Here is a 144,179-nt window from a genome sequence, read left to right as displayed (position 1 = left end):
CAAGGAGATGACGGACGGAGTGCTGAAAGTTTTCAAACATTCAGCCCAAGTCACAGATCTAGGTTAAATCCATTGTTCTTTAGCTTTCTTCGCCACTCCAGTTCAGACCCAGCCATATGCAAATCAGTCTTGATCCTGTGCCTCATGGGAACAGTCCAGCCCAAACTGCCAAGCCAAGTCTTCCCTCGACTGGAAACAAGTATCCTGGGACCAGTTTGTGTGCACTGGGACAGGCTATATAGAGAGCCAGGAAGCGGCACAGGGTCTTTTCCTCTTTTGTACCATTGCACCTCCAAAAATATTCATCCCTCACAAAGTCCTCACACTTAACAAATGCCTTCTTCCTCCTCATCTCTCTTTTTGTCTTGCAACATCCATTTTTGTTTGTGCATTTCAAGTAATTCATTTAATAAAAACTGATCTATACCATACCCTTCTATCCTTTTTCCTTAATGGTTCCCTAATTTTTGTTTATATCTTTACTTGTAGTACTTAGCTGTGTTTTTCGTGTTGTTTTTGTTTCCTTATTAAATAAACGTGAGCTCCTTTTTTGTACCTGAGGTAATTAAACCAAGAAGATCACATCACCATAGCAGGTGGTAAAGGTACCAGGGTATAGATGATATAGATGTACGAGGGTAGATATAGGATGTTGTAGAGGCACTAGGGTATTGGCAGAGGTAGAGCTAATAGGGTATAATGTGGGTTGAAGTACTTCAGTATAAGGTATTGGCAGGCCTAGTGGGCCCCTTTAGGTATAGTCAGAGGTACCAGGGCGGTAGTGATACTAGGATACAGGTGGGGTTGAGCTAATATGGTATAATGTGAAGTACTTCAGTAGAAGGTATAGGCAGGCCTAATGGACTTTGCCGGACTGGCCGTAGCGGGCTCTGGGCATACATTCCCCCCCCCCCCGGCCGGTCAAGTGGAATTGCCAGGTCTAGTTTCACTTCCCAGTCCGGCGGTGCTAGTAGGGTCCCTGTAGGTACAGTCAGAGGTGCGAAGGTATAGTTGGAGGTGGTGATACTAGGGTACAAGTTAAGTTAAGCTAATAGGGTATAATGTGGGTTGAGGTACTTCAGTATAAGGTATAGGCCAGCCTAGTGGGGCCCCTATAGGTACAGTCAGCGGTACCAATGTATAGTTGGGGGTGGTGATACTAAGGGAGAGGTGGGGTTTCAGGCACAAACCTCTCCTCCACGTGTGCCCTCCACCTCAATCCCATTATTAATGCCATCTTGAAAGTTCTTGGTACCAGGGCATATGTTACAGCAATGCAGTTACTGGGAAGCCTGTGAGCTGCGTTCACGCAGTTCAGTGGTGGGACTCCCTTTTGTTCGTCTCCCTCCAGTGCTGCACACTAGGTAACACAGGGCGACTGACTGGCTATACACAGGAAGCTGAAAGCAGTAATTTTTTCAGATTAGTTTAGCAGTGAGAAATGATGCAGCAAGCCTCAGGCCCCATGGGTGCTGAGCTGGCATTTACTGTAGGGAATACCCTTCTTGTTGCTCAGTGCTGAGACACGGAAAGAGTCACTCTACCAGAGGGACAAGAAATGATAGTTACAAAGTGATACAGTCAAAAACACACATGACGAAAAAAAGAGAAACATTGGCACTGCAATAGGTCTCTCATTTGCGAGAGTTAAAGCTACTGACTTTGTAAATGGCAATGTCTTTTTTGTATATATTTTTATTTGGAATGGAGTGGATGTATGTGGTGTGGAGTGGAAGTATGTAGGTTCAATTGGAATAGTTAGTTGTGGAATTGTGTGGATTGGAATTGTGTGGTGTGGTGAATAGATAGGGGTGACAGCTAGACAGGATAGATAGGAAGCTAGAGAAGGATAAGTGCACAGAGTGGTGAATGAACTCCGACAGAGGAGCAGAAAGAGTATGTGAGAAAGAGAGAAAAGAAGGGGAGAGCAGGCTATAGGCTTGTAGCAATATGATATTTAAAAAAAGTGAGAAAAGGTCTCTTTCAGAGGGTGGATTTGTGTGGCCATCAGCTGCTGGAGCAAATAAGTATCTAAAATGGTCACTAAAAAGAATTAAAGATCTGAAAAAGGGTCTGTGCTAAGACTGTGTAGACAAATATTGAGCTTAATAAGAGAGAAGCAGGTTATGGTTCACATAATTTGCTAGAAAATGAGAATTGTCGAAGGCACAGGAACAGTAGCATGCACAGGCGGACAAAGGTCTAACTTAATAAATTATCTTTGAAGTTTCTGGTCCTACCACTAGAGATACATAAACATTGAGAAGATGATACAGGGTGTAGGAGTATCTGGGGATACAGAAACTGACAAATGGTGTTCTCTCTTCCACTAATCCTATTAGAATAAAATAGGTGCCTGAGTCAACATGAAATGTGATTAACTTCATTGACTTTGCGGATGAGTGGTACGAGCGAGCAACTGTATTGAAGAAAGCTGGCATGACCTTGCCCTGGTCTTTAATTGGAGATCTGTATGACCTCCTGAATTCTTCATTGCCACAACAGTGGTTGATGCAGTTTTAGGGTCTTTAGGTAATCATCTACATCTCAACCAATGAACCAACTAGCTTACATTTTGAAAGTAGTTGCAAAAAACATGAAAAACCAGTGATGATTTTTACGATGTGGTTGATTCAAGTACTGTTATGAAATAAACTATTAAGGAATTTGGGCATTGTTAGACCTGGCATTCTTAGGGTGGTCTTCCCCCAGACTTTTTGCCCTTTACCTCTTGTTTTTGCTGATTCTTATTGTTGGCCTTAGGACTCCGAGCACTTTACCAATGCTATCCAGTGTTAAAGAGCATGTGCTACTCTCCTAAACATGACATTGGTGTATGCCTGATTAGCATACTGTTATATTCCATATAGGTACCCTAATATAGGCTCATATAACATTGTAACCCTTACCTATATTCTTCCCTAACTTTTCATACATAACAGGTTTACAGGGACTGACATTTTACCCTGATACAACACTGCATTCAGAACACAGGTTTTCCCTAGTTTGAAATCTCATACATTATGCATGAGGATTCTTGGAAGCACAGCAGGACTCCCATCTCCTGTACAATTTCTATGTACAAAGTCCATGCTAGACGTCATCCTTAGTCCGACACAGTGATTCAGCGAGGTAGGACCCCCGGGGAGACCTATATTGGTATATATATCACATCTTGCCAAGATAGACAGAGGAGACCAAGACTTCCCTGATGACACACTGACCAGAGATGCTGAGGTTCCTACATGTAAACACTCCAGATGGCAGTGGTCTAAAACATCCCTTGCGGGGTGTCCATCTCGAGACCAGGACGGGTTCCCACAGTCTCTTACTTCAGGTAATGAGAGTGACCTGATCCTAGAGGGATTCTTAGCTTAACACCTACACCCATGCTAGGTACACTTAGGTTCATCTAGTTAGGTAGGCATTGTAGGAGTATGCATCTTTTCATTCTCATGTATTTTATACACATGTATGTATTCATGATTACTGCAAGATGGTAGAGCTTAACCATCCGTTTACTTTTATAGTACTGCTAATCGTTTATATCTTTTACTGTCTAACGGTTGTTGCAGCTCATCTATTTTACACCAGAATACCAACTGTTCAATAAATACTTATTGAAAACGCACAGCCTGTTTGTTCTGTGTACCTCTCTAAGAAAGACTAAGTAAGCACGAGTAACTGAGCGAGAAGTAGTATATTGTTTCCATGGTCCTGAGGAATCAGGGTTATCATGTTCGATGGTTGCCAAGAACTATTCTCTCCTTGATAAGAGGAGATTATAGTGGCACTGTGAGCAAGCTGATACAGAAGGCCAACATACCTGGTGGAGGTGTTCAGAATCAGTCTGACACCAATCCTACTGTGTATGCTGTCCGAACGTGCAGATCCAGTATGGTTATATAGGAACTACACTACATGGCACCGCATATGTTGTTTGGGTACTTATTTAACAGTAGAATCTGAGTAGTTCAGTTGTGCTAGTCTTAGAGACCATTACTCACAATTCACCAGAGACGTCTGGAGTCGGTGGGCACAAACTCTGCCACAGCTGAGTAGGCAAAAATATTGGCTGTTGGTTAATCAAGCTTGAAGGACACTTTGTTCCTAAACTGTGCAAAACACCTTATCTTAGTTCCCTTGAAAAGCTCTTCTTCTCTAAAACAATGACTGAAACCGAATTTATGGATATAGTTGTGCAAGAACTGCATCTCTCAGCAGACGAAGAAGATGCAGATGCAATGCACATTGCAGAAAATGTTAGGAATGCCGTTACCCTAAAACTAGGTACACATGGTCTAACATCCAGGGGTGGACCAGTAACTTTTTTGATTGTGGCACACAAATCTTATAGAAAAGAGGTATTCTATTCATGGGTTACATTCCCGGTTGCAAATGCAAGAACAAAGACATTTCACTACTACATGGATGGTGAAATACCAAACGAATATTGGCCTTATGAGGACATTCAAACAATGCCAGGATGAGACTTACTGATACTTCACAAATAATTAATTAAAACGTATAGATACATGACACAGTTTGTCATGAGGACATTAACAGTCCAGCCAGCAACGGCTACAACAAACACAACTCCAGTTCAAAATACAGCAACTAAGATTACACCACAAGCTTTACATGCAGTAATGGGTAAAATGCCTGCACAACGTGACCAAATGCCATTCTGGGTAGCTCAGAAAATAACACAGCTAGAAGCAGTATTCCCGAATACTAGCCCTTATGAAAAACACAGCATGCTAACAATCTGCTTGCCCATGGGGATAACCCCACAGAGAGTGGATTGTACCTCTTGCGGTACAGTTTTTGGTGCCATATATACCAGAACAGATGGTATCCCGTCATTAGCAGTAATACCAGATGTATTAAGACAAATATAAAATGAGTACGGAGCAGAACCTGCTCTGAACTTAGGGATGACATTATTAGCAAATGATGCCCAGGTTTCAGCTATAATACTAGCAAATATTAAAGGGGAAGCATCATCAGTGGCAATCCACCAATGCCTAAGGGAGTTCAGTTCTACAACAGGAACATGAATAACCTCAAATAATTGAAACTGCATATGCAGAGTTAGGCAGAGACAGTTTAGGTGGGCAAGCATTAAAACCACAACAAATGAGTAGTCCCAATAAGGACACATTTAAGCAGACATCTGCTTCTTCTAAAAAGAAGTGGGACAATAACAAAAAACAGAAAAAAAGAAACTAGATCTCAATCCAGAGGTAGATCTCCTCCACAGGAGTCCTCCAAAAGGAGGTATAACCTTAGGACTAGGGACAATATTAGGAAGCCTGAAAGGTATCAGGATACTGATATACATTCCTCTCGTTCCTTTCAGGGCTCAGCGAAAAACTCGGACGGTCAGGCAGACAAGAAGAGTGTACAAAGTCCAGAGACAAGCAGCACGCTCAAGACTATACTTCCAAAAAAGAAGATAAAGCCAAACCAAAACCTCAGTTAAAAAAGAAAAAGGTTTCAGGTCTAAAGAGCAGACATGCCCAGAATTCTGAGGACTCAACTGCTGAACGGGGAATGGGCTCTGACGATGCTAGCTAAATCATAAGGGACACTGTTCCTGGTGTAGGGTCCACAGGACCAGGCACCCGTCATAACCTCACTATGAAATGGGCGCAACCAGTGCCGCATAGCCGTGGTATACACCTCCCGTGTAAAAAGAGGGTATCGCTTGGACATATCTCCTTACAGAGATTGCGGACCCCTGTAGATATACCTTCCTAAGGTTCACTCCGAGCTACCTCACACAGCAACAGGGTTACCACTACGGAGCCACTCCCCCCACTACGGAACCAGCCTTTTCCTACCCTGTTCACAAATATCTAAAATACATATATGCACGGGCATTATAATGCCCTCGGCATTATATAAAAACCATGTTGGATGGGATGAGGATCTCCTTGTGTTTCCTTTGTCCTTTGTTCGCCCTAAGTTGGCATGGTATGCCCAGACGTAGGTCCCTTGCTCACTTTGCCACTGGAATCAAGCCAGCCCAACTGATATGGGGTGTTACCCCAAAACCAGTCCCAGGATGCTTGTTTCTGGTCCATGGAAGTCATGGCTTGGCAGTTCAGGCTGGACTGTTCCCATGAGGCACAGGGTCAAGACTGATTTGCATGTAGCTACGTCTATGAGCTCACCCTTCAACTCTCCAAAGAACACCAACAGTACCCCATCCCTAAATTATTCTTCAGGGTTTGAACTGGGGAACATCTGAACCTGGTATAGGTGGTCCTACTCACTGAATAAGCTGATATATATATATCTCCAAAGACTGACCAACAAGTTGCTGGAATGACTGGGTGGCCAGTACGGGTCCCACCTCCAACTCCTGGGCTCCTCAGCAAGATAGAAACATCCTCTAGTCTGAATGAACATGTAACTCGTTAGCAATCATACAAAAGATTTGTGGACAGTACAACGTGGGGCAAAAACGGACAAAATGTGAACGCAGTGTTTGCCCTAGTGTAATTTCAGGTCTTTTTCTACCTTTCCCTGTGAACCATATTTTGGTACTTTTGCATGTTCCTGTGGAAGAGAGGTGAGCACCTCTTCTTTCTGGTAGACTATGACCTGGATATGGATGTGGGTTCCACCGCCTTTTTTTGTCCCCTATGCCCCTGGGTCCTGTTTTCTTTCATGGGATGTCCACCATACTCCTGCCTCCTATTCCTTCCCTGCCATGCCATTTTGCTACCTGAATCTGCGGCATTGTTTGTTTATGTGGTGCAGCGCAGGTGGCAATACGTCTGACAGCAGAAAGGACATGGCATGAAGGCCACATACTCATCTGGAACATTTAGCTCTTGTGACTTCTTTTTCAGGCTCTTAGTGACACTACTTCCACTCACACTACACACCTCTCCAAAATAGAAGACTACCTAGGTTATTGTTACACATTACCAATCAAGCATAAATATAGTGTGCACTGTTTAGTAAGTAATCTTGGTAAGAGTGAATGGCCATTCAGCTCCTCCCACCATGTTATGCCGTTTCCCATATGCTGGTCACTCCGCCATGAGTGAAATCAACTGATGGCAGTGGGTTAAGCTCAGATGGACAACCATGTAAATGGCCCCGGTTCCTAGACGTCCCTTTTGTAGCTTTTGTAATGGGTGCACATAGTACCGAAAACATTACGACCTAGAGCCCACATGATTTTGCCACTTCCGATGCCGCCCCCATACCAAAGGAATCATAACACAGCGGCCATCCAATGCAAGCGAGCCTCTTGTACTGAAGTTAGCAAGGCTGAGGGCAGTGGGTTACAATATATGCTGTTATTCCCAGCCAAGCTGAAAATCATAGTGAATGGCTCCTCGTTGTTTTTCATGAGCACCTCGGAAAACCCACTCTTAACACAACCCTTTGCTGATTAAACTTAAATAGAGCATGGCACGCACCCTAATACCAACAGCGAGACTCTGGAGTGCCACCCTGGAGAACACCACATTTCAACATACCTTGGGTGAAACAATATCAAATTACTTCACAAAGAACTAGAGCACAGCTTGTACCGTCCTAGTGAAATGGGAGGCATTTAATACAGCAGTACGAGGCCATAGTACGAGGCCATTACATAGCCCCAGCTCTGAGCTAAAGGCAAATGTTATCAGGTACAATATTGGACATGAATTTAGCTCTCCGTAAACTTAAATAAGAAATAATGTTGGCACCCCAGCAACACCGCAATAAGTAGACCTAATAAACAGGTATGTGCTACTGGTTGAGAAACTTAGAAACCTTGACTGTGGGCAGGGGAGGACCAAATTATGCATCAGGGTTGAGTTAATTATATGGTAAGGAAAGGAAAAATATGCTGCATATATTTGCGTGTTAAATTGGTACTAATGAGGGGCAACCAATGGTCAGACAATGTTAAGAAGTGTCTAAATAACAAAATAATTAAGTAATAATATCACAAAATGTGCTGCATTACTCCAAATGATTTGGCTTTTCTTGCCACATAATTTGCTCAACCCTGCCGCATAATTTGGACCTCATGTGCCGCACAATTCTAGTGGCCCTGCCCCACAGCTAGGGTTCAAAATAGGAGAATGATCTCCTGGAGCACCCTCATATTCTTTGCCTTGCACATACAGCTCTTCGCAGGACCCCACAGAGCTGTGAACAAAGACAGGGTGATACCGCTCAAGGATGGAACCCATGTGACCCCGCTTTTTGCAGACAACATGCTTTGTTCTTCAACAATGGGGGGGGGGGCTGCTTCCTGCTCCCTCTCGACCAATTCATGAAGGTGGGTCCTACGTCTCTTTCTACCTGGGGTATCACCTGGGAGCAACACATGTTCTGGTACCTGGGGGTCCAGATATACCACAGAATGGCTGACGATCTGGGTCTAGTATTGAGTAACTTTAAGGGCATGGGTTTTGGTGCTCTCTGAAACGACATGATAATGGGCAGGATGGCACTGATCAAAGTGGTTGCACTCCCACTGATGACTTTGCCAACCTCTCCATTTTCATCCCATCAAGCTAGTTTAGGGAACTAGAGGCAGCTCTGGGAATTATTCTGGGCAGGGACTCACCACAGAGAAGCTCTGAGTATCTGGCAATTACCTATTACTGAAGGTGGTCTGGGACTGTCTAAGTTTGAAATTAATATCAATGAGGAATTACCTGGCTGCTACTTTGTGCATTTGTAATTTCATTTACACAGGTGCAAAAAACAAAACCCAGCACTGTCTTTTGCTCGGATTTAGTTATTTATTTAACTTCTTTTTATTTCAATGAATTTTAAACCTTGTCTAAATCCTTAGCAAGGTATGCAGATAAGGATAACTTTCCTTTTTAACATATATTTGTAAACAAATAGTGCAACATTTCACAAAACAATAAACCGTGAAACATAAATCAAAACACTTTAGTGCCTTAAATATAATTGTGCAATAAAAACAACAATTGCCACATTCAGTTTTTACCCAACTTGTGAATTTGACACTTCATTACAAGTCAGTAATTTCGATTTCTACACAAAAACATTTTCATGAGAACCAAACTTTTTTTCTGAAAGCCAAACATTTTTTTGGGACAACATGCCCAACATGCCGACGCGTTTCAAGTTGAATTGTGTCATCTAGCAGCACAGTTGCAATGTTTGGCCAAATGGCTGGACAAGGGCTTGGTTTAGGAACTAAGTAAAATAAGGAAGAGATTTACCAGGGATAACATGTTTCCTCGAACCAAAGTGGTAGCAGAGCGCCCCCAAAGTGTTGATCTCTCACGGCCCTGAGGTACTGGGGCAGTTACACACATAGGTTTTCAGCTGGTCCCTTGTATGCTCCCTCTGTTCTAAATGATGAGGCTCTGGATAACTTTAAGGCTTGTGTCCTGGCATGCTGGATAGAGGACGATCTGCTGACGATTGGCAACTTATTTCATGGGGGGCCTTTATTCCAGCTTGATGGTCTGATAGAAGACCTCAGCCTTTCACCCCTGTGCCCGTTTCTGATCTGAGTGCAATCACTCATCCAAGGCAGAGGGAGCCCTAGAGCCGAATTCCCACAAAGTCTCGAAGCTATTATTTATGGCAGGTAATTGTCCCAAACGTATCACTTAGTTCTATTTATACTGGCTAGAAACGACCAACCCTGGTGCTGGGTTTGAAAACAAAGTGAGAAGACGGCCTGATAAGGCCACTTTACGGACAGGAGTAGATCATTTTACTACAAAACACAAGGAACGCCAGACTCAGATATACCCAGTTCAACAAATGCCAGACTCAGGTATACCCAGTTCAATTATGTACACATGACCTACGACACCTAAAAGACACAACCTCATATTGGAGTACAAATGATGCTGCCTTTTCTTGATGTGGTCCGGTTGGTGCAGATTTCTACCTGCTTGGAGGTGAGAGAGCGCAAACTGACCTAAATGTATGAGTACATCACACTTACCTGTAGTAAGCACAAATCATGAGGAGAAATGCCATGAGTGCTAATAGTATCTGTAATTATATTCTGAATGTATAGCTAATGTAGAGATTTAAGTAGAAGTGGAACTAATACAGAAATGTGTGACACTATATGATTTTAGTAGATGTGATTATTTCTGAATTCATGTCGTGTAGCTGTTAAAATGTAAGATGGTATGTGGTTAAACGCAGAATGTGGTAGGCCTCAGGGCCAGAGCTAAAAGGGAAGGTGTTTCTTTTCACGACATAGATTGTATTAATGTTTTGGTCATTGCATTAAATGGGCCATGATTTATAGAGATGTTTACTGAATAATAGAATAAGAGTATTAACATGCTTTAATTAATGAAGAAGTTGAATGCTATAATCATGATGAGAAATATTGTAGGCCTGAAATGTTTTAACATTGATTTACACGTACATGTCTGGGCCAAGAAATGTTGCAAGCCTTTTTGGAAGTCTATGAGAGTTGGGTTCTTGGCTGCAGATATCTGTCTGCAAAGGAAAAGGGGGGATCCAATTATAAATGAATGAATAGAGGTCTGTTCAGTAGACGGCCCAGACATGGAGGAGGGTTCCGGAATGTTTAAGGGGTATCAGCGGGCCGGAGAAGAGTCTGAGAAGCAAGGTCAACTCTAACGTATGAGGCCCAATACAAAGCATCATGGAAAAAGCCAGAAGCTACACCACGTGAGGGGCGTCTCGTAAGGGGCGTCTCAAATGTTGTTGACTGTTTTGTATTAGGGACAGCACCCCTGGGTGGAGTTAGAGCAGATACCTGAGGACCCTTTAGAGAGCGGATGGGTAGGCAGAGAGGGGTCATGACTGGAGAACTATAGGTTTTCACCAAGAGACTTAGAGTGAGTGACTTCCCTTGGGGGTTATTCACTGCTGACACCTTTGTTAGGTTGGGACTTGGTTAAGTAGGGATACCATCTAGAGCAGGGTAGGGACAGCCTAACCTGTGCGTTTTTCCTCCAACTTAAATGAAGGAGAGATATGCGTCAATGCTGATAGCTTTATTATTCTTAGAACTTGTGTTAGTGATTTCCGTTGCTCGTCTGAGGGCTTTCCGAGAGCACATGTATGTAATTGGACCTGTGTATCTCGTGAATCTCATTCTGAGATGCCTGTATTTGCAGCTTATCATATCCTTACAATAAACTTTTGAAAGCTAGAAGTTGTTTGTGATCTTTGGGAGCAGAGTCCTTTATTGGGTGAACTGGTTTGGTAACAGGGGCACTTTCTTCCTCCAAGACAGGCAACAAAGGTTCAGTCGACCAGATCGAGGTTTGGATCAATAGTGATGAGGTATCGATCAAAATCTCGCCCTTCCAGTTGGTAGCTATAGAGGATGGTTGCCTTCTTGAGGACGGTGACCTAGGCCAGGTTAGCTTACCCCAAGGCCCCTAGAGATCGATGATCGGAAGAACAGCCCGCTGAAGAAGATCCGGATGACGTGAGACAGAAAAGGCAGCAGTATCGGTCGAGAGTGAGTATAAAGGGTTATGCGTGTTAGATTGCGGTGTTTTGTATTGTATCTATGTTGTAATGTCTGGCGGAGTTGAATGTCTGTAGAGTGACTGTGGAACAGGTTGTGAGCGCGCGCAACCGGTGGAAATCTTAAGTTCAAGGAGAGCTTAAGTGGTTCGGGTGTATCGGACACCCAGAGTAATTGTTAACTAGTGTGAAGGGGGTCATGAGGTACCATTGATCACCCGAAAGACCGAGATAGGGGGACCGTAAGAGTGAGTGCGTGAGTAACGGACGCTGGTCGGAAGTTACTGTAAGTGTAAGCAACCTATCAGAGAGACGATAGACATTTCGTCAGTTGTGTTGACAATTACATATAGACTGTGGACGTACAGTCGAGAGAAGTGACCGCTTGGTCGGAAGTAGTCATTTTTCGGTGTATGAATGGGACACATGCATAACCGGGAGACGAGTTGAGAAAGGAGGGGTGCTGCTGCGAAGCGGAGAAAAGTGACGTCAGAAAGTGTCGCGACGTGATTGGCCGACCGGAGAAAGACCGCGCTGTGATAGGCCAGCTAGCAAAGACGTCAGACAGGGTCGCGACGTGATTGGCCAACCGGAGAAAGACCGCGCTGCGATAGGCCAAGCTAGCAAAGCCGCGACAGGATTGGTGGATTGTCATCAGGAAGTAAACAGAGTAGCGAGGCTGGATATTGTGCGCATAATTATGAAGTGTTTTAAATGGCTGAGAGCGGTGTTTAAAAAAGAGAAGCGGGGATCGTATGAAGGGGAAGAAGCCCCGCCGGAGGGTACGCCAGCTCGTTACATGGCAGTGAATGTTGGGCTGCATACGATCCTTTGGATATCAGAGTGGAGTAAGATTACTGAAGGAAATGAGGAACTGACGTTCCCGAAGTACGGGACGTTCAGATTAGAGGTGTTACATCGATTAAAATCAGTCATGACCTCAATGAGACCCTTGCCTAGACCGACCCAGTTTGAAGCTCTTGATGCATGGATTAGGGCAGCGCATGAAAAGAATATGAACAGACGACAAGAAAGGGTGAAACGATCGGTAAGGGCAGTACAGGATGCCAGGTGGGATGCGGATGCTAAAAGATGGAGAGTGCATAACATGGAAGTAAATAAACTGTATCCAGTGTTAGAGGTGCCCGTAAATAAAAGCCCCCTAGAAGAAGATGATGAGAGCGAAACAGAGGACAGCCTGATAAACAGATTATTGACAGACAGGCCACCCCCGTATAATAGAGCAGGGGGAGAGGTCGAGCATACAGAAGGAGAAAAGGGGGGCAATGCAGGAGAGCATAGACCGCTTCCCAGTTCAGAGTGGGATCCTGAGGCAAAGAAAGAGCTGTCCCAGCCTAGTCAGGTGCAACAGGTAGTCGGGAGGTTTGTGGTACAAAGAGCGCCGGAAACGGAAAGCGCCACATCCTACGCATTACCAGATGCACTACAGGTACCTGTTACCATAGGTCCTATAATATCGATATATGACCAAGAGAGAGCAAGAGGGGAAGAACGGGTACGGAAGGACAGAGAAAGAGCAGAGAAGGCAAGAAGGAACGATACGATCAATTCCCCAAGTCAGATGCCGATACCGAGAGAGTGGAGCACCCCGATGCACACAGCAGGGGACCCAGGAGGAGATCCTGGGGGCCCTAGATGGCCAGTGGATCTGAGGGGATCTGGACGAAAATCCTTTCAAGAGCTAAATGAGTACATGAAGCAGTGGGATGAGGCAGTGAAGGCTCAAAAGAGCATCATAGCTGCGGAAGCTGAAAGGGAAAGTCAGGACAGCCGAGCTCGGACTCACTGCGGGGCTGGGGAGAGCAGCCCGGAGTGGGACTGTAGAGAGAGAGATAGTAGGGGAGTCACCCATTGGGCCCGGAGTGGGAATAGAATAGATTTGGAAAACGGGGGCCCCGGGAGTGGAGGGGTGGCGTGCCCAATACTCAGTGAAGGGGAGAGGAGAGCGCAAGAGTACAGAAACAGCTTTAAGTGTCCACACTGTGTGCCCGGCACCAGAGAACTGAATGGGAGTTGTGAGAGGTCGCACCATAGTCCCTGTGATGACGGAAATGAGCGCAGCCCAGGGAATATGGGGAACCAGGAAGGATCGTATCAGATACTGAGCGATACTAGGCAAAGAGAGAGTAGAGACCAGAGGGAAAATAACAGAGAGGTGTGCGGTGAGAGGAGAGAAGAAGAAGAGAGTGGGCAGAGCAAGAGTAGGGGTAACAGGCCCGTGTTCCATCACCTTCCAAGATCGGATGGCCGAGCATGGGACCTGGAGAGATGGGAGCAAGGGAGGGCACCCATTAACTCTCCCGAGCCCAAACGTAGAGCTCGAAGTTGGGATGGTAGGGAGACCGGTGAGCCCCCTTCGAAAGACATATTGCGAGCTGAGATAAAAGCCAAGAGACTCGATGTCGCCAGTTTAAGGTCAGACCTGGATGACATGGTAGATGGTACCCTGCCTTTAGAAAGAATGGAAATGTATGAACAGGATGAAATACTGTATATGGCAAAGGACATTACTCGAAAAGCGAGAGCAGTCCATGAGAAGTTAGTCGAACTAGCAGGCAAATATATGGTGGACTTGTCAAGAACCAAAGCATTACAGGGTAACCACAGGCTACATTATACAGATCGAGACCTAGATGAGAGGAGAACGATTGGGCTGAAAACGCACATAAGGGAACTGATCGCTGGAATAAGGACATGGAGGGCACTAGATAAGTGGGAAGAGAGGTGGTCCAAGAAAGGGACCGGCAGGAGAAGCACGCTTGGTATGACACCAGGAGGACAGCAGGGAATAGAAGCTTACCCTTTGCGTGAAGTCGCAAATGGGAACTATGTACATGTCCCTTGGAGTAGGGGAGATTTAGCTGCTTTTACCACCTCTTTCCCCAAATTACGGGAAAACCCAGTGGAGTGGTACAAGCAAGTGGAGAGATTTGTAAAAATCTCAAAGGTCCTATGGATAGATCTGAACACGCTGTTTGACATTGTAGTACCAGGAGATCTGTGGACAGCATGCAAGGTTAGCGCTGAGTGGCCCACAACGGAGCCAGAGAGAGATGCTAAGACTAATGGGCCGTCCGAGATTGTGATGGCAAAATTCGAGAGAGTGATGACTTGGCTGAAAGAGAAAGTGCCAATGCAAGACATAGATTGGGTCAGAATAGACCGAACAAGACAGGAACCCAAAGAGACAGTCCACGAATATTACGAGAGATTGCTGAAGGCGTTTAAACAGTATAGCGGCTTGGATGTAATGGATCCAAAAGACATAGGGCAATTCGTGTCCAAGTTCGTCCTGGGACTGAGGCCGGATATTAGTTTAATGATTCAGCAACACTCGATTTGTTGGCAAAGTAAACCCCTAGACGAAATACTGAGATATGCCAGGTACTGCTGTGATGAGATAGACTCCAAGGCTAAGAAACTAAAAGAAAAGTTGATGGTGGTACAGATGCAGGCAGCAGGAAAGGGGGGACAGCAGCAACAGCAGCAAGGGACAGGTACAGGAGGAAAGAAGCAGTACAGTCAGAACAAGGGTAATGAGGAGAGTTCCACCTTTAGACCCAGAACAGACATAGCTGCCTTGAAGAAAACGACTAGGTGCCACCAGTGTAACGAGGTGGGGCATTGGAAACGCGAGTGCCCCTACAATGTAGAGATAGGAGAACAAGAGATAGAGGAGGAAGAGGTCCAGAGCGCGCCTACAAGAGGGGTGACGCCATACCAAGGAAAGGTGCTCAAAGGGGGGGGGGCTCCTCCCCGAGCCCAGTTCCCGCAACCTCCTCGAATAGGGACTATGGGTAAGACCTATAGACAAATGCCCCTGTTTGTAGAAGGGGAAGAGTGCTATTATGTGGACCCATTAACCGGACAGAGAGTGGAAAGAGAAGACTGCACCCTCGGGGCAGCCTTGGAGGTGGACCAGAGGGGACCCTATGTGGAAGCAGAAGTAGCAGGGTGCCCTACGACATTTCTGGTGGACACAGGAGCCACTAGATCCACGATCAGATCAGCTGCAGTTCCAGACCTGCCCATGTCTGGAGAGACCATACAGGTGGTGGGGGTCGCAAACAGGAGAATAACCAGCCAATTGACAGAACCGGTACAGGTGAAAATAGGGAAGTACAGCGATGAGCACCAGTTTGTGGTTTGCGATTCAAGTCCTGTGTGTCTGCTAGGAAGAGACCTGTTGTGTAAATTGAATTGTACTATATATTGTACACCTCAGGGAGTGGAGGTATTGACCAATGATGATGATGCAGACTTCAAAGTTGCAAACTCAAGAATATGCGTGGAGCTGTATCCTACTTTAACAGTAGATGAGCTCCCCTGGGACTTGAGAGAGACAGTGGCACCAGAAGTATGGGATTTCACTGGGGAAGAGATAGGATTGGTCAAAGGGGTGGACCCAGTGAAAATTGTAGTGAAACCGCATGCTGAGTTCCCAAGAACACCCCAATATAAATTGACTCCAGAAACGATTGCAGGCATAAAACCCGTGATCGAGTCCATGATTAAACAGGGAATACTGAAAGAAATCGTGGGTAGTCCATGCAACTCCCCGATTATGGGTCTGCAGAAACCAAATGGGAAATTTCGGATAGTACAGGACCTTCGAAAGATTAATAACATAGTCGTTTCGTGTTGTCCAGTGGTACCGAATCCATCAGTGATACTGTTTCAGATTCCATTCCAAGCTGAGTGGTTCACTGTGATCGATCTTTGTCAGGCTTTCTTTTCGATCCCTCTGGACGAAGAAAGCCATTTTCTTTTCGCATTTAAGCTGGAAAATCGCGTCCTAACATGGTGTCGTATCCCTCAGGGGTATACAGAGAGCCCATCGATCTTTAACCAGCTTTTGAAGAAAAATCTTGAAAGTCTAGTGCTGCCCCAGAAGTCAGTTCTGGTCCAATACATAGACGACCTCCTCGTGGCGTCAGAAACAGAAGAAGCTTGCAGGGAGGACTCCATTGCTTTGTTAAATCACCTAGCTGCCAATGGGCACAAGGTGTCCCCGGGAAAATTGCAGTACTGCCTGACAGAGGTGCAGTACTTGGGACACAGAATAGAGAAAGGCAAACGAAAGGTGTCACCAGACAGGATAGAGGCGATCATGAAAATGAATGCGCCTAAGACACAGAGAGAGGTCAGGATGTTCCTAGGGATGGTGGGTTATTGCCGACAGTGGATCGTGAACTTTTCACTGAAAGCAAAGCCCTTGCAAAAACTGACGCACAAGGAGGTGAGCGATCCGGTACCATGGGACAAAGACTGTTTGATGGCATTCCTACAGCTGCGAGAGGACCTGTGTCGTGCTCCGGCATTGGGAATGCCTGATTACAATAAACCATTTTTTCTTTACTGTTGTGAGAGAGAAGGTTGCGCGTTGTCTGTGTTAGTCCAAATCCATGGGAATGCCCGTAGACCAGTTGCTTATTTCTCGGCTACTTTAGACCCAGTAGCCGCAGCGTTGCCCGGATGTCTCAAATCCGTTGCTGCAACGGGTGTCAGCATTGAGAGATGTGAAAATATCGTCATGGGGCACCCGTTAGAGGTGTGCGTGCCCCATTCTGTTGAACTGTTGATGACCAGGACCAAAACACAGCATCTGACCAACAGCAGGCTCACGCGATATGAGCAAGTTATTCTTGCTGCAGAGAATGTGACCCTCAAGAGATGCTCTGTTTTGAACCCTGCTACCTTGATGCCACTCCCAAATGATATCGAGGATGATGATGAATGTACAGACCATGACTGCCTCGATGTGACTGAACTATGCACCAAACCCAGACCCGACATCGTAGATGAGCCACTGACCGACCCAGACGAAATTTTCTTTGTCGATGGCTCATGTGTAAGAGACGAAGTTGGGCAGTTGAGAGCAGCTTATGCTGTTTGTACAATTGCTGGAGTTGTGGAAGCTGGGTGCCTGGAAGGAGTACACTCCGCTCAGGTAGCCGAGATTGTTGCCTTGACACGTGCTTGCTTGGCAAGCAATCAAATTCGAGTCACCATATACACCGACAGCCAATATGGTTATGGGGTAGTTCATGATTATGGGCAGTTATGGTCTCAAAGAGGCTTCATGACCTCTTCAGGCTCTCCCATTCGCAATGGAGAGTTTGTGCGCCTGTTGTTAGAGGCGTTGCAATGCCCAGCAGGTATCGCAGTTGTAAAGTGCACCGCACATACCAGAAATGAGGACTTCGTTTCGAAAGGCAATAGATATGCTGATGAAGTTGCGCGGTATTGCGCGGAACAAGGGTACTCTTTCACAGAGGTGGAAGTGGGTGGAATAAATGTAAGGACTGAATTAGCCATGATACTGGAAACTGTTGATACTTGGGATGAACTGTCAAACATGCAAGAAAATGCTCCTGATATTGAAAAAGAAACATGGGAAAAGGCAGGATGTGTAATGGGTGAGTCCCATTTTTGGGTCTCAGCAGACGGCAGAGCAGTGTTGCCCAATGAGATGGTGAGTCCAATGGCTAGACTCATACATGGTCCCGTACACTTAGGGAGAGATGCTATGCTGAGAGTGTTTAGACAGACTTGGTACAATCCTAAGTTTAGAATAGCAGCAGAAGCAGTGTGCCAGCGTTGTGTGACCTGCCAGCAGCTGAACGTAGGAAAAAGAACACCAGTTGCACTGAGCCACATAGGAAGGTCTGGAGGTCCATTCAATAGAATGCAGATAGATTTCATTGAAATGCCAAGGTGCAACCGCCTCCGCTATGTCCTGGTGGTTGTTTGTGTGTTCTCCAGATGGGTTGAGGCATACCCTACACGTAGGTGCGACACCCTCACAGTGGCCAAGTTACTGCTTAGGGAACTCATTCCGCGCTTCGGGGTGCCGGCCTTTTTGGAATCAGATAGGGGAACACATTTTAACAGCGAGCTTGTGAAAATGATTTGTGCAGCTCTGAATATCGATCAGAAGTTGCATTGCAGTTACCGACCAGAAGCCTCAGGAATTGTGGAGCAGATCAATGGCACGATCAAGGCCAGAATAGCCAAAGTTTGTTCCTCAACGACCCTGAGTTGGCCTGACGCCCTGCCATTGGTTCTCATGAGCCTTCATAGTACCCCAGACAGAAGAACGGGGTTATCACCACATGAGGTGTTAATGGGGAGAGCAATGAGGCTGCCATCTGTCCCAACTACTGCACTGTTAAATATCACAGATGATATGATCCTGGACTATTGTAAGGGGCTGTCTGACGCCATTCGTTCTGTGTCCCTTCAGGTGCAGGCTGCCGAGGTTCCATCGTGCCAGGGCCCGTGCCATGACCTGTACCCTGGGGACTGGGTCCTGGTGAAAAAACATGTGAGAAGAAGCTGCTTGGATATTCGTTGGCGTGGGCCCTTCCAGATCATCCTGATCACGAACACAGCTGTGAAGGTGGGAGGCCTGCCCAATTGGATCCACGCGTCACATACGCGAAGGGTTCCAGCACCTCGGGAAGAAACAGCTCCTCTCTCGGATAGACGTCCAGAAGAGGACCGAGAAGCCATAGAGGGGGCTAGCCAAGCTGTAGAGGTGCCAGCGGAAGCAGGGAACGAGTCTGACCAAGCTGAGGACGGTCAGTACAACAGCGAAACGGAAGACGCTACAGAAGGAGAAAGTAGCTGGGAGTACGAGTCAGACACTGACAGGTCTGACAGAGAGCGAGAACAGACAAGAAGGAGAAGGAGTAGAAGGGCACGTGGAGAAGCTAATTGGCCGCAAAGAAGGAGCTCTAGCCTGAGGTCAACTCCAGAGGTAACCCTTCCTCCGATATCAGAAGACTCAGACCCGGAAGAAGGTGCTCAGGGCGCTGAAGCACCCGACCGAAGAAGGTCAAGAAGAGTGCGTGTGCCTAACAGAAGATACTCCACACCTGAGTGGACATATCTGGCGACAAATGTCTGTGAAACCGGAGACAGGGAGGATCCGAGCGGTGGTGGTGTCCAGTTCTGAGCCCATTGTCACCGTGGAAATACGACTGTTGGTACCCGGAGTCGAACAAGAAGGGTCACTAACATTCATGCTCCCCAGACCTCCCCGCCTCAGCAAGTTAAAACACATGTTTCTTTCAGAATTGCAATTCCCCGACTTTGGTACAACGATAACAGCACATGAAGAGCACAATCTTCGTTTGGAAATACTGAACTTTGCTATCGAAGCTGCAGGAACAGGCTTGATAGTAGACTGTTAAAGGACTTTGTAAATAAAGTGAACAGAAAAAGAAGATTACCTAGCGCCCAGGAAGCAGAGAATTTTAGGGAACGTCCCTTGAGTTGATGGAGAAGGGCTAGGGTTGTCTTTATTGAACTGTTAAAGGACTTTTGCGAAGAAGGTTGTCAGCTTCCAGTTGTGTGGATTCTAAAGACAAAAGGATTAAAAAGAGACTGTAAAGGAACGAGAGGAAAAGAACTTTTTGCTAAGATAAGAGAGAGCCATATTGTCTGACGAAATGGAGGCCGGCACCCAGAACCGCAGAGCTAAATGTATAATAGGTACACTAATAGTAGGAGTGATAATATTAATAGCTTTAGTGGTAACAATTTCTTATGTAAAGGGACATGAGGAAGAGGCAAAGGTAACTGATGTGAATTCTGTAGAAACGCTTACACCTACTGTTGCTGGTGAGAAAAGGGAAAACACTCAAGAGAAAGCGTTATTAGCTGCAGAAGCCCGCAGGTTACACGTAGATGAGTCCCAAGGAGACTTTAGGTCAAATGCTTATGCTAAACTTTTATATGAATACGTGGATGCCATGGAGGTTAAGGATTGTTACGTCTGCATGCAGTTGCCGGCGTCTGTAGATGAAGGCATTAGATACCATCACCTCCCGCTGACATATGGCATTACATGTAGCTTATTGCTTAGTATATTTTATGAGAGAGATAGTTTCGAATACTATTTCTCCAATTATGATTCAGTGTTGCCAGAAGTCCCAAATTATAAGCAGATGAACAAATGGGACTACTGGAAGAGTGAAGACAGATTGGCCAAGTTCTTCATTCCTTAGATACTTCACATGCCCATAGAAATAACCTGACATGCAAGGTGTCAGAAGTCGAGAAGAAGTTCATAGGGCAGGTGGATGATCGTTACAGGAGACAAAAGATTTTGAAAAAATCAGGACAATGGAAAACAGATTGGACCGAGGAAGAGAAGGCACACAAGAGAAAGGGTAGTAGTGGTCCAATAGCTTTAGATAAAACGCAGAGAGGAAAGCTATGTCTTCACCGAGCCAAAACGTATTATGAAAATGTATACGTGGGAGAAGTCGACTGTGAACATGCTTTCAATATAGAGTACTATACTAAGGATTTCCTGAAGGGAATGCAAGTGATTCCAAATGTGTATTTTGTATGTGGAAGAAATGCCTACGTGAGACTACCTGACAATTGGTATGGATCATGTTACTTAGCAATTGTCTTCCCCAAAATATATCATGCACAAGACTTAGTGATCATTGAGGGCAAGACATCTTCGAGGGGAAGGAGAGATATAGGAGATGCAGAAATGGTTGGAGATGTCTTTGGAGCTATGTTCCCTCTTTTGGGAGTAATCCTTAATGATGTTAAAATTAGACGACTGGCAACAGTTGTCGACAGGTTGTCTGCCAGCACTGCTCAGTCCTTAATGCTGGTAGAAGGAGAGATGCAATCGATAAGGGCTATGGTTCTTCAGAACCGTCTTGCATTAGATGTCCTACTAGCAAAAGAGGGCGGAGTCTGTAAGGCTTTGAAGGTCCAGGAATGTTGTACTTACATTCCAGACAATTCGAAGCCCCTTGAGAAAGTTATTAGGAACATAACTAATATTCACAAGGAGATCGAAGACTTGAGTAGAGAAAATGTCTGGGAAAAGGTGGGCCACGGAATGAGTGCAGTTGGAGGGTGGATTTCCACCTTAGGCAAAAGCTTTGTGTGGTATATACTAAAACCTATCATCATAATATTGATCTGTGGGATTATATTGTGGGGATTGGTGAGGGTATTCAAATGGTACAGAGCAAGAAGGTCAGAAAGGGCCCAAAGAGAACAGTTGCAGAGATTGGCTGCCATACAAGATAATCAGTACAGGAGCCTGAGGGCTCTGGAAGCGCAGAGACAAATCATGCCAGCAATAACTGCAGTTTAAATGTTAGTGATGACCCCGAGAGGTCATCAAAGGGGGGAACTGAGAGAGCGCAAACTGACCTAAATGTATGAGTACATCACACTTACCTGTAGTAAGCACAAATCATGAGGAGAAATGCCATGAGTGCTAATAGTATCTGTAATTATATTCTGAATGTATAGCTAATGTAGAGATTTAAGTAGAAGTGGAACTAATACAGAAATGTGTGACACTATATGATTTTAGTAGATGTGATTATTTCTGAATTCATGTCGTGTAGCTGTTAAAATGTAAGATGGTATGTGGTTAAACGCAGAATGTGGTAGGCCTCAGGGCCAGAGCTAAAAGGGAAGGTGTTTCTTTTCACGACATAGATTGTATTAATGTTTTGGTCATTGCATTAAATGGGCCATGATTTATAGAGATGTTTACTGAATAATAGAATAAGAGTATTAACATGCTTTAATTAATGAAGAAGTTGAATGCTATAATCATGATGAGAAATATTGTAGGCCTGAAATGTTTTAACATTGATTTACACGTACATGTCTGGGCCAAGAAATGTTGCAAGCCTTTTTGGAAGTCTATGAGAGTTGGGTTCTTGGCTGCAGATATCTGTCTGCAAAGGAAAAGGGGGGATCCAATTATAAATGAATGAATAGAGGTCTGTTCAGTAGACGGCCCAGACATGGAGGAGGGTTCCGGAATGTTTAAGGGGTATCAGCGGGCCGGAGAAGAGTCTGAGAAGCAAGGTCAACTCTAACGTATGAGGCCCAATACAAAGCATCATGGAAAAAGCCAGAAGCTACACCACGTGAGGGGCGTCTCGTAAGGGGCGTCTCAAATGTTGTTGACTGTTTTGTATTAGGGACAGCACCCCTGGGTGGAGTTAGAGCAGATACCTGAGGACCCTTTAGAGAGCGGATGGGTAGGCAGAGAGGGGTCATGACTGGAGAACTATAGGTTTTCACCAAGAGACTTAGAGTGAGTGACTTCCCTTGGGGGTTATTCACTGCTGACACCTTTGTTAGGTTGGGACTTGGTTAAGTAGGGATACCATCTAGAGCAGGGTAGGGACAGCCTAACCTGTGCGTTTTTCCTCCAACTTAAATGAAGGAGAGATATGCGTCAATGCTGATAGCTTTATTATTCTTAGAACTTGTGTTAGTGATTTCCGTTGCTCGTCTGAGGGCTTTCCGAGAGCACATGTATGTAATTGGACCTGTGTATCTCGTGAATCTCATTCTGAGATGCCTGTATTTGCAGCTTATCATATCCTTACAATAAACTTTTGAAAGCTAGAAGTTGTTTGTGATCTTTGGGAGCAGAGTCCTTTATTGGGTGAACTGGTTTGGTAACAGGGGCACTTTCTTCCTCCAAGACAGGCAACAAAGGTTCAGTCGACCAGATCGAGGTTTGGATCAATAGTGATGAGGTATCGATCAAAATCTCGCCCTTCCAGAGGTGCAAGTATTTTGGAGGGAGGTGATGGTGCAACTTCAGACAACAGCGAAGGCTTACACGCACCAGAATCATGACTGCTAGGTCTAAATCCAAGACCGAAGGCCAAAAGAGTGGAATCAGATTCACAGACCTGGAGCTGATACTGGCAACCAGATGTTTAGCTATGCACTGGAAAACAGACCCCCATGCTCCTCTAAGCAGTGTCATCATGTCAGTAGACAGGTTGAATCAGACAGTTTGTCACTGCACGCAGAAGAGAAGAGGCACATCCATAACAACCCGTTAGCCCTCATGCGGGATGAAATCCTTTCTAATTTTAACACTGCTACTGCAACATTAGGAAATGTGTCCAAGTCTAGAAATGTATTCAAGCACACAGGGACTTTTATTTTACCTCCCCAATCTTTATTGTGCCAGGACGCAACAGGCCACTCACCTGGTACTAGCTCTACACTCATAACTATTGTGAAATTTCAATAGGTTGTGTTAATCTGTTTGTTTATTAAAGGTTCGCTTACAGTGCATAAATAATCTCTGGAAAACTGCACACCTTCTCTTGAAGTTGATGATATGTGCACCCCTTATGATGACTGACATTCAAATTAATTGATTGCAACATTCAAATATTGTACTTTGTGAATTGCAGGCTGTAGACGCAAACCCCTGTTGTACCTATGACAAAATCACTAACTTAGTTTAAAAAAAGTTCAATAAACGAATCTAAAAAACTATTGGGTGATCAATTTTTTTATTTTTAATAGTGTTAATTAAGTTCATATGTATTCATTGTATTCATTTTGCTTTAACCTTAATTGAAATATTAATCATCTATCTTTTCAATAATATTTATTTTTTAATAGTTCTAATTGTCTATTTCTGTTAGTTTTGTGGGTAGCAGGGGGAGATGTGGGCTAATTGAAAATATGGTAATTATTTTCAAAAATGTGTATTTTATTTAAAATATTAAATTTGTGTTACGTAAATTTTATTTGGTTTATATTTCATGAGTAGGTTTAGTTTCAAGATAATTTAAATTGTACATGTTTATCTAGATTTAATTGTTTTATTTTTAAAATGTGGGAATTGGAATATGATTTCAGTTGGAATAGTAAATTCGACCCCTCCAGCATCCCACACTTTCCCTACTGTTGCTAAGTTTAAAATGGGAATAATATTTCTGATCCCTTCAAAGTCCAACATTGTCAAGATTTGCTCCCTGCCCTTTCTTGCCCACTACCAGGGGACCTGCCTTTCCAGTGTTCAAGTAAGGTTCCGGACCAGGGCCGGACGGGAAACCAAAACCGTCCCTGGTAAATTGCTCGTCCGGTCCCCCGCCCCCGAGGGGGCCGGGGGTAGGTGGCAGTGGGGGTGCGACCGCGCTCTTAGCCAGGGCCGTAGCCAGGGCCGGTTTTCGCCCGATTTTGTTACAGGGCTGTTTTTGCAGCAATGCCGCAAAAACGGCCTTGTAACAAAAACAGCCCCCAGAGGCCCAAAACCGGCCCCCACCCCTGCGGCGCACCGGGGATTGCCCGGTGCCCGCAACGGCCAGTCTGGGCCTGTTCCGGACCTTTTGCTATATACTGGAATCTAGCCTCTTGCATACTTTTCTGAAAGTACTATACATTCCGGGTTTTGTGGAAACCAGTCTGTTTTTGATTTGATTCAAACCCTGCAAGCCACAGATGGATGGAGGAATTCAGCATCCCTGTGACTTCAGATGCTCACTTGAGGCATTTGATCATAGTGATCTCTTTTTAGCACCACTTTCACTTAGCACAGCAGATATATCATGATTCCTGATTCCTGAGCTAGCCTGATTTAGTGCATTCTTGATCATTGTACATTCTCTCTTTCTGTAGTTACTTTTTCCTTGCCCTACCTTTTTTTCCCTTCACCTTAGTTACAGTTTTTAGTTTTCTACCTTTTTATTTCGACTGTCTTAGCTTCTATTTCTATTTGTGTGCGTTTTTACTTGTTTTCTGCCAAAAGTGGACTTTGTTTTTCCATTGGTCCTGCAAAGCACTATTACTCTGTAGCTCCTTGTATATTTTGACTGTGTTTTTCAGTTCTCCACCCATGGTGTTACCACCTTGAATTTTTCTGTGTGACTACCAGGATTTGTGGGCACAGCTGACAAATTAGGTGACGTTTATCATTCACCGTGAGTATTGTCTTTGTCTTAGTTTTATGACATCACCTAAGGCATCAGCTTCACAGATCCTGCCTTTGCATGTATATCCTATATGTGGGTAAATGCATTCAGCATCTATAGCAGCAGCCGTGGATGAGGAGCTTACTGAGCTTAGATCTCACCACGTGGAGCTCCAGAGTGCTTAACCCCACATTCCCTTTATTGTTAATGTTGTCATATTCATGTTTTGCAGGTCTATCCTGGTTATTACGGGCTGATTATGATAGTCAGCCCGCCATCGTAGCGGTGTTTGGGACCACCAGACATGCAGTGGTCCCACCACTGCGATTAAGATGCGCCCGCCCTACTGGTGGACGCATCCAGGGCTTTTAACATTGCGGGCGATGCTGGTGGCTGCAGCACCGTCCGTACACAACGTAAAAAGTGCTTGCGCTGCATTTCCTTGCACTATGGTGCCTGCCACTTGGTGCATGGAAATGCAGGGGGTACCATGGGTAAACCCTCTACTGCACCCGCCCCCCACACAGAGGGGACCTGCAGAAAGCCCCCAAATCCAGCCTCTGCCTGTATTTTTGCGGTGGGATGACTGCCGCAAAAAGACAGGCGGAAAAGAATTTCACAACGCTGCCCGGTGTCCTGGTTCCGCAAGGCAGGCGGAAAAGGACAGCCTTGCCGAATATTGGCAGATGGACTTTCCGTTCACCACGGACACATCGGTATTCCCACAGCAATCCTAATTCAGCTGTGGGAATTTCCTAGGTGATGGCGAAAGAACCACCACCGCCGGCCCGGCGGTGGCGGTCCTTCTGCCACCCTAATGATCCCCTTAGTTAATATGAATGTTAAATTGCTTCTTGAGTCTCTGTTTATTCTGAGCTTTGACTTTCTTGGTTACTTCTTGCCGCTTTCCCAGTGTATCCCCTTGCTCCTCTGATTTTCTGTGTACAATTATTCAGCTGTGTAACCAAGATTCTGTTTACTTTGTCTACCCTGACACCAGTCCTTGTCTAAGTCTCTGACAAACACTTTCCCTAATTGTGTTATGTTAAAGTGTGAATAGTAAATATGACCTCTCCAGCTAACACTTTCCTTCATTTTCCTTAATTTTGCATACGTTTGAGTAAAATTGGCAAATCTTAAACCTACAAAGTTAAAAAGAGCAGTGGCGACCCTCTACCAGCACAAGTAGAGACATGAACATTGCAACTAATCAGGGGCAGAGGTCCCAATGATGTCTGAAAGCAACCAGTGTTTGGTTAGGACCAGAAAGGGCAACATGACCACTGCAACCAGAGACAATGAGTATGGGACTCAAAACATTTCTTTGTTTAGGAAATGCTGAGGATTCTGCTCGATACTAGCTAGTTTGGTGTGAGAAGTAGAAATTGCAAAAGTGCTCGATGTTAACAATCAGGACTTATTTGATGGGGACTCTGTCTCAAATCAAGAAGACTTCTCTGACAGTGAACCAGGGATAAGGATGATCAGGGAAGAGAAAGCCAAGGAATGAACTCCAGCCTCATTCCAGTGGTGACTATAGTAATGGGCGAACCTACACATCTGAGACATCTTGAAGTCATGCCGTACTTCATTGTTTTTTAGTTGTCTTTTTTTAAACTTTAATTTACATATCGTGAGTTGGACAATATATTGTGAAGTTGGTGCCCATGTCTGCCATAAGACGTCAACACACTTCCATCATCCTGCACCCATACTATGGTTGGGCATGATTCAATGAGAGGAAATAAAGCAAGTGAAGCATCCACTTGCAAGGTTTCTCAGACAGTCCATTCCGGAGGATTCTTCCATAACAAGCACTGTTTCCACCAAATCCCTGCGGCTCTTCCTAATGACCTCCACAGATCTCAGGCATCAGTTGCTGGATAGTTAGTTTGAATATGAGTAGCCCCACCCAATACTCAATTGAAGGGTGCATCGCAAACCAATTTAAAAATATGCGTGTCACTAAGGTTGAAAGAATAACAGTCTAGGGCACGCATTTTCCACATTACGCATTTATAAAGCCTTTGCAGTTGCAGACCCCGCCCACTGCCAGCCACAGGGTCCCTTTCAAGCTGTTCTGACTGCAGGCTTGGATGTTCCGCAGACTCTCAATGAACGCTTGCATTAATATGCACAAACAATAGGGAAGCGCTGCTTAGCATCGGATCGCCTCTGCCGAAGCGAGTTTAAAATGGATCGACACTTGAAGTAACCTGGTAGAACAGCTATAATAACAACGGACCGGAGTTATCAGCAAAAACAAAAAGTGAATGGAAAAACTCACCTCGACCTGGCAAAGCAGCGCACTGGGCAGAGTGAGGATCATCCCGCTGGTCAATTATGTGCTGTTTATGTGAAGGGGTTCCTTCGAGGCGGCTGCAGCTCTCTGGGAGCCGCAGACACAGGACCTGCTGTCTTCTCTCGGGGAGAGGCTGTCAAACATTGGAGCGCCTCCGCTCCACAGCGCAGAACATGTGGACAGGAAGGGGCGGTTGCGGTGGGGCTACGCCCTGAGTCAACACTGTGTGCTGCCGCTGCAGGCATGACCTCTGCTCGCATTGCGGAGAGGGGACTGGTGATGTCATGGCGATGGGGAATCCGGGGCTATGCCGGATGTGTACTCAGAGCAGGGGAGAAGCAGAACGCACAGCGAGTAGACGGGTCACGGGAGTACAGATAGAGAAATCTCGGGTAGAAATTGTGGTAGATAACTGGAGAGTCAAAAACAGAGAAATAGAGTGCAGTATGTACTTCAAACTTAATCTGGACTGGGTACAACTGCCATAATAAGGTCCTTGACTACACTGTGCAGAATGACGCGGAGAAGTGTGTGTATAGGGTGCAGGGACATCACGAGGGTGCTTGGCAGAACATTGACATGTTTAAACAAGCGTGGCTATGCTAATTATAAACAGATGGCCCCTGAGCTTGAAGTCCTGTGAAGTACTCGGGTGCGGTTTTAAACAAACGCGGCCACACTAATCATAAACAGTTGGCCCCTGTGCTTTAGGGCCTTGCGAAGTACTCGGGTGCGGTTTTAAATAAGCACGGCCACGCTAATGAGAAACAGAAGGCCCCTGAGCACTGCTGCTCGCTCCCGCATGGTGGATGCTAGCACAAGCACGAGTGCTTGAAAAGAGCAGACCAATTTCTAAAGGTCATCTCCTAGAGAAGCGCATGCGCGCTGCCTAGGCGAGACCCAAAAATCAATGGAGAAGAAAACTTTCCTTAGGCAAGCAGTTTCTGGGGATCTTCCAGAAAGGGACGGAATCACACTCAGCACCAGCCATACAGCCCAAAGTAGGGGGTATTTTTATTTTCTTGCTACTTCGTTGATTTAAAGGAAAAATTACCCTGCATGTGTGACAGCCTGATCTGTGCAGCTGTAGGTGTTGTGTATATTGCAGTGCTGTGCATTAGGCTGCTAAGATCCATATTCTGGCAGTTATCTCACTGTGTCACCACCTCCAAACAATGGAAAGCAATAAAACACAATATCGAAGCAATAAATCACAATATTGATATTTTTTTTAATTTGTCTGCTATTGGTTAGTAAGGAGTCAAATTACGAAAGGCTACAGTGAGGAAACACAGTGATCTACAAAGTGGTGAGCGTGAAAACATGGAACTTTGTCGGGGGTTTCAAGTAATTGTTTCAGGGGGTCTCAGTGAACTCTGTCATGGGTGAGGGGGATATCGATGGTGTCAGGGACATGTCATGGGCTCTGATGGACCACATGTCTTATGGAGCCATGCCAGTGTTCTCAGAGCTACGAGAAAGATCTCAGAAAGCTCTGTAAGAGGTCCTAAGGGGGTGAATTGAGGGCATTGGGTGGCTGTGTTGTGGGTGCTCTGTTAGGATGTTTTTGCTTAGGGCGGATCTACATTATGGGGTTCCAAGCAAAGGTGTTAAAGTTCCCTAAGTATATCTTGACATCGGATAGACTTTCCTCAGGGGTCTCTGGGGCCGAGTCCGGGGACAAGGAGAGTTGAGTGTCTAAAACCCACGGGGTCTGCCTGACTGGGATTGGAGTGATCGATCCATACCACCGGGTGAGCTTCTGATCGTCGTTCTGGATATTCCTCAAAGCTTTCGCAGCGGCCCTAAAATAGCCAAGAATTAAAGCACAATCATTGATATTTTGGTGCTCTTCTGTGTCATCTCTCACAGGTTATATGACAAAATATTGGGATCAGAAATATTGTGTCTCATGAATATTGTGTCAAACATAGTGTATACTAAAATATTGTATTTCTATATCTGAAATGGCATTGTGAAGAGAATATTACCGAAAAAGGTAAGAATATCATTTTTTAATCAATGACAGCTTTAAAGTATTTGACTTCAAATAGTTATTCTTTTTTTTTATACACAATAGTATTGAGTTTTTAATCAACATAGTATATATGGCTCATATTCTATCCAAATAACAAGAGTTATTAAGAGGTAACAATCATGAATACAAATATTATCTCCAAAGTGTAAGTGACAGAATGGATATTCGGATCCAAGAACTCTCATTAATACAGTGTCATTGTGTCTAAGGAGCAAAAGAAATGGAATTGTCAGGTCCCTGATATAATGAAATATCAGAGTATTAGAAAACTCGTGGTTATCTAATGAACTATACACTATACACTTACATCTAATAAAATAACTAATGCATCTTAAATTCATTAAAGAAATTATATTTATTACAACTTTGTAAGTAAATGATACGAAATCCAACAACAGTCTTAAACAATATTAGGTAGCAAAAAATGATATTCTTACCTAAAATATTCAACTCAACAATATTTTGATAGTCACCATATTTTTTACAAGATATTCATGTCACATGATAATTTTATTTATGATATTTGTGTCACTCACACTCTCAACATGATCACCTGTCATAATGTCTGCAGTCATGCTTTCCTCAGGGCACTTGCCCACCTAGCCCAAAAGCTCCAATGTGCCCCTTCAAACAAACACCACCCACATAGCTCTCCATGACACCAGCCACGCAATTATTCTTCAGTCACTGCTGAGATCAAAGATGTGGTTCCTTTGCCAGGGCCCATCTCCAGACCAGAAACTCTCAGGACTGCTCTTACCTGGCCAATACCCCTTCTCCCTCGACTTTTAGTTGCAGCTTTCGCAGCATTGATGGTTCCTTCATTCTGAGAGCAGATGCCATCCGGATGATCTATGCAGAGAAAGGAAAAGACCGAGTCACACTCTCAGTGGCTGCCCCCAGTAATAACAAGCACTCCTAGAGGGAGGTAGGGATATATATAAATCGAGAGGACTTGAAAATAATGAAATATTGAGATACATTAATTTAGATTTAGAAAATGCTGTTTCCATCCTGCAGAAGCAGCAAAGGTAGACATTAGGTGAGTGTGAGGATTTGAGCTTTATAAACAGGGTGTGACTGTCAGCCTACAAGCTGTAAAGACGGTAGAGCTGCCAAATTTCCATATTTCCAAATGTCCAAGGTCCATGGTGATGTGCTGCTCCAGTCCAGTGTGTTCCTTTCTATTCTTGGCCTTGTTGCCTTGTTTTACGATGGAATACAATAGACTACAAGTCCCAGAATTCCAGAAAAAAAATCTGGACTCGGGCACCACATTAAGCATGGACCTTAGAAACATGGCAGGGCTATGCTGGTCGATCTTGAACTGCTTATTAAAATGAATTGGGCTGGATCAGGCTTCTCCAACAAATAGCTTGTGTGCTACTGGTAGCTCTCCAGTGTGCAGCCCAACCTACTAAATGAGACATTTTTGCTTGGTTGAATTAATATATGAACAGCAAAATTGAAAAGTGTGTATTTGAGACGAAGATATGTGTCCACTTAGAACTCATAAGCTGATGTTTGAGTTGAATAAAAAAAAATGTAGAGCTGGCATTTGAGTGATACATCATCCAGTGTTCGGGGAAATGTATTACTAATGCTATTAACTTGGTGTTAGGGGCATTGCACCAATGGCTGTTGTATATTACCCATGTAGAGGCATTTCACGAAAACAAATCCTTTTTAAATTGCTTCTGGAACCCTACCTGATGCACTGAGTTGATCACGTCTGTTAATCTTACATTGGGTCACAATGTAATCTTGTCTCATGTGATCATTATTAAAGCTATAATATTATTAGTTGCTCTCGATGATATTCATTGAACATAAGTATCTCTTATTAGAGAAAATGTTGGAGACCCTGGCTGGATAAATACTTTGCAAGTATCAGACCAGTCAGCTGGTCCTTTTGTTTAAATCAAACTATGGATCCTGCCAGATGTACTCTCTCTCATTATAGCATCTCTTAACAATCATACCTGTTCATCCACCCCAACCTCTTCTGGACCATACCTTTCCTGCTTGTGAAACACATCCTCACTGAAATATACCCATCCGTAGGGATAGAGCCATTCTGGAGGGATGTATCCCTTACAAAGGCAGTCATTATGGTGAATCCTCCTCCCCAACCTAGGACACCATTTTCAATTCAAATCACACGACTTGCAGAGCACGTGGCTACCCAAGCCAGGCTTCCCGGCGATAACGGTCCTAGCGGGAGTGACGGTATTTAGGAATATTTAGGGAAAGAGGTAGGTTTTCAATTGTTTCCTTAAGCTCATTAGGTTGTCATCTAGTCTCAGGCTAGTAGGTAATGAGTTCCAGAGTTTTGGTGCAAGATATGTAAAAGAACGACCTCCGCCTCTAGCTATCTTAATTCCGTGGACAACAAGAAGGCCTAGATTGTTTGATCTGAGATCCCTGTGGGTTCGATTGGTGGTGACCCACTCATGGAGGATATGTGGGCCCCCTTTATGTTTTTCCCAGTATGTGATACATTTTTTGTCTTCCCTCTCCTCTAAAGCAATCTCATGAATCACTAGAGCATGCAATATTCTCTTAATGCCCCTGTCCAGACTGATCGGCATCCCTATACCCGTCTATTTAATATGTGAGAGGAGTTGTGCACTCACAGCTTCAGGATGCATGAAAATTCATCTTTAATGCTTCACATGGAAACCTCAGTCCCAATACACCAGACAGCCCAGAACATGCAGTGAGGCGACAGAGTGCCACAGGTAACAAAAAGGAAGTCCAGACCTCCTGCAGACCATGAGTATAGGACGCTCAGGCTAATTATTTTATACCATACTGCCATGATACCTTGGTCTGCCTCAGATGGGGACTCGAGCCCAGCAATGGGCTGCAGACTACAAAACCCCAGCTCGCAAAATGCTGACTGATCCAAGGATAAGCCTAGTCTACAGAACTACATGGGAGAGGGCTCTCACTGCCAGCAAATATCCACAGATAAGGTTCAAAGCTGAAGGCAGCCAGCTTCCACCACATCCTCCATTTCAATCTCATTACAACTAAACTGTTGCATCCTTTATCAAAAGGGCCAGGCACCTACGGAGCCGAATGAAGCACAAGAAACAGCTGGTCTGCAGATTCACTTTCAGCCACAGGGTTTTCTGCCTTATCCACATTATTTTGGGGAAAAGTTTGCCCTCGGCAGACTGGCCCTTTGAGATGGCAGAGATGAGGGTCTTTTCAACAGAGAGGATCTGGAGGTTGGAGACAGTCCAGAGACTGGCGGACACGGGGGGACTGGACTCCCCGTGTAGTAGAGCAGGAGAATGGGACTTTGAGGCCAGAGGATGGGTCCTGTTTGGGATAGGCAGGCACCATAGCAGGTCACAAGAGAGGTCAGTGGAAGCTTTTCTGGACACACTGGGTGGAGGGGAAATGGCTGGTGATAATTGAGGAGGAGATGAGGCAATACAGTCCATGAACTTGTCAGCTACTAGTGTTTTCTTTTGGGTACAGTAGGTAATCAGATGCCAGTATATACATATTTGTGCTATAGCTCTGAGGAGTAAAATATATATGCTGTGAAATGCTTTTTAGGTTGATGTATAACATTATCTATAATAAGGTGGGTCGGGAGAAAATGGGGAAAGCTGCAGAGGCTAAACCCGGTAGAGGCCAAAAGTAACACTGGCGGATTCAGATTGACTTGAGAGCTCCCCTTGACAGGAATGAGTGTCTGCCTGGCAGAAAGAGATCCGCAAAAGTACTTTGGAGTAATCAAAGTTTTTCTTTTCTGTTTGGGTTAGGGCCGGAACCTGTGTCGGGCCCGTCGGTGCCTCAAAGGGGCTTGGGGCACAAAGGGGCGAACGCCAAGTTGGGGAAAAGGGGAAGAAGGGTAGGAGATTTGTTATTCTCAATTGAAAAGATAAGATATTTGGGGGAGGTCCTCTAACACAGGAGGAGGCCTGGAGGGGCACAGCCAGGCCAACTCTGGTTGGTGCGATGCATGGCTTTGACCTGATTGGAGATGTGTTTGGTTTACACGTATGCTCCAAACGTGAACAATGCACAGTTTTCCCCTCTCTTAATCAGATTGCCTCCTGACACATAGATGCTAGATTATTTGGGAAGGTGATCACAACTGTGTGCGGAATTGGATGCTAGACGAGCACCCTCCTAGATCAGGGATGAAACCTGAAATGGAGGCAGTGCTGTCCAGAATCTTAACAGCATAAAATCTGCTGGATGTTTGGAGGCATCTGCATGCCACAGACAAGGTCTACTTATAACACTCCCCAGGACACAATACATGTAGAAGGATAGATTTGATGCTGGGTATACAGGAGGTCATGGAGATGTTTGAATATGCAATATATTTAAATATATTTTTATCAGACCATTTCCCAGTGCTGTTAACCATAACAATATTATTATGGAGACCCAAAATACCTATGTGGAGATTGCAGATAGAAGTTCTGACAGACTCCGCCTTCCTCACTCATGTCCATGATTTTACCAGGCAGTACTTCCTAGAAAACCAGCGGTTTGTCAATAGTAGGGCTACAGAGTGGGAGGCATTAAAGTCACCCTTAGAGGGGACTGGATATCATGAGTTTTTTGGAGCGTGAGAGGACCTAAAGCAGCAGTGATGGACCCGGATTGCAAACCACAGCCAGTATACATAAAACGATAAATGGAAGACACTATTACCTACCTTGATAGATACCCTTATAAGTGCCATAGAGAAAGGTTATTTAGAGAGGGAGATAAATCAGGTGGTCTGTTAGCATGGCTGCTGAAATGGGAAATGCCCAATGCACATATGCTATCATTGCAAAGGGGTGATGGGAGGGTGGTAACAGCGAAGGAACAGATACATATTTATAAGGCATTTCTGGAAAGTGGTCAATCCCTTTATAGTAGATGAGTACATGAGGTAAGGGCCTTTAAGAGTGTGACTGGTAAAACTAACAGAAGCACAACAGGAGATGCTGCAGGCTTAACTCAGTGAACCTGACCTGAAAGAACCTTAGGGGGGGATGATCAGAAGTAACCCCTAAGTTTGGATGGCATCACAGTGGACTTTTTATCAGGAAAGGGCCACGTTTCTATTAGATAAACGTTTGGTGGGTTTTGAAGAGACCAACCAGGTTGGTTGCTTGCCACCCACAATGCAGTAAGTGATGATCGTTCTGGTGCCCAAAATATGTAAAGATCCCACCCTGGTATCATCCTACAGTCTCATATCTCTAAAAAACACAGATGCTAAGGTTGTGAGCAAGACCCTGGCCAATAGGTTATTGGATGTCATCAGGACCCTTGTAAAAACTGAGCAGACAGGGTTTATCCCAGGCAGCAGTATAATGTTTATCATCAGACAACTGACGCATGTTATAAGGGCCCTGGCAGGCTGTGAAGAGGAGTATGCGCTTGCTGCACTGGACCTGGAACGTGTGCTTGATTCAGTGGGCCTGACACATCTTTGGGTAGTGTTGGAATACATAGAGTTTGTCCCTACCTTCATTGGCTGGGTTAAATTACTCTAAACAGACCCATGAGCTAATCTGGGGACAGGGGTGCGATCTTGGATGGCTGAGCCTTGGAAGGGGTACACGGCAGGGATTTGTGTTCTCCCCTATGCTCTTTGCATTTGGGTTTGTGACACTTTTGTCTCAGCTGCAAGAGCATTTGGGGGACTTGGGGAGCTCGAGTAGGTATCTAGGAGATGACACATTACTATATTTGAGGGACCCTGTTCGATCAGCGCCCTGCGCACTTTCAGAACTGGAATTGTTTGGGAAGATATCTGTGCTATGCTATGCTAAGTTGAGTCTCTTTCCCCTTGGTAGGCTGGCACTCAGAGGGATTTAGATATATGGGAATCTGGGTATGAAGGGACCTAGAAGAACAATATAGTGAAACATGGCAGAGTGATGGTGGGGCTACAAAATTCTAAGGGCTTTTGGAAAACACTTCCATTGTCCTCTAAGGGCCAAATTTCACTGGCAAAGATGGTGCTTCTGCAACACCACATGCCTGACACCCATGTGATATTTTGTACATTAGATATTCTGCTAGGTGATCAGGTTTAGGCAGACAAGAGTCTTAAGTGAAGTTGAATGTTTAGAAGCTGCCTATCTTAAAGTGGGGACTGGGGTTCCCAGATATCTTATATTATGCGGCTGCCCAAATGCAACATGCAGTATAATGGTTTACAGAGGGCCTGAATTAGCCCTGCTCTCTGCGGGAGTACACTTTTTTTTTTTAGAGGACTAGGAGTACCACAGGAGATGCCCTACTTGACAGGCCAGATGGGCGAGATATGTAATAGAAGTTGTGAAGGTCCCCATTTACATCAGTCATCCCCTTGTGGATATTAAGACAATTCCAGTTTATGTAGTGTAACATGTCCTTCCGGATTTGGACAGAGGAAGGCTGTAAGACTGTTGGTGACTTATACTGTGTAGACTTCTGACCCTTGTCCACTGTCAAGAATGGCTTGATGTGGGACCAGGAAAGTTCCTGCAATACGAAAGGAGAGCACATCAGTGGCGTAGCTAGACACTTTTCTGCCGTGGCGTTCCATTCCTTTGCCGCCATCTTCCTGGTGCTACCCCCACCTCCCGCGATTGCCGCCCGAGGAAAAACGCATGGAAGAGTTGGGGTGAGGGGGTGCCGCCCCCAAAACTCAGGCCGCCTGGGGCGGAACACCACACCAATCCCACACTTGCTACACCAATGTAGAACATACTGTAAAAGAAGCTTGTTTCCTTTCCAGTGAAGAATTGGCTTGGTAGTTTGGTCTGCCCTGTTCCCATGATGCACTGGGCCAGGGACAGACTAATTTGCATATAGCCAGGTTCTGAACTGGGATGGTGCAGTGAGCTAAAAAACGGTGATGGATCAAGTCTTGATCTGTTGACTGGGTAGGAGTGTTCTGATTAACTCAGATACTCTGTCCATCACCACCCCCTTTTTGAAATTAATTTGGCCACCATGAGTGTGGAAGGGTGTGCTCAGACATGAGTCCCTTGCTCACTGCACCATCAGGATTCAAGCAAGCCGGGCCGAAGACGGCTGTAATGCCAGAAACCGGTCCCCGGAAGCTTGTTTCATTTCCAGTGAAGAATTGGCTTGGTAGTTTGGTCTGCTCTGTTCCCATGATGCACTGGGCCAGGGACAGACTAATTTGCATATAGCCAGGTTCTGAACTGGGATGGTGCAGTGAGCTAAAAAACGGTGATGGATCAAGCCCTGATCTGTTGACTGGGTAGGAGTGTTCTGATGAACTCAGATACTCTGTCCATCACCACCCCCTTTTTGAAATTAATTTGGCCACCATGAGTGTGGAAGGGTGTGCTCAGACATGAGTCCCTTGCTCACTGCACCATCAGGATTCAAGCAAGCCGGGCCGAAGACGGCTGTAATGCCAGAAACCGGTCCCCGGAAGCTTGTTTTCTTTCCAGTGAAGAATTGGCTTGGTAGTTTGGTCTGCCCTGTTCCCATGATGCACTGGGCCAGGGACAGACTAATTTGCATGTAGCCAGGTTCTGAACTGGGGTGGTGCAGTGAGCTAAAAAACGGTGATGGATCAAGCCCTGATCTGTTGACTGGGTAGGAGTGTTCTGATTAACTCAGATACTCTGTCCATCACCACCCCCTTTTTGAAATTAATTTGGCCACCATGAGTGAGGCAGGGTATGCTCAGACATGAGTCCCTTGCTCACTGCACCATCAGGATTCAAGCAAGCCGGGCCGAAGACGGCTGTAATGCCAGAAACCGGTCCCCGGAAGCTTGTTTCCTTTCCAGTGAAGAATTGGCTTGGTAGTTTGGTCTGCCCTGTTCCCATGATGCACTGGGCCAGGGACAGACTAATTTGCATATAGCCAGGTTCTGAACTGGGATGGTGCAGTGAGCTAAAAAACGGTGATGGATCAAGCCCTGATCTGTTGACTGGGTAGGAGTGTTCTGATTAACTCAGATACTCTGTCCATCACCACCCCCTTTTTGAAATTAATTTGGCCACCATGAGTGTGGAAGGGTATGCTCAGACATGAGTCCCTTGCTCACTGCACCATCAGGATTCAAGCAAGCCGGGCCGAAGACGGCTGTAATGCCAGAAACCGGTCCCCGGAAGCTTGTTTCCTTTCCAGTGAAGAATTGGCTTGGTAGTTTGGTCTGCCCTGTTCCCATGATGCACTGGGCCAGGGACAAACTAATTTGCATATAGCCAGGTTCTGAACTGGGATGGTGCAGTGAGCTAAAAAACGGTGATGGATCAAGCCCTGATCTGTTGACTGGGTAGGAGTGTTCTGATTAACTCAGATACTCTGTCCATCACCACCCCCTTTTTGAAAGTACAAGATATTTAGCCTAACTTACCTGAGGCCTCACGAGAGCATGCACTTATGAAGCAACTCTTAGAATCAGACTGCAGGTTGACCACAGAGTTATACGCAGCATTAGTTACAGACAGGGAGGGAAACTCAGACATAGATGGGGGAGGATTGTCCAGAGCCTCTGACAGCTGAGGATTGGACAAGAGTCTGCAAGCAGGTAAAGGGGTCTCACTGAATGACTGGTTTAAACTGATCCAGTTCCACTTCCTAAACAAGACCTATCTCGCTCCTCTGAGGCTGTCTATAATGTACCCATATATCCACGCGGTGTGTGGGAGATGTGGATAGGACAGAGCATCCTTTCTGCATGTTGCCTGGAGCTGTCCAATGGTTGGGACTTTTTGGAACCAAGTACGGAGGAGTCTGTCACACGTAACAGGGGAGGAACTGGAGGCATTGGTCAAAAAATGCTTACTGAATATATTTCCTGTTAAGGAAGGGCATAAAATGAGGTTGTGAATGTTAGCATTGAGGATAGTGTTGGCAAAACGTTGCATAGTGATTATTTGAGCAGCATCAAGACTCCCTGAATTTGGCAAGTAGCAAAAGGATTTACAGGAATGGGCAACTGCAGATGAAGAACACATTAAGTTGATGAGAAGGGATGAGAAAGTGACGCAGGACTTGGTGGAGTGGGGGAAATGTTGAGTGAAGTATGATACCCTTTGAATAACAGACCTCACTGTTCAGGAAGGAGACTATTGAAGTGCAGGCGGGTTGGCCATCAGCGATACAGAGGGATGTATTTTGTGAGTATGCTGGGCTGCATACGAAGAGCTTTCTGTTATTCATCTGGGGTATTCTGCTATATGTCAAGTATAGTAAATATGTTGTGTAAATGCTCTGGACTCTTGAGGGGAGTGAACAAAACATATTTGCATGTAAGTATTGTTACTATTATGGAAAACAATAAAAGAGATACAAAAAAACAAAGAGTAACAACCTAAACGAAGTACCTAATCCTTTGTCTATGTATATATTAGATTGAATGCCATAAATTGTAGATGGTAGAAAGCGTAACATTCTGCCATGTGACCATTTTCTTTGAGAACATGTTTCAAACAGATTTTAGTGAGAAAAAAGAATACCCTGCTTGATATGTGTATGCTTTTGCAATGTCGCATTGCAATAATAATCTAAAATAGAAATTAGTGTAACATACCCTACGACTGGATAAAGTGAGTTTTTGCCATTTCGTATTGTTCTTGTTCAAATTGTAAAGGCTATGGGTCCCGATTCATAAAGGTGAACTGAGACAAAAGTCTAATAGCCACATGCATCAACCGATTTAGGAATCGCAAACGGTGCGAATCGCAAAAATCGGCCGTTTGTGATTCCTAAATCACTATTTGGGATGCATCAAACAAAAATACAAGAAATCGCTATTTTTTGCGATTTCAAAAATGCAATGCATGACATCTTTAAAAATTGCGAATTCGCAATTGGAAGGGAAAAAATTACCATGAGGTAGGACCTCATGGTAATTTGCGAAAAATCTAAAAAATGCATTTTTGTGCTTTTTGCGAACTGTCATGTTGTGCACACACATGCCCTTAGGGCATGTGTGTGCACAACATATGTGCATAGATTGATTTCAGGAGTGCAACGGGGTGTCCTTTGGACACCCCTGCACCCTTGAAATCGCAATTTCAATTTGCGATTCGCTAATTGCGAATCGCAAATTGAGATTGTCTTCCCATTCATTCCTATGGGCCTTTTGGCCCATAGGAATCAATGGGAAGGGATTCCTTAATTGTGATTCGCAAATTGTGAATCGCAATTAAGGAATAATAAGGAATCGCAAAAAAAAATAGATTTTTTGATGCATTGCCGTTTGCGATTCCTTAATTGCGATTTCCTCATTTTCGCAATTAAGGAATCGCAAACGGCAACAATGATGCATGTACCTGTAAATGTATGACTTTCGGTATTTACAAAAGGCATTTATGACAATTAAAGTATGACTTTTTTCTCAGTTAAAATTAATTTTTGGTCTTAAGTTTAGACTTTTGGTCTGAATTAAACTTAAGACCAAAACTTAAGTTCATCAGAAACACAAGTCTAACTTTACTACTCGTAAATGCCTTTTGTGAATACCGAAAGCAGGGGACAAGAAATATGGAGTGGTGTATGCTGGCAGCAAAATCTATATATAAGGCCAGGGCTGCCCCAGAAAGTTTGGTAAAGTGTGGGGCTACTGGAGGGAATTCAAAGAAATGGACTGATCTGCATCACGGGAGTATGGCATGGAGGTAGGTACCGTGCGGCGATGGACTGAAATGAAAGGCATTCTGATGAGGCTGGGGAGGCCTGTGTTCTGTACAGCGTTCTGTCCAAGACGAAAGGCTTTCTTTCCTTGCCTGAGTCTCCTTAGAAGAATTGTGATATGTTCAACCTCATGTCCAACAGTTGCTCAGTTTGACTTAAAAAATAAAAGAACAAATAGATGGGACTCACCTCAACTCGTACACCTTTACTGGGATCCAAGTCCAGCATTTCTAGAAGGAGGCGGAAAATACGCTTATTGCGGAGTCCAAGGGTGCCCTGTAACAGCAAAGATGGAGGTTATAAGCATGTTCATGGCTGTAAACACTGCTCAGCAGAATAATCGCACAGCATTATGGGGAGGGACTCGCCAGGCCCAGCCAGGATGTGGGACTGATTCACAAAGGTAAACTTACATGTTCCCGAAATTTTTGTATTTTTTGGTATTCACAAACAATGTGTTTAATTTAACTAATAGTAATTTTACAACTACAGTGCCTCCTCAGTTAGTGGGCGTGGGGGGGACTTTGCACATAAAATAATTGGTTAGGCCTAGTGTGAGTTTACCTTTGTGAATCAGACCCAATATTTTATATGCCCACTATAAATCTTGTCCCTTGGTTTCAGCCAATTTTTTTGTTATTCAGCGGTGTAGCAATGGTGCCGAATACCAAGGCTTTATAGGCTTGTTTCCGCCTCATGCCTCTTTTTTCCCCAACTCTTTTTATTGGGTTTGTAACATAGAAAGTGTTCACATACATCAGCCTAGGGGGAAATCTTCAAACCTTTTGCGCCGTTTTCACGTCACAAAAATAATGCTAACCAGCGCAAACTATTTTTTGCTATTTTCTTTCCCTCTAAGTGGTACAAAGCACTACTTTGCATAACTTTGCGCCGGAGGGGATTACATGGGTGGTACATGGACGTTCCCATGCAACCACCCATGCCGTCATGTCTAGGTATAGTATTTTGTCCAAGAAGGGTACCTTTACTGTAGAAAACCTATGCTTCACTCATGCAGACACACCCTACCACTGCGGCACTAAGGTGTGTGCATGGCACATGGCAGCAGAAATCAGTGCTGGTGCAGGGGAAAGGGGTGGAGAGAGCCATATCTCTGATGATATGGCGCTCTCCTGCTCCCTCACTGTATCGCAACACAGAGCAGCCTCGCGGGGGCTGCGCTGTGTTGCATGACTTTTTTTCGAAAATCTCCCCCTAACTGTTACATTCTTGGTGTAGCCCTTCCCACACCCGCCGTTAAGCATATGTACACAACAAAAGACCATTTTTAGATGTTCACATATCAGAGTTCATGGGCTAGGATATCCATGTCCCCCAAACTTTGTTGTGCTTCTGATGGGAGCCACTAGATTTATCCATGTATTCTTCTGCCTTGGCTCAAAAGTCTATTGCATTAGTCCAGGCCCTCCAAGGGGTGCATGCTCTGCACTCCAATGCCGGGCTATATCTCTCTTGGCGAGTAAGAGGCTGGTGATCACCAGTAGTCAAGTGCCTCTTCCACCTCCCCATTCATCCATCAGCCCCAGCAGCATCATTTTAGGCTCCGGTGTGACCAAACATTCCACCACCCTGTACAATAGATTATATATACTGGGCCAATATCTTTGTATCACCAGGGACTCCCAGGCAGTGTGAAAAAAGGTCCCAAGTGATGCCCCTCACCTGAGGCAGTGCGGGTCAATGTCCCATTTCATTTTACTCAGTCGTGATGGGCTGTAGAATACCTGCCGGAAATACATGAGCAGAATCAGTTGCAGTCTCATAGAGACAGCCAGGACACGAGGGGCCATCCTGGCCTCCAACGAGTCTTCCTCTTCCAAGATGCCCACATCCTCCTCCCAACACTCCCTCGGTGCTGTCATGGGGTTGGGGTGTTGTTCAAAAGCACTCGATCTATCTTCAAGATCCCTTTCCATCCCATGGGGGGCATCGTGACATGGGCCTCTATAGGATTCTAGTCTGGAACTGACTGTAGGTTGTTGTGGTGCTGTTTGAGGGTGTGTCGTATTTGCAGGTAGCGATAGAATTGTGACCTATGCACCTGGTATGTGTGCTTTAGGTACTGGAGTGTGAGAATTGAATTGCCTTCCCATATGTCGCTGAGTTTGGAGATTTCTATGTAAACCCAGGGCCGGAACCCCTCCAATGAAGTGGTGTCATTTAGTTATGTGCCTAATGACAGTGGCATCTCCTCAGTCAGCACCCCATGCCACTTAATCCACCTCAGTGCCGGATGTCAGCAGGCTATGGATTTCACTGTCACCGGGTGAAGGTCAGTGCAGGTGTGGACTCCATATAAAAGGCCCAACACATTGTACCACTCAAGATGCAAAAATTCCACAGTAACCACCAGATCCCCACGATCTGCGAACAGCCAGTCATTGATCAGGAGGAGTTGGCTGGTCCAGGAGTATAGTTGTATGTCTGCCAGACCCAACCAGGCATCAAAGGGTCCCGGCACACATTTTCAGAATGCAATTCGATGTTGGCCCCCTCTCCACAGGAATTTTACTATAGCTGCTTGGAGGTTTGGGAAGAAAGCAGGGGTAGGGCCCATGGGCAGCTTTGAAGAGTACAAAGAAGTTGGGGCAAGGAGCTCATCTTGAATGGGGCACCCTTTCCTGCCACATTCAAGTGCAGGCGCTAACATGTATCCATATTGCGTGCAACATTCATGTCCCAGGCAGCCCAGCTGGTGAGAATGATGTGCATGCCCAGGTATTTGAAATATTGGTCTGCCCATTGAAGGATGGCAGCGTGGTGTGTATTGTCATATGGCCCGGTCAAGGTTATGTAGGTGGATTTGGACCAGTCAACCATGAGCCCAGATGCAGCTGCATAAATCTGGACAGTGTAGGGATATATCCAGAGCACTCATATATATATATATATATTAGAGAGTCATCAGCATAGAGCGAGATTCTGTCCTCTATATCCTTCAACCAGCGGAAGTTGCACAGCTCAGCATTGCATCTGATCCACTCGACCAGTGGCTCTATGAACAAAGCAAGGGCGAGAGGGAGAGAGGTCATCCTTGTAGTGTGCCCCGTTTAATAGCAAATGCAGGAGACAGTAACCCATTGATCCGTACTCTGACCCATGACTTAGAGTATAATGTCGCTATGCAGCACCTAAAGCAGGGACCAAAGTTCATTTGCTTTAGCAACTGCAACATAAATTACCATCTTACACAGTCAAAAGCCTTCTCAAAGTCTAGGCAAACCAGGGCCCTTCAGTCTCTTCCCTCAGAGGGCTTGGCCATCACTATGTGGAGGAGTAGGAAACAATGACGGGTGATGCGCTGCGGCATGAACCCACTCTGGTCTGGGTGGATCACCTTTCTAATCACTGTTAGTAGCCTCTTCACCAGTATTTTTGCCAGTATCTTCAACTCAATGTAGAGATATGGGCATATAGGGCATGCCGTGGTCAGGTGTTTTCCCAGGTTTGACAATCATTTATATAGTGTTACCCTGAAGGTTGTGTGGTAGTTCATCAAGGGCAAGGGCCTCGATAGTTATACATGTCCTGAAGCCGTGGCATCAAGTGGGAATCGGTTAGGGCAAGGTATTTTCCCAGCCTGGAGTTACTGAATTGCAGTTCTTATCCCATCTTCTATAATTGGCTCCTCCAGCGTCAAACTGTCTGCGCTAGAGAGCCTAGGTATTATGAGGTCATTAATGATAGGGTGATCACACTCTGCTGAAGGCGGTGGCTGCCCCACGTACAAGGGTGCATAAAATAATGCAAATTTGCTGACAATTTGACAGGGACAGTTTGCGAGACACCATCCGATAATGTTAGGCTATGGTGTTCCAGCTCTCGATTTTCCAACCAGTACAGTAGCTTCTCTGCCTTATCTCCCATCTCATAGATCCTATATTGTGCTGCCTGCTTGGCAAGGTCCTCTGTGTCAAGTAATTTTTGCCTGAGCGATAGCCGTAGCAATTCTTCATGATGCTGTGCCTGGCTTTTCCTGTGATTGGTTACCTCTATCTCAGCTCGGTATATCACTGTCTCGAGCTCAGCGAAGTCTCAGTGTTTCTTTTGTTTGGTCGCCATTTGATATGATATCAACTGTCATTGCAGGACACTCTTCAGTGCCTCTCAGAGCAAAGTTTGGGATCCCACCAAGCCCTTGTTGAGCTCCATGTAGTCAACAATCTTCTGCCAGATGAATTCAGCAAAAGAAGTGTCTCACAGCCACCAGGTGTTTAGGCGCCACTGCCCTACCAGCCGAAGTGTGGGCAACTTTACCACCAGCAGCAGGGGCACATGGTGCCAATGCGCACAACAGAAGCTGCCCTTGGGCCACCATAGAGGCTTTCATTGAGGGTAAAAAGAAATAATTCGTTCTGGAGGAAGAGCGATCCGAGTTAGAATAATGGATATATTACCTAGTGGCACAGTGGATTAGGCGCCATAAACCTGTGAGGTCTATAGAGCTTGCCCATTTGCTCGCGATGGCCAATTCCCGATGGCGAGCGCTGTTTGTGTCAGCTATAGGGTTCATGACTGCGTTAAAGTCCCCTCCCACCACTGTTCTCCCAGGGGGAGATTGCAGTAGCACACATGTGAGGGCCTGAAGTGTGTCATCCACCAGGGCAAGGGGAGCATACATCGCTGTGAAGGTCCAGTGAGTAACCCTCATTCACCCCATAATGTCCGTGTATCTGCCTAGGCTGTCATGGTGTGTTACCACTGGAAGCACCTATGCAGGAGAATGGCAGTCCCTCTAGAGGTGTTTATGTAGCCGGTGTGATAGACTCTAGCATACCCACCTCTACCCAGAAAGGGGCATCGGTCACCTCATGCCTTGTTAATACATCATCATCCTCTGCCTGTCCCCTTATCTCACTGTTACAGGTTATATTCCGTCGCTACTTTCTCCCTTTTTCACACTTTTTCCATCTTTCTCTTCCTCTTTTTTCTCCTTGTGTGTTTTCCCTTTCTGTTTTCCCTTCTCTGTCTCCTCTCCCTCTATTTGTCTCCTTTGATCACATCCTTTTTAGGTCTCGGTAATATCCGGTCTGCCTAAGGCAGACCGGAAGTCCGAGAATTATTGTCAGTAAGAGGGCTGCTTTATCCCTCCCTCTTTTTGGCTCTCCCTCCATTGGCTGGCTTCCTAAACGGAGGCCAGCCATTGGAGGAGAGAGCTGTCCCTCGGAATAGGCTCCGTCTTTTTCGGATTTGGGGGCGTAGATTTTGCTGTTCTTTAGACAGTGACGTCGTCCGTCACTCAGGACAGCAAAACCACGCCCCCGAATCCGAAAAATTCAGAAGCTGGCGGGTGCCATTTTTTCTCGTCGCCCTGAGCTCTCCCTCCTCCCGTTCCGAGCTCCAGGCGTCGGAGGCACAAACTCTCGCTTCCTCGTTCTTGCCTTCTGCCCCCAGGTAAGCTTCCTAACTGTTGTCTGTTTAGCACACCAGGCAGCTTGCTGGGGTTGAGCGCTGGACTTTCAGGTGACGTCACCGCAGAGGCAAGGTCCGCGCGGTAGGAGAGGGAGGAGGAACTGAAAGGCACTTTAGGTAACAAGCATGCTTGCTTGGAGCAAAGCCGCTGCATGTGATTTGCCCTCGCTAAATCGTCCAGAATATATTTGTTTGAATTCATCTTTTTTTTAATTCAACTTCTCGCCCATGTAGCCGAACACCACCAAAACCTGGAGAAAGAATGCAATCGGAAACAAGTTAGAACATGCCGGAGGGGCATACTTTCAAGTGTAATCCGAGTTATGAAAGGCAAACTGAAAACTCAGTTTAATACAAGCGAGGCCAACTGGTCAAACGGCAGAGCGTGCGTTTTCAAGAAACACAAGAGAGGCCTTTCGCGCCGCTGATAAAGAGGCAAGAGCAGCGGAGGAGCAGGGCGCGCGGCCCGTAGCAGCGGTGACTTGTCAGCGGCGGAGTCCGAGGGCTGCGAGGCGGTGGAGCGCGTGCAGCAGCCCCCCGCCAATTCAAAACAGCAGCAGCAGCTCCGTGAGCAGGAGCCATGCCTGCCCGCCGCCGGTAGACCAGCTGCCGACTCCCGCGGTGCCCTGACCTCACCTGACCCTCCCCTGCACTCACCAGAGCTAGGACCAGAGGCAGCCCCGGAACTAACCCAGCATGGCGCTGAAACGGATCCATAAGGTACGGTCGGAGGTGTAGAGGACGAGTGTGATAATTGTGTTTACAGAAAAGCAGTATGAGAAATGATAACAGCTTAGTCGGTAACGAATTTTGGAGGAGCGTTGTCGGTAACTAATGTTGGAATATAAGGTTGATTGAAGAATCGTAGAGGGGGTTTGGGACTGTGTGTGTTGGAATATGGTATTGAATTTTGGGTAGAACTTGGTATTTCTCAGTGTGGAGTGGAGAGGGGCCGAAGTTATTGGAGCCAAGCCTGTCCTGTTACCGGCAAGAGGTCTTTAGGGTGAGGCCAACTGGGCAGTGACCGGTCACGTCTGTAGTAGATCGGGGAGGGGTAACTATTGAATCCGCGAGAGGCTTCAGGCAAACCACATGCTTAGATGTTCCTTTAAATGACTTGGTTCAATGGTCTGGTGTAGCTCTGCTGAAAATAATGAACGGCGAATAAAAGAGGATATGGAGGTTATGGTCAGCGACGCATGTGGTGTGGACAGAGGTTGTACCGCAAAGGCTTGTGCACTGGGTGATCAAGCATAATGCAGTGGAGAAGGACAGGTGGAATGTGAATAAGGAGATACAAAGATTTTGCAGTTTCATCGAAATTGGCTTTCCTGAGCCTAGCAACATTTTGCAAGATGATTTCTGGTTATTTAGGCAAGGCGGGTGCATCTTTCCTTCATGAACAAAAAACTCAACTTTCTTGATATACATGAATCCTTGTCAAAAAAGGTGGCATATTATGGTGTTAAGTGTGTTATTTGAAGCAACTGTTTGAGTGTCAGGCAAAAAAGAAGACAGTAAAAAACCTTGTAGGGGAAAGCTTGTTTGTGGCTGTTGGAGCAATAGCCTCAGTTATGTTTCTCATGCCTCTGAAGACGTGATACAGTCCGGGCCTCTGTTTCCCCTTAAAGCCCCATTAACTAGCTTGGGCCTTGCCTGTTCGCTGTGGTGCCCTGGTCCTTCCTCACCTCCTGTTTGGGGTTTTGGGAATGTGTTTGGAGGAGATCACTTTACAAAAGGCGCTGCAGCCTCTGAGGGATCCCTCTAATCCAAGGCCTGCTCCCAAGTGACAGCAGGCTCTCTCGATAGAGACAGGCCAAAGCGGGCCTTCCAACTCCCAGGGGTGCTCCCCTCCCGCTGTCCGTGTCTTTTTCCCGCCCCCTCCCGCTGATGAGGTCGCCGCTCTCGTTTCTCTTGTGCCTGGAGAGTTTGGCGGTGTATCAGGAAACTGTTGCCTTTTATGCCCGGTCCATGATGGGCAGTGGAACGAGCACTAATGAGCCTGGGATAGATTGTTCTTATTTCTCCTGACAGCTTATGTGTGCTGATCAGCGGCATGAGAGGTAAGTGCCGGTCTTGGGGTGGGAGGTATTTGTAGCATGTTTGTTTGTTGCTTATTGTTAGCATGCATTCCACATCACTCTCAAACACACTACCTCACAACTTTACTCTCTTTCTATCTCACTAGCTCACTCTCTCTCTATCTCACTACCTCACTCTATCTATTTCTATCTCACTATCACTACCTCACTATATCACGACTCACTCCCTCAAAAATTCACTACATCACTCTCTCACTAACTCACTCTCTACCTCACTACCTCACAACTTCACTCTATCTCTAACTCACTACCTCACTACCTCACTCTCTCTCTATCTCACTACCTCACTCTCGCTCTATCTCACTACCTCACAAACTCACTCACTGTTTCTATCTCACTACCTCAGAACATCCCTCTCCCTCACTACCTCACTCTTTCACTACCTCACTCTCTGTCTCTCACTGCCTCACTCTCTATCTACCTCTCCCTCACTACATAACTCTCTCTACCTCACTACTCCACTCTATCTATTTCACTACCTCACTATCTCACAACTTCTCTCTCTCTCTCAAAACATCACTACCTCACTCTCTCACTACCTCACTCTCTAGCTCACAACTTCGCTCTCTCTCTCTAACTCACTACCTCAATCACTCTCTATCTCACTACCTCACTCTTTCTATCTCACTAACTCACTTTCACTCTCTTTCACTACCTCTTTCTCCATCTCACTACATCACATCACTCTGTGCTTATATCTCACTACCTCACAACATCCCTCTCCCTCACTACCTCACTCTTTCACTACTTCACTCTCTCTCACTACCTCACTACCTCACTCTCTCTCTATCTCACTACCTCACTCTCTCTCTGCTAATGCAATAGGGTGCACAGACATAATATCGACTCCAAAATATCGTTTGGACAGAATATCGAGTTTTAAATATCGTTTGGACAAAATATCGACAGGACAGAATATCGACAGTCAAAATATCGTTTTTAAGGTAAGTGAAGTAATATCGACTGTAAATAATATAGAAAGTGAAAATATCCAAGTATATAATCTAGATAGTAAAAAATATCGTTTTTTAAATATTTAATTATTTATAGTGTTTTTATGTTATAATATGTGTGAAAAGTGTCATTTTATGTTATAATTATTTTTAATTAATGATTTTTTTTAAATTATTGTGTAATTTTATTCTGTAGCGGGTTGTGGGTTTATAGGGGAATAGGGTGGGAAGTAATTTAATTATAATTAATTAAATATGTAAATTTATTAATTGGTAGTAATAATTAATTAATTGGTAATTAAATAATATTTGTTAATTATTTAAAATGTAATTGGTAATTAATTTAATTTAATTGATTAATTGCTAATTATGTCAATTAAAATAATTTATTTCCTGTAGCGGGTTGTGGGTTTATAGGGGAATAGGGTGGGAAGTAATTTAATTATAATTAATTAAATATGTAAATGTATTAATTGGTAGTAATATTTAATTAATTGGTAATTAAATAATATTTGTTAATTATTTAAAATTTAATTGGTAATTAATTTAATTTAATTGATCAATTGCTAATTGTGTAAATTTAAATAATTCATTTCCTGTAGCGGGTTGTGGGTTTATAGGGGAATAGGGTGGGAAGTAATTTAATTATAATTAATTAAATATGTAAATTTAATAATTGGTAGTAATATTTAATTAATTGTTAATAAAAAATATTTGTTAATTAATTAAAATGTAATTGGTAATTAATTTAATTTAATTGATTAATTGCTAATTATGTTAAATTAAAGGGGTATTTTTAGGGTTCAGGGTCAGTTTTTGGTTTTTGGGTAAAGGGGTATTTTTAGGGTTCAGGGTCAGTTTTTAGTTTTTGGGTAAAGGGGTATTTTTTGGGTTCAGGGTCAGTTTTTAGTTTTTGGGTGAAGGGTTATTTTTAGGGTTCAGGGTCAGTTTTTAGTTTTTGGGTAAAGGGGTATTTTTAGGGTTCAGGGTCAGTTTTTAGTTTTTGGGTAAAGGGGTATTTTTTGGGTTCAGGGTCAGTTTTTAGTTTTTGGGTAAAGGGGTATTTTTAGGTTTCAGGGTCAGTTTTTAGTTTTTGGGTAAAGGGGTATTTTTAGGGTTCAGGGTCAGTTTTTAGTTTTTGGGTAAAGGGGTATTTTTATGGTTCAGGGTCAGTTTTTAGTTTTTGGGTAAAGGGGTATTTTTAGGGTTCAGGGTCAGTTTTTAGTTTTTTGGTAAAGGGGTATTTTTAGGGTTCAGGGTCAGTTTTGGGTTTTTGGGTAAAGGGGTATTTTTAGGGTTCAGGGTCAGTTTTTAGTTTTTGGGTAACGGGGTATTTTTAGGGTTCAGGGTCAGTTTTGGGGTTTTGGGTAAAGGTTTTTTTTTAGGGTTAAGGGTCAGTTTTGGGTTTTTGGGGTACAGGGGTACAGTGTAAAAATAAAGTAAAATTAAATTTACATTAATTTAATGAAATGAAATGAAATTAAATTAAATTATATTAAATTAATTTTAAATAATTTAAATTATAAAAATTATTATATACTTACCAATACTTACGTTGTAATGGTAGTGCGTTGTAAAAGTTGCGTTGTAACGTCATATATCCACTGTTGCACTCCTTGGAGTGGGAATAGTAATTTTAACCCCTACACTATCCAACGCTTTCCCTACTGTTGCACCCACTGGAGTGGGAATAGTAATTTTTACTCTTTTGTATTTGTACGTTAATAATATTGGCTATTATTTAATTAAATTGTGTTACTATATATATATATATGTTTTAAGAAATATGATTAAAAAAATATTATTTTTTTACTTTCATTAATTATTTAATTATTAAAAGTTATTTTAAGTATTGTTAAGTATATTTTAGTAATTAATTTTTTATATTAATGTAATTAAACATTGTTTTTATTAAAGACGATATTTTTTACAACTATATTTTTGTAAACGATATTTTTAACTCGATATTTTTGTACTTACCTGTTTGTAGATAGAAACTCGATATTTTGTCTCTCGATATTTTCTCAACGATATTTTTGTTGGTCGATATTCTGTCCCTCGATATTATTTCAGTGATCCAAGCAATAGGTACCACATATGCAAAAAAAAAAAGCTAATGTTAATAGAAATTACAATGCCATTGATTTAGGGATACAAAAAAGATAAAAAAATAATGAGCAATACCAATAGCTCTACCTATAATATTGCCGAGACCATTGCATTGTAAATGCTTGTTCTATGTCTGGTGCAATCGACTTTGGGGATCTGGAGAAAGTGGCACAGGCGCCACCAGCTGCCCTGAACCTGCAAAGACAGGTCTCTTGCTGCTCCAGCAACCATGCGGAGAAATGGGAGTGAAGGCCACATTCGACCCTGGGTATGAATCTGGTACCACTGCAGGAGAGCATGATTAATGATACACACAGCAGCAATGGACGCTTCCCGTGCCTGCATGCACAGAATAGAAAGGTTACAGGCAGCAGCAATGCACATCTCCTCACACACACAAACCATGCATAGCATCTGTAGTAGCACTGCAAGGTTCCCTCATTGTTTATGATTGTGTGTGTGTGTGTGTGTGCATGTGTCGTCTGTGTATGTATGTGTGTGTGGGTGTGTGGGTGTCTGTGTGTGTGTGTGTGAGAGAGAGACTCGTGCCAGAGAGATTATGTTTAGGTAAGGGTGCATTAGTGTGTGGAGGTGTTACTGCATATTAGTGTGTGATGTAAGTCTGATGATATATGATTGACTAATCATCTATGTAAGTGTAGGTTATGTTGTAATGGTGAGTGTGTATGTAGTGGGTATATAGATGCTGTGATGTGTGTATGTACATGAGAAGATGAGTATGTCTGATGCTGCACTGGATGCCTGTGTTATGTGCTTGTTGCCAGTATTATTGTATATGTGTATGTGCATGTTTCATGGATTGTGTGTGGCCATACTGCATGTGACAGTGGCAGCGAGGGTGAGTGTTTGTGGTGGTGAGACAGAGTGATGGGGTGAGGCAGTTCCTCAAAGCTGTGAGGGCAAAGTGTAAAGGGAAGACTGCAGGTCCTTCCAGACGTGAGGTCACCTTAGAATGGAAAGTGAAGTACGATCCCTCACTGTTAACCAGTGGGGAGCAAGTCCTGAAAAGAACAAGACAAAGTATTCCACATTATTATAGTCTGGAAGATGGAGGAGGAAATAGAACAGTAACACAACACTTTGTAATCCACAAAGAGAGTCATAGGGAGAGTTGAGGGGGAAAATGGTTTAATGATAAGACGAAAGTACAAGGGAGAAATACAGAGAGAAGAGACCAAGGAACTGAATAGAGAAGATGGTACAAGAATAAAGACAAGAGATAGAGAGTAAGACCAATGGGTAGATAATTCAAGGAGGAAGAAAGGGGAAAAAGAAGCACAGTAGAAAGCTAATTTGGAGGAGAAAGCTAAGAGCAAAGGAATTGTGCAAACTGATGGGAAAAGGGATAAGTGGAAGATGTTGTGGAGGTGATGATATGGATAAACAGGTGAATAGGGTAAAGAAAAGAGTGGTATGAGAGCAAAAATTTAAATGGGATCAGGAGAGTCTGTGTTGGGGAGGGAGGTGCAGTGTCTTTGACACATGCACGCATGCACGCCCTGACCTCCACCAACTACATCCTTATCAGAGACCTGAACTTTCACCTTGAGAACTACAACGACAACAACTCCACAACCCTGATCGATAACCTCGCCAACCTCGGACTAAAGCAACTCATCACAACGCCCACCCACTCCGCCGGCCACACGCTTGACCCCGTCTTCTCCTCAAGCCCACACGTCTCCGTCAGCCACACCACTGAACTCCTCTGGACCGACCACCGCTGCATCCACTTCACCTTCCAGGAACCCACCACACCCCACCGCACCTAACAGATCCCCCGCCACTGCTGGAGCAAAATCACCGAAGACCAACTACCTGCAAGCCTCGCTCTCAGCCCACCCACTGAACACTCCAACACGGACAACGCTGCCCACAGCCTCCGACGCTGGATCGAAGACTGAGCCAACACCCTCACCCGGTGAGAAATTGGCCTGGTATATGATATTCACTATTCTAGTGAGCACCTTGCACCAGCCCAAACAACCCTTATGGTGATGGTTGTAAAGTCAACCTTATAGACCAGCTATCCCAGTGGTAGCATGGACAAAGCAGTCTTAGGCTAAACTCAAGAGGGCATGTGAAGCCAGCTGTTTTACCATATGTAACCCTTTTAATACCAAGTGAAAGGACACCACACAGGTTGTATATCAAAATATATATGTATTTATTTCTAACACAATCCTCTGAACTCTTTATGAGGTCGGAGGCACAAGCACATAACAAGATACTCAATTATAATACAATAAGTTGCACAAAATACAGTAATGCCCTAGGGGCACTTCGAACCATATACTAAAATAGTGGTATAGGAACCACGTCACGGACAAAGGATAGGCCTAGGGCCTGGAGAATCGCTGGGGCTACGCTGTACTACCAAGGGATAGGGAGCAGGAGGCCCACAGGATGCGCGTGCAGTGTCTTTACACGCACGCAAGTTACCATAGAGTTAGAATGGGAACGAAAGAAATGGAAACTCGTTCTTTTAGGACACTTCCGGATGGACTAAGGAAAAGCTACTTGAAACTAGGACACTAGGATAGTCAATACCCTCAGAAGTACCGAAATACTTGCGTTACCTCACCCACAGGAAGCGGGTGCATAGGTGTCAAAGTGTGTCGGGTTTCGTCGCTGATTCCTATGGAGCCTTGGAGAAAGATGCTGCAGGCGACCAGGAGAGAAGTGTCCGGTTGGATCCAAGGGCAGATCGAGGATGAAGAGTACCTGAAAGCAGAGGGGACAGAGTCTGGGTCACTAGCCAGTGACCAGGAAGGAACCAGGAAGGAACCAGGCGATGTTGCGAAGCAATCAGGTGATGTCGTGAAGCTTGTCTCTGCAGCCACGTGGACCAGGAGGTGTCGACGACAACCAGGAGCTGGATACAGACTGTCCCACAAAGGCTCTCGCTGTCAGCGGTATCGGCTTTCAGATTGGAGTCAACAAGCCTTGGCAAAGGCAACTCACGCAGGAATCAAAGATGGCTTACGGATCAGACCAGCAAGGTCTGATGGACTTCTCCTTTTCAGGGAAGCAAGGGCCAGTCTGGAGCAACCAGACCAGTGGTGTAAATCAAAAGGTTCATTGTCACAGAGGCCACTAGCCAACGGGCAAGTGACCAGACAGACGCGTCGAGCAGGAAACTGCAGGAGGGCCCCACACAGAACTCGTGGAGTGTGGAGGGCTGATCTTCGGTGCAGTTGGTGCTCGGGGCTGGGGCTTCTCAATTCCCAATGTACAACTTTGAGGGTGCCTCAGAAGTTGTACGGAAAGCAATTAGCTGAATTTCCAATATGGCCGGTCCCACGTCTCTCGTCGCCTCCACGGGTCTCAGATCTGCTGTGACTGTGGATCGATCTGTTGAAAGTCTGTCAATCCGGGTCTTGTCAGGCTCTGTGCTCGGGCTCCGGCGGGAGCATCGACAAAGCAAACTGTTGATCGCTTGAAGGTGCCTGCTTGCACAGGGTGGTCACTCCTTGACCACAAGGGAGATTCTTCAGCCTTTTATGTAGAGTAGAATGTCGAAGGTCCAGAGTTTCATTTCAAGTTTCAGTCAGGATAAAATCTAAAGTCTTGGGACTCAGCTCCTACCTATATACCAAATTTAGGGGCTGGATTACCTGCTAGGTCCCTCCTATGGGTGGGACCCAGGAAGGGTCCCATCCCTTTCCCTTTGTCCAGTTTCGTGCCAGAGCTGTGGCTGGAGTGCCCCAGCACCGGTTTGAACTGGACTATGCATGGGACACCTTGTGTGCCCCAGGCAATGTCTCATTTCATTCAGCCCTCCCTGCCCCAATACACTATAGCCTGTCTGGGGTGGTGCTAGCACCTCCCAAGACAGGAAACCTATTGTCCAAGCCTCCCCCGCTGGAAGGTCTCCCAGCAGCAGGAGGTCAGACTTGTGTCTGTGGCAGCAGCATCCATTTTGTGATACTGAGGCTCTGGTTAACTTTAACCGGGATTAGTAGGAACAACATGTCTTCTCCCTCTAGAAGGGTGGAATGCTACCCCCGTTGCCAGAACTGGAGAGGGGGTAGTATTCCAAAGCGTATGACACCTTACACGACATGTTTTGATAAAGCCAAACCAAAGTTAGCAATAACCGCGAGGATTATAATGCACTTAAGAGTATATGGTATCGCTATATCATAGAACAGCTATAAGAACATGGTTCCGAAAGCTGCAGACAGAATCAGCTCATGCTAGAGCACCATCTCACATAAAACCAAGCACTCTGCCCTCAGGATTGTTAAGGCCTGCCATAGGAGTGACTTATAGGTGCATATGTGTCTATATATAATGGTAGGTATAGGGATACTACACCTAAGCAAGGGGTGATTACACGACCATGCCCCAGCTGAGTGATCAGCCAATTGTGTCAGTTTGGATGGCCAGCCAGGGGTGGCAAAAGATATGCTGCAGCCCCTGGTAGGCCTTGGGTGCACCTATGCCCTGGGTACCTATGGTACACTGTACAGGGACTCATTAGGGTGACCAAAATCCCAATTGGTGATGTACCTAAAGTACATGGTGTGAAATTTAGAGAGAGAACAGCAGGGCTGTGGGTCTGATTAGCAGGCCCACAGCCACACTAAGTCGAAAACCAGTGAAGCAAAAAGCAAAAAATGGGGTGACCATAGGAAAGCAGACCCTACTCTCCTACACACCCCACTGAAGAAAGCCCCCCACAGAGACACCAGCAAGAGGGCCAGCTGGTTCACCCCAGAACTCCTAGCTACCAAGCAAGCCTGCCAAAAACTAGAGAAGAAATGGCACAGCAAACAAACTCCGGACAACCGAGCAGCACGCAAGGAAGCCATCCGCAACCACCACCACCTCATCAGGGCCGCCAAGAGAACCTCGTTCAAAGACCGCCTCAACAACAACGCACACAATAGCAAGGAGTTCTTCAACATTGTGAAGGAACTCTCCAACCCCAGCTCCAACACCAATGACATCCCACCGTCACAAGACCTGTGCGACTCCCTCGGCACCTTCTTCCACAGCAAGATAGCAGACATCCACAACAGCTTCAACACCCAGACAGACCCAACAGACAGCAATACAACAGACCCTCCGCACACCATCGACCATGACCCCCTGCTAGCCTGGGCCAGCGTGAGCACCAATGACACCATCAAGACCATGAGCACAATCCACTCCGGCTCTCCGTCAGATCCTCTCCCGCACCACGTCTTCAACAAAGCAAGCAGCTCTATCGCACCCCACCTGCGCAACATCATCAATCTCTCCCTCGAGACCGCGACCTTCCCAGAGAGCAGGAAACACGCCGAGATCAACGCCCTACTGAAAAATCCCAAGGCTGACCATAGAGACCTCAAGAACTTCCGGCTCATCTCTCTGCTCCCCTTACCGTCATCGAGAAAATCGTCAACAGACAGCTAAGCTGATACCTCGAAGAAAACAGAATCCTGGACCCTTCCCAGTCAGGGTTCCGCAGTAACCACAGCACCGAGACCGCCCTCATCGACGCCACCGACAACATCAGGACCCTGCTGGACTATGGCAAGACCGCAGGATTAATCCTCCTAGACCTCTCCGCCACCTTCGACACCGTCTGCCACCACACACTATGCGCATGCCTCCACGCCGCAGGGTTCCGAGACAAGGTGCTGGAATGGACCACCTCCTTCCTCTCCGGCAGAACCTAGAGCATCCGCCTCTCCCATTCCGGTCCGAAGCCTCCAAGATCATCTGCGGCGTACCCCAGGGATCCTCCCTCAGCCCGACACTGTTCAACATTTACATGGCCCTGCTCGCACACGTCGCCCGAAAGCACAACCTCAACATAATTTCCTACGCCGACGACACTCAACTGATCCTCTCCCTCACTAAGGACCCCATCACCGCCAAAGCCAACCTCCACAAAGGAATGAAGGTCGTCGCCGACTGGATGAAGACCAGCCGTCTAAAGCTGAACTCGGACAAGATAGAGGTCCTCATCCTCGGCTCCAACCCTTCAGACTGGGACGACTCCTGGTAGCTCTGGGAGCAGCCCCGACACCCACCGACCACGCACGCAACCTGGGAATCATCCTCGACTCAACGCTCTCAATGACCAAGCAGGTCAACGCCGTCTCCTCCTCCTGCTTCAACACCCTCCGCATGCTCCGCAAGATCTACAGATGGATCAAGAAAGACGGCCATCCAGGCCCTCGTCAGCAGCAGACTCGACTACGGAAACGCCCTCTACGCGGGAGCCCCTACCAAGCTCATCAAACGACTACAACGCATCCAAAACGCCTCTGCACGACTGATCCTTGACATACCATGCCACGGCCACATCACCCCCACCTGAGGGACCTGCACTGGCTCCCCGTCAGCAAAAGGATAACCTTCAAGCTCCTTATCCAGGCACACAAGGCACTCCACAAGACCGTCCCAGCCTACCTCAACAGACCGCTCTCTTTCTACATCCCCAACCGCCAGCTACGATCCGCCAACTTCACTCGCCACCGGCGGTTGATCCTTCTCCCACCTCGCTGCCAAGACATGGAACACCCTCCAACTGGGCCTACGACAGACCCAAGACCTGCTGACCTTCACGAGGATGCTCAAGACCTGGCTGTTCGATCAGTGGCGTACCCCCAGCGCCTTGAGACCCTCCCGGGTATGTAGCACGCTTTACAAATGACTGATTGATTGATTGATATTATGCACGCTAGGACCCTTGTGCTTCTGGGCAAACTCCAAACAGGAATTATGTAGTCTGCTAGTAGGTGTTAAGGTGTGGTTCTGTTATGTCAATGCGTGCAGAGCATGATCGTATGTTGAAGAATAAAGATGTCTGGGTGTGGCGAGTTCATTTGTATGCTCCCATGCTGGGGAAGATGCTACAATTGGTGATGAGTTTGGGATACTTGTCCTGAAGAAACAAGGCAGCTCTCTCTGAGAGTTTGCAAAGGTACGGCAAACTGCTTGTGCATGTCATGTGCACCCCAAATTGATGCAAAACAGTTGTGGAATGGCTGTGTATAGGCTCCAGCCCATACACAGCCATCAACGAATGTAAAGGCCCTGCAGAGGAGCAAATTTGAAAAGCCTGCCAGAACCCACTGGCAGGGCGGAAAGAAGACATACTGCACCGCGCCATAACACTGAGCCATCATCCATTCGAAGGAACCGCTAAAGGGAGTGATGACCAGGTGCAAAAACAGAAACGTTCTTACCGGCTCAAGCAAGTGAAGTGTTATGCAACGTCAAAATCGGATGAGACGACCAGGCCCAAGCAACGGGGGTGTTGCGTGGAGAGGTTACCTGTCCTGCTTTGGACAAAGAATGGCACATTACCAGGAAAGAAGACACAAGGATTATGATATTCGCCTGATGACATATATAACTGGAATATTATGATAACCTATAAATGTAATAATTGGGAGAAAAACAACTTTCCTTTCTTGTTATGTGAAGTGAAGAGTCTTTTCTCTCTTGATAGGGCCTTTGTTTACTTGTCGTATGTCTTATCTTCCTGTGGGATTTGCTATATTGAATGTGTTTTAAACTGTGAATGATTGAGGTGTGAGTGCTATGGGTGATGAGTTGAGTGTGTAGAGGTGTTGTATTTTATTTTTCCCAGCGCAAGCAATAACTTTCTTTGCATTCTTTGATGTATGTGTTTGTGATATCTGGTGCTTTGATACCAACAGTTTATATATTTATTTTTGTGGACCTACATTTATATGAATACAATTGAAATAAATAGTATTTTTTGATAAATAATTGTGATATTTAAGCTGATGATTTTTGTTGTTGCTTCTGAGTTCTTAGAATCTTATATACATATACTATGACTCCAAGATGACTGTTTTTCAACATCCTTATTTATTTGTTTAGTTTATTTATTTATTTAAAAGGTTTTATATAGTGCTGGCTAGACCCGGAGGTATCAGAGCTTTTACATGAGTATCAGACCATAGTTGCAGGTTACATCGTTATAAAGGTTACACTGTTGTTAGAGCATGGCAACATAGTTACATGTAAGGGCGAGATAGACAATAATGACATATACGTAAGGGAAAAAGCAGGCAAGGGGAGAGATTCAGGGGAGAGGGTTAGGAACAGGGGAGGTAGACAGAGAGTGAAGGAGGGAAAGAGTAGGGGAGGGTGAGAGACACAGCATGGAAAGAGGAGGGGGAGGGTGACGGGGACACACACCGGTAGTCGAGTCAAAGCTGCGTCCAAAGTCCAGTAAGTTGTGATCCCTGGGAATGTGGTATAATTTCCCCATCTCTGTAGCGAGAAGCTCCCTTTATGCAGTGGACTCTCTCAGAGGGGTCTCTGAGACTCCAAGGCCTACATACTGGACCATTCCCCAAAAAAGGGGAGAGGGAGTGCTTTTGGCAAGGGGTGCCATACAGAGATAAAGGGAACTATCCCATACCTCTGCTAAGTGAAGAATCCCTTAACACTGTGGACTCTCTCAGAGGGGTATCTGAGATTCCAGGACTGGAATGCTAGGAACCTTCCCCAACAAGGGGAGAGGGAGTGCTTTGGCAAGGGGCACATTCAAGGAGGCCAATTAAGACCTATTTCAATTATGTGTGAGATCCCTAACACAGTGGACTCTCTCAGAGGGGACTCTGAGACTCCGAGGCAATATTGCTGGAACCCTCCCCAACAAGGGGAGAGGGAGTGCTTTGGTAAGGGGCACAATCATGGAGGCCAATAAGGGGCAGTTGGACGGTGGGGGGGGACTGTACAGCAGACAGGGGGGGTGCTATACATAAGGTTCAACATAAGTTACACGATTACATCAAATACTAGAAGAACATTTCAGGAGGATAGAAGATTAAGTAAATGGATCTAAGAAGGGTAAGAGGGTATAGATACATATATGCGACAAATTGAAGAGCGAGAAGGGGAGAGAAATAGAGCGGATAGGGGCAAAGGGGGATTGATAAGGGAGAGGAAGAGAGGGTAGACGTTATGAAGAGACAAAGGGAAAATCTGCTCAATGCTCGACTGGGTAGTTGACGGTCGAGGAGGGAGTCCACAGCCAGTCTCCCCTTTAGCTCACAGGGTAGCTCCATTGGGCATCAGTCAGATGGCTAGGTCTCTAGGTTAAATCAGGTACGGGTTACAATGGTAGTTCAACACATTTAACTAGCATATAAGACAAGATTAATGGAGCGAGGGAGGGTAAGGAGAGTAAGGGTAAAAGGAAAACGAGGAGTGAGATACAGCGGGGGCCGAAGGAAATTGACTGTCCAATGTCCGGGGGGTAGGTAACGGTTGAGAGGGAGGTCCATAGCCCATCTCCTCTGCATCAATTGAGGTAGCTCCATCCGCGAAAGTGCTTGGTCTCCACTATCAGTGTCAAGTTCACAGATTAAATGTAAGAAGGGTGAACCGGATAGGGGCGGTGGGATGGGAGAAATGCACGAGGTCAGGTCGATGACCACTCCACTTGTTGTAGTATTTATGCCCTCTGTGCAGCATGGGCAACATCCGTCACTACTCATCTCTTCTCCTGACCTAAAGTTGATGACTCTCACTTGGAAATCAGCACCTGGCGTCATCCTGAAGTCAGGCAGGTTTGGGTACTCCCTAAGGCCTAAACAGCAGTGAGAGATCGGTATCAAAAGGTTATGTACAAGATCAGAGGTTCCTGTTGCACCACATTGTATTGCTGGAGTCGGCTATTATTGATCAAAAGCGGTCATCATGTTGGAGTCAGGCTACCGGCTCTGGAGAGGTTTCTTTCAGTGGGACACGCTGGGGTAGAGGTGCCCCGTTTTGTAGGCTGAAGTATGGGACAGAGAATGCTGTCCCCGTGGCGCACCATAGCTCCCCGTCACTCACCTAGGCAAAGGTTGTGGGGTTCGCTGTATCCTGGCGAACGGCCGCCATCTTAAGGTCAGGCTGCATCAATAATTTCCCTCTGAACTTCATGCTTCAAGTTGAGGGCTGCGCTTCGGTACCTCCGCCAGCGTGGAATGGACTAGGGGCTCCTCTGTGTCCTTACGGCTCAATATCCAGCTCCTGGCACAGGTTTCAGTGAAAGCCCAGATGGGCCCACGGCCGCCCCCACCGAGCACCGCCGCTTCCGTGCGCCAGGTAATTGTGCGTCCCAGCCTCACGCGGTGTCAGTGGTCCCCCCTCGCAGCCCAAACCCAGTCGGGGCAGAGGCCGTGGGAGAGCGCTCGGGTATGTGCACAAGGTTGGGTCAGGGCATCACAACAGGCCCAACCCGATTCAGGCAACGCACGTCTAGGGCCGCAGGAGGACCAGCTCCACCAGAGTCTGGGCCGCCCGCAAGGCCCCGCCAAGACGCAGTCCGCAGTCCCCAGTCCGGGGGGGGGGAGGTGCAGCCCCAGAGCGTGTGTGAAGGACACATACTTGGACACATACTTGACACATACTTAGATTTAGGCTATGACCAGGCTATCATGGATCCAGGTTTGGTTGCTCAGTCGACCAATATATCCAGACCAGGAATGTGTGTTTGCCCTCAGAGTCACTGATTCGAATACTGGTGAGGTCACTCAAGTTGTCATCAATCGGCGAGCTGGGTAACAAACATCTGTTATTCAGTGACAAGATCCCACAAGAGGCAAAAGTGCGCTTTACAAATACACGTTATGTGATTGGGCCTCAAAGAAGCTTCGTTTGTAATCGTATTCTAGCAGTATATACAATTGAACAGCATTTGACTATGCTACAACTCTTTGGCTGCTGTTTTGACTGGGCACGGTCTTAGCTCCAGAGTATTCCTTCCAGCACCAGGTCTATTTGTGTTGAATGGTGTTGAACATCCAATAAAGTGAATCAATTTCAGCAACTTCAGTGTCAAAGATGCATTGACTAGTACTGGTCTTCCAATCAGGACAACATCAAGAAGGTTGTCTACAACTTAGACATGTTCAATTCATTGCCACTGCCACATATTCAACCAATTAAATAGAACAGGCAGGTAATTTTTTTGCTTTGTTGTGAAGATCACGTACTCTAAATGTCGAAAGAAGTCACAGTATGATGCCGCTACATTTCCGAAGCCACCACCACCGTTTGACACACCTAAGAAACAGAACATCAGTGCCAGGTGGACTGCATGGATCAAAATGATTGATCACTTCATAGAAGAAAACGATAAGAAAATGATGAAATATTAGAAAAATCTAGCGTGCAATAGAGTGAAAGAAGTGCTAAGGAAAGTCTCACAAACTGCTGTAATATCGAACCAAAACATAAAAGAAGTGTTGGAAGCAAAGTTCAATCCAATGCCGAATGTTAACTACGAAAGGTACATTTTCAATCAAGCCCCACAATAGGATGGTGAAACGATGGATGAGTTTGTTGAGACTTGATGCACTTATCAAACACTGTATATTCTGTGACTTTAGGGATGAAGATGCCAGGCGCCTTAAAGTCATTGATGGCTGTCATTCAGTTTCTTTTAGAGGATGCATATTTAGAGAGACACTTAGTTTAGAGAAAATGCTAATCGCTACTAGGGCAGAAAACTGAGCAGATCAACAAGCTGCTGATATTGAAGCAGGAACAGTGCTTAATGAATCAGCGTTGATCATGAAAAGTCAGCAAAGGCGCAAAATAGATGAACACAAGTTGAGGTCTCCCGGAAATGAAAAAGTTATGCTTTCGATGTGGGTTTTCATTTCACCATGAAGTTTAATGTCCAGCCGTAGGACAGACATGCAAAGGCTGAAGGAAAGAAAACCATCAGTTACGACAAGTAGAAACTAAACACAGTCGATCATCGTCAAGTTAATCACATAAAATCTTTTCAACACCATTATCAAGTGCTAGCAAAGAAGTATGTGCGTTGATGATATCGACTAAGGGAAGAGATGCACATGTAGGATTAGCTGCTAAAGTCAAAAGCCAAAGGCGAATAACTAAACGAAGCAACAAAATTAATTTGGACACTGCCCTAAAATGACATTAAAGGTGAACAGACACCCCATACCTTTTTTAAAAAAAATATTTTATTGAGTCGCAAAAAGCAATCCACAGTCCAAAAGCAAATAACATAACTAATGCAGAAATTATCAGATGCCACATGTAGTAACACACGTTAAATAATGGCGTATACAGTAGGATTGCGAACTGATCGTTTAGAATGAACCAGAAGCATATATTTTTAAATACAGCAACATGAAACCATAAGACAAAAAGCAACAGCACAGAGGAAAGAAAAAAAAAAAAAAAAGGGGGAAAGGGAAACATTTCAAAAGAAAAACAAAATCATATCTACGAGATTGCAAGATCAATACAGTCAGCCGGCTCGCAATGTATCCAAGAACACAACGAGAAATGTTATCAGTACAGGAATAACAAATGCTACCATAAACCACGCATGCCTTGAGTGGGGATCAATAAAGTACAAGCACAAGTTTGTATAAAAAAGGGCAATGGAATGTACAGTTAAATGTACCCTGGCATACCGCCCCGGAGCACAGCACTAATTGGGCCGGTGGCGGTGACGTGCCACACGCTACATTAGGTAATGCTCAAGTAATGAATATCGTCGAAACACAAAAATTGCTGCAAATGACTGTGTACCACCAGACAACATACACTCAGCCGCCTGACGCATGGGGCAAGCGCAAGTAGCGCGCATAGTAAAGTAATGCCGAATGCGGCACCCGCGCCGCACCCGCCCTAGCCTACCCCTGTCGGTGTGATAGGATGAAGTGACTGGGATGGCGTCCCCTGAGTGAGTTTCGCGGTGTATTGTCGATATGGGCCCCAAATATCAGTCGGGAGGGAAGAAGTCGGATGTTGTTCTGAATATTCCACACTATTCACATTGCAGTAGGCCACACTCCGAAGCCACGAACTGACTGTCGGAGCGCGTCGTGCGCACCAGAGCAGCGCCACCTCCCTTTTGGCCAAGAGGAAGCAAATGGACGCCAGTCTACGAAGAGGGCGAGGGAAATTTGTAACGTAGCCAAGCAATGTAATTTCAGGTGTAATTTGCAACGTCAGTCCCAACATGTCGCCCAAGACCCGGTGGACCTCCCGCCAGTATGTGTGTAACCGTGAGCAAGTCCAAGACAGATGGGAAAAGTCCGCCTGCGGGGCGTTGCATTTGGGGCAGCAGTGGGGCCTACTAGAGTCGATTTTGTGAGCAAGCGCCGGGGTATGATACATTCTCCTCAGGAATTTAAAGTGTATGAGCTTGTGCCTGCTGTTCATGGACACGTCCCTGGTATTAGCGCAACATGCTTCCCACTGGTCATCCGTAATCTGTGTGCCCAGATCACGCTCCCATGCAGCGCGCACCGCCTCGTCTGATGCTGGAAGAGAGGCCAAGCACAGTTTATAGAGCTTGGACACCACATGAGCACCCGACTGGTTTTGTATTATAAATGTAAGGGCAGGGTTGTCTTCAGGTGGAAGGGGGATCGTGGGAAATTCAGCTCGCAACATGGAGAGGAGTCTCGTTAAAGTGAAAGCATCAATGAATGTGCGGTCGGAGAAGCGGGAGTCTTCTGTCAGAGAGAAAGCATGGCCATCTGGAAACAGGTCGCCGATCGTGAGTATTTGGAATTTGGACAGCGTGCGACGAATCACCGACTCGCCGGTGATGGGGAGCCAGTGAGGGTTAGGTAACGGGAGCGCAGAGGAATACACTTTGTCTATGCGTAGTAGCCGTCGTATCTTATCCCAGGCCCAGGCCGTGGTGGACAGCGGGTGGATGTCATGGGGGTCCGGGGGAGCCCTTTGGGAAGGATGGCGTTAAGTGGCTGTGATGTTTCCCCGCGGGTCGCGAGCCCCCTACTCACCCCACCATGAACATCACCCCTCCTCTGCTCTCCCATCCAGGACACAGTGAGGAAGTGCTGCCCTCCGCCTGACAGGCAAACCGAGCCCACAAGAACAGCGTCCGTGACAACGGAACACCCACCTCCCTCTCTGGTTCGGGACCCAATCAGAGGCGAAGACGGACCGGAAGGACCTCCCCCTGACCCCGGAAGTCCCGCCTCCCTGCTGACAGCAGGACACAGAAAAGACGGAAGACGAGAAGCAGCCGGAGTCGGAGTATTGTGGCAGGAGATTTCGACTGGCGTTGAGACGGAAGGAGAAGACGGGAGCGGAGAAGCTGAGGAGTGGTCGGAAGACTGGTGGAGTCCCACGGAGGTGGCTGAAGAGCGGCCGTAACTCAGAGGAGAGTTACGGCGGAGCGCGTGAGTACCAGCTTCCTTCCATTAGCACGCTAGGTGCCTTTTGTATATAATACGTCCCCCTCCCGTGTAAATACCCCCTCTTCATAGACACGTCCACTGTAGTGATAAGCCACATTGTATATAGAACACCGCACTGCGCACTGTACAAAGAACGCCCCCCTCACCGAGCCTTATCGAGCACCCTTCCTCTTTCCTCTGACTTCGTCGTCCCTCCCTCCCCCTTCCTCACGGTCCATTCTGCCTCTACACTTCGGGTTACGGTGAATGGTGTCTGGCCTCTAGCCCCAGTAGGACTAACGGCTCCTTTCTTTTCTCTTACTGCCCTCCGAGGTGCCTTCCCAGTTATCTACGGCCGTCTACACCCAAGACCCGGAACACCGCTGGAACACCGTTCTGTCCGGAGGCGACTGAAGAAGACGTCACAGCCCTTAAAGACCTGTACTTGTGTTCCTACTCCTGTATTAACACCTTTTCGGTGTGCAATAAAAGAACACTATTGCCCACTATATCCAGCCTCCTCGCCTGATTTTCCAGTCCGCCGACAGCCCACGTTTACAGTGGCACAGGGAGCGCCACATCAGCCTCAAGTCTCAAATACGGGATTCTAGCATCCGGGTGAAACCAAGGATGTGCATACGAACACTGCGCGACCAAGTAATAAAGATAAAAATCTGGCACCCCAAATCCTCCTCTCTCGTACGGCAGCGTAAGTGTGCGCCAGGCCACACGTGGGTTCTTGCCGCCCCACACCAAACGTAACAGGGAAGTGCGGAGTTGGGAGAAAAAAATCTTAGTGAGAGGGACCGGGATGTTATTGAATAGGTACAAAAACCGGGGGAGGACAACCATCTTGATGATAGCGATCCGGCCAACCATAGACAATGGGAGACGGAGCCACCGGTCCTTATTAACCTCCAAAAAATCCAGGGCCTGTCCGTAGTTCAGACGGATAATGGACACTGTGTCAAGGTGGATATGGATCCCAGGTATTTAACAGAGTCCACGCACCACTCTAGAGGGAAGGAGCAAGGCCACTGCGCGGTGGCAGGGGTGAGCGGAAAAAGAAGTGATTTGTGCCAATTGATTTTGAGGCCTGAATATTCGCCAAATCGAGCGATCTCAGACAGTAAGGGTTCCAGGTTGGTCTCAGGGGTACGGACATACAGGACCATGTCGTCCGCATATAACGAGACTAGGAGTGGGCCGGTGCGGAGTTTGAGCCCCCTGTGGAGATGTTTCTCTTGAAGATGCCGCACTAGGGGGTCCATAGCAGGGATGAACAGGAGTGGAGATAAGGGGCAGCCCTGCCGGGTGCCTCTGGAGAGTGTGAAACTATCAGTTATGGTGCCATTTAAGCGTATACGAGCAGTGGGTGCCGAGTACAGCAGCTCCACCGTGGCTACAAACATCGCGGGCATGCCCATCCTCCGCATGACTGCTAAAAAAAAGGCCACTCTAGCGTGTCGAATGCTTTTTCAGCGTCTAGAAACACCGCTGCCGCCGGCGTGGAGGGGTCAATTCTATGTAGGACTGAGAACAGTGTACGGAGATTCAGGGAGGTAGACCTGTGAGGGACAAAGCCGGACTGGGCCGGTGAAACTATAGTATCCACCAGCAGCGCTAGTCGTATCGCTAGCACTTTGGTCAAAATGTTATAGTCTAGGTTTAGGAGCGACAGGGGGCGGTAGGAACTACAGACCGAGGGATCGCGACCCGGTTTAGGCAGCAAAACAATAACCGCCTCACGGAGCGTGGGGGGGAGAACGCCCGACTCCAGAGCCTCTGCATACACCTCGACAAGTCTGGGCACCAGTTCTTCCTTGTATTCCTTGTAAAAGTCTGCCGTGAAGCCATCAAGACCAGGTGCCGAAGAACCCTTCAAGGAGTCAATGGCTTCAATTACGGAGTCCGGCGTAATGGGATCGGCCAGAAAGTCTTGCATGTATTTTTCCAGGTATACCATGGCAATCTCATTTATATACGACCCTGGGTCTAGGCGGTCTCCTGGCAGGGCAGAGGTGTAAAGGTGGCGGTAGTAAGCCAGAAAGGTATCACAAATGGCGGGGGTGGAAAAATGTCGCGTGTCCTGCGAGTCGAGTATGTCAGTGATGTAAGCTGCTTGTCGTGGTGGACGGAGCAACTGCGCCAATAGCCTGCCCGGTCTATCCCCCTCACCATATTGGCGCGCCGTGTGGTATTTGCCCAGAAATCGCAATTCCCTGTCCGCGGTATATCAGAACTCCAGAAGTAGCTCGAGTCGCTTAGCTTCGCGGGCCGGCGAGGGGTCAGCGAGAATCTCGGCTTCCACCACCAATAGCTCCGCCTCCACGCGGTTCAGAGCAGAGCAAACCTCTCGCAGAGCCCCGACGTGTTTGGTGATACAGACTCCCCTAATGGTGGCTTTGAACCCCTCCTATAACGTGGCCCAAGAGGCCACTGAGCCAGTGTTGAGGTCAAAATAGTCCTCAATGGTCGAGCGGATCTCCTCAGTAAAGACCGGGTCCGTAAGGGCTTTACCCGGGAAACGCCACTGTCTTTCGTATCCACCCAACCTCGGCACCGCCAGAGTCAACACCACTGGAGAGTGATCAGAAAGTGTGCGCGGAAGAGTGGCGAGATCAACCACCCACACCGCCACGCCCGGGGAGAGCAGCCAATAGTCAAGTCTGGTGCTGGTGTTATGGAAGCTGGAGTGGTGAGTATAGGCAGGGGCCTTGAGCGTGTAATCTAGCCTCCACATCTATTAGAAAGAAGTGTGAGCAAATATCCGCCACCGCCGCGCGGGCAAGTGGCTTGCGATCTGGGGAGGAAGAAGTGCTGTCTCTGCTAGGGTCCATCAAGAGGTTGAAGTCGCCCCCCAGTGCCAGCAGCTCGATGTCTGAGTGGAGTAGTGTAAGATGCAGGTCATGGAAAAAGGCTGGGGAGTCCGTATTAGGGCCATAAACCCCTACCAAAGCAATTTTGTACCCATACAACACACCAGAAATAAACGCATACCTGCCCTCTCGATCTGCTTTACTGCCAGTAAATACAAAGGGTACTCGTTTGTGTACAAGGATCGCAGCCCCCGTGCATACCTACTATAAGTGGAAAATACTCTATGGGTACCCCAACCCTTAGCCAGTGCGACAGTATCCGCCCGCACCAGGTGGGATTCTTGTAGGAAGAGGATATCCACCTTATGACGGTCAGCATATTGCGGAACTTGTTTACGTTTCCGAGTGGTGTTCAAGCCACGAACATTCCATGACATCAACGTCAGCCTGGAAGGACCAGACTGCAGACCTAACCTGGCCATAGCGCCAAACCGAGGACAGCAAACAGTGAGCATTCAACTAACAGGCCGATACTATGAATCTCGCAATCAAACACAAATAAAATACTCCACAAAAAAAACATACATCCCATCCCCCACCCACCACCCAGCCTCCCAACAACCCAAGAGAGGCAGATCCCAAACAAGCGCTGAACAACAGTGCAGACCATAAATGGCAAAACGCATGCTGTGATAGAAGATATCTGCAAACAAAAAAATAGTAAACCCCAATAGAATCGAAGCAAACAGGCATTCGCCATAGGGGGAAGCAACGCCACCCCATGCGGGCGTTCCAGCAAAGCGATCAACGAATTACTGGCCATGTAATCAAACCCAGCAGAGCGGAACCTTTAACAACCAAACAGGAGGACCCATGAATGGAGTGTCATTGGATGGTCAGCCTAGGCCGGCTTCAGCGAACAAGTCAGCACTGGACTGTGTGTCAGTTTGAGGCGGAGAGTGAGGCCTGGAGCCGGACGGCTGCTTTTTGTAGCCATGACAGAAGTCTTGTGCCTCCGCCGGAGAGTCAAAAATGCGGAATCGGCCGTTCACCTCAACCTTCAGTCTTGCCGGATAGAGCATGCCGTACTTCAGGCCAAGATTACGGAGGGTGGACTTGACACCAGTGTATTTCCGACGTGCCTCTTGCACCATGAGCGTAAAGTCCGGAAAGAAGGACAGCCTGCTACCCTGCCACTGCACCTCTCCCATCTCACGTGCAGCGCGGAGCGCAGCGTCTCGGTCGCGAAAGTTCATAATCCTGGCAATGATGGGTCAAGGTGGCAGTCCAGAGCGCGGCTTGTGCCCCAGTGACCTATGCGCCCGTTCGACAACAAACCCAGCCGTGAAGGTATCCCTCCCGAACAGTTCGATGAGGAGATGTTCTACAAAGGAATCAAACCGGCCCGTGGCAGTTGTCTCCGCCACACCAAGGATTTGAATATTATTCCTCCGGCTACGCGCTTCCAAGTCCTCATTCTTAAAGGCCACATCCTTGAGAATTTTTTCGACTCGCTCCAGCCGTTTCAGCGTTTTTGCAGCGTTTTTGCGGCCCCGTCCTCAACATCCGCCAAGTCGAGTCGACGGTCGTGGGCCTGCACCGTAGAACCAATGTCTGACAATTTTTTCTCCAGGCTATCGAAGCGAGTGTCCAAGGCCTTGAAGCCAGCGCGCATTTCTCCCATCATGGCGGTGACGATGGACGCCGCGTCGCCAGTGTCCGCTGAGCCGGTAGCTTCAGAGGCCGCTCCAGGCGGGGGGTCCGTGGTAAGGAGGGATGTTTTATCGAAGCTGAGCTTCCTCTGGTTTGGATCCCTTTTCCCCATCACCAAGGCAGAGCGGGAAACACAGCAGCAACAACAATGGTGAAGGTGGCAAGCAGCCGTCAGAGGGCAGGGCCAGATGAATCCTCGGGCGGCCTCACCACAGGCGCCACCAGTGCGCGGGTAGGCAGGCGTCGGCAGAGGAAGGGAGGCAGGACTGAACCCTCCGGTACGGAGTCCCTGATGGCAGCGGCCGGGACGGGTCAAGGCCGCAAACTCAATGCGGGTCAGGCTCCTGCAGGTAAGCGTCCTCGTATTCAGCTCTGCAGGACGGGGAGCAACCCTCTCGCAGTGACCAGCACCGGAGAAAAGGGGAGATACACGGTCTCCCAGCTGGCGTGCGCAAGGCGGGGCCGCTGTGTAGTGCCAGGGAGCGCCGCCGGAGTCTCTAGCTGCCCCGCTCCCAACCCCCACCGCCACAGGCCAAGCCCCACAGCCCACCACCCGAGTACCTACGTGGGCACGAAATCGAGGCCCCGGCTCCGGCGCGTCCCCATGCCGGAGGCCGCAGTTGCGCACCAGGAGCCAAGCGCCCCAAAACGGGGGCCACGGAGGAGGGGAGATGCGCGTGTGAGCCCAGCGGGGGGGGAGCAGCGGGGGAAGGAGGCACGGCGGCCGAGAGCCGCGCTGCACTCACCCGGCGCACCAACGCAGAAGGGAAGATAGCGCCGAGGTCCGGAGGCCTCGATTCCCCTCCGCCGTGTACGCAGCCGTAGGTTGCTCCCACAGCGTGGAAATTTCACCCAGATGCCCAGGGTGTCATCAGCAACTGGTTCCGTGAGGCTGGGGGAGACTGGATTAGCGGATCACGTCTCGCTTGTTGCCGCCGGGAGCCTGCATGGAGGAGCTTCACGGCAGAGCAGCCATTTCGCTTGCCGCCGTAGCCACGCCCCCACCCCATACCTTCATTATAGACAGGGGGCATCGATTAACATCATGCTAGTAGAAAGGTTCAACAGCCTACCCTGTGCCACACCTTACTCCGTCAAACATGAAAGTATACACATGGGCTGCTTCTAAACCATTATGGTGATTGACTACCACAATGCCTTATAAAACAAAGTTAGTGCAAGCTCCAATTGTTGTACTTCATGTAACTTCATCTAGAGCATGCCTACTTAGCTCTGCCACTGCTGCTCACATGGGACTGATATCTCTCAACTGCAACATACATGCTCAGTCTGAAATTGTGAGTCAGTTCCTGTCATTGTTTCATGGCCTAGAAGACTCAAAAAGATGAAAGTGCAACTTCATATTAATGAGTACTTGTGCCCTTTTGCCCAACGGCATAGAAGAATCACTTTTCACTTACAAGATACAGTTGAGAACGAACTAGAAACACTGTTGAAGCATGACATCATTAAATGCTCCACCAGTCCAATGCTGTGGTTTTCGCCCATAGTTGTGATATCAAAAAAGGACAGTGAAGGTGCAGTTCACATTTGTGTTGATATGTGCTAGGCCAACAAAGCAATAGAGAAAGAAAGACTTCCTGGTCCCCATATAGCAGACATGATCATGCAGCTGAATGGAATCAAAGTCTTCTCTTGTCTTGACCTGAGCAAAGGATACAATCAACTCGATCTGGAAGAGAACTGTAGGTTCATTACTACTTTTTCGACTCATGTTGGTTTGTTCCACGGGTCTCCAACCTTTTGTGTAGGGAGAGCTACTTCTGGTCAGTGAAAATCGTCGTGAGCTACTAAACCCCAAGCAACTCACGCATTTCTCCGAGAGAAGCCCCACACCCCGTTCCATTGGCTTTAAGACTAATTTCTTCAGAGCCCATACTGTTGCAGACCATGAGCAGGTGACCTATATTTTTTTACCTCATCCGGATAGGGTTTGGCTCCTATGTACAGGAACATTTTTAAAGCACCTTCTTACTCCCTGGCCACCCCTTAAGCATGACCACAGAAATGGGTTTTGGTGCTTAATTTGAGCCGGTGATTTCCGGTGCTTAGCACCGGATCTTTATTGTCAAAACCCGCACTTATGTCAGTCTGCCACATGGTGGTGGTGGTTTTTGCCTCTAATTTAGAGATGAGCACAGCAACAGTTGTTTATTAATTCAATATATATTAAAAAATGCACACATGTGATGCACCCTGGATCTCTGTGCTGAATCCCAAAAGTCACCCTCAGGGTCACATTAACTGTGGCTCACCTTCTTCGTAAAGCACTGATAGTGTGTTCCCAAAAGCCCACCACGGGCCAGGGCCTGCATCAGTAATATGTGGCATGTAAATGTACAACGTTACTCCCAAATTTACATATGGCCATTTTTTATACAAATGAGGAACTTTCCTTGCACATGCTTATCATGGGAGGGGGCACTCCTGTAATACAGACAGGTCTTGGGAACGAGAAAGCAGGCGCAAAAGCCTGTTGTTCTCCTGGAGGTCTTGCATAAACCACTCACAAGAGTCATCTACTTAACCGGCTCCTCTATGATTCCACTTCCATTTATGATGCTTCAATCAGCTAATTCCTCCAAAGTTAAACATGTGTTATTGCACAGACAAAGAAATCATGTGATACATACAAATGCTGATAACGTAACTTGTAAAATAACATAGGACCTGCATCATGTCCCCAATTCTAGGTCTGGTAACTCGTAATGCCGGGTAGGTGGGTGGGAGATACCGGCTGGAATCTTTACTGTTATTTAGTAAAGTTCTGTTTTGCTACACCGGGCAGCGTAGCTCAGTCATCAGTAATGCAAGTTTGAAAATGATTTTTCAGCACTGGTGATGCGTAATGATGAAAGAAACAGCCATCACTGTTCTCGCAAGGCTGTGATGCACAAGAAAGTTTGCTTACGCACACAGGGGCATATTATCAAGGGGGTTTATCTCTACTTTTTTGGCTTTAAAAGCCAAGAAAGCGGAGATAAAATTATCTCCCTATTACCTAGCTGTCGCTAACACCAGTTAGCGACAGCTAGTAGGAGATAGCGACCATCTTGGGCCCCACTTTGCATGTCAGTAATATTTATCACTAATGACATGCAAAGTGGGCGTGCCAAGATATTAGTGACTGGAAACAGTCGCTAACATCGCTATCTCCTATTACCAACTTATGGAGATATTCGCGCTGAGCGCGAATATCTCCAAAAGCTAACACCTGCCCTGAGCAGTTCTTAGCCATGTTACCCAATGGGAGGTGGATAACATGGCTAAGAGCATTAGCTCGGTAATGCATGAATATCGCTGACTTTTCAGCGATATTCATGCATTGCGGCCGATTTTTATCGCATTTGCGATAAACCTTGGTAATACCAAGGTTTATTTGCGATAAAAATCGCCGCAGCTCAGCGGTACATTTTTGTCTCTAACCAAGCAATAGCGATAATTATCGCTATTGTTTGGTAATATGCCCCACAATACCTTAAGCACTATTCATTGACGTCATCTCCGTGGGTGGTTCATCGGGAGATTCATCACAAACCTCTGCCATAAGCAGCTGCCCTCGGTTGAAGCAGACCTCCTAAGAGGAATATTTGCAATGCTTGTACAAGAAAGACAATGCCTTGCAAGAACTTGTCACCGAGTCCTGTGTTGTCAAGCACTTCATGAAACTCCTTACTCAAGAGATCCCTTACTTTAGAAAAAGAAGGTTCATTGTTGACACTGACTCTTCTACATACTGCTTTGCAAACTTTTTAACCAAATACTCATAACCCTCCTGAATATCTTGGATAATTGTCTTGAGGGTGGCTCCGGCATGCTAAGAAGGTACTGCCTGGCCATCATCAATTGCTTACTTAATGTATTAATGGCACTGTAATGTTTTTACAAACTTGCTGCTAGAACATGTGCTTTACTGCAGGCTGCGGTGCCTTTGAGCTCTTTCAGAGCAGTTTACCCACCAGAAACATGTGCCTGTCGTCTTTTTATTCAGCGTGTGAGCCAAGGGCCCACGACTCTACACAGGGTGCTCGGAACACTGCCCCAGCACCTGGATGGCCACTGTGACCCCTCAGCTCCACACCTGGCATAAAAAAGTGGGGTAACACACACATGCACATTACCGGGTGAGGTTAGGTATGGTTGCCAAATGGATGGGTGTCACTTAGGGTTTTCGTAAAATGCTTGGGCCTTTGCACAGAGTTAAAATGTGCACAAATGGAGGTAGTGAGTTATCCCACCCATGCTTCTGTCCCCTCTGTCAGCTGGAAAAGTTAATGGGCTGAGGGAGTAGAAATAAAGATAGGTTTGCAGTGCTTTTGAGACACTGGTTTCTGGGGCTCAGCATTGGCACAGCACTTATGAGAGGTGCCAAATGGTGGCACTGTTTGTAAAATGTAGAGATTAGCAAAAGAACCCCTGATTATTAATTCAATATACATTAAAACTCACCACCACTGTATTTATATTCCTTGGCTTAATTACTACTAAATACTAATGTACTCTTCTTTTTGCGTGCCCCTACTGAAGTACGTCTCAGAATATTCACATACCTATCTGGTTCGTTTACATCTTTACTGGGCATATTTGGAACATCACCGCAGCGCAAATATTGTTTTCTTTAAAACCTTGTTTTGTAATGTGCCCAGTCACACAAAGGCTATCAAGGGCATTACAAATGAATACAAGGAGAAGTAGAAAGCAATGGGGCCAGCACATTAAATAACTAATGGCTTTCTCTGAAAAAACGGCAGCAACTGCAAATAAGAACGAGTTGTGCTTTTTGCCTCGCAGTGCCGTCTACAGTGGAAACATACAGCCTGATTCATGTAGGTAAATTGCACTCGCAAAGGGCCAGATTCTGAGAATCTGGCCCTTTGCGAGTGCGAATTTTGCATTTGGTATTCATGATATCAAATGCAAAAATCGCTATGTAAGAATTCGCATATTTGCGTGGAATGGCATTTAAGGAATCTCTAATAGAGATTCCTCAAATGCTATTCATGACACAAAACAAAATAGCGATTTTGGACTTTTGGGGCTGCTATTTACCGACAGGTCAGACCTGTCGGTAAATAGCAAAAACTCAGAAAAATGCTTTTAAAAGCATTTTTCAAAGTTGCATGTAGCACACACACATGTCCTTTGGACATGTGTGTGCGCAACACCTGTCCAAAAGTGCATTTTAGGGGTGCTACAGGGCGTCCTTTGGACACCCCTGGCACCCTTAAAATCGCTATCTTAGTTGCGAGTAGCAAATTGCTACTCGCAAATCCCCATTCATTCCTATGGGCCTCTTGGCCCATAGGAATGAATGGGGAGTATTTGCGAGTAGCAAATTGCTACTCGCAAATAAAGAACATGTAGGAATCGCTATTTAAGTAGCAATTCCTACATGAATGCCGTTTTGCGTGTCCTCAATAGCGAATCGCTATGATTCGCTATTAGGGACACGCAAAACGGCATGTACATGAATCAGGCTGAAAGACTTTTGTCAGCTTCTGTAAGACATGTGCTCCCACCGCTTACCTCTGCTCTGCTGAAAAGGGCAGATGGCGCGGGTACCGGCAGCTCTATACTGCTTGCCTTGCGTGACCTGCGAACCAGCTGCTCTGCCCAGCCATGCCTGATACAGCTCCGCACTAGCACCCTTCGCACTCGTGACTCACTCAATGAGCGCGGTGCCAGTAAGGAAAAGGCAGGGGGTGCATAGACAATCACGCTGATCTGCACGTAGGAAGAAGAGGAACGTCATCCTCTTCCCCGCCCCAGCTAAGGTCAAAGCCAATCTGAGCAGCTGGTTAGTGTGAGGGTGGGCAACAGACCTTGTAAATAGCCTAAATAGCCCAAACAACACTAAAGGGCTACTAAATTGAGTAGCAAACATCACAAGCTACTCACTCAAGCTACCGGTAGCTCGTGATTGACCTGTTGGAGACCCCTGATTTGTTCAGATACAAATGACTGAGTTTTGGAGTCTTTTAGGAAATTTCATGTCATATGTGTTCAGGAGACATGGGCTTTGGTGAGCAATTACCATCTACAGGGGTACAAGTGTTTTTTTGTTCCTGCTCGAAAATCCAGATCTGGGAGAGCAATGGGCGGGCTGTCCATTTACGTAGATTAAGACCTCCCGGGTACCTGGTCTTCTCCAGATTGGAACTCACATGGGATCCAGGTAGCTCGGTTCCTTGGAAAGGGGCTAAGACTTTCTGTCTTTAACATCTATAACACTGAGTCAGCAAACAACCATACCCGCTACTAGCTGAATTAGACCAGAGGCTGGAACAAGAAATAACATCCCAAAATAAGGGGCAGTCTTATGGGCTGCTATTAATGGGAGATTTTAACTGCCATCTCTGTCCGGCATTGGTCACGGCAAATTCAGATTGGTCACAATGCCCATTGGAAAAGGGGCCGCATTTCTCTCACACACCGATTGGGTCGGCTCTTGGTCTACTTCGGCTTAAGTATGACTTAGAACACACTATTAACATGATTGACCCACAGTTGGACGGCACACTTCCTCCAACTTTTAAGGGTAGGGGGTGCTCATCCATTATAGATTATATTTTGGCTTCGAGATCCCTGATAAACAAAATAGTCAGGGCAGGGATAGAATGGAGCAGCTTTAGCGACCATAACCCCCTCGTTTTGGTGCTCTCGTATAGGGTGGATGCTGGATCTAGACCCCGTGGTATAATTGAGGAGAGGGTTACAGACCAAGGCAGGCGACTGAAATGGTCCAAAATAGATGGGGCAAAGTTTTTCAAAACCCTGGGTGACAAGGGCCTACCGGCCATTAACGATTGTTTAGACTTGGAAGTTCAGGGATCAAGGTTACTGGAAGCATTTGAGCAGATTGCTAACCTGATCGATGGCCTACTTAAGTCCAGTGCGCCCCCACGTAACCTGGTCAACCCTCGGTGGTTTGACAAAGACTGCTCTAAAGCATTAAGGGAGTTGAAATGCTGCCTAAAGCTAAAACCGAGGGACCCCCAAAAAATTAGGGCGTGCAGAGAGAAATATAATAAAGAGACCAAAAGGAGGAAACTTGCCCTGCAGGCAGAAGCTTGGGCAGACTTAAGAGAGGCAGGGGAAAGAAAGGATCTTGCGGGCTTCTGGAGAATTATTAATAGACCGACTTTTCAAGAAAAAGACTCCCCGGACATAGGGGCTAACATTCTTCCGGAACAGTGGATCACACACTTCAGAGGTTTATACAATTATGAGTCCGGTACCTCTGCAGAGCCACCGGTAACCCTAAGTCAGGTTTCCCCGGTAGTATTCACTCTTAAAGAGATTACTGCAGGGATGGAGGGTCTGACTAAAAATAAAGCTCCGGGCCCGGACGGGATCCCCCCTGACCTATTTCTCAGTAATATAGATTTATGGGCCCCTTTGATGACCAGGGTCATAAATACTGCCATCTCTTGTGACCTGCCACCATCCTGGTCAAAAGCGATTATTGTGCCAATCTTTAAAAAGGGCAACAGGGAGGACCCTAAGTGCTATCGGCCGATTTCCCTGATTGACGTATCGGCCAAACATTTGGGTAGGGCAATCCTTAACAGACTGTCCGAGTGGACCGATGAGAATAACATCTTCTTCGTGGACACTCAATACGGGTTTAGGACAGGGAGGTCCACCAGCGACCAATGCCTGAACCTTTACATGCTGACTGCCAAATACACCTTGGCCAGTGATGAACCTATTTATATGGGCTTCATGGATTTGGCAGCAGCATTTGACCACGTCAATAGAGGAAAGCTATGGGACCTGATGTCAAGCATGGGGATTGAGAGTGGTTTAATCACCATACTAAGGGAATTACATAGCGATACCACGGCAGGGTTCGATTTAACAGGGAGGGAGGTCTGTCTGACTCCTTTCCATGTAAGAGCGGAGTCAGACAAGGTTGCATCCTTGCCCCTTTTTTGTTTTCCCTTTACATTAACAACTTGGAGCAGTTTCTTTTGGGTTTAAAGGCAGATTCCCCCAGGGTCGGGCAGAGGCATATCCCTGTCCTGCTTTACGCGGACGACGCGGTTCTGCTAGCGCGCACGCCGCGAAGCCTACAAATCCTGATAGACGGGTTCGTTAAGTTTATGAGCACCCTGGATCTATCTGTTAACCTGGGTAAATCTTATGTGCTCCTGGCCGGCAAAAAACCTTCCTCTAAATTCATTTATACAATAGGTACCCATATTTTAGAGGAGGTCAAAACGTTCACTTATCTCGGATTGACTTTCGATGGCGCTTTACAGTTTAACTCCTTGGTGACGGAACGTTGTAGCAAAATGATTGCCTCAAACGGGGCAATAGCAGGATACGGCAGGAGGTTAGGTAGATGGAGCCTGGAACAGGTGGTGAACTTGTATTGCTCCGTATCATGCTCCAAAGTAATCTACGGGGCAGAAGTATGGGGCTTTGTGAACACTACTAGAATCCAACAGGAAGAAAACAAATATTTGAAATCTATCCTGAGGGTACCACCTAGCACCGCTGGATTTATAGCTCACAGGGAGCTAGGGAGGCCATACCTGGATGACCTGTTAAAATTTAGGCCAATTGTGGCCTGGTTAAAAATATGGGCTAATCCAGAGGCGCACCTAAGCAGAGAAATTTTACTGGACTGCTTAGATAGGACCAATTGCATGCGTATCCCTTGGCTCAAATATGTGAAAAATACCCTCGAAGATTTAGGTTTTGGAAATCTTTTCACGAACCCTACAACAATTTTAGCCCAGCACAAGAAACAAGTAGGGGAAATTTTCCTAGAGCGGAAAATCCATTACAGAGCTGAGGCAGAAAAACTTAAAAAGACTGTGAGGGCTCATAATCTGGTGAAAAGTGTGGAGGGTATGGAGCCTTATCTGTACCTCATGCATAATGCACAGGATAGATTTCTTATGTGCCGTTTTAGATTGAATCTACTTCCATTTCTGTTGGCTTCACCAGCAGGTTTTTCCACGTCAATTGAGCAGAAGGGACCCTGCGGCTGCGACAATAGGTCTCCGCAGGACTCCCTTCATTTTGTTTTGCTCTGTCCCTATTTTTCTATGCCCAGGCGCAGTTTTCTTGTAAATATTTTAAAAGATGCCCATCAGGAACATGCTAGGGATGCACTTGTCTTTTTGCAAAAAGCCTCCGATCCCCTTACCTTGTGCTGTATTATGAATTTTATTAAGGTTGCGGTCCGATTAAGGAGGACCAGGGGTTAGGTATGAAGATTTTGGATTCTCTATTGTATGTTTATGGATTTGCACAGCGATATCTTTTATCCATGCTAACTTTGTATAAGGATCTTGATTAATGTTTAATAACCTTTTATCAATGTATATATATGTTTGTGCTTTTATGGTGTTTTTTAATCACCGAATAAAGATTCTATGATGATGATGATGAGTTTTGGAGTCTCTTTGGCTGCGGAGGAATTTTAGGATGTTATTCACTGAGTAAATCAACCTGTTACCTGTTACACATACTTTCAATTACAGTAATGACATACTGTTATTTTGGACAACATAAAAGAAGCATGACAAGGCTCTTACACAAGTGTGCCAATTACTTGCTAATGCAGGTCTCACATAGAATGCAGCAAAGTGTGAGTTTCACAAAACCAAACTTACATTCGCTGGGCACATATTCTCTGATGGGAGAATGGCTCCTGACCAGGATATGGTGCAAGCACTGTCATCTACTTGCCCCCCACAAACTGCAACCATGCTGCGATCATTCTTAGGCATGGCCAGTTATTGCTCAATGTATATTCATGACTATGCTTCAGTGAGTGGCCCATTTTGAGACTTAACCAAGCAAATTGTCCCATTCCAGTAGTCTCCACAATGCGACCAAAATGTAAATGAATAAAACATGCTATTGAGAATGCAACTGAAATGGCCTATTTTGACCCCAAGTTACACACTGAGATCACAGTAGATGCGAGACTGGTGGGGCTGGGGGCAATTCTTGCTCAACACAATGGCCATCAAAATGCCCAGAGACACATTGTGGCCTAAGCCAGTAGAAGCCTGTATAACACAGAATGTGCCTAATCTCAGCCGGAGAAGGAGAGTATGGCTGTGGCATGTGCCTGTGAAAATTTTCAATTGTTTTTTAATGGAAACGTTTCACTATCATCACAGACCACCAGGCGTTGCTCACTATCTTTAGAAACCCGAAAACTAAGATGCCCTCTTGTATTGAGAGGGAGGCGTGGGGTTGCGACAGCAAGAGTATAACTATGTGACTGCACACAAGCCGGGGAAAGACCAAAACCCTGCAGATTACTTTTCAAAAGTGCTGCTACAATGCCACAGTTCGACGTACAAAGTGACTGAAGAGTATCTCAACTTCATTGTGAGGTCCAGCACGCCAGCACCTCAATCAATTGAACAGATTATTGCTGCTGCTAATGCAGATAAAGTCATACTCATCCTCAAAGACCTCATTAATGCAATCTTGGAAGAAAAGTATTCGACCCTTTTCTGATGATGTTGAACTTTAAAAAATAAAAAAATGTATAGGACGAGCTATCCGGGAGGGATGTAGTTTATGCACACTAAGACCCTTGCGGTGTTTGGGAAGACTCTAAACTGGAATTACGTAATATGCTGGGAGTTGTTATGATGTGATTATGAAGGTTATGATGAAATGCATGCAGAGCGTGATTGTATGTTGAAGAGTAAATGTGTCTGGTACTGACCTCTTGGCAACATGTTTTCAGATGCACTATTTGCAACATATTTTATTCACAGAACCTTGTAGGGTGGATAACAAGATATTAAAGAAAACAAAATAAATACATTTTTGTGCTTTCAAATCACATCAATTTAGAAACATTTGCCAAAACTATTCTGGAGATGGAAGCACTCGGTTCATGCTGTTAATATTTGGGGCCAAGACCCCCCACCCCCACCCCCCCAAAAAAATTATTTACTGCCAGCTATGGTCCTGAAGAGCGCTCTGACTTACTAAAGTGTTGACAGCCTGTCTACGAAGAACTTCACTCTTGGCTTTCAACTGCCTGACAAGAGAGACACCAAATGAACAGTTAGACGGTGTGTTAGTGCAGTCTAAAGATTCAAACTCAGCAGATTTCAAACCTCATGTATGAATCTCCTAAATTAATATGCAGCAACGTGACAATGAGCAAGCTCTTCAGGTTCCTGGAACTCATTCAGATGGCAGTGTACATTGTTCTGGGAGAGTCAAAGCTGTCTTGGCATCATTATCATTCACACAATAGAATGAATAACACATATGTGCACTGGCTGGCTTCTGACATCTAAAAGAGCTCTGGGAGCATGCGGAATGGAAACCTGACATTTGGGCACGTATCTTGCTTAATTCGTGCAGGTGGAGAGTTTCCATGAGGCACTTTGCCACTGGATTCAAGCTAGCCTGCCTGATGACGGCTGATTAGCCAGAAACCGGTACCAGGATGCTTGTTTCTGGTCCAGGGAAGACATGGCTTGGCAGTTCAGGCTGGACAGTTCCCATGAGGCACAGGGCCAGACTGATTTGCATATGGCCATGTCTGAACTGGGGTGGCGGAGTGAGCTAAAGAATGATGATGGATTGAACCCAGATCAGTTGACTGGGGGTGAGCGCTTGCAATGTTCAACACTCCGTCCATCATCCCCTTTGATTTTGCTTTGCAGGTGGCAGGCACCAGCACTCATTTCTGGGGATCAAGACTTATTTTTAATCATCAAACTTTAAACCAGAGCAATATAGAGACAGGCTAGAAAAAAGACACAATGGAAGAGAAATATAATAAAACAGTTGCAAAGGGAGGAAGCATGGATAAAAAAGACTCTGAAAAAAGAAGATAACAACCTAAACTAAAAAGACTATGCTTCTCAGAAATGTATGTTTCTGGTAAAGAATGTCACCTCATGGATTTGAAATGTGCTGTATTTGTAAGTAAAACAAATAATACGTTGGTTTAAAAAAACAATAGGAAAAAGAGATTGCAAGCACAGTTTGCCCACATTGACATGCACTTTTATAGGGCCCTACGTTCAGGTTAGAGGCATGACCTACATGTGCCTCTTAGGCCTTTTTGATCAACCAGTAAACGCCCCAGAGGAAGAAGAGTCCGATGTAGCTAAGGTCTGGACATTAGGGTATGAGCCGCAGTCCACTCCCATCCCTCCCAAGTTGAAAAGTCTGCTTCTACAGTGGTACCTGCAGGGTCAAAGAACGTTCTCAATTCCTTATCAAGGGCAGCACTTTGACCAGGTAATTTCTTCCAACAAAGAATCCTATTTTCCATCAGTCTTGGCTGACAGTTTTAGTGGCAGTTTACCATGTATATCTTTTTTAGTGATTAATGGTTTCTATGTAAGTATCCACATTAAAAGATCTGTGGATAGATAGAGTGAGGTCAGTGTGGATATCAGGGGCACGTTTAAGATGGATTTCAGGGGTAAGTTTAAGATCCTTAAGATGTATGTTTTAGAGACAGCGAGGTACATCTTCTCTATTATTCAATATTGTACAGTGAAATAAAAAAGATTTGACAAGTGCTTATAAAATGGCCAGAGGCTTCGTGTTGAGAAGCTGGCAAAAAACCTGAACTCTCATGAATTTTTCTTTTTAAATTGAATATCAAGTGGACCATTTTAACCTTCCTGAATTGGACATTTTTAAAAGTGCCTTTATCATGCACTATTCACTCAGTGGATCTCCCATCTCAAGACCATCCCTTGTTAAGTATTGCACTATAATAATCACACAGCATTCCATCTCTCAAACAAGCACTGTCTGCCAAAGTCTATTATGGAGGATTAGTGAAACGTCAGAAAATTCAACAGAGTAATGACCTGAATATGCAAGAGTTTGGTAAATGACTTTTTAGGTGTTGTTAGAAGCCATTATCCAAGTTGAATGTCAGCACTTAACGTAAAAAATACACAACGGTATACTTCTTACTCTTAGGAGTAGAGTTTTCTCAGTATCTGAATTTCACAAATTGTTAATATCAGTTCAAAATCACTTAACATATAAGCAGAGTATGGATTCTTGATTTGCAGCTTTAGAGCTGCCCTCGGAGCGCTTGGAGTGGGAAATAATGTTAAGAAGTAACTTGGCTTCCACATAAGAACTGTGAATAACACCAGAGAAGGTTGTGATTAGAAAATATTGTACTCCACTGTATTTGAAGGAAGGGTATTTTAGGATTTAGGGCAAGGTAAGGGCATTGAGTGGTAAGTGGAGTTTTAGTCTTTAGGTGTGGATAAGGGTATTGGGTTGTAAAGGTTGTTTTGAGGGTTTAGGTGTGTGTAAGGGTTTTGGGTTGTAAGGTTATTTTTAGGGTTTAGGTGTGGGTAAGGGTATTGGTTGTAAGGGTGTTTTTAGGATTTGGTGGTAGGAGTATTGGGTTGTAAGAGTGTTTTTAGGGTTTGGGGTGGGTAAGGGTATTGGTTTGTATGGTAATTTTTAGGATTTAGGTCAAGTTAACGGTATTGGATGGTATGGGTATTTTTAGGGTTTAGAGGTGGATAAGGGTATTGAGTTGTCTGGGTATTGTTAGAAATGGGGTCCCTAATTGGCAGAGGTAGGTACTTTTGTCCAAATAGGGACCCTTGCTTCTAGTCCCGGTAAGGGGGATACACACTTAAGATAACCCCTGCTCACCCCCTTGGTAGCTTGGCACGAGCAGACAGGCTTATCCCAAAGGCAATGTGTAAAGTATTTGTACCAATACTCACAGTAACATGGTAAAAACACCACAAATGGACACCACACCGGTATAGAAAAATAAAATATCTTAATCTAAACTAAACATGACCAAAACGATAAAAATCCAACATACAAATACTCAGTAGAATGTCTTTAAAAAAGGGTTGTTGCAAAAAAAACTTGTAGATGGTAAATGCAACACTTTACTCTCAAAGTATTTAAGCCCATCCGGGGGCTTAAATACAACGAAGCGTGGGAGCCCGCGCTTTGTTTTCTTTTTGTTTCCTCAGCCGGATTTGCGACCCCAGCGTGAATTCGGCTGATTTTTAAAAAAAAGGTTTTCGGGGCCCGGGGTCCTTGTGGGACCCCCTGAGCAGGCCTAGGGGGTCAGGGTGTTTGTACCCTGCCCCCTTTTCTGTTTTTTTAACCTCCTTTTCACTGTTTTCTTGTGACTCGGTTACCGAGTCACATGATGGCTGGCAACATTTCCTGGTTTGGAGTGTTGGCAGCCTATCAGAGTAAAGCTTGTGCCCAGGACGGTTCGCGAACCCGCCTTGGTTCTCAGATATCGATATTTTGCTTTTTTAAATTTCTCAGCAACTACTGAACAGATTTACACCAGTTAACAAACAGGGCGCAGCCTAAACCAAAACCTACCTTTTTGCCAAATTTGGTGTAATTCCGTTCAGCAGTTCGGGCTGAAGCCTGTAATAAGGTTCCTATGGAAATTAGCATGGGGAAAATCTGCTTTGGGACCCCCTTTCTTCTCGGCCCCTGTTTGACAAATAAATCTGAAACTTTAAACACACAAACTGAGCCATCCAACCCTGTTTTTCGGGAAATTTCACGAAGATTCGTCAAACTGTGCCAAAGATATTGGCAAATCAAAAAAACGCTTTTCCTATGGAAACTAGGTTCTAACTATAACTACCTACAGACAACCGCCAGTATATTTATATTATAGAGCCTTTAGCCACTTGGCATCACTATATACGGAATGAAACTGCATTTATTACATTATTACTTTAGTTTTTCCACACTACAAAGTATTCCTCTGTATGTAATTTTAGCAATTACGATATTGCAATGCTCATGTGGCTGTTAATACTATGTTGTTTATGTCAACTGCTATTGGGGGAGTAGTTTAGTTTACAGCATGTCACTACTTAAGAGGTAAAACACCTAAGCACGTCATGTGATCAAGACTGGGGCAACCCGGTCGAAACACATCATGCAGTGGAATCCTTTTGCACAATAAAGCACTAATTCCATCCAAGCTAAAAGTGGTCCATACCAACCGATCTGCCTGCGGCCTTTTCTCATCTCGGGCTAACCTTTTGCTGAATGTGAGCGGCTCAGTCCAGCCGCGAGAAGAGGCCCCCTGCTTGTGTGCAAGCTCGGAATACCAGGTAAAGCTGACTCCATGAGATGGCAGGGAGTTCCCGTCGTCATTGAAAAACAGAGGCTGTGCAGTTTACAGTTTTCGACTTTCAACCCACGGGGGAAACACTCATTAAATATATGGCTCGAAGTTGACTGGAACTCATTTGAGCAGTACCTACCTGCACTACAAGAAGCCACGGGGTTGGCTACGCCCACAAGGGCGGGACTTTTAATATAATCAGGTGCAAGGCGGAAAAATCCTGTCTACTTCAGCAGCTATGCCACTGATGAAAGGAGTCGAATTCTCCTGAAACGCGTCTGGCCATTTTAATAAATGAATGCTGAATCCTGTATGATGCTGGCTTGCAAATTTGAGACCTACTAAAGAGGAACTAAAACCGATCTGCCTGCGGCCTTTTCTCATCTCGGGCTAACCTTTTGCTGAATATATATATATAAATATATATATATATATATATATATGTATATATATATATATATATATATATATATATATATATATAAAGAATGAGAGAACTCTGGGTAGTTCCCAAGTTTAGGTGGAAGGCAGCTCCTGTATAGAGCACCCTCAACACCAGCGACACTCTAAATTTGCTCACCTCAAATGTCTGCTTTTCTATCAAAGTTTTTAAGCATTGAATTAGCACAGTGCTATCTACGCCGAGATAGAAATGGACAAGGTATTTGCCATTTGTACAGCAAAATCTTTAAGCATAGGATTAGCACATTGCTGTCCACGCCGAGCTTTAAAATGACAAAAGCCATTTACCACTCCAGGCACAATATTACAGCTTTGGATTGGTAAAATACTATCCAAGCCAACCTGAAATGAATAAAATCAACTCCTGACGCGTGTTTCGCTGTCATTACAGCTCTTCAGAGAGGTTTAGCTTTGTCCAGACACAAGGGAGCACCCAGTATAAGTCAAAACAATACCCTTGCAGGCATAGAGTGACGCATAAATTATGTAAAAAAGAATGAGAGAACTCTGGGTAGTTCCCAAGTTTAGGTGGAAGGCAGCTCCTGTATAGAGCACCCTCAACACCAGCGACACTCTAAATTTCCTCACCTCAAATGTCTGCTTTACTATTAAAGTTTTTAAGCATTGGATTAGCACAGTGCTATCCACGCCGAGATAGAAATGGACAAAGTCTTTTGCCATTTGTACAGCAAAGTCTTTAAGCATAGGATTACCACAGTACTATCCACGCCGAGCTGTAAAATGACAAAAGCCCTTTACCACTCCAGGCACAATATTACAGCTTCAGATTTGTAAAATACCATCCAAGCCAACCTGAAATGAATAAAAGCAACCCCTGACATGTGTTTCTCTGTCATTACAGCTCTTCAGAGAGGTTTAGCTTTGTCCAGACACAAGGGAGCACCCAGTATAAGTCAAAACATTACCCTTGAAGGCATAGAGTGACGCATACATTATCTAAAAAAGAATGAGAGAACTCTGGGTAGTTCCTAAGTTTAGGTGGAAGGCAGCTCCTGTATAGAGAACCCTCAACACCAGCGACACTCTTAAATTTGCTCACCTCAAATGTCTGCTTTTCTATCAAAGTTTTTAAGCATTGGATTACCATAGTGCTATCCACACCGAGATAGAAATGGACAAAGTCTTTTGCCATTTGTACAGCAAAGTCTTTAAGCATAGGATTAGCACAGTGCTATCCACGCCAAGCTGTAAAATGACAAAAGCCATTTACCACTCCAAGCACAATATTACAGCTTTGGATTGGTAATTGATATATATATCCATGACAATCCCGCTTCACCTCCGAAACAGACACTGGATGAATTTTAGGATTTATTTAAACAAAGAATGGCTCCTGCCGCGAATTGGTGGCAACTACAACCTTGCTCACATATCTCGCGCCATTACATAAATAGTTTATATAACCATGGCATCTATGACAACATCAGGGAAAGCAAAGACATTACTCAAATTAGATTTGTTTCTGGCACACAACATAAATTCAATGAAGTTATACATCCAAAATGTAAATGTTAAAAGATAATAATAACAATTACTTTAATGTATTTCTGCCTCGTAATACATATTTAGGTGGGTTAAATACCATACCAAACAGATACACCATTGTATATTTATAAGTACCTCTTGTGAATATCATAGTGATTACTTAACTCAGTGAGAGACCCCATCTAAGAATACTGCGCCAGTGGGCTCAATCCAGAGTACATAGTCACTAGAGTGTATCTTGTACGATATTCTAAATTCCCAATTCCTATAGGTTGTGTATGCAACATACTATGCAGAAATAATGTCCAATGTGACATTTGCTCACGACCTAATGTAGGTTCCACCTCAAAAGTAGTTGTATGAGCTGAAACCAAATTGATTGTGTATTGCCGTTGCAAAAGTCATCTACTTAAAATTGCACAACAGTATAGCACAAATGATTGCTAATGTGCGGTAGAGTAATTACAAATATACAAAAAAATCTTCTTCTGAATTCAATCCATGCAGAACTTTGCTATTTAACATAAATATGTATCTCTCTTCCAGTCTCCTAAGTTGTAGCTCCCTATTTCCACCCCTGGGGGTGGGGGGAGGCGGGGGGGTGTATGGGGGGGTGTATATATATAATTCCAAAATAAATATATATGTATATACATATATATATACATATATATACATATTCACTGAAAAAACCATAGGTTTCAGGAGTTATATAGTTAGGAATTAGTTTTTAAAAAACCTTAGAAATCCACTGCTGATGATGTCACATATTAGATCATTCATGACATGGTCAGTGACATCACTGATGACATCCCAAATGACATCACTGATGACATCACTGATGACATCATCCATTCGTTATTTAAATATGCATTATATATATATAGCAATTTACATTGACGAATGAGTGGATATATATAAATAAATATTTGGATGGAGTATTTAGTAGCAGTGTAATTGACTGTTTACTTGACCAATTTATAATGTCTCACTAAATATAAAGGATAGTGACTAAACTGTGAATATCTGTATCACTTTGTCAGTTGTTGTGTAAACTGATTCTACAGTTGGTTACTAGCTATGTGAAAGTCTATATTAGTTATTGATTAGTTAACTGAGTATTTGTATGGGAGTGTGAAAGTGTGTGTGGTTCGGTGGGGGGTGTGTGACTGTCCAAAGATGTGTGAATAGTTGATTCAGTAGATATATGTTGTTAAAACTACATGTTCTAACAGTTTGGGTGAGGGAATCTCTTTAAGGGTGTGGTGATGAGCAAATATATTTCTCAAAGGTACAGGTCCAACAAACTAGAAAAATAAAAGGCAGTGTATGTGTCAGTTGTTGTATATAAATAAGTATACATAAGACACAATGATTGTGTGAGTGACTGTATGGATAACTGTATACTTGTAATAATGATTTTATAATTCACTAAGTATGACTTACTATCTAAATGAATAGAAGAAGTGGTGTTTGTATAAGTGTTTTGCTAAGTAAATATGTAAGTATGATCCATTGTTTGTATAAGTGAGTAGGATGATTTCATATGTGAATAGGATGCGTGCTGTTGTTTAATGTCGATATAGATGTATAAGTATTTTTGATAGTGTTCTATTGTTCATTGACAGCATGTATGAGTGAATCCATAGGTAAGTGATTAGATGTGTGTATACATCTATGAATCACTGAGTGGATTTTTAGATACTTGTATTGCTGTGACAATGGATTTAAATATGATACTCTGTATTTTACAAACAGTGATGAAAAATTGTAATAGTGAATGAAAAGGTGTATGTGATTGTCACGTGGATGATGTCATCAGTGATGTCATTTGAGATGTCATCAGTGATGTCACTGACCATGTCATGAATGATCTAATATGTGACATCATCAGTAGTGGATTGCGGGTGCGCGAAATATAGTTAGTACAACTAACTATATAGGAGCAATTTCATTGGTTTTGTATGAGTAAAATGTCCAGCTAACTATAACACCACTAAAACTTATAGTTTTTTGAGTGAATTTCAAAGGTTTTTAAAAAACTAATTCCTAACTATATAACTCCTGAAACCTATGGTTTTTTCAGTGAATTTCAAAGGTTTTTTAAATGCTAATTCCTAACTATATAAGGCTTGAAACCTATGGTTTTTTCAGTGAATTTCAAAGGTTTTTTAAATGCTGATTCCTAACTATATAAGGCCTGAAACCTATGGTTTTTTCAGTGAATTTCAAAGGTTTTTTAAATGCTAATTCCTAACTATATAAGGCCTGAAACCTATGGTTTTTTCAGTGAATTTCAAAGGTTTTTTAAATGCTAATTCCTAACTATATAAGGCCTGAAACCTATGGTTTTTTCAGTGTTTTTAAAAAAAGAAATTGATTGGTTAACTGGCTTATTAAGTGTATCTTAGTGGATACATATATTAGCGAGTAATGTTTAAATATTTAAATATATGCATGAGTGATGTAATATGTGACGTCATCAGCAGTGCATTGCAGACGTGCAAGTTATAGTGAGTCCAACTAACTATAACGTGGGAATTTCAATGGTTTTATGCGAGTAAAATTTCCAGCAAACTATAACTGGTGTGAAACCTATGGTTTTTTCAGTGAATTTCAAAGGTTTTTTAAATGCTAATTCCTAACTATATAAGGCCTGAAACCTATGGTTTTTTCAGTGAATTTCAAAGGTTTTTTAAATGCTAATTCTTAACTATATAAGGCCTGAAACCTATGGTTTTTTCAGTGTTTTTAAAAAAAGAAATTGATTGGTGAACTGGCTTATTAAGTGTATCTTAGTGGATACATATATTAGCGAGTAATGTTTAAATATTTAAATATATGCATGAGTGATGTAATATGTGACGTCATCAGCAGAGCATTGCAGACGTGCAAGTTATAGTGAGTCCAACTAACTATAACGTGGGAATTTCAATGGTTTTATGCGAGTAAAATTTCCAGAAAACTATAATTGGTGTGAAACCTACGGTTTTTTCAGTGAATTTCAAAGGTTTTTTAAATGCTAATTCCTAACTATAACTGGTGTGTAACCTATGTTTTTTTCAGTGAATATATATATATATAAAATTTCTATGGCAAAATGAAACACCTCATTTTGTTCCTTTTCAAATTAAATGTATTAAGTGTTACCACTTTATTCCAATCAAGATGACTTCAGGTGTGCCATACTTTTGTCATAAGTAAGACTGTTAGCGTTCTAGTTGTTCTTTAGAACACTCTGGGACATTCTGTCATTGGGCTATAGTTGGGCTACATCTGGCTGATATTTGGGCTCCATTTGGGCTCTTTTGTCTCTGGTGGCCATCTTGGGAGACTGCATATCAGAATTTTTTTAATGAAATATAAGAGGATTTGAGAAGTCACTCAAAATGTGCCCTAATTTGTCTTTCTTCAGCACTAATCATAATTTCTATGGCAAAATGAACCCCCTCATTTTGTTCCTTTGCAAATTAAATGTTTTAAGTGTTAACACTTTATTCCAATCAAGATGACTTCAGGTGTGCCATACTTTTGTCATAAGTAAGACTGTTAGCGCTCTAGTTGTTCTTTAGAACACTCTGGGACATTCTGTCATTGGGCTATAGTTGGGCTACATCTGGCTGATATTTGGGCTACATTTGTTTTTTTTGTCTCTGGTGGCCATCTTTGGGCTACATTGGGCTACAATGGGCTACATTGGGCTACATTTGGGCTCTAACATATATATAGCCCAATGTAGCCCAATATATATTTTATCAAAGTTAATTTTCGTAAAAACCACTGGAGCACATATCTTGAGACATAGCAAAGGCACATCGGGCTACCAGTCCCTACAATTTTGCCAAGTTTGGTGGAAAACCATTCAGCGTTCGGGCTAAAAGTGAGTCCAACCGCCCTATGGAAATTAACATGGGGAAAACACGTTTTGGGACCCCCCTTTTATCTCGGCCCCCGCTTGACGAATCCCCCTCAAACTTTCAGGGAAGGAGCGGAGCGCGGCAAGGCAAAGTTAAGGAAAATTTCAGCAAGATTCCTCAACCGGCGCCAAAGTTATTCCCAATAGAATGTTGTGATTTCCCTATGGAAAACAATCCTAACTATATATACCTGCTGGCTATCGCCAGTAGGTAATATATATAAATATAAATATATATATATATATATATATATATATATATATTACCTACTGGCGGTCGCTAGTAGTTTGATATAGTTAGGACCTAGTTTCCATAGGAAATCCGCAACATTCTATTGGGAATAACTTTGGCGCCGGTTGATGAATCTTTGTGAATTTCTCAAAGACGATGGCCCGCTCCGCTCTGCTTCTTCCCTGAAAGTTTTTGGAGGATTCATGAAGTGGGGGATGAGAAAAAAGGGGGGGTCCCAAAACGTGTTTTCCCCATGTTATTTTCCATAGGACGATTAGACACGGCTACAGCCCGAACGGCTGAACGGAATTACAAGAAATTTGGCAAAATGGTAGAGTCTGATTAGCAGATCACCCTTTTGTTTAAATGGTGTAAATCCCTCCAGTAGTTGTTGAAAACATTTATATATCTATAAGCGTGCACCGTGCGCGCACTGTACGCGTACCATGCGTGCACCGTACGCGTACCGTACGAGTACAGTACGCATAACCCACGATTTAAAAAAACAAAAACATTTTGGGGCCTTGGGGGTCCTTGTGGGACCCCTGAGCAGGCCTAGGGGGTCAGGGTGCTTCTACCCTGCCCCCTTTTTGAGTTCTACACGTTTGTTTTTCTGCTTTCTTGTGCCTCAGTCTACCGAGGCACAAGATGGCTGCCAACAATTTCTGTTTTGGAGTGTTGACAGACAGTGGTAGCCAATCAGCACGAGCTGCATGCTCATTGGCTTTCAACACTTCAAACCAGGGAGTGTTGGCAGCCATCTTGTGCTCGGTAGACCGAGGCACAAGAAATCAGAAAAACAAACGTGTAGAACACAAAAAGGGGGCAGGGTAGAAGCACCCTGACCCTCTAGGCCTGCCCAGGTGGTCCCACAAGGACCCCCAAGGCCCAAAAAATGTTTTTTAAAAACCCGGTCTGTTTTTTTTCAAATTATCCCCAGGGGGGGACCAAATTGCGGGGGCATAGTGATAAAGAAGTGTGGGGGGCCCCAATCCCCCCCTACACTGCCCGGGGACCGTCGTCCCCCGGGGCAAAGCAACGAAGCCCCCTGGCGCATACTGGAGGCTCCTGGTGGGCTAGTTGGCCCCCAGGGACCCCCAGTATGCAAGGGGAATTAGTTCCCCCTCTGCAAACGCTCCAGGGGGCTGCGTTGCAGAGAGGTGTAAAAAGGGGCATAGCCTCATTACACCTCTCTGCAACGAAGCCCCCTGGCGCATACTGGAGGTTCCAGGTGGGCTAGTTGGTCCCCAGGGACCCCCAGTATGCAAGGGGATTTAGTTCCCCTTCTGCAAACGCGCCAGGGAGCTGCGTTGCAGAGAGGTGTAAAAAGGGGCATAGCCTCATTACACCTCTCTGCAATGCAGCCCCCTGGTGCATACTGGAGGTTCCAGGTGGGCTAGTTGGCCCCCAGGGACCCCCAGTATGCAAGGGGAATTAGTTCCCCCTCTGCAAACGCACCAGGGGGCTGCGTTGCAGAGAGGTGGAAAAAGGGGCATAGCCTCATTACACCTCTCTGCAATGCAGCCTCCTGGCGCATACTGGAGGTTCCAGGTGGGCTAGTTGGCCCCCAGGGACCCCCAGTATGCAAGGGGAATTAGTTTCTCTTCTGCAAACGCGCCAGGGGGCTGCGTTGCAGAGAGGTGTAAAAAGGGGCATAGCCTCATTACACCTCTCTGCAATGCAGCCCCCTGGCGCATACTGGAGGTTCCAGGTGGCTAGTTGGCCCCCATGGACCCCCAGTATGCAAGGGGAATTAGTTTCTCTTCTGCAAACGCACCAGGGGGCTGCGTTGCAGAGAGGTGTAAAAAGGGGCATAGCCTCATTACACCTCTCTGCAATGCAGCCCCCTGGCGCATACTGGAGGTTCCAGGTGGCTAGTTGGCCCCCATGGACCCCCAGTATGCAAGGGGAATTTGTTCCCCCTCTGCAAACGCGCCAGGGGGCTGCGTTGCGGAGAGGTGTAAAAAGGGGCAGAGCCTCATTACACCTCCTCAATGCAGCCCCCTGGCGCATACTGGAGGTTCCAGGTGGGCTAGTTGGCCCCCAGGGATCCCTAGTATGCAAGGGGAATTAGTTCCCCCTCTGCAAACGCGCCCGGGGGCTGCGCTGCAGAGAGGTGTAAAAAAGGGTGTGACCTCATTACACCTCTCTGCAATGCAGCCCCCTGGGGAATACTGGAGGTTCCTGGTGGGCTAGTTGGCCCCCAGGGACCCCCAGAATGCAAGGGGAATTAGTTCCCCCTCTGCAAACGCGTCAGGGGGCTGCGTTGCAGAGAGGTGTAAAAACATTTTTTTTCAATGTATATAAAAAATATGTAATCTAATTTAAAAAATAAAATATCTAAAAATAAATAATGTAATATAATGTAGTAAATCAGTATAAAAAATATAACAATTAATACATTTAAAGATTATCATTTACAAAACCATTGAAATTCACTGAAAAAACCATAGGTTTCAGCCACGTTATAGTTAGGAATTACCATTTAAAGAACCTTTGAAATTCCCCCATTATAGTTAGTTGTACTCACTATAACTCGCGCGCCCGCAATCCACTGCTGATGATGTCACATATTACATCATTCACGACATGGTCAGTGACATCACTGATGACATTTCAAATGACATCACTGATGACATCACTGATGACATCATCCTTGTGAAAGAGTGGCAGACATCCTCTCAGCGTAATATAACCCTTGATACACACATTCAAAAATAGAAACTAACATTTTAAAAAAAATGGAGATACCAATTCCAGTTAGAACAACCTATTCAGTAATTCCAAAATATACATAGACATCCAGTCATTCACTAACAGTTGTATATGGGCACTCATACATATACTCACTCATCATATGTACTCATAACCTATACATCTTATTACACATGGACACTCATCTATAGAGTTACTCACACACAAACTCAGAAGAATCCTGTGACTGCTGTTCTGCCACTTTGATATGAAAAAAGCTGGAACAAACCAGAGATCCTTCTCTCAGGAAACCAAAAGAGATAGTGAGGGAAGTGAGTGGGGTTTTTCAACATTCTGGAAAAGAAACTACTATAAACCAATCAAAAGTGTTGTTTTCATGTCACATGACTTTACGTGCACGCAACGTGTGGCACGCATGCGTGCACTTTGCGCGACCGTCGCATATAAATGACGTTTTACCTGATTTTCGTAAAATCTTTTAAAAACGTGATAAGGAGGCAGGGAAGAGACTCCCAGACCCCCTAGGTCTTCTCTTGGGGTCCCTGAAGGACCCCGAAGGGCAAAAAAAACAATTTTGTTTTTTAAATCGCGAGGTGCACGCACGTTGCGCGCACCCTCGAGGCAGAACTGAGTCAAAAACAATAGTGGAGAATGTGAAAAGGGGGCAGGGTAGTGAGACTCCCTGACCCCCTAGGCCTTCTCAGGGGGTCTCTGAAGGACCCCGAAGGGCAAAAAAAACATTTTTTTAAAAAATAAAAATCACGAGGTGCGCGCACGTTCCAAAAAAAAAAAGAAATTAATTGACAAATTTGACTGTTTATATTTTGATTGTAGACTATACTGTTTAACTTTATCCAAATCATAAAAACTAGCTGTGCCGTTGCATATTACAGGATACAGTCAATTTATTACAATATACAAAGCAGTTTGTTCGAAAATAAATATATAAAAAATATAAAAAATTGATACAGAAATTGGCATTTTAAAAACCTTGGAAATTCACTGAAAAAACCATAGGTTTCACACACGTTATATTTAGGAATTAGCACTTAAAAAACTTTGTAAAATCACTGAAAAAAACATAGATTTCACACACGTTATAGTTAGGAATTAGCATTGGAAAAAACCTTAGAAATTCACAGAAAAAAGATAGGTTTCACACACATCATAATTAGGCATTAGCATTTAAAAAACCTTGCAAATTCACTGAAAAAACCATAGGTTTCAGGCCTGATATAGTTAGGAATTAGCATTTAAAAAACTTTTGAAATTCACTGAAAAAACCATAGGTTTCAGGCCTGATATAGTTAGGAATTAGCATATAAAAAACCTTAGAAATTCACTGAAAAAACTGTACATTTTAGGGGTGTTATAGTTAGCTGGACATTTCACTCATACAAAACCATTGAAATTCCTCCGATATAGTTAGTTGTACTAACTATATCTCGCGCGCCCGCAATCCACTGCTGATAATGTCACATATTACATCATTCATGACATGGTCAGTGACATCACTGATGACATCTCAAATGACATCACTGATGACATCATCCACGTGACGATACACCTCATCATACACTAGTATAACCTTTCATCATTCACTGTAAAATACAGAGTACCATATTTAAATCCATTGACACACCGATACAAGTCTCTAAAAAACCACTCAGTGATTCCTAGATCTATACACACATCTAATCACTTACCTACAGATTCACTCATATATGCAGTCAATGATCAATAGAACACTATCAAATATACTTATACACCTATATCAACATTACACATCAGCACACATCCTATTCACTTATAAAGTCATCCTATTCACTTATGCAAACAATGGATCATACTTACATTTACTTAGCTATACACTTATACAAACACCACTTTATCTATTCATATAGATAGTAAATTATACTTAGTGTGTTATAAAATCACTATTACAAGTATACAGTTATCTATACAGTCACGCATACAATCAGTGAGTCTTACGTATACTTATTTATAAACAACAACTGACACATACATTGCCTTTTATTTTTCTACTTTGTTGGTCATGTACCATTAAGAGAGATATTAACTCATCACCACACCCATAAAGATATTCACTCACCCAAACAACTGTTATAACATGTAGTCTTAACATCATATACCTACAAAATCAACAATTCACACATCTTTGGGCAGTCACACACCTCCCACCGAACCACACACACATTCACTCTCCCATACAAATACTAGTTAACTAATCAATAACTAATATAGACTTTCAAATAGCTAGTAACCAACTGGAGAAGTAGTTTTTACAACAACTGACAAAGTGATACAGATGTTCACACAGTTTAGTCACTATCCAATATATTTAGAGAGACACTTTAAATTAGTCAAGTAAACAGTCAATCACACTGCTACTAAATCCTCCATCCAGATATTTATATTTATATATCCACTCATTCTTCAATGCAAATTGCTATATATATAATACATATTTAAATAACAAAGCAAACCACATTCACTGGATGATGTCATCAGTGATGTCACTGACCATGTCATGAATGATGTAATATTTGACATCATCAGCAGTGGATTGCGGGTGCATGAGATATAGTTAGTACAACTAACTATATCAGAGGAATTTCAATGGTTTTGTATGAGTGAAATGTCCAGCTAACTATAACACCCCTAAAATCTACAGTTTTTTCAGTAAATTTCTATGGTTTTTTAAATGCTAATTCCTAACTATATCAGGCCTGAAACCTTTGGTTTTGTCAGTGAATTTCAAAGGTTTTTTAAATGCTAATTCTTAACTATATCAGGCCTGAAACCTATGTTTTTTTCAGTGAATATATATATATATATATATATATATATATATATATATATATATATATATATATATATATATATATATATATATATATATATATATATATATATACACTCCACTGTTGCTGGTAAAAGGAGTCAGGCTGTCACGGGCGGTCCTGCAATAAGCTACCAGCCAGCTTCGTAATTATATCCAACAAACTCCAACAGTTTTTGAGGAATACAGGACTTGTATTCTTCAAAATCTGTTGGAGTTTGTTGGATATAATATATATATATATATATATATATATATATATATATATATATATATATATATATATATACATATATATATATATATATATATATACACACCACCACCGAGTTCGCCTCAATAACTTGAGATACAGCGCCATAAACACAGATCCGTCCATAGCAGGCAGATGGTGCAAAAAGTAGAAGTGTATTAGTAAACACCAATGTTCTTCATAAACGCGAACAAAACAATAACATTAACACGCCAACGCACTTCAGGTACATGCCTCCAACTTGGCCTCACAAACAATTACAATGGACAACATTGTATCATCTAATCCATCCTCAGTTTTATCGGTCCCCAAACACCAGACCTTCAATTTTACATATTGAATTGTAATTTCGACTCAATTCGCCCTCCAAGAGGTACTCATCTGGTGCATTCCTCCCCAAATACAGTGAACAGCTTATGTTTTTTCAGAGGACATAACCTACATACCATTATATTCAAGGTCGAATAATGTATGCATTTATTACATCTTTTTAGCCCCATGTTGACTCAGCACCACATATGCTATATTGTGCGCCTTCGCTCGGGCGCCAAAGCACACTATGTCATGGCGAGATAACCACATCACCTACCACAATTCAGAGGTTTTTACATGACTTTTGTATGTTAATACTCTCTATAATATATATGTTCATCTATTCGCTGTACTCTTGATCTAAAGTGTGTAATGCATATGAGCAAACCAGTACATCTCAACGAATCATCTAGAGTGTAGTTGAAGTTACATAATTCAAAGTGGAAAAATACATATATTCACAGTACACTTGCTCTAAAGTGCAAGAATGATGTGTGCAAATCAGTTAATTCTGCTTGTGCCACCTTCATAATGGATGGGCTGCATCCATTTAACGATTACAAAGTGTCATGTGCTCCATCACATTCAATGAATTGTAAGGCTAATCCTATTCACTGGACCTTGAAATCATATACTTTTACAGGCTCTACTATTGTCTCAGAAAAGTGCTTAATGCTGGTTATATCATTCCAATTTCATGAGAAATAAAGTGTTGCGTGCTCCTATTTCATATCCTAAAGGCAAATAGTATTACCACAGATTGTAATTAAAACACAGATAATCACCATATTCCTTCAAAAACAATCAAAATAGATCCTGAAATTTCATCCCACAGTACTTGCATGTCCCAGTTCTACAGATGAACATGTAGCTGTGCATCCATATTATGTCCCCATGTGGTTTCTGAGCCCTACGCCAAAATCAATTGTGATTCTTCTCTCCACAACTCTTTTTCTCGGTCTCCTCCCCTCGGGCGGGCCTTAATGTGCTTAGTCCCAAAATATTTGGAACATGCAAGGGATCGTTCATGATATTGCTCAAATTGGCAAGCCATGGGGTAGCTCTAATTAACATTTGTGATCGCTCGCAAATGATGGACGATCCTGATTTTAACTGTTAATGTTGTTCCCCACATATAGCTAGTCACACCCACATCTTTATGCATAGACCACTTAATCCGTATTGCATGTTATTCTCTCATTGATCATGATCCTTTGACCCTCAAACATATGAAAATCTTTACAGTTCAAACCCTATTGGCACGCCTTACAGGAGTTACATAAAACCCATGCTTTTACTTAACAGCCAGTTCTTCTCTCCTTCCCAGGTTCAAAGTAGCTGCATGTTAATATATCCTTAAATATTTGGTTCTCTTGGATATTATCTGCGGGCCCCTACACTCAATATCCTTCAAGTGCTCCTTCTTGGTCAATGCATGCCAGTTCTTTCACAGGATCTTTTTAATCCTGCGTTGAGTCATATTGTACTCAAGTAATAATCTCTTTACTTTGCCATACTTTTGAACCAGGTTATTGCCTTGTGGATATAACAGATGTTCTCTTCGCTTCTCACTCACCCTCTCTTTTGCATTTTCTAAGATAACCTCATTCAGTGAACCTTTAAAACATATTTCAGACCTCTTTATCATATTCCTCATCAATCGAGCATATCCTCTTAGCATCTGACTGTATGGAATACTCACTTTAAGACCTCTGGATGGCCACTGTTGGCATGCAAAACAGAATTAGTGGCAGTCGTTTTCCTATGTATTTTTGTTATTGGATTGTTGTTAATCATGTCCAATTCAACATCCAAGAAGTCACAGTGGGACCTGCTGTATGTGCTGGTGAACTGTATGTTAAGTGCATTGAGATTGAGCTTTTCTATGAATGTGCACAGTTGTGTCTCATCTCCATTCTCACAGCATAAAAAAGTTGTTTATAAATCATGTCTATCGTGTGACTCTCTTCATATGTATTCCTCACTCTCATCAGCCCAGGCCACCTCCGTCTCCCACCATCCCATGACAAAGTTTGCGTAGGTCGGGGCGAGGGAAGTGCCCATCGCTGCACTGTTTCTGCAAGTAGTTGGTATTAATAAAAATGAAGATGTTGTGGGTGGGACAGAACTCCAGCACCTCTAACATCATGTGTGTGGGCTCGAGGTGTTCTATGGGTCTATCCCTTGGTCTTGCTTGGATCCCTGCCTGGTCATCAATTGATGTCTATAATGATACCATGTCAAGCGTGACCATGAAGTATTCCTGAGTCCTTATGTGGAAAATGACAAATGTATATGTACATAAGCGGCTTTCATTTGTGTTCACCATACCCCTCGCCGTAAGCAGAACGAATACCACGAAGCATTGACCGCATCATCTCGCCAATATAGGCCCATGCACGCACGTACACGACCGCCATTTTAGGCACCAAGGCCTCTCTGCCCACTCCCGATAGCCAGCGTCTCTCTCTCCCCCTCACTCCCCAGCCTCGCAAGCATCCCCGACAGCCCCCGGTCTCTCATGCATAGGCCATAAAACCCTCTCCCTCTGCGCGACCCCGCTCTAAAAGTGACACCCCTGCCCGACCGACACCCCCTGCATTCCTCCCAGGAACACCCTTCCCCTCTTCTGATGAACCCCCCTCCGGCTACACTTGGCCTCTCGACCCGGTCCCAAGTCATAAAACAAGGCCTCATGGATGTACCCCCCCTGGCCCCGCATAGCAGAACATGTTACACCAACCGAAGTGCCCGATCTTATCGCCTGCCCAACCTTAGATCTGACCACCCCCCCTTTTGCCCTCGTGTCCCGTTGGAATGTCCGGCTGCAAGATTACAATCACATGTTACATTTGGGAGGGGAAACGACATCCGAGCTACGGGTGTGGGAATAGGCCTGAAGCTGGGATTCCAAACATGCCTTTTCGTACTTCAAAGTTTCTTTATTGCAATAAGGAATGTTTGTGCATCATAAACCCGTGTATAAAAGACGGAGCCTCAGAAAAACTTGTTAGAGCACCTCTTGAAGACATTGTGCGTGTGTCCGAAATGACAGGCTCTCCTCATGAGAAATAAAAATCTGTTCTTGCACTCCCGCTTCCAGCGCCCGTCTCTTTATTTGGTAACTGTTCAAGATGGGAACTAAGAGGCGTCTTGTGCCAGCAGCCTGGGCATCGGTTGTAATTTGGGCTGTTTTTCCTCAATTGGCGTCCCAACGCGGGGCCCATCAGCGACATAAGGTCCGGTAAGAGAGGTCCAGACGATGGGGTGAACATCTGAACGATTGGAGTATACCTGCCTTGAGAGGGCCCTCGTCCTGCTGCCGATTGAATGAACTTCACCGATTCTGAACGGACCTCTCTCAAGTGACCTACTGTCCTGACTGAGATCCCACAGGAATGCTGCGGTAAAAACATGGAGTAAGAGAACGATCGGGCGCTGGAAAGGGAAGGCGAAGAACTGTCCACACGGTCCGGTCCGGGTAAGGTTAAGTAGGACGTCTTTACGTCTGATTGATTGTTTATATTGGGATTGGTATTTAAATACTGGTATTGTTCATTGATTGGTTCATTTAGCCTTGGTTGCTACTTGAAGTATTGGTTCTCTTTGAGCTATTCTCTGTTTGCAAACAGCGACGAATAGGAACGTTCCTCTCTCTTTGCAAATAGTGAAGGATAGGTAATGCGGACTTTTGTCCCCCGTTGTAATCCGTCATGCCTATTTTTCTCCCCACTGATTGATTAGTTGCTCTGTTGCTCTTTGAGACATTCGCTGTCTACAAACGGGGAAGAATAGGAATATTCTGTCTCCCTTTGCAGATAGTGAAGGGTAGGTAATGCAGACTTTTGTCCCCATTGTAATCCGTCATGCCTATTTTTCTCCCCACTGATTGTTTGTTATCGATTTTTATCGATTATCGCTCTTTTGAGATATTCCCTGTCTACAAACAGAGAAGAATAGGAATATTCTGTCTCCCTTTGCAGATAGCGAAAGATAGGTAATGCGGACTTTTGTCCACCGTTGTAATCCGTCATGCCTGTTTTTCTCCCCACTGATTGATTGATTGTCTGGACATTTATTGTTCACGGAATAGTTCTTTTGAGGTATTCTCTGTTTGCAAATAACGTGGAATAGAAATATTCTGTCTAGTCTTTGCAAGTAGTGAAGGGTAGGTAATGCGGACCTTTGTCCCCCGTTGTAATCTGTCATGCCTATCTACTCCCCACTGATTGGTAAACTAGTTCCACCCGGACCATTTATTAGAGGTAGATCATCTGGCTCAACCGGAGGGCGCCCCTAATAAAAAGGACATATGTAAAATATGAAGTAATCACCGTATCCTGTTAACAGAAACTTTAGCGCAAAAACACACTAGAAAAGGAAGGAAAAAGAAATCGAGCAAAATCAGTAGGCCACTTATGAGTTTTTTGACCTCGCTAGAAATAAGAAACGTTAGAAATAGCCCGCAATAAGAAACATGAAAGTGGTGAGAGAAGCCAAGCTTGACATCACGGCAGCCACGAGGTAGCTAGGCTCCGCCGCCCCTCACTGCTCCAAACATGTCTGTCCCACCGCCCGCCACGCCCAATAACGGTAACATAAGATAGATACAAGTCAGCAGATACCTACCCCCATTCCGGAAGCTCCCGAAGTGTAACAGGTCCACGGTCACGCCCATCCGGAAGACGAGGCCTCGACACGTGCAGGGCGGGGCCCGGCTGGCCGCCATCGGCCGGAGAGGTCGTGGAGTGGATGGCCCGGAATGAACTGGTCTTCCCATCCTCTTCTTCTAGCGCCTTGCAGGCCACGGGGGGGATGTCTTGCTTATGCCTCCGACCCCCCCCCCTCTCTCATCGCCTGGTCCGGCCATCACGAATGCCATCGGCCGGAGAGGTCGTGGAGTGGATGGCCCGGAATGTACTGGTATTCCCATCCTCTTCTTCTGGCGCCTTGCAGGCCACGGGGGGGGGGATGTCTTGCTTATGCCTCCGACCCCCCCCCTCTCTCATCGCTTGGTCCGGCCATCACGAATGTCAGCGCCAGAAGACGGCGTGAGGTGCACTGGGAGGGAGAGGCGGCGCGGACGAGCCTCTCCCACCTCCCCAGGTGGAGGCCCCTCAGCTGCACCCCCAACACTCCACTCACCCGACAAGGGTTCGTCCACTGTTGCGGTGCAACGCCACGCCCGACAGGCTGGAGTCCGTCTGCTCTTACGATCCAGCGACTGCCGGTTGCCGCGGAACTCATAACATGGCGGTCGACTCTGCAGGATTGGGCCTGGCGTGCAAAGATGGCCAGGTTGCTTGCCAGCTAGAAAATGAGTCCCCCGTCCAGAAGCGTTCTCCTCAGCTTTGAAGATTCTATGAGAGCCGCAGGGGCCCCCGACCCCCGCGGCCCCCCCCCGATGGGGAATGACTGCCATGATTGCCCGCGGAACGACCAAGACGTAGCCACGAGACGTCGGCGCTCTCATGCTGGCGCCAGCCTCAGTTTGAATGACCAAAATCCTGCAGACTACCAATTTGATCAGTTCCGGTGGAACACCAGTATGACCCGGTAGGAAAGATTGTTGCCTCCTTCCCCCCTTTGACTGATGGTTCTTATCGACGGCCCCTTCTGTTGCCCTTTAACGAAACTTTTGGACTGCCGAAAGAGGCTCTGGTCCAACCACGAGTTGGCGGAGACATTTTGACTATACTTGGACCTGCCTAACCTCACCCAAAATGGCGCCGGTACAAATGAAACTCGCAAACTCCCTGTTGTGTTCCGGTTGCTCAGCCTTGAGATCATGAGATATGTATGCAGTTTTTGAAGCACATGGCGGGAGGGGATGGGTACTGATTGAACATTCGGACAATGAATTGATATTAAGTTCTGACGCGTCATTGATTACCGTATTATTGAAAGTTCAAATTTTCGACACTTATGTGACTTGCCCACAATGAATTTTCGATATGATTTCATTACAGTTGTCGCACCTTTATGAAACGAACGACCACCGACTCCGTTACGTTTTCCTCCAATAAATATCCCCTCATGTACAGTTCCAGTCTGCTCCGTGGCCGGCCCACTTGGTTGTAGACCCGTATTTGTGCGCCAACATTTTTAAATAAAGGTTTTTTTGAAAAGCAAACATAGTTGTAGCGCTTAGATTGGTAAGTTTCGAATAAATGACCACTGTTTCCGATATAAGTAAAATACAGGTGAAATGAAGCAACTCGATTACTTAAAGGTTAAAAAAAGCAAAGTACACAGAAATATTGCAAATATGAATGGTCCAGGTTTGTTGTGTGTGTGTGTGTTTTTTATTATATTTTTATTTTTGTGCAACGTAAAGCAATCGATAAAGGTCCCGGTATTTAGCCTTTACTTTATGTGCCACATGTATCAGGGAAGTTGTTTCAGATGCCCCTAAGCCACTCCGAAGGAATGCCACCTAGCCCCTCTAGTTTCCGTGCCTGATGAACAAAAACGACCCTGTACCACTGTAGACCTTCCCTCCTCCTCGAAGGAGAGCACGAGTTCACCCCCCACTTTACACTGACTGCCCTTCGTTTTGACCCTTCCCTACACACGATCCGTAATACCACACTTGGGCGATCTATGCAATACCCAGTCCATCAATAATTATCTCTCCCGCACTACCGGTCCTTCTGGGCTTAAACGCCGAGATGAAAGGGACTGCATCCCGCGGAGATAGGTCGAGTATGTGGTAAGTAAAAGCATTTTCGGGTTTATGCGCGCTGATGTGTTTAAAAAAAAAACGCTGCCCCCACCCCTTTTTTTTCCCTTCTTTTCTGCAGGTCACATCGGAACGTCGACTAGAGTATGGAGAAGACCTAAGCAACACGCCATGGTTCCGCACGGAAAAATTGTATATTGTCTATGGGGACTGCCCCTGAGAATGTGACGAATTTGTGTGATATGAATGCACGCGTGTATGCCCTGATGTGTATAGCTCGACTGAATATACGTTGCACACGTTTGGATTGATGAGAGAAATGTTTTATGTATGACTTAAGTGATGATCGAACGGCCGATGGAATGGGGAAAAGGGGTCTGAACATGGTGCCTATACACGACGAGCAAACAAAGATATAGCACTCCCTTACTTAGAAACAACTGTCTCTCTCTCTCTGAACCCAGCGACTGGGAGGGTGGCCTGAAGCAGAAACTTGGCGGGTTATTGCAGTATGACAAAATATGACTCCAACCAGCTCCCCAAATAAGCAACCAAGAATGACGTGCACCCATGAGTAAATTCATACGGTAACTAAATAGGGAAAGGTTCAGGAATATTCCGGGGTGAGGTCTACCCAAGTACCCTCCTCCTGGAAGACTAGGAATATTGTCAATGTTTAAGATTTACCACCTCCTTCTTGCACCCTCATAGACATGAAACTTAAAGCTGCCCCATTGTTCTCCCGACTGACACCCTCCGTTGCCTCAGCCTGGATACCCATTCGCTAAAAATGATTCGAAGATCCCACCGTGAGTATTAGCTCGACCAGGTTAGTTCCCGAACAATTGACAAAGGTGTAAGTATTTGCAACCGAGGCCACCAGCAAAGGCAGCCATATGAATTAAGTAGGATACTAAGGATGCGCAGCATGCAGGAAGAAATCTTTTTTGGCCAAGTACTATTCTATGTTTTGTCTTGGATTCTTGTATATAATGCATGTACTATCCCCCCGCCTGAATTCATGTGTACGTAATGTATGGATCTACGTCGTCCCTCAGCCTGTGTTTCTATATAACTTGACCCCTGCTGTTCTGTGTTGTGTGCACACTAAATGGCCTATTATTGTACACGTCTCTCTCTCTCTCTCTCTCCATGTCGTACGTGTACCGAATAGTTCGTTTAGAATGCGGACGACTCTCTCTCTCTCTGAGGGTCCCCCCTGTTCCCTCTTCCTTTGTGTGGTAACGTTGTGCCCCGCCGGCACAAGCCTAATTGGTTTTTTGAACACAAAGGTGTTCGGCAAAATTGACAGAAACTAAAACAATTGTAATTTGCCATATTACTACCTCTCCTTTCTGTAAAATGATGGAATTTGAATTGGCTAGGAAGGAAAGGACAGGTAAGACGACTGATGTCCCCTAATCTGGCCTTTTTCATAGGGGGACTATATGTCAGTGGCCTTCTGTTCTCAGTTCGTTAGAAACACAATCCCCAATGCCCAGATCTCCCCACCTCTCTGCACCCAAGTACGGACGTCCAAAGCGTCCTCGTTTCTCCCGATTGACCCCAGCTCCATATCCCGAAGTATAACTGATGACCCTGATTAACCGTTGCTCCCCGAGAAAAGAATGTTTAGCCTCTGTCCCTCTCATGATGATAGAAGACTGCCAGGGCTTGGGTTAAAAAGACGAGTCTCTACCGTAGGATCCGATTTCGAGTTTGATGGAATACGCAGTTGATAAGAGTCTGACTTCTCTCCATATACGTCATGAATGAACGCCAAATAGACTTAGTACAAACTCAGTAGAAATGCCCACATACATACTCCATAGTGATAACTTCTGACCGTGACCGATGAACGTATTTCCAACTACTTAAAGATGGGGGCGGAATTGAAATGTATAAATGTCTTCTCCTGCCAGTTCTCTAAAGCTTGTTTTGTACCCATTCAAAGATACACAATCACCGGAGGAGAGGGGCCGGACGTGACGCACAGCCTAGCCGCAGATCATGAAGCACATGTGACCTCGACCAAAGGTGGAGCCGCAGAGCAACGAGACGCGGGACGAGGCACCACTCTCAAACACGGAAAATGAAAGGATGGAGGGCTGCCTTGAAGCCCTCTGCTTGTTGACCCACACATGCCAGAAGTCCCTGCCCCTTTGAGCCCGATTGATGGGCCTGCCTGCTTGTTATCCTTTGCTCCCTTGGTTTGTTTCAAAGATCTGATCCCACTCCGCCCTCTCTTCCCTCGATTATCCGACAACCCCCCCCTTTTTTTCCACATGGATTTTTGACTCAGAGAAGAAGAACAGCATTTAGGTAGAATAGGGTTTGCCACGGAAGGAGAAAGAAATGCAGGTGCCCAGCATGAGGCACCCTTCAAAAGATTAGTTAGGAAACAGGACTGTGGTCTAACAGCAAAGGACAGATCGCACCCTGCGACGTGTAAGGATGGATCCGAGCTGGACCTATAGCTCCACCGCCGGTGCTCAACAGCGCCAACGGAAGAAAACGAACTACCAGAGCTTACCAGTGATGGCTCGCTGCTAAAAAGACACTGTGGCGAAGACCCCCCTCCCCTTTCTGAACTTTCTACCCCCCCTTGACTACTTGCTTGTATTGAACTGAATTCCTCCCTCAACCACTTTGTATTGCTTTCAAAATGTTTCATCGGTCACTTTTAACTGTACATTGATACCGCCGGAGAGAGAGTCAGAATATGGTTCCATAATGTGTCGGAACATTTCCTTGATTGACTCCGACTGAGTTGTATACCGATCTCTAGACTCGTATATATAACACGACAAATGTAAATTCATATGTATTGCACCTCGCCTATCGCCTCGACTGCACATGGTTATATGCAATCCGCCAGTATTGACAAACGCTATTTCATTGACCACACATGGCTATATGTACACCCCGTCAGTTATGATAAACACGGAAATGAACTACCTTATGTTAAAAAGCGGCGACTGTGGAAAATGACAAATGTATATGTACATAAGCGGCGTTCATTTGTGTTCACCATACCCCTCGCCGTAAGCAGAACGAATACCACGAAGCATTGACCGCATCATCTCGCCAATATAGGCCCATGCACGCACATACACGACCGCCATTTTAGGCACCAAGGCCTCTCTACCCACTCCCGATAGCCAGCGTCTCTCTCTCCCCCTCACTCCCCAGCCTCGCAAGCATCCCCGACAGCCCCCGGTCTCTCATGCATAGGCCATAAAACCCTCTCCCTCTGCCCGACCCCGCTCTAAAAGTGACACCCCTGCCCGACCGACACACCCTGCATTCCTCCCAGGAACACCCTTCCCCTCTTCTGATGACCCCCCCTCCGGCTACACCTGGCCTCTCGACCCGGTCCCAAGTCATAAAACAAGGCCTCATGGATGTACCCCCCCTGGCCCCGCATAGCAGAACGTGTTACACCAACCGAAGTGCCCGATCTTATCGCCTGCCCAACCTTAGATCTGACCACCCCCCCCTTTTGCCCTCGTGTCCCGTTGGAATGTCCGGCTGCAAGATTACAATCACATGTTACATTTGGGAGGGGAAATGACATCCGAGCTACGGGTGTGGGAATAGGCCTGAAGCTGGGATTCCAAACATGCCTTTTCGTACTTCAAAGTTTCTTTATTGCAATAAGGAATGTTTGTGCATCATAAACCCGTGTATAAAAGACGGAGCCTCAGAAAAACTTGTTAGAGCACCTCTTGAAGACATTGTGCGTGTGTACGAAATGACAGGCTCTCCTCATGAGAAATAAAAATCTGTTCTTGCACTCCCGCTTCCAGCGCCCGTCTCTTTATTTGGTAACTGTTCAAGATGGGAACTAAGAGGCGTCTTGTGCCAGCAGACTGGGCATTGGTTGTAATTTGGGCTGTTTTTCCTCACTTAAGGTATGATGGAAGAGTGATGACATACTTTTGCAGGAACAAATCCAAATACTTTGAATTATTCTCTAGTCGGGACCCACTTCAGTTCACAATGGGTCTCCCAGTGGTACCTTGGCATTTTTATGTGTTTTAGGAAGGAAATAATTTGTAGCAATCCTCACATGCTGTACCCATAGGTATTGATAGTCATCCCATTCCAGTAGGTTGCGTTCATACCATAACTTCAGTATTGAATGGTATTCCTCTTCAATTTTCTTCATGGGATTCCCTGAGAGGTAACTGCAATGGGTTGTGTTGCCTAATTGCCTCTGCATCCATTAAATACACATTTCGAACCATCAGGATAATGTTGCCCCCTTATTTGAGGGCTTCATAATCAATGAAGGATTGTTCTTTAAGTCAGCAATACTTTTCCAATCTTTTGGCGAGAAGTTACTTTTTTTGGGGTTATCGTGCCACTTCTTCCTCAATACATTTAGGTCTTCCACAACTAGCTCTTGAAACGATTGATTCTATTGCCTGGCAGAAATTAGGGACAAAACCTAGCCTTCAGTTTCATCCCACTTTCCACCTGGTCATCAGTGGTGAATCCTATCGTTTTCAGGGCATCCACTTGGGAAACTGTTCTTTGCAATTCCTCATCCTTTCTCCCATTTTCTTCACCCACACATGTTGCAGCTCCCATTTGTGAACTCGAAATAGAATCAGTCGACTTCATCCCCATATTATCAGAGTTGATGGTATCCTTAGTTGTCAGATCATGGCCAATAGGTCAAAAACATCAGCAATTTTAAACATGGAGGGTCTCGATCCGACCATGGTATTGGTGAACACTCTTTTAGGTTTCATTTGATGATGCATATGGAGTTTCAACGTCCTCATATATTTATAGAACTCAATTCTAGTGTCTCTAAAATCAGGGATCAATGTTGGACAGAAAGTTAAGCCCAAATTAAGTATTCTCTCTTGATTCTGGTTCAGTTTCATCAATGAGCTATTTACTACAAGGGGCCTAGTTCTTGGGGCATCATCTGTGCATAGTACTCCTACTTGCTAGCTCTGTTCTTTCCTCACCCCTTCCTTTTGCATCTCCTTGTCCTGCAGTTTCTCCTTCAAAATTATGCTGTACCCTGACCCTTTCACCTTGTTGCGAAGTCATATGCAGGAGGCGAAGTTCTCTGTGAAAATCTACCTTATCTGCACCAGAGCCTGCATCAGAGCTTAACACGCTCTTGCTGGGCACCCTGTTGACTGGTGCCTCCATTCTCTCCTTAGCCTTTAAGTTGTCGAATTTCTTTGCGAAAGTGTAGATGCTGCCAAATTAGTAATCTAACCTGCCCCTGGTGAATTATATTGCTTTTTTCCCATTATTTCCTCATAATATTCTTTTAAGGCTTTGCCTATTTTTATCATTTATTCCTTCGTTGTCCCATCATCCTTATATTTCTATAACTCTTTCAGGATCAACTCCACCTTTGTTGATTGTTGTTCCATCTTTCTCTTTGTATGCTTAGTTAATGTCCTCATCAGCCTCACAGAACATTCCTCTCTATTTTCGCACCATTAATTTACCAGATTCTCATCCATGTCCTCATATGTTGGTAGTGGTATTTGTAGACCCCTGGGTGTTCTCTAGATTTCGGATATTTGGTGAGTGATGTCATTTTCTATCACTGTTTTGCCTCCATTCTCCTTGCTTTCTCCAATTTCTTATTCAGCTGGTCCAGTGTTGTATCCCCTTTGTTGAGATTCTCCATTCCTGGTGCCTCCGTTTTTTGCACTGTAGGTGCGTTCTGCAGCTAGCCTCCATTTGGCCTGCCTGTCTTCCATTTCAAGAGATTACTCTGTGACGTTTGTAGTGCTCTGTATGCGCAAGTTCAAATCCACTTATTTAATATGTGTCCATTGTACAAAAACAATCGTATCTTATCAATGTTCCCACTTTCAAGTTCTATGCTCATGTAATTCTGAATATTTACAAATCCCTCTGGTAGTTCATGTATTGGTCCGTTTTTTCTCTTTTGGCTAATTGCTTCCTCTTCTCTCTTTTCCTTCCTTGTCTATTTACTTTTTTTTAGGACACAACCAAACTGCCATGGACCCCTGTGCTTTCTTTATTTCATCTGACATGCACTTATCCTTTAGTGCATTTAAATGCCGTGCAGAGAATGGGACTACACCATTTACACTTCTGACTCCTAACCACTAAGGAGGATTACAGGCTCATTCGGCAGGTAACCGTAATCACCCCATGCACTCTCCAGTGCACGCACCAGTCACCTCCTTACCTTAATGAGACCACACGATCTCCCAACGGTTTCTCCTTCATCCTCAGTTATAGTAGAGGAGAGCGGTTTTGTCAGAGGCTAGTGGGGTACAGAGCACGAGACCACGATAAGTGAACTAAATCAAAGATGCGGCTAATGTTATTGCCACTAGGGAGCGAGGCACCTTTGGTGAACTTTTTGTATTACCTACATGTCGATCTTAAAGCCAAGGTCTGCATCAGCTTGAATGGTGACATGTCGCCTAAGTTTAGTTTAAAAAATGGAGTGCGTCAAGGGTGCATATTGTCCCCTTTACTTTTTATTATATATATATATATATATATATATATATATATATATATATATATATATATATATATATATATATATATATATATATTCACTGAAAGAACCATAGGTTTCAGGCCTTATATAGTTAGGAATCAGCATTTAAAAAACCTTTGAAATTCACTGAAAAAACCATAGGTTTCATGTCTTATATAGTTAGGAATTAGCATTTAAAAAAACCTTTGAAATTCACTGAAAAAAACATAGGTTTCAGGAGTTATATAGTTAGGAATTAGTTTTTAAAAAACCTTAGAAATTCACTCAAAAAACTATAAGTTTTAGTGGTGTTATAGTTAGCTGGTCATTTTACTCATACAAAACCAATGAAATTGCTCCTATATAGTTAGTTGTACTAACTATATTTCGCGCACCCGCAATCCACTGCTGATGATGTCACATATTAGATCATTCATGACATGGTCTGTGACATCACTGATGACATCTCAAATGACATCACTGATGACACCACTGATGACATCATCCAGTGAATGTGGTTTGTTTAAATACGCATTATATATATAGCAATTTACATTGACGAATGAGTGGATATATATAAATAAATATTTGGATGGAGGATTTAGTAGCAGTGTAATTGACTGTTTACTTGACCAATTTATAATGTCTCACTAAATATAAAGGATAGAGACTAAACTGTGTGAATATCTGTATCACTTTGTCAGTTGTTGTGTAAACTGATTCTACAGTTGGTTACTAGCTATGTGAAAGTATATATTAGTTATTGATTAGTTAACTGAGTATTTGTATGGGAGTGTGAAAGTGTGTGTGGTTCGGTGGGGGGTGTGTGACTGTCCAAAGATGTGTGAATAGTTGATTCAGTAGATATATGAAGTTAAAACTACATGTTCTAACAGTTTGGGTGAGGGAATCTCTTTATGGGTGTGGTGATGAGCAAATATATTTCTCAAAGGTACAGGTCCAACAAACTAGAAAAATAAAAGGCAGTGTATGTGTCAGTTGTTGTATATAAATAAGTATACATAAGACACAATGATTGTGTGAGTGACTGTATGGATAACTGTATACTTGTAATAATGATTTTATAATTCACTAAGTATGACTTACTATCTAAATGAATAGAAGAAGTGGTGTTTGTATAAGTGTTTTGCTAAGTAAATATGTAAGTATGATCCATTGTTTGCATAAGTGAGTAGGATGACTTCATATGTGAATAGGATGAGTGCTGTTGTTTAATGTCGATATAGATGTATAAGTATTTTTGATAGTGTTCTATTGTTCATTGACAGCATGTATGAGTGAATCCATAGGTAAGTGATTAGATGTGTGTATACATCTATGAATCACTGAGTGGATTTTTAGATACTTGTTTTGCTGTGACAATGGATTTAAATATGATACTCTGTATTTTACAAACAGTGATGAAAAATTGTAATAGTGTATGAAAAGGTGTATGTGATTGTCACGTGGATGATGTCATCAGTGATGTCATCAGTGATGTCATTTGAGATGTCATCAGTGATGTCACTGACCATGTCATGAATGATCTAATATGTGACATCATCAGCAGAGGATTGCGGGTGCGCGAAATATAGTTAGTACAACTAACTATATAGGAGCAATTTCATTGGTTTTGTATGAGTAAAATGTCCAGCTAACTATAACACCACTAAAACTTATAGTTTTTTGAGTGAATTTCAAAGGTTTTTTAAAAACTAATTCCTAACTATATAACTCCTGAAACCTATGGTTTTTTCAGTGAATTTCAAAGGTTTTTTTAAATGCTAATTCCTAACTATATAAGCCCTGAAACCTATGGTTTTTTTCAGTGAATTTCAAAGGTTTTTTAAATGCTGATTCCTAACTATATAAGGCCTGAAACCTATGGTTTTTTTCAGTGAATTTCAAAGGTTTTTTAAATGCTAATTCCTAACTATATAAGGCCTGAAACCTATGGTTTTTTCAGTGAATTTCAAAGGTTTTTTAAATGCTAATTCCTAACTATATAAGGCCTGAAACCTATGTTTTTTTCAGTGAATTTCAAAGGTTTTTTAAATGCTAACTCCTAACTATATAAGGCCTGAAACCTATGGTTTTTTCAGTGTTTTAAAAAAAAATTGATTGGTTAACTGGCTTATTAAGTGTATCTTAGTGAATACATATATTAGCGAGTAATGTTTAAATATTTAAATATATGCATGAGTGATGTAATATGTGACATCATCAGCAGTGCATTGCAGACGTGCAAGTTATAGTGAGTCCAACTAACTATAATGTGGGAATTTCAATGGTTTTATGCGAGTAAAATTTCCAGCTAATTATAACTGGTGTGAAACCTATGGTTTTTTCAGTGAATTTCAAAGGTTTTTTAAATGCTAATTCCTAACTATAACTGGTGTGTAACCTATGGTTTTTTCAGTGAATATATATATATATATATATATATATAAAATTTCTATGGCAAAATGAAACCCCTCATTTTGTTCCTTTTCAAATTAAATGTATTAAGTGTTACCACTTTATTCCAATCAAGATGACTTCAGGTGTGCCATACTTTTGTCATAAGTAAGACTGTTAGCGTTCTAGTTGTTCTTTAGAACACTCTGGGACATTCTGTCATTGGGCTATAGTTGGGCTACATCTGGCTGATATTTGGGCTACATTTGGGCTCTTTTGTCTCTGGTGGCCATCTTGGGAGACTGCATATCAGAATTTTTTTAATGAAATATAAGAGGATTTGAGAAGTCACTCAAAATGTGCCCTAATTTTTCTTTCTTCAGCACTAATCATAATTTCTATGGCAAAATGAACCCCCTCATTTTGTTCCTTTGCAAATTAAATGTTTTAAGTGTTAACACTTTATTCCAATCAAGATGACTTCAGGTGTGCCATACTTTTGTCATAAGTAAGACTGTTAGTGCTCTAGTTGTTCTTTAGAACACTCTGGGACATTCTGTCATTGGGCTATAGTTGGGCTACATCTGGCTGATATTTGGGCTATATTTGTTTTTTTTGTCTCTGGTGGCCATCTTTGGGCTACATTGGGCTACATTGGGCTACATTTGGGCTCTAACATACATATAGCCCAATGTAGCCCAATATATATTTTTTCAAAGTTAATTTTCGTAAAAACCACTGGAGCACATATCTTGAGACATAGCAAAGGCACATCGGGCTACCAGTCCCTACAATTTTGCCAAGTTTGGTGGAAAACCATTCAGCCGTTCGGGCTAAAAGTGAGTCCAACCGCCCTATGGAAATTAACATGGGGAAAACACATTTTGGGACCCCCCTTTTATCTCGGCCCCCGCTTGACGAATCCCTCCCAAACTTTCAGGGAAGGAGGGGAGCGCCGCGAGGCAAGGTTAAGGAAAAGTTCAGGAAGATTCCTCAACCGGCGCCAAAGTTATTCCCAATAGAATGTTGCGATTTCCCTATGGAAAACAATCCTAACTATATATACCTACTGGCTATCGCCAGTAGGTAATATATATATATATATATATATATATAGATATATATATATATATATATATATATCATCTACCATATGGCTCCCTCCTTTCCCGTGAAGGCGCTGCTGCTTGTGGTCGCGTTATTCCTGCAGTTGAGCCCAACTGCTTTAAATTTCAGCAAAGGTTCCCCGCCTCGGGGGAACAATGGAGTCGCAAACAACAGAATCCAAAATCCACTGCGTTTATATTTTATACGGTTTATTTATCCATGGGGTCAAAACAAAATAACCAACGCGTTTCGACAGCGTCCGCTGTCTTGATCACGGTCAGTATGTGTGGGTATGCTCACATGTTTTAAATGTTCAAACATTTTCTGAAGCTAAAGTCACGCCCCTTAGTGGGTGTGTCCAAAGAAACATCAGGGTCCCAATTGTAATGTCAGACAAATAGGAGGCGGGGAACCTTTGCTGAAATATATATATATATCAAAGCTCCAAGGTTCCCACCAGTTGGAGACGCACCCTGACATCCACTCAGGAGGTAAAAGCCGATCGGCGAGCGGATCCAGTTTACAGCATGCCTGTCGATTCACGCCGGACGCGTTTCGTGCTCATTGCACTCTTCAGCGGGCGACAGTCATTTTGGCATAGAGGCCACACCTCCCACTTAAAAATATGAGCCCTCCAATGGGCAACTCAAATGAGTCTGCGTTGATTTGTGGGTCTTGTAGTGAATGCCTCAGTTATGTGCCGCTGTCTGATTCAAGCCCACCAATGGGACTCCACGCGCACATCCGGCTTGTCAATCCTCCATGGTTGCCTCCACATTGAAACTCCGAGAATCGGAGCTCCGTGGCCCCACATTTCCGGGTGGTGCATCTCCCGCGGCTGGGAGGCCGCGTAAATATCAAAGCTCCAAGGTTCCCACCAGTTGGAGACGCACCCTGACATCCACCCAGGAGGTAAAAGCCGGATCGGCGAGCGGATCCAGTTTACAGCATGCCTGTCGATTCACGCCGGACGCGTTTCGTGCTCATTGCACTCTTCAGCGGCGCAACAGTCATTTTGGCATAGAGGCCACACCTCCCACTTAAAAATATGAGCCCTCCAATGGGCAACTTAAATGAGTCCGCGTTGATTTGTGAGTCTTGTAGTGAGTGCCTCAGTTATGTGCCGCTGTCTGATTCAAGCCCACCAATGGGCCTCCACGCGCACATCCGGCTTGTCAATCCTCCATGGATGCCTCCACATTGAAACTCCGAGAATCGGAGCTCCGTGGCCCCACATTTCCGGGTGGTGCAACTCCCGCGGCTGGGAGGCCGCGTAAATATCAAAGCTCCAAGGTTCCCACCAGTTGGAGACGCACCCTGACATCCACTCAGGAGGTAAAAGCCGGATCGGCGAGCGGATCCAGTTTACAGCATGCCTGTCGATTCACGCCGGACGCGTTTCGTGCTCATTGCACTCTTCAGCGGCGCGACAGTCATTTTGGCATAGAGGCCACACCTCCCACTTAAGAGACAGGCATGCTGTAAACTGGATCCGCTCGCCGATCCGGCTTCTCGGAGTTTCAATGTGGAGGCATCCATGGAGGATTGACAAGCCGGATGTGCGCGTGGAGGCCCATTGGTGGGCTTGAATCAGACAGCGGCACATAACTGAGGCACTCACTACAAGACCCACAAATCAACGCGGACTCATTTGAGTTGCCCTTTGGAGGGCTCATATTTTTAAGTGGGAGGTGTGGCCTCTATGCCAAAATGACTGTCGCGCCGCTGAAGAGTGCAATGAGCACGAAACGCGTCCGGCGTGAATCGACAGGCATGCTGTAAACTGGATCCGCTCGCCGATCCGGCTTTTACCTCCTGAGTGGATGTCAGGGTGTGTCTCCAACTGGTGGGAACCTTGGAGCTTTGATATTTACGCGGCCTCCCAGCCGCGGGAGATGCACCACCCGGAAATGTGGGGCCACGGAGCTCCGATTCTCGGAGTTTCAATGTGGAGGCATCCATGGAGGATTGACAAGCCGGATGTGCGCGTGGTGGCCCATTGGTGGGCTTGAATCAGACAGCGGCACATAACTGAGGCACTCACTACAAGACCCACAAATCAACGCGGACTCATTTGAGTTGCCCATTGGAGGGCTCATATTTTTAAGTGGGAGGTGTGGCCTCTATGCCAAAATGACTGTCGCGCCGCTGAAGAGTGCAATGAGCACGAAACGCGTCCGGCGTGAATTGACAGGCATGCTGTTATCTGGATCCGCTCGCCGATCCGGCTTTTACCTCCTGAGTGGATGTCAGGGTGCGTCTCCAACTGGTGGGAACCTTGGAGCTTTGATATTTACGCGGCCTCCCAGCCGCGGGAGATGCACCACCCGGAAATGTGGGGCCACGGAGCTCCGATTCTCGGAGTTTCAATGTGGAGGCATCCATGGAGGATTGACAAGCCGGATGTGCGCGTGGAGGCCCATTGGTGGGCTTGAATCAGACAGCGGCACATAACTGAGGCACTCACTACAAGACCCACAAATCAACGTGGACTCATTTGAGTTGCCCATTGGAGGGCTCATATTTTTAAGTGGGAGGTGTGGCCTCTATGCCAAAATGACTGTTGCGCCGCTGAAGAGTGCAATGAGCACGAAACGCGTCCGGCGTGAATCGACAGGCATGCTGTAAACTGGATCAGCTCGCCGATCCGGCTTTTACCTCCTGAGTGGATGTCAGGGTGCGTCTCCAACTGGTGGGAACCTTGGAGCTTTGATATATATATATATACCGCGAGTAGGTAATATATATATATATATATATATATATATATATATATATATATATATATATATATATATATTACCTACTCGCGGTCGCCAGTAGGTATATATAGTTAGGATCGATTTCCATAGGGAAATCGCAACATTCTATTTGGAATAACTTTGGCGCCGGTTGAGCAATCAGGCTGAATTTTCGAGCAACTTTGCCTCGCGGCTCTCCGCTCCTTCCCTGAAAGTTTGGGGGGGATTCGTCAAGAGGGGGCTGAGATAAAAGGGGGGTCCCAAAACGTGTTTTCCCCATGTTAATTTCCATAGGGCGGTCTGTCGCAGTTTTAGCTCGAACGGCTGAATGGATTTTCACCAAACTTGGCAAAATTGTAGGGACTGGTAGCCCCATGTGCCTTTGCTATGTCTCAAGATTTGTGCTCCAGTGGATTTTGAGTAATTTAGGTTTAAAAAAATGTATATATCTGTAAGCGCGCCCCGGTATGCGTACCAGGGAGCGCAGCGGGCGCGCCACGCGACTTGCGCACAGCAAGCTGATTGGTTCTCGGGTGTCTGTAAACATTCGAAACAGTCAGCAGCGGCCGCCATCTTGTGTCTCGGTAGGATTGAGATACAAGAGGTGGCAAAAATCAAAGGGGGAAATGAGCAAAAGGGGGCAGGGTAGACCCCCCCTGACCACCTAGGTTTGATGTGGGGGCCATAAAAGGGTCCCGTGGGACAAAAAAAAAATTCTTTTTTTTTCGATTTTCACGGGGGGAGCGCCCGGTACGCGCACCGGGGAGCGTACGAGGGAGCGTACTTAGGTGAAAAATAGTGAAAATAATAGTGTAAAATAATCATTTTGAGTGATTACATGTAGGGTAGCTCTGAAAAGAGCTTTTGGGTTCTGTGGCTGTTTTAGGTAGCTACAAGTGTGTCCCACACACACCCACATGCACACAACCCCACACTCACACACCCACACACTCCCCACACACACTTCACACATGCACACTTCCACCCACAGTCAAACACCACACACCCCCACATCGACACCTTACACATCCACAGCTACACCCACATCCCACACACCCACAATCAAACACACACCTCACCCCCTTCCACCACACACACACACACATGCACATACACACAAATATCTCACAGACACACCACACACATCCCACACACACATCTCCCCCCCCAACACACACAGAGAGAACTCACAGACACATCCACACATCTCATATATACATACACATCCTAAACACATACCACCCACACCCTCACACACCCCACACACACCTCACACACCCACACTCCCACCTACACTCAAACACCCCACACACCCACACCCACACACACACCTTACATACCAATATCCCCACCCACATCCATATACCCCACACACCTATACACCTCATTCCCCCTAGACACACAGACACACACATACACACCTCACAGACACCCCCCGCACATCCCCTACACACACCTCCCCCACCCCCACACATGGGGAAAACTCAGTGAAACACTAAAATAATAATTTAAAGTGCTTAGAGGTAGGGTGTCTCTGAATAGAGTTGTTGTGTTGTGTGGGTGATTTAAGTACCAACATGTAGGTACCAATGCAGAGTCTTAAATTCAATGTACACCGTTTCCTCTGTAGATAATTTGCATGTTGTTATAGAAGTTAGTGTGGTATGTATATGGAATCTATACCATAGTCTGTCAGGGAAGCAGAAACAACATGGAGGCAGGAGATGAAAAAGAGATGTCAAATACACATTGGAGATAATATAGTGGGAGAAAGGAAGTAACTATGAGCAAAATTACTATGTAACACAAATACGTTGCACAGTATACTATAAGTCTGACTTTATATTATAATCAATTTGGTAATAGTTTATGAATTACATATAATAATGAATAATGTCTCGAACAATTTTTGATTATTAAATATAAATGTATTTTTCTGATTCTTTTTCAAAATTTAATAAAACTTCTAACAATATATTGTCTTGAATGTCCTCATTTTCATTCTGTGATTCTATTGCTTCCACAAACTGAACTAATTCATCGTCCAGTGACTCATCCATAAAATCAAAGTCATCATTCTCATCAATAATTTCTTCAGGGTTGCTCTCCAGAACAATTTCGAAAGAAATATTCTGTTCTCCTTCCATTTTCTTGCTGTAAATTGCATAAAAAATAAATATATCAGTAGAGATAGGGCACTGTTGGGTTTAAGTTCAGACAGGTAGTTTTGATTTTTTAACAGTGAAGTTATGTTTGGGCAGTGTATGGTATCAGGCTGGAAGTAGAAATATAAAAAAGTGTATGTGATAAAGCCTAAGTAAATTCATAATTATACAAGACAAGCCTAACTCCATCCATAACTATAACAGAGAAGCCTATCTCAATCTATAACTATTACAGAGGGATAGTATATAACTATCAGAAAATGTTTTCCAATTTACCTTAAAGTGCACAACATACTTCACTTTCCAAAATAACAACTTACCTTTGAGAAAGCAGTTGAAGTTCTCAGTGAAAATCCTTTTCAAATGCACTTCAGGAAGTAGTAGTCAAAATGACTGTGTTTCCCTCTCATTTTTCATTTATATTCATGTACATAACCAATCAAATGTCAGGAAAAAAATAGAAAATGAAAGTAACATTTTAATTGGTTGTCAATTCTAACACTTCAGATGTGTTTTTGTTATGTAATTTACCTTAGGATATTTAGACAGGGCTACAGGCCAAATGGCTGAATGGAATTCCACCAAATTTGGGAAAATGGTAGGGACTGGTATGTAGTATTGCCTATTCTATATTTGGTGAAAGTGTCTCCAGTGGTTTTTATGTAAAAATTATCTTTTATTATTTTTTTTGGAGCGCTTCCCGGTGCGCGCCCCGGTACGCGTACTGGCAGCGCTACGGGAGTCCTCCATTTTGTGTTTCGGTAGATTTGAGTCAGAAAATGGCGGACAAACAACGTTGGGAATGGGTATAAGGGGGCACGGTTGGCACTCCCTGACCCTCTAGGTTTTCTGAGGGGGTCTTAGGAGGCCCATATAGGACAAAAAAATATATATTTTTTTTTAATTTTCGCGGGGGGAGCGCCCGGTACGCGCACCGGGAAGCGTACTGGGAAGCGTACTTGGTGAAAAATAGTGAAAAAAGTTAGAAAAAAATAATCATTTGGAGTGATCAGAGATAGGGTAGCCCTGAAAAGGGCTTTTTGGTTCTGTGGCTGATTTAGGTACCTACAAGTAGGTACCAATGCACAGTCTTAAATTCAGGAGGAATATTCTATTCCCTTCATCTGAGAAGTGCACACCATCTTCTCTGTAAATATCTTGCATGTTGTAACGCAAGTTGTTGTTGTATATTGAACCCATTCCATAGTCTCTCATGTAAGCAGTAACAGATTTATTCACATGTTTCCGTGCTTTTTCAAATTGTGGACAAAATTGGTTGGACCACTTCCATTTCTGCCTTTGGCATATATTGGAATATACCAAGGCAGTTTGTGGAAAAAGTGCCATCAATTGATCAAAGGTGTCCTTTAAAAGCATTTCCAGACCTACACCAATCAAAGTGCCCAAGTCATTTCCTCCAAAGTGCAGAATTAACAGGTCAGGGTGTGGCAAATACAAAAAGGTTTTCACCAATGGAATCAATTGGTGACATTTTAATCCTCTGTGGCCAATCCATTTTATGTTCACGTTTGATAAATAAAGGTTGTGTAAATTTCTGTTACTAGCATACCTTTGAGCCCAGTGGATATAACTATGTCCAATAATCCAGACAGAATACATGGTCAGAGGAGATTCTGGTGCAGTTAGATGAAGTGTGGAAAAGAAATGGCAGTTGGAATATTAGGAGTTTGCAAAAAAATGAGAATGAGATAGGTGAAAACTGAAAGTTAGGGTGCATGGTTGTGTTCTGTGTAAGAAGTAATTTGAATGGTTAAAAAAGTTATTTAAAGAAACCTTACACCAGATAAGCTGGTGTATTTGCAGGTCAAACATCCTTGCAGAGGTGATTTGCAACATTGTAGAATAAACTTTTTACCCTGGCAGCTCAGTGAGGAGGGAGTTGCTATGGTAACAGGTAGAAAGAGCTGATGGGGGAAGGGTGTTGGTTTGAATATAGAGAGGGAAGAGTTTTAATTGGTTAACAAAAAGGGATATCTGTGTAGAATTAGAGGTTTTCTGTGCCTTTATGGTTTGCAGTGGTTGGAGAACATACCTTTTGCTCTGCTAAAGAAATATTGGTGTGTGTATCTGATACTGTTGTGAATGTCCTAAAGCAGTGTTTCCCAAACTGTGGTCCGCGGACCCCCAGGGGTCCGTGACACATTCCCAGGGGGTCCGCAGACAACAGTTTTAAAACCACAGAAAAGTTCCTTGTATAATTAGCAGCTTTCCAGCAGCAATAAAAGTGTCAAGATAAAGCCAGTGATTAATGTACCTGCTGGAGCGTGAGGAGAGTTTTGTTTAGTGGCAGCTTTGACTTAACTAATGTAGCACAGAGGGTTAATGTGCCTACTGCAAAGAACGTGTAACATGCATTTTAAAAAGCAGCATTTTATCTGCTTTTGTCACAGAGATTCTTTTGTTACTGTGCATTTCATAAGTGACAATCGTAATGTAGCAGAGGGTCCTATAAACTGTCACCAAAGAGCTGCTTGCAAACTGCATGGTACCAGTTAGTAACTTTTGTTTTTCCCAGTTATTCATTATCCTGATGCTGCTAAAAAGATTTATTTGGGTGGAAATACATTTTTAATGTTAAAGTCAGTGCTAGCCACTGTGTTATGTTCTGAGTCCTGAGTTTGTGCTTTTCCTGACCAAGCACTCTTTAAACATTTTATATACACACTGTTTTACATGTACGATTCAATGTCTCTATATGTGTGTGATGTGAAGTGCTCTTTCATCCCTTGGAAGGGACATTCCCTTCCACATAGCGAGTCTTAAAACCATGTACAAATGTTTTGCGGTCGCAAAACACTCGCAATTACCACTTACTTCAAGTAGATGGTAATGCATTTGCAAATGGGAAGGGGTCCCCAGGGGACCCCTTCCCCTTTGCAAATGCATTCAAAATTATTTTCTACGGGCAGGCATTGGTCCCAGGGACCTCTGCCTGCCCTCAGGAAATGAAACGAAAACGTTTCATTTTTTTTTTTTTTTTTTTAAATGCATGGTAAATGGGCTGCATTTTTTTTTAAAACTGCTTTATTTAAAAGCAGTCCCAGACATGATGGCCTGCAGAGCCCAGCAGGCACCATACCTAGGAGGGCTGGCATTCCCAATAGGCTCGTAAATTGCGAGAGGGTCATTAATATTAATGAACCTCGCCATTTGCGACCCCATTGGGAATCCGAAACAGTGTTAAACACACTGTTGTACATTTCATTTAGCGACTCGCAATTTGCCACTCGCAATGTGTCGCCAATTGCGAGGCTCTAAATGAAATGATTGTACATCTGGCCCCAAAATCCTTAGGGGCAGATTTACAAGCCCCTTGCTCCTCTTTTACGCCACCGTTGCCTCACTTTCGTGATGCAGCGGCAACGCAAAAGATGCGCCATGGTGCAGGGTATTTACAACGTGACGCATCTGAGAGATGCGCCACGTTGTAAAGCCCTGCGCCAGAAAGAGGCGTTCCGGCACAGGAACGCCTCCTAAAAGTGGCTGAGTGAAATCTACAAGATTTCACTCAGTCACTTCGGGGCCCATGCTGCGTCAAAACCCTGCGCCTGCTTGAAGCAGGCGTAAGGATTGATGCAGCATTAACAAGATTCGCCCCCCCAGAGCATTGCTGGATCTGTGTTGCGCTTGCAACGCAACTCCAGCAATGCGCCACCTTTACGGCACAGATGCGTCATGCATCTGTGCTTTTTTGCCCACAAGGCGCAGCATTGTAAATGCGGCGCATCAATGGTGACGGAGGCATGGTGCACAATAAGTGGCGCATCCCTCCAGATACACATGGATGCGTCGCTTATTGTAAATCTGCCTCTAAGTACTTTGAGTATTTGTTTTGTGTGCACACATGTGTATTTTTTTCGAATTACTGTTTTAATATTTGAAATTTAACTCATACAAATTTCTTGGGGGTCCCCGGCTTCCAGTGGTGACTCAATGGGGGTCCTCAGGAGTCAAAAGTTTGGGAACCACTGTCCTAAAGCATTTGTAAAGGTGAGTTATGATTCATTTAATATACATAGAGACTTGTATACTCTATGGAGAAGATTTGGAAGAAAATTGTGGTCTTTACATGTTGCTTTGTGTCATGCTTTTTGATAATGCTTGGTAAAAAGTTTTTACTGCATAGAGTAATTGTATTTTGTAAAATTGTGAATTTTTAGTTGTGACATGGAATGCTTCTACGTAGGACTTGTGCTGTGTTTTGTAAATGTGATGTAAAAAACGATTTTGGGGGGAAAAAATAGTTTTTACATTTTTTAAAAGGAATAAAAAATGTGTGCATGTTTATAGAAATACATTTGACTCTGTACAATGATGTTACCTGTGTTAACTCAGTGTAGGAAACATATTGAGTTTGTTTGCATAGAGGAATTGTAATTTGTAAAATTGTGAAGCTTCATGTGAAAGCTTTTGCACTTGTCTCACAACAGGAATGTATGCGTCATTTTTTAAACCTTTGTGCCACATTATACTCAAAAATGTAAAATACATTTATTTTCCCCAAAATCGTTTTTGATATCAAATTTAGGAAACACAGCACAGATCATATTTACAATCATCTGCCTCACATCAGGGATAAGACTGAGGCAAAATCTTGCACCTGCCTCACAACAGGAATAAGACTGAGGCAAACGCTTTCTCATGGAGCTTCACAATTTTATAAAATACAATTTTATATAACTATATAACTCAATATTTTCTTGGGAAGCATAGGTGGTGAAGCCTGTGTATAAGAATGCAGTGGAGTTAGACATAGGTCTGATCTTCTTTGTAGTTGTGGACAGAGCTGTCTTCCACTATATTTTTCAATACACTCCTCACCTTTTGTGCACCACTGGAGAATCCTCACCTGATTTGAAACCCTGTATTGATCGTTTGCTTTTTGTCATTGCTTTGTTGTTTGGTAATAGTGGTCTATAATGTGGTACTGTTTTTCTTTAACACAGATTGAAATCGTTATTTGAAGAAAAAGCAAAGATGCCCACAAAGGAAAGGACAAAGAAAGAACGCAACCGGGAAAAATCAAAAATAGCAATGGAATTACAGCATTCTTCCACAACAGATACTTCAAAAAACAGGAACAAAGCTCCTGGTAAGACAACTAAGTCTTTTTTACGCAACATATGTACATCCAGAAAAAATAATGGACACCATGTACAAAAAGAAAATGAGAGAGTAAAATTGAAAAGGAAGGAGAGAAATTCAAAGAATCCTAAAACTGGAGCAGGAGAGAATAATATGTATAGGAATAGAAGGCAAAATCAGTTTAGAGACATTCGTAGACGAATGATTCGCAATAGGGTGGTTTTAAATTTGTTAAAAAACATTAGGAAAGGTAAACAGAGAGCTGCTTTTTATAAGAAAAAGAAAAGTGTAGAGAAGATTGTTGATCATGCTTTTGAAGTTAAGAAAAAAATATTTATTTTAATAATCAATAGAATTAGGACACTTAACAAGACAATTGATGTTTTCAAATCAAACAGTAGATGGAAAAGAGTAATTAATCGGACTAATTTTTGTAACGTTTTTTCTGGAGAATGGATGCACAGTTCAAGTTGTGAGCCATTTTTTAATGAGGAGAGTTACTTCCAGGAGAATGATTTAGTGCATGCAGTTGACACCAGTGGTCGAGCGTATGAAGTGAAAGACGGTTGTCCGATTGAAAAAGAGAAACTTGTGCCTAGAGAACCAGAAGAGGTTTTATCTGATGGAGTTTTAGGGAGACGTACTAAGGGTCCAGTGTACACTTGGAAGTGTAGTAGTATTTGTAGTGTGCAACAGGAATCAATTGATTTGTTTTGTAATTTCTTACGTACATATAGTAAGAAAAGTCTAAAGCAGAAAATGAAGTTGTTGCAAGACTTAGATCCTTGCAGAGTGAGAGGAATCACAGGTTTGCAAGGCCATTCACTGGCTTGTCTTTCTAGAAAAGTCTGTCAGAGTGTTTTTCATCATTTTAGGATGTTAGCAGTGCATCATACCAAAATGAGGAAATTAGTGAGAATGTTGTATTATGCAAAAAGTCCAGCACTTAAGCTTAAACAATTAAACAGTGCTCTTTTGCATGGAACAGAATTAGATGTGAAGAAGATTTGTGAAGAAATTGAGATTTGTTATTTTCGTGAGCAAGAGGACAGTGTAGAAATTGAGACAGCAATTCAAGGTAATGTGGAAGACAATGTACAGATTTTAAATACAGAAAAGTTTGAGAAGGAAATTACCAGGTTTAAGGTGAAATCAAGTGAAAGGCCGAATTTTACTAGTGTGTGTTGTCGACGGACTCATTATAAGATTCAGACTAGGTTAGTTGAATTATATGCAAAAAGTGAAAAGATGGATAATTATGAGTGGAAAGATTTAGCTACTTATTTGTGGGTGGAGAATTCCTTTGATTTGAGTTCTGATCAGCGTATTTGTAAATATTGTTATGACAAATTAAATCAAAACAGAATGCCTGCTAGAGCTGTTCATAATAATCTGGAGTTGATAGACATTCCCCGTGAATTGATGGATTTAAATACATATGAGTCTATTTTGATTCAATGTGTCCATCCTTTTCAGGCAATTGTTCGCATGGAGCCTAAGATAGGGAAATTGCCTCCTACAGATTTGCAGAGAGGATTAAAGGGAAGAGTTGTTTATTTGCCCCTAGATTTGAAAAAAAATATTGATACAATTGGTATAGAAAAAGTAGAAGAGGAACCTTTAGTTATTCTAGTTAATGGGGTTCCAACAAAGAGTAAAAAAATCTGGCAAGATTTAGTGGATGTTAGGAAAGTCAAAAAGGCAACGTTGTATTTAGTCAAAAACAATGAGTACTACAAAGATGTATGTGTTGCAGCAGAGGAAACAGCTACAGATGAAGACAGTGATTGTTCAGGCGGCCAAATTGAAAAAGTTGATGTGTCTAGAAGTGAAGAAATATATGAACATTATAATGTTCATCCTTTACATTCCAAAGAAGTAATGGGGAATGCAATTGACTTGTTTCAAATGAAAACAGCAAAAGGAAGTCCCATTAGTGTATGGGAAGAAAGTTTGGAAGCTCGTTGTTTTCCACAGCTATTTCCAACAGGTCGAGGTGGACGATATGACGATCGACCACTTCAAATTCCTGCATCTGAATATTGAACTGTAAGATTATATGCTGAAGATGCAAGGTTTCGTCAATGCATTCCCTATTTGTTTCATCTACTGTATGAAAGTGACTTGTCTGGGCTTTCTTATGCAGTAAACCATATTCTGAAAAGTGGAGCACATCTACAAAATGTTTCGGCGAGGGACTTTATGGAGAAAGTGAATCTTCAAGATAATATTTTAGAATCTCATCTAATCAATCTCATGGCATGTCAGCGTGGTACAAATGAGTATTGGTACCGTCGCCATGGGGAATTGAAATGTATGCTAAGAAACTTAGGAACTCCTACATGGTTCCTCACTCTTAGCTGTGCCGAGTATGCATGGGAGGACTTACTTCAATTTCTACGAGAGGCCAATGCTAATATACAAAATATAGAATTCAAAACACCTGCAGAACTGTGCTCTTTGGATCCAGTGAATGTATGCAGATATTTTAATCATAGATTTGAAGCTATGATGTCTTTTATTACCAACAAAGAAAATCCTCCCCTTGGAGAGGTTTTGGATTTCTTTTGGAGAAAGGAGTATCAAGCGAGAGGTGCTCCTCACATACATATGTTGTTGTGGATTAAAGATGCACCCAAATTTGGAACAGATTCGGATGACACAGTGATGAGTTTCATTGAAGAGTATTCAACATGTGCTGTTCCGAAAACTACAGAAGAAAGCAGTATAAGGCAACAAGTTTTACGCTTTCAATCCCATCGTTGTGGAAAGTACTGTCGTCGAAAATTCAGAAACAAGGACAAGTTCTACACAAAATGTCGTTTCAGCTTTCCACGACCAGTGATTTCTAAAGGAAGAGTAAATAATTTGATGTCTTCTCTGCGACATACTGTGACGAGGAAATCACCAAAAAATACATACAATTTAAAAAGAGACGAAGAGTCTAAGTACATCAACGACTACAACCCAGTGATTTTGTCCATGTGGAATGCTAACATGGATATTCAATTCGTTGCTGACAACTCTATTGCTGTGGCTCGATATGTGACGTCTTACATCACAAAAAAAGAAAAGACAGAACTAAAGGAAATGTGGGTGGACATTTCACATGAAAAGAGTCTAAGCAAGAAATTATACAGTTACAGTCTGAAGATGTTGTCGCATCTAGAAATTGGAGCGTATGAATGTTCTGATCGATTGTCGTCAGCAAGTCTCTATGCCAAATCTAGAACCATCATTTGGGTGAGTCTAGGTCTTGCTGCAACACGAAATCGAGTTTTGAAATCTGTACAAGAGATAGAGTATTTGGCGGAGAAAGAACCACAAAGTACAGATATTTTGAAGACAAACATGTTGGATACATACTATCCAAATAGAAGTCATCACCTTGAGAACGCTTGTCTCTATGAAGTTCTGCAGAGATATATTTATAAGAGGAACATCAGAGAAGATATCAATAATGGAATATATGGAGTCATTGGATGTGAAGGATGTCTAGTGAAACAGAAAAAAGGTCATTTGATTAATCATCGCAAATTGAGTTGTGATAATCCAGATAAAAGAGAATTTTATTATTTGGCTCTTTTGTAACTGTTTAAACCATGGCGTGAAGAAGAGGAACTTCTTGGAGATTTTCTCTGTTATGAAGACTCCTTTAATGCAATGAAGGATACCATAGAATGTCCTGTTTTTCCAAAATATCTGCAAATGTTGAATGAAGAAATAGAGCAAGAAGCCACAATTGCTGCAGAGATTGCGAGAGACAGTTCTCAAGGCAGTCAGAGTTCTGCTTCATTGAGTCAGGATCCACTAGGAGGACCAATTATCCAAAATGAAGCTGCTACTGCCATGGATGAGGTGGAAAGAGCTATGGAACAAGGTCAAGATGATGAAGTTAACTTAGAAGATTTGGTGAAACAACTAAACCTTGAGCAGAAACAGATATATGACGAAGTCACAGAACAGATTGAACATGGATTCAGTCATGAGAAAAAAAAATGCTCATGTACATCATTTAAGCCTGTCCAACAGTACGTGAGTGGAGAAGCGGGAGCTGGAAAAAGTTTTCTGATTAAAGCCATTGCAACTTATCTGCAGAAAAGGACTGAATCACCGCTGTCTTGTGTTGTTACTGCTCCAACTGGGCTGGCAGCACATAACATTAAAGGGATTACTTTACATCGTTTACTGATGCTGCCAGTGGAGCATGATAACAAATTGGAGTATCACAAGCTATCAGGAGATGCGTGTTCCGAAGTTTCGAGAGTACTGAAGAAAATGAAACTTCTTATCATTGATGAAGTAAGCATGGTGTCAAATATCATGCTTGCTTTTGTGCATTTGAGAATGCAAGAAATTCTTAGAACAGACTATGATGTCTTATTTGGTGGAAAACATATTATTGTTTTTGGAGATCTTCTGCAGTTGACTCCAGTGAAAGGACAACCTGTGTTCAAAATGCTCACACATGAAGATACCAGGAAGTGCTTAGGGAGCATCGGAAACGTTAATATATGGTTAAACTTTAAATATGCAGAACTGCTTCAAAATATGCGGCAGGCAAATGATGAAGATTATAAAAATATTCTACAAGATGTAAGGATCGGAAAAGTAAGTCAGCAAGGGAAAGAAGCTTTACATGCACGATTAATTTCAAATTTGTACCCAAATGAAAACATTCTTCCAGAGAACATATTTAAGAAAATTAACGAGAAGAAATCTGGCATATGTTTGTTGCCAACTCTGAAAGAATGTTCCATGTTCAACAACAAAATGTTACAGTTAGAAAATGAAGAAATAGTGAAACTGGAAGCTATTGATAAAATAGAGCATATGGGAGCAACAATTATTTTGTCTGAAAATTTGAAATCAAAATTGGATTCATTAGAGAAGACTATATCTAAAACTGCTGGTTTTGAAAAGACGCTGAATGTGTGTTTGAATTGTCGTGTCATTTTAAGAAGGAATTTAAATGTTGAAAGAGGTCTAGTAAATGGAGCAATGGGTTATGTTGTTGGTTTTCTGAATTACAAAAATAGAGATGGAATTGAAATTTTAAAAATTAAATTTGATGACATTGATGAAATAGAACAAATTTGTCGTTGTTCAGCTAGATTTTTGCTCGTGAAAGACTTATATGTTCGCCGAAAACAGTTTCCTATTTGTTTGGCATATGCGGTGACAATTCATAAGTCTCAAAGTTTAAGTGTAGATAGCGCTTTGGTGAACATTGGCAGTTCTGTGTTTAAAGAGGGTATGGCATATGTGGCATTATCACGAGTCAGAACTTTAGCAGGATTGTACTTGATTGAGTGTGATGAAACAAAGATTTGTGCAGATTTAGATTGTGTAAAAGAATACAATAGGTTAAGAAGAGAGTATGCTCCACATTTGCCTCAATATCCTCTGATTGAAAAACGTGTGGTAAGCCGAAAAAGAAGATATGAGAGTAATTGCAGTGAGGTATCAGCAAAAAGGCATAAAGTAGATAAAAGTGTAATTGTAAAGAGAAACAAAAAGGATTCTGTTGAAGATGTTGTTGGATTTCAGTTTGAAAACAGTTCTGGCGTCAACTGCTATGCTAATGTGGTAGTTAATGTTGTTTTTTTTCTTCAAAATTTACAAAGAGAGATTGTTGAAAATCGGGAACAAACATTGTGCTGTTTATTGAATTCTGTGTTAGAGAAATGTAGTAGTGATAGAGCTAAAATAGAAAGTGTTTCAGAAGTTAGAAATCTTCTAGATATATGTTCAGGTCAAAATCAATTTTCACAGAATATTCAGCAGGATTGTCAGGAATTTTTAATGTATATGTTTGATGTATTACAAGATGAAGGAGTAGATATAAAAAATCTATTTGGCCTTTCTTATCAATGGCAACATGACTGTGATAACTGTGCTTCATCAAGTACTACTAGAATAGACTCTGAAAGATTTATATATTTAACTTTACCAGACTGCAAATCAGTGTCTTTCAATAATCTAGTTAAAGCAGCGGATCACAATATGGTGTGTACCCAATGTAAGTCTGCAATGCTGTCCACATTATTTCTACAAAATTATGGTCACTATGTTATTTTAATGTTCCAACGATGTAGACCTGATGGAACTAAATTGACAACTTCTATTAAAAATTTTGTGGCTTCTCAGTTATCGATATCAGGAAGAACCTTTGCAACTGTAGCTATTATTTTTCATGACGGTCCTTCTACAACATCAGGGCATTACACATGCTATTTAAAAACTTCTAACGGTTGGACCCAATGTAACGACAATAATTTGACTTTCAAACAACGTTTGCCTTTTGGCTTTATAAATTCATACCTAGTGTTTTTACAGCCAAAATTTAGGTAAAGGTAATTGGCCTATGAAGACGGGAGGAGTACTCATATATACTCATACATCTGACACTATTTGGCCAAATGGAAGGGTGCAAGAATGAGTAAAGAGTCATGACTGAAAAAAAGGAGTATATTAAATTTTTGAAAATATTTCAGATGTTCTTGGAGCTTTTCTTGTAGAAAGTCGTTGAAATGGATTTCTAAGTGAACAGCAAAATACTATGTAACGAGAAAAGGACCTCCATGATATACTATTTGGCCTCAAGGAAAAGTAAGTCAATCAAAGATTAGCGTACATTTGTCGTTTGTCAGTATGTAAGGGTTTTTTTAAAACACAATCTTTTAGATTGTGTTTTTTTTTCCCGCTGTCATATGATGAGTAATTTGAACTCACTGCTTTAAGTGAAATTCAATATATTCTGAGAACAGCAACAATAAACTATGTAACATGTTGTAGAAATTATTCTATAGTTTGGATTGTGTAAATTAAATTGTATTCCCATTCTCTGACATCCACTCTCCCTCGCTTATCTTTGTTTGCTTCTTACTTTTGACCTCTTCTCTCTATTTTTCGTTCACTACTTCTCTGTACTCAGTGCCTCACTCTACTTGTATTATTTTCACTTGTGTTTATCTACCTTCTATCACTTCTTTTACAACAACTTCACTGCTCCTCTCTCGTCGTTCTTCATCCCATTTCTTTTACTCTGGTTCCGTTACTATCCATCATTTCCTTTTTTTCATTGTCCTTCTCTTTACTTTCATCACCAAATTATTTTTTCTCAGTAGCACTGTTTTAGTCGTGTTCTCCTCTCTTTCCTTTTTTTTGCTCACTTACTTTTTTTCTTTTCTCACTCATTGTACTCCACCTCACTCTGTTTTTCTCTTAGTGTGTCTACCTTATAACTTCCTTAGTCCATTTCCTTCAATTGTTGTATATTATTCTGTCTCCCTTCATCCTTTCACTCTATGACTGTTCTTCACTTACTCTCAGTTATCTTCTATTCCTCATTCTTCTAAATGCATCATTAATTAGACTGTTTTCTGTCTCAGTCATTATCTTTTTACTTACTTGTGTTTCCTGATTTAGTTTTGCTAACTCACATTGTTTTAGTATCTTTCTTACTTTCAGTTCATTTCTCTGTACTTCTCTCTCTTTTTCTTAGTGAATCTATATGCCTTACTCATTGTAATTTGCTCTCCTTCTATTTCTTTTTCCCTTTTTTTGTCCTTCTAACTTAGTTTATTTCCCTTTCTGTGTTCTTCACTCACTATATTTCTAAATAGAGTGTTATGATGTTTTTAGCTCTTCATTGGTGTATTTTAATTTAAAATACATATTTTACTAATTATAACTTATATTTTTTTTCTCTCTTTCACAGATACCAACTGTAGTAAAAAAAATTAAAGTTACATTTATTATATGGTAAGTATGACTAAAAAAATGTAGTTTGTTATCACCCTTTGCTTTAAGGTCACTAACATTTTCTCAATCTACCTCACTCCTGTGTTTTTACTCTGCTTCTCTCACTTATTTTTATTCTCCATGTTTACTCCCCTTCCATTATTTACCCTCTCATATTCAACTTCTTTTGATCCCTATTCTTTACTTCACTTACCCTCTGTTCCCTTCCTTTGCTTATTTACTCATTCTCTTTTTCTTAATTATTTACCTTACTCCTACATATATACCTCATCCCTCTCCCAACACATACACACACCTGTAACATACACCCCACACACACACCACACCTACACATCATACACACAAAAAAACCTCCCACACACACTCCTCAAAAACACACACACATTCCATACACACACATACATTGAACACATATACACCCCACACTCATACACTTCTCATACATATTTCACACACCCTCATCTCTACCCACACCAAAACACTCCACACAACCACACCCACAGACACACCTTACACACCCACACTCCGACCTACACCCACTAACTCCCTGTAAGTCACACACACTGCATTACTTATCTTTTTTTGCTGTTGTACTCAAGCCCATTCAGGTACTGTTCCTTTTACTCTCTTTGTCCTCTCTCTTTGTCACTCACCATGTGTTATACTAATTCAATATTTCTCCCTCTATCACCCCTCTTTACTTTTACTATGGGTAGCGCACCGGGGAGCGTAACAAGGGGAAAACAAAGAGAAACAGTAAAATAATATTTTAGATTGCTTTGAGGTAGGGTAGCTGTTGTGTTGTGTGGGTGATTTACTTACTGCACTCCTTCCACTCCTTTTCTCAGTACCTCTGTTCTCACAGTTCTTCATTCCCGTTCACTCAGTCCGTCTATCTTACTGTAATTGTCTCTGTCTCTTCACTCTTTCACTACTTGTTCATTATGCTTTCTCCCTGAAGTTCAAGCACATTACGTTATTTACATTTCTTTGCTGCTTCAATTATTCCCTTTCTGTTACTTCTTCTTTTCTTCTTTTAGTTTTTTTCTCTGTCAATCCACATGTTTTAACTTTATTCGATGTTATCCATCTTATTTCATGCCTCTTTATTTATGCACACTACTTTTTTCTCTCTCTCCTTTACCAGTGTTATTTAAATCTGGTTCCGTTATTACCTTTTATTTGTACATCATTTTTTCTCTTTCCTTTTAGTCTTTACAGACACTCACATTCTTCATGTGCCTCTGCTTTAGTATTCTTCTTCTCTCTTTCTTTGTTTCACAGCCTTATATTTTTTACATTTTCTCTCTTACACTTTGTTATATCTTTTACACTGTTTTACCATGTTTTACACAGTACATCTGTGTTGCTCTCTCTTGCTGTCTGTCTCTTAACATTACTCTCTCTTTCTCTTTCTCTTATGCTCTCCTTCTCTTGGTTTTTTTTTTCTTTTTTTTTGTGTTGTGCTAACGGGGCGCTCACCGGTGCGCGTACCGGGAAGCGCACCCATGAGAAAAATGAAGTGAAGAGTGCTAAAAATGTTAGTAATTTTTTTTTAATGGGAGGTAGTTCTGAAAAGAACTTTTTTTAAATGTTTTTGTTGTTTTATATATTTTTTTTATTTTTCTGAACATTTTTTTTTGTATTTTTTGAACAATTTTATGTTTTTTTTGGGTTTTTTGGGGGGAACAACGGAAAACAGGCATTAGAAAGGGCTCAACAGGAGCACACAAAAAAGCACTTTTTGGGGCGTTTTGAGCACTTGTGATTTTCAAATGCTCTGTTCATTAAAATCACACTCATCTCCCCGTGGCAAAGTAGTCCCCCACAATAAATACACACTAGCTTGATGTGTTGAAAATTGCTCTGGATATTGGGGACCGTCTCCCTCGCCTCTGGTCCCGAAAAACTTTCCTGTGTTGAGGTGGTGGCCACAGGAGTTCGTGGGTTTTCACGGAGGTCACGCACCTCAGCCACGCTGTAATTTATTGGATGCCACCTTTGCATGTGGCGATGCATAGTATAGTTCCCGTAGCTATATTTTTTATCTGTGCCTCGGGACAGAACTTCTTTGCAGATCAGGCATGTGACATAACGGGCATTGACTTTTGTTTGGCTTTCTGGGAATGTATAAAATTGCCAAATGAAACTGTCCTTGTGGTGGGATTTCCGGGGCTGTTCAGGCAAAAATACTCTCTCATGTACCTCCTCTTCCTCTTCTTCCTCCTCTTCCTCACGGTTGGGAAGGAACTGGGTAGGTGGTCCTTCCTTCCTAGGAGGTGGTGGTGGTGGTGGGGGTGCACCAGCTGCAGCTACTATTGAAGCCATCTCTTAATAATGAAAATAGGTCTTCCTCTCACAAAGTTGAAAGTCAGAGTGAGAAAAAAGGTGGGGGCTTTCATCATTTGGGAGAAAAAAAATGTTCTAAACCAATGAAAAGTGTTATTTTTAGGTCACATGACCTAGCCTTACATCATTAGGAAACCAAAAGTGAAATGAACCAATAAAAAGTTTTATTAACAAGTCACATGACCTGTTACGCTTACGTTACGCGCTCCGCGCCGCGCCCCGGATCGCTTCCGGGGAGCTGCGCTTCGCGCCTCGGTTCGCGCTCCGGAGCACTTCCGGGTGCGCTAACGCGGCGCGTCATAAGACGCATTACGCGGCAACGCGATACGTCGCGCTTACGCTACGCGTCACGATGTTATTTTCTAACGCAACAGTTGCGCTAACGGAACGTTTACCGGTTCGCGGACCGGGTCGCAGCACCAAATTGAGCTAACGGGAAGCTACCCGGTGCGCGGACCGGTAACGAAACAAAAAATAAAAATAAAAAAATATACATATATACATAAAAAAATTATATTAAATACATATAAAATATATTTTTCCTTTAAAAAAAGAATACATTTAACAGCTTTTAATATTTGCTATTAAAAAACCATTGAAATTCACTGAAAAAAACATAAGTTATAGACCATATATAGTTAGGAATTAGCATTTACAAAACCTTGAAAATTCACTGAAAAAACCATAGGTTATAGACCATATATAGGTATGTTATGTTATGTTATGTTAAAAAGCTCTCTTATAGCGCACGGCTACTCACAAGAGTGTCCCGGCGCTTTGGCAAAGAGAAAAAAAGGTCAGTACATAACACAGTGCTTTACACAGATGGCAAGGCTGTTACTGGGTGAAAAGCCACGTCTTCAGATGTTTACGGAAGGCATTAGTTAGGAATTAGCATTTATAAAACCTTATTTTACTGACACAAAACCATTGAAATTCGCATATATAGTTAGTTGCACTAACTATATATTTCGCGCACCCGCAATCCACTGCTGATGATGTCACATATTACATCATTCATGACATGGTCAGTGACATCACTGATGACATCACTGATGACATCTCAAATGACATCACTGATGACATCACTGATGACATCTCATTTGACATGACTGATCACATCACTGATGACATCATTCATGTGATAATACGATGAACTTCTTCAGACTCTAATATAACCTTATATACACTCAGTGTAAACAGACACTCACAGAGTGTCACTCATCCATGGAGTTACTCACACACCTAGTCAGTCATGCAAAGAATCAATCACACCTCCATTTCCTCAACTATACAGTGATAAACACCTTACTTATTCAAACAGATACTAACACATATTTACTCTCTTATACCATCCCTGATACAATTTCAGAATGATCCATACAGCCACTCACACATTCACTGGCTCTTATGCACAGTTATTTATATATGTCAACTCTCACATATACTGTGTTTTACATATGTTCTTACTTTGACATGTAGCACTGAGATATCCATTCACTCACCAATACACTCATGCACACAGTCAACTGCCCATACAGCTGTTTCCACATGCACTTTTGAACCCATACATCTAGTGAATCAACTGGTCACACATCTATGCACAGAGTCATACACCTCCCAACCACCCACACACACACTCAGTCTCCCATACAAATACTTGGGCAACCAATCAATAACCCATATAGTTACTCATATAGCTACTGATCAACACATGCAGCAGTTTACAAAACAACAGACATAATGATGCACAAATTAAGACAGTTTAGTCACTAACCCATGCACTCAGTGAGACACATTTAATCACTCACTCATACAGTCAGTCATGCACCTACTAAATCCTTCATCCAGACACTTATACATCCACTCATTCTTCAACATGTAAGACATATTTAAACTTTACAGAAACATACAGACACTGGATGTTGATATCAGTGATGTCATCAGTGATGTCATTTGAGATGTCATCAGTGATGTCATCAGTGATGTCACTGACCATGTCATGAATGATGTAATATGTGACATCATCAGCAGTGGATTGCGGGTGCGCGAAATATATAGTTAGTGCAACTAACTATATATGCGAATTTCAATGGTTTTGTGTCAGTAAAATAAGGTTTTATAAATGCTAATTCCTAACTATATATGGTCTATAACCTATGGTTTTTTCAGTGAATATATATATATATATATAAAAAGCTAACGAACCCATCAAGAGAAAACTGTGCATATGATTAAGCCTCGTGGGAGGTGAAACGCGTAATGCTGCTCCTGTCTCCAATAAAATCTGAAATAATGCTACAGCATGCTGGAGTGGCCTGTTTCATGTTGCGAAGAGTAGCATGTGTTTAAAACAAGGGTTTTAATTTGGAGAGTTCTGCAACATGTTGCCAGTGTGATAACCTCTCTGAACAATCCTTGCTACATTATATATTTTTTGTGCCTATTATAAACATGCACGCTCACACTTTCTAAAGCCTCTATTAAAAAATCGTAGTTATCGCAGGTGCAATGAAGCATTACAGCACTTGCAATTGCTAAACACTTGGATCATCAGTGTTAGAATATGCTCTTTTTTTTAAAAGTTGCTTTCAGAGCCAGGAGAACGATGGAGGGCTAATTTATCATTCAAGGTTGTGATGAATTCTTTATCATGTTTGGTACTCATGATTTGTGTGATTCTTGTTTTATCGGCTTATTGTTTTTAGTGGTTTTAACATTGATAATTTGTACGCTTAAATATTTACATGAGTACGCTATGTATTTATCTCTGTTTGCCAATATTTATTCACCACCAATTTTTGAATATACTGATGCCTGAACTGAAGGTCTTTTCTCTCCTAATGATTTTGTTTTAGTCTGTTGCACAATATCATATTTTCCCTGTGTCTTTTATGGGCTGTTTGATCAAATAAAGAATTATTGATTGATTGGTGGCATTGTGGCAACTCAAATTTGTGAGATGCTTTTGCTGTGATTTAGACTTAAATTGTGTAATTCTGAAAGAACAGGAATAATAAAAATGTTACTTGCAGTTACCACCTAAACAAGACAACTGTGTCATATGCAACACATAGATACAGACATGATTTTGCACTGCAGACATATAATTACCATTTGATTGCCTGATATAAAATGCTTACCTACATGAAATCAGAACAGCATAAGAGCCCGGTTAAGGAAGGGGTCTGTGTGAATCCAAGAGGTTCAGGCAATGAGTGCAGCCCAAGACCAGGTAGTATGTTCTAGAATCCCTATGTATATGTTCACATATGCTGTAAAGTGATTTGAGATATGTTCTGGATTCCCTATATGTATGTTTACATGTGTAGTTAAGTTACTTTAATCTATTCTTCTAATTCAGAATTAGTTGTTCTGATGGGATCTTTAATAGAAACAATGTTAACTGCATGGAAAAGTGTATGGCTGCTACTAATGTTGCCAATTCCAGTTCTTGCCTTTTTTTCATCTTTTTTGTCCTCTGCCTGGTGCATATTACCATATGGATTACTGGTTCTTCTTTGATTACTCACTCTATTTTGGTGTACACAGATTGAGCATCTTGATGCCCTTAAGGCCAGGCCAGTACTGTGTAGCTGCAAATGTGTAATCCCTAATATAGTTATAATTTGAGTGTCTATCTCTCACATACCATCACACATCACATCGCCTGGTGCTGCATCCCATAACACAATAACCACATCTAGTTGGTCATCATGCATCAGGGCCGGACTGGGAAATGAAACTGGCCCTGGCAAAGAGCTCAGCAGGCCCAGGGGGTGGTTGCTAGCAAAAAGCTTTGTGCCGCTTTTGTTGCTGGGGGCCGCTATTGCAGCTATGCTGCAAAACTAGGCCCCAGTAAAAAAACGGCCCTCAAAGGGTCTAAAACCGGCCCCCGCCCCGGCGGCCCACCGGGAAAATGCCTGGTAACAGCTATGACCAGTACGGCCCTGTCAGGCATGACATGAAAACACTTCACATTAGGGATAAAAACAAATACAATACCCTTTAACAACATGCCCTTACACTGTATAGCTTGCCATCCACGTGGGTGAGTGAGTCAGCTTCTCACATAGGGGTGGTAAGCACTATGCAAATGCAACAATACAATAGTTGAAACAAAGGGCTAGATGTATCAAAGGATTTTGCCCGTTCTGTGTCTATGGGAAAATGTGTTGCATATGGCCCAAAGAATCTTCCAGTTGAGGTTTTTGATAGGAAACCTTCCAGGGAACAGCTAAAATTGTGCAGCAAGACTTCTGAGTAAGCAAAAGTAACACATCACAAGAATCTAATTTGCTGAATGGACATCATGTGCTACCATAAGAGTTTTTATTCATTTTATTTGTTTTCACCTTGGCTAACATTAGTTAGATAGTAGTTGCATAAGAAGGTACAATTTTAACCTGTCTTGGCTTTTTAACCAACAGCAGGACTTGTAATTTCATTTTGACCATTATAGATATTGTGCTGAATGCCCCAGAACAGAGCATTGTGACTAAAAGCTTGACACTGAAATTGTCTCACAGCATGGGTCACATGACCGCTATGGGTGACCACCTACGACCGTGTGAAATTTTCCAGCAGATTGATAAATGTGGAACTGAAGCGCCGTAAAATCTGAGTGAAAATGTAAGTTAATGGTACGCGAAACATTGAAGAGGAGTTGTTTACTATATGGGTCCTAATTACGAGTTGAATGTTACTGGCGGGGCAGTAAACTTGCATGTGAATTTACTGCTACTGTGTCGTAAAATCCACACCAGTACATTCCAATTACATTTTAAACCCCATGAAAAGGGGAATTACCAGCCATAAGTCACAAGAATCCTCATTTCCATAGGGTTTAACATATATATTTACCACCTGCTGTGAGCATAGGATAAATGTATGCTCCTGCCTCAGGGTTTGTGCGGGTGGGGAAGAGAACATGTTGGGAGTAGAGAAGTGAAGGTAAAGGTAAGTTCTGGCAGTGGGGAGCATTTTTTGACCCCCACCACAAAAAATGGGGAATGAGGATTGAGTTTTGCTGCAATCAAAACATCAAGCAATTTTTCTGGGCAAATTACCACCCAGAAAATCGGATCCAGTGTTCCCACCCCAGGCCCACGCAGAATCAGGCCCATAGTGGCTATGAGTCACTCCACACCCACATTTGTATAATTGGCAATTTGGCTCCCTTTTTTAGTTGTACGCTATGATAGCTGATGTATCGTTTAGCCTGTCCCTGCAAAAAAGCTTGGATTCAAAATTAAAATACTCAAATCTACCTTTGCTTGTCAGGGCACTGAATAGGGACAGCATGCTGCGCCAACTTCAAACTCGAGCAGAAAAGGTTTGGGCTCAAGGCCACCCTAGCCATTAATTCTGGGGTCACCACTGGTGTGTGTACATACACTGAGGGGCCTTGCAGGGTGTGGCCATAGTAAAGCTAATAGTGCTCTCTGAGAAATGCCAGCTGGGAAGACATTGCTGCAGTCTTCACACTTACCTCTCTGCGAGGTCCCACATCAACGGCTTCATTCCCAAAGCGTCCGCGGCTTCACCGACCACCTGCTTTACAGTCTAGATAAACATGACAGAGAGAAGGGAAGCTGTGAGGGAGAGAACGCATCACAGAGACAGACAGAAGAAGAACGAGTTGTGTGTAGAGGTAGCAAGAATGGGAGAGCGAGAGAGAGAGAACAAGAGTAATCGAGGGACATAAACGAGAAGGAAGAATGCGATAGTGTGGGAAAAAGAAACATACAGGAAGGATGTTTAAGGGAAGTGAAGGATACCGAGGAAGAATGAGATAGGGTAAGAGTGAAGTAGTCCTGGCCTCATAACAATTCTGTTCTTCTTTCTCGTGTGTGTGTCTGAACCACAGCTGTCGCCCATGTGGCTTGTGTAACAAATCATGAAAGCTGCTCGGGTGTCTTCACAGACAGCAGTTCTCAGGGTCCTGGTGAGTCTAGCACTCTCCCTTCTTGCCTCTTCTCTGTACCAGTTTGGCTCTGCCTGTCATCTCAATAGGCCTTGGTCTGTCTGTTTCTACATGTTTGGGCAGGACTGGGAACCAAAAGCAGCTCTAGCAAAAATGCTCACATCAGTCCATGCCCCCTTCTTCTCCTCGTGCAATATCTTTCTTTCAGTACATTCTCTTTCTCCTTCTCTCCTCTCCCTCTTTACCCTCTCTGATCATGTTCTCCCTACCCACCTCTCCCTGTCTCTCTCTCTCTCTCTTGAAGCCTCATCTGCCTGCTGCAATTATTCTCAGGGCGCTGAGGAAAGTGACAGAGGCATCAGGCCCGTCTATGGGCTCTCAAAACTGCCCTCTCAGGGCTTCAGCCCACCGGGGAAATGCCCAGTGGAATAAAAGGCCTGCCCAGCTCTGCCCATGTTTGCTTTGACAAGAGAACACTGTCAGCTACCTGTCTGTGGTTATTTCTGTGTTCTTTTAAGCTAGAATTTGTGGTGAGCTCTCTCTTTGTTTTCTTTTTTTGTTTCCTGCTAATTCGTTTTCTATAATTCCTAGTTCAGCCATGCACAGTAATCCCACACACCATGGCCCAGATTTGCAAATATGTGATCTAACTACCATAGGGTTGGTCTAATTTAGGAGTACATTTCCAGCATTTCTAGAATTCGCATAGATCTGCAGGAGTACAAATCTTAGATTGTGATTACTGCAGTTTCCTCAGTAGCACTCTGTGAGTTGAATAGCAGCATGAGCAAATGTACACCTGAATATTTGCTAATACGAAAATATCTGGGAAGGTACACCTTCTATCTTTAATTTTTTCACACCAATTTTGAGGTTGTTGACATTTTAAAACGATCTTTTTATTTGGTTGTCACCTGCTTTGAGTCCCCCCAAAAATATAAATACTTGCCCCGTCCATCAGGTATTTGCATTTCACTCCAGCCAGTATTACACTGCTGTCCTTTTCGATCTGTATCTGTCTTCATTCCATAGGAAATCCAGCCACCTGCTGTCAATCCACTAAATTGTCTAGTCGATTTCCAGAACTGTTGATTAACTGAGAAACTAGAGTAGAAGGCAAACGTCTCATATCCAATTTGATACATTGCTGCATTCAGTCCAGAGCCCATGTTCCATAGAGTGCCTCGGCCGTACAAAGGCCAAGAGTTCACAGCCAGCCACACTTGAACGTTTGCCTATAGATTAATTTTGACCGAAAAACAAAAGTAATTTCTTTTATAGCAGCTCCCCATATAAGTAATGAAAATGTGTTTGGTGTTATGTCTAGGGGTGGGTGAAAACTTTCGCTCCACCAGCGGAGTTCTCAGAGTTTTGTCCACTCCCCGCTCTGCTTGGAGAATGGAGTTCCGGGCAAAAGTCTGCCAACTGCAGCACGGCTGAGTTTTTCCTTGCGTGTGGCTCGCCGCCTAGACTAGACTAGAACGCCTCCCAGCGAGATTTGTCAATGCAGGCGGTCACAGCAGGTCCCTACTTTCACATTGGGAAAGCTGCCGCTCGTGTAGAACATCTACTCGGGCAACAGAAAGAAGCAGCACCATATGGGGCGTCGCATGGTAACATTCGTGCTGATTTTACAGCACAGAACAAGCTCTTGGAGCTAAAAATCACCACAAAGTGCCAGATTCCGCCGTTCAAAGAACTTCATGGAATATCGCTGAATTTTTAGGTAACTCTGCAACATTCCGAAGGGAAACTCCACGAGTTTCTCCCACCACCAGTAATGTCTCAGACACAGAAGGACCTACACCATCTGGCATTTTTGTGTTCATACAAATTTTAACTGTCCTACTACCCGGCACATAAATGAAAAACATGGGCCATCGTTTAAGCTTTGCCGAATTTGCAGTTGTCTATAGACATTTTTCCACCGATACAGCTTTGGTTGGCAATTACAGACCAGCTTCGGAGGGGAAGCACTTAATGGCGCAAGTCCACCATACCATAGTAGAATAGCAACATTGTTATAACCTAACATAGTTTCTGGAAACACACTTGTAAAACAATTATCCTAGCATGTGAGAGACACTGAAAAATATTTGTCTGGTATCACCATGGTTCCAATGCTGGTTTGGAACAACAATATTCTGACTATGATGGATCACTCTATATTTGATGGCCTGCCTGTTGCAATTCCATAAGCATCTCTTCTGCTGAAAGGTCATTCCCGATGGCAGACTGATGGCAGCTCCAACATCAGAAACACCCCTTCCCACCACCCTCAAACTGGGAAAGGACAGCAGATGGGATATTTCCATTTTTTTGCCAGATTTACTGTTATGACTTTTCTCCTGTTCTAGGGATGTAACAGAAGCCCCTGTGGGATGGGGGCACAACCTTTAAATCCCCTCAACCCTACAGGGGGCCATTCAGCCAAAGGCCAAATGATATCTGTGAGATATGGGAGTCTAAGGAGCCCCTCTTCACATTCCGAAGGGGGGGCTATCATTTTGCAGGACGTCGGAGCCCTGTTCTTGTTGACAGATATAGCTCTGATAGGTTACAGAATGGACTGAGTGGAGTTACGTCTATTGTACAGTGTCCAAATTCAAAAGAACTGGACAGTCAAGGGTAACACGGAATACCTTGGTTATGGAATTGGAGTGCAAAAGTACCTGAGGCCCTAGGCTATCATTGGTAAATGACAGCACCTACCACACACAATGTTCAGTAAATCTGACAGCCATGGGGTCTGAAAAAAGGCCACATATCACCCATGAGTGTGTGTGAAGGAGCACTGTACTCACCATTTAGTGTGTGTCTGTTCCCGTTAGTTTTTGTTTTCACTGTGCCCACCTGTTTGCATGACTTTCGCAGACCTTTCATTTTTGCAGGTCACTGTACACATCTCATGTACCTGTCACTATATTCATCCTGTTGTATAAGTCAATGTTGTTTACTTTATGTCCATCCTTTTCCTTAGTTTCTGGATGTTACTGTGATCATTGCTTCATTTGAGTCTCTCACTGTACACATCCCGTGGTATGTCTAACCCAGTACCAACCACTTACTTGCGTCTGTCACTTAAACTCCAATAACATCTATCTATCACAGTAATCAACTCTCACTTTGTGTCAGACACTATACTATCCTTCAATGTGTGTGTCACTGTGTGAGCCCCTCCCTTTCTGGCTTTCACTGTACCCCTTTTTAGTGTGCCTGTGTCAGCATGTCCTGTCCTTCAGTCTTCTTCTATGCACTCAACCCTCACTCTGTGCCTCATAATGTTTAGTTTGCTGGTCTAACAGGTAGGGCTCCTCAAACTGTTCTTACCATCAGCGGTTCTTTGTTCAGTTTCATTTTCAGCGCCTCGAAGACTTCCTCCTCCAGGCCCTCCTCCTGGATGCGCTGGAGTCCAATGTTCATCAGCATGCGGCTGGCCTCAATGCGATGCTGCAAGTCAGTCAGAGCAAAGAACAGCAGTCTGGTTACCATACATTCGCTGGTGGACGGGTGACACAGGTTCAAGATGGTGCTTTAGCCACCAGAACCACATGCATGACTTAAAAAACTGAACAAAATATTTCCTGCAAAGCAGGCCTCAAGTCTGGATGGGCCATGAAGATGAATGGGCAGCAGACACTTATTAACTTGGGTTTTCCAGAGATCTCCTGTTTTAGGTAATGAGACAATCTGTACATTTTGAGCATTCTTAAGCAGAAAAAGTTACACACCTTTAGGGAGACTGTGGTGAGGCACTGGGTACAGGGCATGACCACAAGCCATGCCTGGTGTCCATACATGCACACTGGGCATAAAGAGCAGGGGTTTATTTAATTTATTTATTTATTTGAGTTTTATATCGCGCTGGCTAGACCCGGAGGTATCAGTGCACTTTACATGAGGATCATTGAGTTACATCAGTTACAGGAGCATATTAAAAACATAGGAAAAGGAGAAACAGTGTTACACAGTTGAGCGAGTGTTACAAGAGTGTGAAATAACATCAACATATACTCCGTAGTTTGGCAGAACATCGGTAATTCGTCGGAAGACGGGGGGAGATAACAGTGGAGAGAAGAGGAGTAACAGTGTCCAATGTCCGGCTGGGTAGGTGATGGCCGAGGGGTGGAACCAGAGCCAATCTCCTCTTTAGCTGACTGGGCAGCTGCACCGGGCATCGGCCATGTTGCTCGGTCTCAAACATACATGGAAAAGTGTCTGTACAGTCAAATGTATAGATTATTTTGCCAAGATGAGGTCCTCTTTCTGTCTTTCATTGTGCAATTCACATTGCACCTAGAAGTTCAAGCAAAAGAAATTCCACCGATCAGCAGTGCCACAAAGCAACATAAGTTGCCAGAGAATAAAAACATAGCGCAGGGAAACACCGAGCCACAGAATTACATCCATTGCTAGGATTACAAACAACAATAGAGAGCCAGTCCCAAGAAGCTTGGAGAATAGTGGGGGAGCAGTAAAGGTGTAACAATGAATATCAGTACTACAGTAAAGGTGTTACA

At 43.9% G+C, this 144,179-nt stretch overlaps 1 protein-coding gene across 1 annotated transcript; it reads right to left on the bottom strand.

Moving 5' to 3' along the window:
* Nucleotides 1–28,786: 28,786 nt before the first annotated feature.
* On the bottom strand, nt 28,787–139,274 carry HEATR9 (HEAT repeat containing 9). Its single transcript, XM_078650810.1, has 5 exons — nt 139,225–139,274; nt 80,521–80,572; nt 40,400–40,486; nt 30,327–30,418; nt 28,787–29,333 (listed from the first exon to the last, which is right to left on the bottom strand). Exons 1-5 carry the CDS (start codon nt 139,254–139,256, stop codon nt 29,111–29,113), a joined length of 486 nt encoding a protein of 161 aa, XP_078506936.1. The 5' UTR covers nt 139,257–139,274; the 3' UTR covers nt 28,787–29,110.
* Nucleotides 139,275–144,179: the final 4,905 nt, after the last annotated feature.

This window comes from Lissotriton helveticus, chromosome 7 (genome assembly GCF_964261635.1).
Source record: "Lissotriton helveticus chromosome 7, aLisHel1.1, whole genome shotgun sequence".
In the NCBI taxonomy this organism is placed as follows: domain Eukaryota; kingdom Metazoa; phylum Chordata; class Amphibia; order Caudata; family Salamandridae; genus Lissotriton; species Lissotriton helveticus.
The sequence above is the reverse complement of the archived record's forward strand: the minus strand, read 5'-3'. Positions and strand labels throughout refer to the sequence as shown.

Bases quoted from the DNA above. Each gene is read 5' to 3' on its own strand.
- HEATR9 (XM_078650810.1), bottom strand. From the start codon at position 139,256: ATGAAGCCGTTGATGTGGGACCTCGCAGAGAG. The intron at 80,573-139,224 runs GTAAGTGTGAAG...CTCTCTTGTCAG, and splicing joins ATGTGGGACCTCGCAGAGAG to GCAGTTGAAAGCCAAGAGTG. The intron at 29,334-30,326 runs GTAAGAGCAGTC...TGGCTATTTTAG, and splicing joins GGAGAAGGGGTATTGGCCAG to GGCCGCTGCGAAAGCTTTGA.